The sequence below is a fragment of the Pelodiscus sinensis genome, chromosome 1, assembly GCF_049634645.1.
Source record: "Pelodiscus sinensis isolate JC-2024 chromosome 1, ASM4963464v1, whole genome shotgun sequence".
Taxonomy (NCBI): domain Eukaryota; kingdom Metazoa; phylum Chordata; order Testudines; family Trionychidae; genus Pelodiscus; species Pelodiscus sinensis.
The window spans coordinates 195,502,277-195,646,455 of NC_134711.1; the positions used below are offsets into that span (position 1 = coordinate 195,502,277).

Genomic DNA, 144,179 nt, shown 5'->3' on the forward strand with positions numbered 1-144,179 from the left:
GGAGCACAAAGAGTATCGCCAAGTCCTCGTGCTTCACAACAACGCGCGTCCAAAGCAGGATTCCACACAAGCTGCATGTTTTGGCCTTCAGGGGGAAAAATGAACCCCACCCAGCCACCCACAGACGTCCCAGCCCCCTCGCCTGCAGTTCCACTCTGAGTAAATAGTTCCCACACATGGTCCACATTTTGCACAGCAGCAGCGTGTTTCCTCTCGGGCTCTCGTTGCTGTTTTCTGAGCAAGAAAGAGATTTAGAGGAAGTTAAAATCAGGCGAGCTGAGAAAGGAGTCTCTGTGTTACACACATCCTGCGTGAAAGCGAAAGCATTTTGGTCTTATACGCATCAAGCTTTCACCCCCTTAACAATGTCACTAAGGTCCACGTTGGACATATCAAACTAATTACTTACACCCGGCTGGCTGGCCTCGCTGCTAGCTAACAATGGTCTTGCCAGCGCTGAAGAGAAGCCAGGGAGATGGCAGGAACAGTGACAGCGCGTTGCTTTTCATTTAAAAAAAAAAGTGCACTTCTGTGGCTCCAGCAAGCACGGGGGAACAAAGTAAATACGTCTTCAATTGAGCTTTAAGTCCTAGCCATTCTAATGGGGAATTTCCATTCAACCGTGTCGCCACTTCAGTCCCCTCACACGGCTAGCCGGACTGCGGGAGGATTCCTGCCCCTTGGATACAATAGGGTGCCAAGCAGCGAAGCCCTTGGATTTGTTTGCAAAAAATGGCGATTTCCTCTAAGTCGTTAATTTTCTTTCCCAGTGCACCAAGTGTCTGGAGAGCGAACCTGGAGCAGCGATTTGTTTTAATTGTGGGAACTGACAGCTCTTAGCTGTGTGTGTCCGGTGGGGAGAAGGCTCTGTGTAAGGGACTGGGGGGGGGGAGGTGCATGCGTGTATTTGCACTGTGTCCGGACACGTGTGTGCAGATGGCGGTGCATTGTACACAGTACGTGTGTGGGTTGTATGTATGGACTTGTGTGTTGGGCGGAGGAGGTGCAGGCGTGTGTTTGCCTCTGTAAATCGCTGTGCAATGCAGTACCATTGTCTACTGTCTTCATTTCCCTCTGGCCACTCTAGCCTGCCCGTTGTGTCCACGCCTGCCCTTTAGCTGCGGGCAGGAAGCTTATAGTCTGAACGCTGGCTGGGTAGGCGCCACTTTGTGGGTAGCTCAAGGACGCTCGTCTCTTTCTCTTCTTTGCTGTGCCTACGTCTGTCCCCGCCGCCCCAGCAAGCCTCCCGCCAGCCTTCTCCCCAGAGCCGCGTGCCACACAGTAGCCTCCCCTTTGGGATCGCTAAAAGAAGGGCTGGATTCTCCAAAACAGACGCTCCAGCGTTTCCCGGTGGCCGCCCACAAAGCCTGCTTTCAGCGGACAGGCGTGCTCTGTACCCCTGGCGGGGCCGGCTGGCAGGGGCATTCTGAGCGGAGTGCTTGGGAGCGGGGGGTTGTCAGGGGAGCTTAGCTACAAAAACAGGGCTTCCCCAGAGTCCGGCACTAGCTGGAACAGCAGCGAGGGAGCCCTACCCCGGGCGGGATGTGCTTGTGTCCGGGTGAGTTTCCCAGCCAGCGCGCAGAGAGGCTGTGTGCTGGGAGTGCCATTAAGAGGCATTGCTGGAAACTCACCAACCGCAGAGTTATTTCAAGCTATCTTATTATTGTATTTGCTCTAAAAGCGGCTTGGTTCGCTCGCCTGGTAGCTCTCCCCACGTGAGAAGGAGCGGAGGCCGCTGTAGGTATTAGCCGAGGAGAGCCCGGCTTACAGAGGTCACAGCTGACACTAGACCCTTGGCCAGAGCTGGAAGAGCTCTGGCTCTAGCGCGAAACGACAAGGGTCAGGTAGCTGAGAGTACAGCAGGTCAAAGGCCATGGCCCTGGGCGCTTTCTCTCGAGACAAACGTCTGATTTAATGCGTGTAGCGCTATATGGCAGCGTGTTCGCTCGAGTGCGGGCGAGGGTGCATCTTACTGGATAGCCCCCCTACTTTCTTCCCCGGATATTTGGCTGCCTTGGGAGATAGGGGCGCTGGGAGAGTTTGTAGCATGGTTAAACTGGAGCCTCGCCAACGAAAGACTCTTAGATTCAGCTAAGTTGTGCTTTCAAGCTGCAGCAAAGCCTCTGCCAAGCTGGGCAAGCGGTAGCTGCAACCAGCACTGGCAGCGCTTGGGTTCACACACAAAGCACCAGGCAGAGACGAGATTCGACTGCGAGGTCCCAAAGCGTCTGCCTTCTTCGCTGGTTGTCCCCCCCCCCCCTTGCGGGCACTCCTCCCACTCCTCCTCCCTTGCCTGCAGTATGGCATTGACCCTCTGGCTTAGGGCTTCTCTTGTTTCTTGGTTGGCTCTGCTAATTGGATCAGCTGCTTGTTTAATTTTCCAGATCGCAATCATTTAGTCATGTATATGCCTCCTTCCCTCCCTCCCCCCATAATGAGCAACTTGTTAGCTGCTTCTAACGTCATGCCTTCCCAGGGAAGGAACAGCCACCAAATTTCTCTTGTCTGTCTCACACACACAATTCCCTGCTGCAGCCCCCAGAGCCAGAAGGACCAAACCAAGAAAGCAACAAAATAACGTCAGGAAATAATTGGACTGGTCGGGAAAATCACCTCGTAAAGCCACGTTGTAAATCTATAGCCATAACAAGAGAGATTTGTAATGAAACAATAGGGAAGAAGGGTTCATGCACATGACATTACTCGCGTCTATAACGTTTATAATAACAGCGTTGCGATCGCTCCTGTTTCACCAACGCACCTACGAACATTATGTTCAGTGATAAATGTGAAAAGCAATGTAAATACGTGCTTATACGTTAATAAAATGTGCTTTGTAGTAGAAGACACAAGCTCCGCGTGCTTTGCAACCTTCTGTTATGCCCCTCGGGAGAGGGGGAAAAGGGAGAAGAGAAGGCGACAAGTTGCGAGTTAAGATCAGAATACAAGTTGTGTTTATATCAAACCAGTTAGCTCCACAACCCCAGGAACAGCAAAGTGAGCTGGTGTGACAGCCCGCGGTGCCCGCCTAGCCTGCTGCAATCTACTAGATTTAAGGCCCTACACATGCAGGGGCGTGAACGCAGCTCCCTGCGCTGTGTGTGTGTGTGGAGGGATGACGGTGCAGTGCCAGAAAGGCAGAATTCAAAGTCTGTAGCTGAATGCAAGATGCTGACGATAAGGAGCGGGCTTAGAATTCCCTGCTGATGCCTTGGCAATGCTGCGCCTGCGCACGGCGGCGGCCACGGCACGCCTCAGCTGCAATCGCTCCCTCGGCCCTGCTGCCCGAGCAGCCCATCCCGCGCCGGCATCGCGCTCCGTCGGGGCACAGCGTGAAACTGATCGCTAGCCCGCAGGCATCGGTCGCCCTGGGCCAGATGGGAACGCAAGAGCGAGTGTGTCCTTAGCGGGGAAGAAGGAGTCCCTTGTTCTGAGACCGATGCGCGGTTCAAACTTCCCGGAGACAGTCCTTTCGGAAACCAGTCACATGCCACCCGAGCCCCGCAGCACTCCCACCGCCGTGCTCTCCCCGGGCAAGGAACTGGTTCCACCAGCCCAGGGAGTTCGAGGAGGCAGGCGCTGTCATAGAGTGCCAGCCCTCGTGTTCCACTTTTTTGGGACCACACCAGAGCCATAACGTTATAACCAGGCCATTTACCAGTTTCTAGTTTGCATTGGGAAAACACTAGAGAACTATTCTTAGATCACAAAGAACTGCGCCCGTGTTGGATAAATATTTTAGAAATGTAGCAATCATTGTGCTAACAGATCCTTGTCAATCTCTAAAGTGGCTGAGGAAACGTTTGAAAACTTTGTTGGGAGGGCAGACTGCTGCATTGGCTGAAGAAACCCCTTACTTCCATGTTGTTGTTTTTGAAAAGTTATTTCTTACCTCGATCAGTATTGTCTTTAAGTTTATTATCAGAAATGCTGTGCCTTGGCAGGCTTGGTAATATATTATATTAGAGTTTAACAGCAGCATAGTGTGTTAGGGTGAAAAATGCTGCATGTTTATTTACATATATTCAAGTATAGTTGGGATTGGTCCTGCTTTGTCCAGGGGGCTGGACTTGATGACCTCCTGAGGTCTCTTCCAGTTCTATGATTCTATGATCCTAAGTTGTTTAGTAAGTAACTAAACAACATTTAGTAATGTTAAGGTAACTGTTTTGTGCTACACACTTTGAGATATACAGTGGTCTGTAGTTATGCTGTCGACATTATGCGTTAAATGTCAATATTCAGTTTAGGGTTTTAATGTTCAGATCAAGAAAGCACTAACTTGTGCGCCTGTGGGTTTGAGAAGGATTATTACAAAGTGGGCTTCGGAGCCTGTGAGATTAGTATCCCCCCTAGTTATTAATTATTATCTAAATGGGAATAGCAGCTAGGAGTTCCAGCCAGCCAACAAACCCCCAATGTGCAAAGAGCTGTACAAGTACAGAACCAAAAGAGAGTTCCAGCCCCTTAAAAAGATCTTACAAACCAAGAAGATAGAAGACCACAGCTGGATAAAACATTCCAGAGCACAAGAAAGCAATGAGACAATATTGGTCAGTGTGACGGGCAGGTGTCACTGCTCACCAATAGTCTCCACTGTGTCAACTATTTTTGCTGGAATCACTCACAAAGGACAGGGTTGAGGAAGGTTTTGAAAGAGGATGATGAGATAATTTAGCAGAGGTTTAGGAAAAGCTCTTTGCAAGAAAGGGGCATGGCATGGGAGTAAGCACAAAGATGCATCTTTGAACATCTTGTGAATGGGAGATGAAGGCTGCCATTATGGGGATAGTGGAGAAGATCTCCAAAGGGTATGAGAGGTGATAGGTAGGTGGGAATAGGCCAGGGCTACTCAACATGTGGCCTGTGGGCCATAAGCGGCCTGCGGCCTGTTTGCAGCTTGCCGTGCAGTTTGGATTTATACGGAGCTCAACACACAGCCTGCGGGTGGGAGCCAAAGCAAAAAAGGCGTCCATATAATTGTCTTCTGTTGATATACGTTTTAGCAGTTAAATTCCTGGACTGTCATTGCTCATTAAAAGTGCTGACATATGGGGGAAAATCGGGTAAATACTGCATTTTATTAATATCAGCAGAACTGACTTACATGGGGCCTGTGTGTTGTGTAGTTTTGCCTTAATCTTTGTATTCATACCTGTCCCTGTGAAGGACACTATTTGCATATATATTTGCATGTATATTCAATCACACTTAAGTTGCAGCCCTCGGCATGAGCTGGGAGCATCACTGTGGTGCCCGGATTTCAAAAGTTGAGTAGCCCTGGGCTAAGCCATGGAAGGCTTTGAAAGTGAAAATAGCTTATTGTTGTTGGGATAGAGAAAGATAAGACAGTGGAGAGGTGCAAAGACTGGGCCACCATGGTTTATACTAGAGAAATTATCATCTGCAGCATTTTGAATGGATTTGAGCAAGAGGTATTATTGAGCCTATCAAGGCCAGAGAACTGGATGTTGCAGCAGTGAAATGGCAGATGATGAGGTCCTGGATGAGAGGGTATGAAGATCATACTCAGAGCTTCTAGGTGATTATCTTTTGTAAAATCTGGATTCCCCTTCTGGTGTCCCTGTATACCAATGTAATAAGATTCTACACTGTTTTTTCTTGTAAAATCATGTAAATACTGCTTAATCCTTCTATTGCCATTTAGAACAGCATTCTGATTTTAATGTGTTTCCATTCCTGTTCTGATGTCAAGTTATTCACTCAGAGTCATTGTCCTGTGCAAGGATAAGTTAAGATATTCTGCTTCCTGTTCAGACATAAGGACAAATTAATATATGCTGATGTGGTATATAATTTGATCCTTCATTTTAAGAGAAATTTCAAAACAAAACAAAACACTATTCAGCTACTAAATTAGACACTCTTCCTGCAGAACTTCTGAGGGCTGCATACTATTTCATTAGCGATCCCCTTGGTGTATTGATTTTTAATATTTCTATGAAATGTGGTGTACACTTGAACTCAGGGGTTAGAAGATGTTGTGCAAACCGCAAGTCTGGACTCTCACTTGATTGTGATGTTTGTGTCCCGGAACAACAGTTGGAAACAGGCCAGGAAGTGATAAACTCTCCCTAGGGGGGGGAGGAATGGAAGGCTGTATTTAGGGAACAGCGGGGGGGACAAATAACCACTCTACCCTGAGAGCAGAGAGCCTGGCTGAATGAGCCCCCCCCCCCCCCCATCACTTTAAATCTGTCACCGCCACCACCATGCAGCCAGAGTCACCATCCTGCCAGGAGCAGGAGGCACGTAGGTTTCTTCTCAAACTTTCCTGAAGCTGAGGCGCTCGCAGGCAGTTTGTGCTCCTCTGTGGCTCAGCTCTCCCGGTCCCTCCATGTTGCCTGGCTCCCCGTTCCGTTCCTGTGCTCGCTCGCTCCATGTCGCCTCCCTCCCCCGCCTGCTCCATATGGTCTCTTCCCTCCGCCCCCCCCCTCCATGTTGTCTCGGTGACTCTCCCCGCTCCATGTTATGTCTCTCACCCTCTAGGTAGTGTTTCCCCGCCGCGCTGCCTGGCTCGCTCGCGCGCCGGGCGCTGCTCGCAGCCGAGTGAAAGTGACTAGCGTTGTGATCCGGGAGGCTGGCGCCTGCCGCAGAGCCTCGCCGAGCTCTAGGTTTGAGTCAGTTTCGCTCTGTGGCCACCAGCACATGCACAGCGGAGCGGCAGGGCAGCACAAAGCGGCGAGCGAGCGAGAGGAGGGGGCAGAGAGGAAGGAAACTGGAGAAGGAGGGGGGTAGCTGGCCCAAGTATGTGCCGGGGGGAGGGGACAGAGGTTCCAGCAGGAGAGTTGTGTCGCAGACTGGCCTGAGGAAGTTACCCCCCTCCCGCGTCAGTTTCCCCCCTGAACATGAGAAATTTGGAAATCAGCATCATTTACCTGGCTCAAAACCTTGCGAGCCGAAAATTAATGGCTGCCCTGAGAATAGTGCTTGGTCTTCCATGCATCATCTGTGTCAACTAAATGCTTGACTGGGGCCCTCAGCGGAGGAATTAGCTTTCCTTGTGCTGGAAATGCATAATAGAAAAAGTGCTGAGGCACCCTTGTTTCGTAGTTGTAACTGATCCCCCGTCCCTGGATTCAGTTCTTCATTAGTCTCTTTCTTATCTTCGACTCCTCTTCCTCCACCCCCCTTTCCACTCCAGATCAAGGAAGGGCGGGGAAAGGCAGCTCAGTCAGGGGAGTGTCTGACAGCTAAGTGAAATACAACTCAATCTGTGGCGGCAGAGGATTCAGTTTAATTAAACAAAGAGCATTTGATCACCATCCTCTCATCAGAGGGGCCCATTAGCCCTGCGCTCCTTTAACCAGCCGCCAGGCCCACTGAACCATAGAGCCCAGCAAGCCACGGGCAGGACCTTTGAAAGTGTTAGGCTGGGCTCAGAGAGGGACCCTACCCCACTCCAAGGTGCGATGGTGAGTAAAATGAACATGCTATCTGAATATGAAAGGCGAGGGCCTGATTTAACTCCATCCAAGCCAGGAGCCATTGGGGAAAGTGGTTAGGATTTCACCTTCGGGCCTCGGAGCCTAGGGATGGCTCTATCTGCCATTGCCTGCCTCCTCTCCAAAGCTTGGCTCTTTCCCCAGCAACTTGCTGGTCCAATGCAATATTTAATCTCAGCCATCTTGCCATGTGCCTTTGGCCTACAAGGGGAATGCGGTGGCCTGGCAGCTATGTACTTTGCCCTATTATTTATTTATTTATTAAAAGGTTTGAGTCAGAACCCCTTTCCCAGAGGAAAGTAATGTCCCCATGATCTTAACTGCACCGATTTGTTAATTTTATAGAAAGAAGAAAATATTGGCTGTAGTTGGACAGCCTAGTAATCGTATTTTAGAGGCAGGGGCCGTCGCTGTAGACCACAGTGGCTTCGTGTGTCTTGCGGAAGCTTTCCGTTGTGGATTATCGAAGAGAGAGGGGGGAGGGCTTCTCAGACCCGTGCTGCCGGGTGGGCGATGCACACCCCCAGCCACAGTCAGCCTCACTTTTCACTTTTAAGTGCGTACAAGCAAGAAATACGCGGCTCAAAGGAATAATGACGGGGGGGGGGAGTGGCCCAAGTGCTCGGTGCAGCAGATGTTTTCCCAGCCTCAATATCTGTCCAATTAAAAAACGCCCCCATCCTCGCTGTACTCCAGTGACCTGCACCTTCCGCTTCTTTTCAAACTGGAAAATGGCCAAAGCTCGCTTAGGGGCCCGGGCTGGGAGGCGGAGGGGGTGGGGGTGCAAAGCGCTCAGGGCTGCGGTCGCTGTGCCAAGTTTCAGCCACGCCGACATTTCTGGCAGATTTCCAAAGGCAAAGAAACAGGAAAGTCGGGGGGGGAGGGGGGGGTTGTACACGCACACGGGGCAGCCCCCTTGGCAGAGAGGCAGCAGCGAGCGGGCGCTGCACCAGAGGGATGAATCAGTCAAGCCATCTGAGCGGAGCACAGGCATCTTCCGCAATCCATTCATTCATTGAAGCGCGTGAAAAGCTGCTGATCGCTGCCATTGTTACTCACAGGCGATGTGGGAACCGGAGCCTCCACTCTGGCGAGAGATAAATAGCCTGTGACAGCGCCTCCTCGCAAAGAGATCGCATCGCATTTCACACGGCGGACGGGCACAGGTCTGTGTGGCGCTTTCATCCTGCGAGTCCCTTTCCAACAGCCGGCTCTCCTGGCCCCGCTCCCTCTGCTGGGCCGCCCCCCCCCCGTTCCCTTTAGGGCTTTGCAGCCGGGGGACGCTGCAGCGTGTTCGCTTTCGGAGTGTGTGGTGGTCCGGAGTCAGGCTCGCCCTGGAAAACGCGGTGTGAAAAGGCTAAGCGGGCACAGAGCCCTTCCCGCCCCTCCTCCCGCCGAAGTCTCTTTTGTTGAACTAGTTTCAGCAACCTCTGCCTTTGCAGCAAGAGCGCTACCGCTGCGCTTTGGTCTCAAGGCCGTAAGGTAGGGCTGCCTGGCCCCCGGCGGATTGCTGGGACGAGCGTCCTTGAGCTAAGCAGCAGGCTGCACAACGTTATCGTGCAACTCTGGTGTAAATATTGAAAAAGTAGGACGTGAGCCTGTCATAACGGCTTTTGCTGGGGAGGGGGCGGGGGTCATTTCGGACGGCAGCGCTAGGGCCCTAGGGTTAGGCTTGTTTACACCTCCCCGGCAAGCAGAGGGGCTCCAGATTAGGAGTAACAATCACGCTTTGGTGCAGACCCTGGAGCTCCTGCTGGCTGATCTCGCAGGCACAGATTTGATTGCAAACGGAAATCAATGGTCCACGTTACAACCCTAATGGGGCCGGGCGCTTGCCCTGAGCATTTGCCCTCAGCGTCGGGGGGAGAAGACGGGGTTCCGTGTAAACGGAGCGAGGCTGACACTGGCCTAGCGCACGCCTCTCCCCAGGCGGAATTCGAGCTCAGGTAAACGCCAGCGTGACAGCTCTTCCAGGCTGGCCGCTCTCCACTTTCCGCTCCCTTCGAGGGCTGATTTGCGTGCTGGGAAAACACGGAGCCTTCCCCATCCCCGTCTGCGTTACGTCTGGAGAGCAGGGCTCTCAACATAAGGCCCCTATATAAAAGATGCGCCGCAATGGGGGGGAGAGGGCAGGGAGGAGAGTGAGTCTCGGCTAATGGAAGACAGTGCACTTGGGTGAAAATCGGATCCCTCTGTGGCACATTGCGCCAGTTCGGAGTCCCCCAGACACATTTGCTGGCAGCCTTTGCGCTGTGGCCAGGCAGCCAAACGTGAGGGTGGCTCCCGGAGGAAATCGCTACATCTCTGCCTCCAGGCTTTTCCAACTTTGAGATGACGCGCTGCGATCCCTGCGAGCAGGCTCCAGATGAGGTCTGAGAGAGAAATGCGCTGTTCTGTCTGTGCCTGTGTCCTCTCGGGTTCCTTAACGAGTGGAGCTAATAGATTCGGCAGTTGCTGTACAGGAGTCTCTGGGCATCAGGAAGCGCCTCAGATGCAAATCACAGAGGGGACGATGCAGCCCAGCCATGTCATGAAATATTGAGAAAAATCTGCTCTTTCGCAGAGAAAAAAAAAATAGGCCGAGCTGATGTGAATGTGTAATGCGAGGTTAGCGCTCATTGCCAGTGAGTCATTACTTCCAGCCTGCTGCTTGGATCACAGCACATTTCAGGTACAACCATCCTAGGGAGACAGTGCCTGGGCACACAAAGCAGGAGACTGGAATCTTCTAAAATTATGGAGCCTGCTTAAGCGGAGGCAACTGTCTGGCTCAGTCAGATTTTCTTGGCTTGCAGTTTTCTTAGGACAAGCGCCGTCCAAGGGACGCGGGAAAATGTTTCTTGGCAGGATGTCAGAATTTACAGGATTTGCTCCGTGCCTTGTAGCCCCATGAGAATGCAGGCGGGGTTTTCCAAACGCGTCTTTCCAGTTACCTTTAATATAGTTTTAGGTGATTGTTTTTCCTTTTTCACTTGTTTGTGTCATGCTAGCCTAGTAAATTGCCTAATGATTTATTGCCTGAACTATGTGCTTAATTTGTGAATATGAAACAGATTAAAAGGAGATCGGCACATTTGAGCAGACAAGCCAAAGCAAGACTAGCAGCTGTTTCAAATCTGTAAATGTTCTCAAGCTCGTGTAGAATTTAAGTTGGCCAAACTGCAGGAGTCTGTTCCAGTTCCTGTAGGACTGAAGGCCTGATTCTGTTCACACCAGTTTCTAAACTGGAGTGACTCCATTGATTTGAACGGCGCCACTTCGGATTTAGATCTCAGTGTGAGGAAAATCAGACCCCATCCTACTGCAGGATATTGGACTGGTTGTAGAAATCATTGTGTGAAGTCAGTTAGCTTGTAGAGAGGCCAGACGGAATGGTCACTGAGACTTTAATATGTGTGAATTTATCTCCATGATCAAAAGGGTCTCGTGACTGAAAAAAGACGAGCACCCAGACGGTTAATATATATACATTGTCCTCTCCCACTAAGAATTAACTCGAGTTAAAATAAATTCAGCGAGATGAGGGTGGATACTGAAACGTGGTACAAAAGTAATACATAAGCCGGCTGTGGGAAACAAAGACAGAAATAGTTTATTCTGCAAGTAAACTTTAGATGGAAGTGACAGACAAAAGATAATAAAATAAATACCTTTGAGGTAGCCCACGCTTGCTACTTTCTGTATACTTCCTACTCTGAGTTATCCAAACAAGGAACTAGTACAATCAAAACTCTTCCTTTCAAAAGACTCCATGCTCAGACAGCAGTTTGGCTTTTCTCACAGACAATGTCACACATCAAAGGATAACAGCATGTTCCCTTAGCTGCTTATTGCTATGCAACTCAGGCAAGCAGATATAATGTCCACGAACTGTGGACTTCTCTGGATGTTGATTGACTATCTCGGTAGGGCATCACTGAGCATCTAGTGTTTGTTAAAGATTATGATGGGAAAACATTGGATCACTAGGTCACTGGATCTTTTCGGGAAGGCGCTACAGAGCCGTAGTGGGCCTTTTAATTTAAAATGGAAACTTGCTGAGATTTAAAGAACCCGTGGCCAGAGCAAAAATATCGGAGGGAAATAGATTAAGAGCCAAATTCTATTGGCTCCGGTATTGTAAAAAGTCACATTGGCTGCAGTAATTGTCAGAGAATTGCCACTGGCCTTTTTGTCTGCCACCCAAATGCTCCTGCTAATGTGCCTCGCCGCTCCCATTTTACGTTGGATTAAAGTTTTATTCCTGCTCTTCTGTCTTTTCCCCAGACTAATATGTGGAGGCTCACGGAAAAGCGCAGAAGGTGTGAATTATCTGCTCCTTGCAAAGTGACTTCTCGATTCTGCCTAGCGCATTGAGTGATGTCGCTGGTTAGCGTCACACTTGTTACAAATATCCTGTTTAAAATTCCGAGCTTTACTCCACCAAATGCAGGCATTAAAGCCTCTCCTGGCTCCGGGGAGGGGGGCGAGAGAACGGCCTGGCACAAAACGGGGACCGTTGATCTGGTCCGTACGGCAGCGCGGTGCAAGTTCTGCAGCCTTCCCGGATTTGCCAGAGTTAAGTGCCAGAGGCGATTGTTAGCTGTGAATGGCCAACATTCGCTGCCTGCTGGCAATCCAGCAGTGACCGTGCTGCAAGGACTTCCTGGGTTTCAGAGAGGCCTTGCTAGGAAGGGGAGAAATCCCCTGCCTCTTCATATCAGGCTACCTAGATAAGAGTGGTAAAAAGTCTGAGTCTAACTTTAAAAACAAACAGTAGTCTTGTGGCAACAAAATATATAACAAAAATATATAGGATCATGAGCTTTCCTGGATAAAAGCCATTTCATCAAATGAAGTTGTTTATGTAACAGAGAGTCTGGTTTAAAGAAGAGAGGGTATTTATGGGTTGGGGGCAAGGAAGACATCAGCCATTGACAAACCCTTGCAAAGGAGCACACAGAAGGGCCTTCTGAGTGCAGCTACAAAACGCAAGACAGAGAGAGGCAAAATCTATAACCTGCCCTATATCTCTAGATATTGCTTAAGAACACTTAGCAAGAGTAGGTCATCCTCAGCAGAGCAGAACAGACAGCCCTAGCGAAGAGACAAATGACTCAAGTGCCCTTGTTGTACCCAAAGTTAGCGCTTGTGCCATAGATGTGTCTTGTGCCAGAGCTGTAGAAATAGCTGTAATGGGAGAGGAAACTGACTTTGTCCAAAGCACAATGACCAGGTGTGCAAAAACAAAAGACAGAAGTATGTCGCACTTTAAAGACTAACAAGATGGTTTATTAGGTGATGAGCTTTCGTGGGCCAGACCCACTTCCTCAGATCAATATGTGGAAGAAAATCAGCACAACCATATATACCAAAGTGAGTGCTACATAGTTCTGTCTTTTGTTTCAGCTACACCAGACTAACACGGCTGCATCTCTATCACTATTCAAGTGTGCAAAGTAACTGAACAGATTGCAAACCCACTTGATCCCTAGTCTTACCTTGTTGCCATTTAGGGTGCATCAGTTTAGGATAGAGCCATAAACACACACACGGGCTATGTCTACACTCGCGGCTTCTTGCACAAGAACATCTTGTGCAAAAAAACATCCACACTGCCATGTGCGAGCTGTGTTTTTGCACAAGAGCGCCCTTGGCAGTGTGGATGCTTTCTTGCGCAAGAAAGCTCTGATGGCCATTTTAGCCATAGGGCTTTCTTATGCAAGAAATCCCTGCTGAGCGTCCACACTGCCCGCTTGCGCAAGAGCTCCTGCGCAAGAGGGCTTGCACCTGTCAAAAAAGAGCGTAGCTCTTGCGCAAGGAGCCCCCTCTTACCACGCCGTACTGTAAATTTACTTGCGCAAGAGCAGGTAGACAGTGTGGACGCTCTGCAGATTCTTGCGCAAGAAGCCGCGAGTGTAGACATAGTCAAGGTGTTAAAACAACTTTATCTGGGATACAATGTAATGTAACCTCTGACATGGAAAGAGATGTGTGTGAGAACGCAAGAACACACCCCCATGAGCCAAAGAGCACATGAGGAATCTAGAGGCAGAGTAAAAGAGCAACAAAGCATGTGCCAGGCCATGAACCTTCTTCAAGTTGGTTCAAAAGAGCAACCTTCTTTCCTGTTCTTGCAGTGTCCACCAAGTCCTAATGTCCAGTTATTGTCTTATCAGTGAACAAGTGAGTAATGAAAAAGGTTATGGCAGAAATTCATTTCTAGGGTCTAGGCACCTTATTCTGGCTCCTCCACAGAGCTGTTGTTTTGCCATGGATATTCAACATCTTAAAGGAGCCTATTCATAAATAACTAGGTTTGCTGTAGGGATGTAATAGTGTTGTCAATTAACCGATTATCCAATAAGTAAACACTTATGGGTTTATGCTATAGACTACACACATTTCTCCCCGCACCTGCCAGTAACTTTTTTAACAGGCTGGCCAGCAGCCCAGATCAGTTCTGGCTCATGCCGGATCCGGGACCTACCCCCACTGTAGCTCTGCATTTAAAGTGTGTTAGGAGCAAGGCGGGCAGACAGTCCGGTTCAGTTCTGGCTCGCACCGGGTCTGGGAGTTTAGCCGCTCCCCTGGACAAGGGTTACTGCCACCCTGTGCTGCTGCCTCTGTATCAGAGGCAGCAGTGCGGGGAGACAGGCAGCTAGTCTGCGAGGGGAACTGTTTTTTAAACTGGCTCCCTGTGCAGACCAGCTCCAGTCTAGCACCCCGCGTTGCTGCCTCTGATACAGAAGCAGCAGTATGGAGTGGCAGGGGGCTCCTCGGGAGTGGGGTTGGTGCACACTGGCTTCCAGCCCCAACCCCAAAGACTATAGAATAGTCGACTAACCAATAAGATTCATGAGGTTAATCGACCATTCAGTTAACTGATATTAAACATCCCTGGTTTGCACCAGTACAATAAAATGCCTAATTTATTTTAAAATAAGTATGATTATCATACAGAAGCACTTAGAAAGAAAATGACTAAGAGACAGAACATTTCCAATGCTTTTGCCCTGGCTTTAATAATCCAAGCTAACTACCCTCACCTATACCAGGAGTCTAGACCTTGATTACACTTGAGAAATTTACCTTGACAAGAACCATGTGGTCCTGTTGGCACATTTGTAAAATGCATCATGTCCACCTGGATTATATGCATGCCAGAAACCATTTGGATTAGACATGCTTTCAGCAGGGTGCCAGTTCCATCAGATCCAATTCAGCCTACACTGGTCAAGTGCCAGTGCAGGTTTTACTATCAGAACAGAGTGGTTCAGACAGTTCTCCCTCCATTACTGTCCCATGATGCACTGGTAGCATTTTCAAATCCCTGGAGGTTCTTCTGAGATCTGTGCAGGGAACTGTGGGCTACTACCCTCATTGCCATGCCAGATCCAGTCACGAGTTTTAGATGAAGACAGAAACTCTGCAGCCATCCCCACGCTGAGGAACAGTGCTTATTTCCTTCCCCTTTCCCTGATTCTTCTGTCCACCAGTCCCAAAGTGACCCAACTTTTCCTCCACTTGAAAGTCTGAGCTCAGCATGAGACCTTCCACCTACTTTTATACTAAAGTGACCTGTTCTCATAGTACTGGGGGAAAACAGAAAGGAAGAAGCTTGGAGATCAGATGTACACCATTTAGAGCAGTGGTCACCAACCAGTAGACTGGGATCTACTGGTAGATCTTGAAGACTTTGACAGGTGATCCTGACAGATTTGGCCGGGAGGCTATCAAGTGCTAGCAGTTCATCTGCCTCTCTCAGCACTAGTGTGCTATTCCTGCCATTTGCCTTGGAGCTGCCTCCCACCCCCTAGGAGACTCCTGCTTGCTGTGCAAAGCATGGGGAAAAGAGGAGAGGGTGCTGATATCTGGGTGCCCTTCTCCCCCCCCCCCATGTCCCATCTCCATAGAGCAGAGGGGGGGACAGGGATGAAGGGAGTTTGCTGGCTGCTTTTGGGTGTGGTGCAGGGCCAGGGTGGCGTGAGCCTGCCTTAGCACCACTGTACCACCATCCAGAAGCCACCTGTGGTAAGCGGTGCCCAACTGGAGCCCACATTCTGAACCCCTGCCCTGGTCCTGCACCCCTCACTCCTGCCCTAGTCCTGAGTCCTCCCTGCACCCAAACTTCCTCCCAGAGCCTGCACCCTAAACCCCTTCCTGCATCTCAACTCCCTGCCCCAACATCAGCTCAGAGTCCCTCCCACACTCCAAATCCTTTAGCCCAAGATCAGAGCTGGCATCCCCCTCCCCTGTACCCTAGTCCACTGCTAGCTACCTAATAAAAGTGAATGAGGATGGGGAGGGGGAGGATGGCATGAGCAGGTGCGGAGTCTTGGAGAAGGGGTGGAAGAAAACAGGGTAAGGGTGTTTGAGTCTGAGGTAGATCCTGGATTGCACTTAAATTCAAAAAGTGATCTTGTGCTTAAAAAGGTTGGAGACCCCTGATTTAGAGGAATAGACTATCTTCTTCTTAAGTCTGTGGACACTGCCTGGCACAAATTAAAGAAAAACAACTTAAAGTAAAACCAGTCTAACCTCAAGATGATTCTTACCAACCACCACAGGACATACCACACTAATACCAACCCTGGTACCTTCCCTTGCAACAAACCCCGTTGCCAGCTTTGTCCACATATTCATTCTGCTGATACCATTCTTGGACCTAACCAAGTGAGTTATAAGATCAAGAACACATATTCCTGCGCATCCAGAAATATAATCTATGCTATCATGTGCTGAAAGTGTCCGTCTGCTATGTACATTGGACAAACGTCTCAGACACTTCGCCAAAGGATTAATGCCCACAAAATAGATATCAGACAAGATCACAAAGAAAAAACAGTTTCTTGCCATTTTAACCAGAAAGGACACTGTCTCAATGACTTAATCACCTGCATTCTGCTACAAAGACCTTTTACATCTGCACTTGAAAGGGAATCCTCTGAACTGTCATTCATGTTAAAATTCGACACTTTCCAAAAAGGACTCAACAAACACTTGAACTATCTCACCCATTACCAAGATAGTTTCCCCAATTATCACCTCTAATACCATTAACTCACAAACATCCCACTCTCCCTACCTCTAATATCATCAATTCACAGACACTTACCTTCCTTCCTTCCCCCCCACCCTGCATCCCCCTCCTGTTCTGCAATGTGATTTGTCCTTTTCATATTTGTTCATCTTTTTTAATTGTATCCTTTGGTATATATGGTTGTGACTACTTTCTTCCACTATTTGATCTGAGGAAGTGGGTCTGGCCCACGAAAGCTCATCATCTAATAAACCATCTTGTTAGTCTTTAAAGTGCTACATTGTCCTGCATTTTGCTTCAGGTTTTTACAGTCTAATTCTTCCCCATTTATTTCAAAGGAGAATTAGTTTATTCTTGGCCCAATTTTTTTTATGAGTTGCCTGGATTAATCTCAGACACTTCTACAGACACAGAAAAACTTTGAACTTGTTGTTGTGTAGCTTAATTAATTTTTAAGCTAAATTGGAGTGCTATTTATGTATATAATATTTAAAATAGGTAAACAGTGAACATTTACAAAAAACTCACTTATGTTCAGAGAGCAAGTACATGGCCTATGCATCTCTTAAATCCGATTTACATCCTCAAAACAGGACTGAAGTGAGGTATAAGCCTAGCGCTAGCCTTTTGCACAGGGGTGAGCTTCATCCACAGAGAAGAATAAAGTTGCACAAAGCTATATTGGCTAAGTGGCACCTACATCAGCCAGCCAGCAGCTTGGAGAGAACAGAACAGAACAGATCTGGGTTTGGTGAGTGAGGCATCATGGAGACTGTTGATTTCCTTTTTAAAAGCACTGGCCCAATAGGCTGTAGTAGAACAGTTCTCCTAGTCCAGGTTCCTGCAGCCCCCTATGATATATGATATTTAAACAAGGATATGTCATTATTGGCTTTAGCCACATTTATCCCAGTCCTGTTCTCCATGAAACAGTCATAGAAAGGACAGTCATATTCCTGAGCATACAGTGACCCAATGCTGCTGCCCATCTTCTAGTTTGAGCTCTTTAGCTTTAGAAAAAAATTACAAAATGCATTTTCGCTCATTGAAATTAACGTGGAGCCCATGTGAGTTGCCTACAGCCTAATGGTGCTTTAAGATGACTACTCCATGTTTACTTTCTATAGAGAGGGCAAATCGAGAATGGGAGGTCTGCATAAGAGTCTTTTAGAGAGCAGTGATAACTGTGTGAAAGGATGTCTGCCATCAAGGTGGACAAATACAGCTCTAGACACAAGCTTTCTCTTAGTTAGGAGAGTTTGGGCTGTATGTATAAAGATCAAGCCTGTATGTTTCATCATAAATGGTGGTATCTGAAGCTACAAATGAATGAATGACTGCTGCTGTTTGGAGCTGAATGCTGTACCATGTGTCATTGCAAAAGTAATTTCCCCTACATAGGCAAATATCAGGGGCCAGGACATGGGGGCAGTTATCAGGTGTGTGCACAAAAAGGTGGCTTAAACCTCACATTTGCACTGCATTGTGTTGCTCTGTGCTGGCCGATTACCGTGTGCTGTGTTACAGCAGCCTGAGGCTCCTCTAATTTACACCAGGTTTTAAAGGCTCCATAGGGGCAAAGATGCATTTGGGGATTTGCACCATGCAGGTGTATCAAAGCCACGTTATCTTTCCTGTAGCCCCATCCCATTTACACTGATACACTGGCAGCAGGGAAGATGATTGGCAGACGAGACCCTAGTTCTGGATGATCACCCTTATGTAGGGTAATTTTGTTTTTGTTTTTGCCGGCTTAACTAGCTTTATCACCAGACCATGTGAGTGGTGCGGCCATACTGCACATGCTGATCTGGCCAAAGTCTCTAATTTTACAATGACCTCTGACATAGTCTGCATGCCTTCTTGGTCCTTTGTGACTATATGAATGATTGGGCTAGATTGCAATTCCTAAACCAATAAGATTAATGTTGACTGTAATCATCTACTCAAGCGGGTGTATGATCATGATAGAAGTTTGTATGCTCATTCCCTGAATGGAACTTTTTCTAAAAGATCAAAGGAACCAATCGAGAACACAACTTAGTCTCCATCATATTTGGTAGAATGAGTAATATAAACATTAATGCATGTCCAAGTGATGTGTGTTACACAGAAGCAACATTTAGGAGGGAAGCAGAAGGGAAGCCTGTTTATGAGACTTGGGACATGTAATTTATAAGAAGATATCTGTCTAGTATGTTGATATAATTGTTTTCTGTTATTGAGGAGGTTGATATGAGAACTCTGCAGGGCAGAGAATCTCCCACTGTATGTTTGCATATGGCCTAGCACAATGGAGCCTGGAGCTTTGAGTGTGTATCTAGGAAATACTGTTATACAACCAATAAGTTCTGTAAGGTAGAACTCAATCATCATTTGTTATACATATATGAATCTAATCTTTTGGCATGCACTGAGGTGACCCATACAGCTGTCTCTGAGTTAAAGTGCTGGGGTAGCTTGAGAATAAAGAGGGGAAAAGGGAAGGCACAGGTGCTGCGTAGCTAGTTAAGACATCTATCATCCAAGAACCTTTGACTGATATTCTCACATACTTGGACAGGCAAGTTGAGCCATTAGACCTGGTCATTCTTAGCTCCAGAAGATGATCTGGAATATAACAGGGATGAACATAACAAGGGTTTTCTGAGTAATGTCAACTATCACCTCTCTTCTCATGTTTATAATTTACAATTACTGCTGGATTCAGGAGGAAAGGCAGAAAATGCAGGACTTCTGCAGTGGCTTCTTTGTACTTCATTGATTAACAGAGCTTATGGGCTAGCACTAATCTGGAAGCCCTAGAGTAGGTACTTTTAAGGAAAAAGCACTTCACTTTGTCTGTAAGATAAAGCACTGCCTACCTCGCACAAAACAAATGTTCCTTAGTTAGATGAACTGATGCCCAGAATGCTGAAAACAATATCCTGCATGAAGATGGGTGACTGCTAAACAAGTCAGTGTTTTTAATAGTCTATATTGCAGAGAATCACTATGAAAGGTGATCTGTGAAGGATATTATACAAATGGATTTTGATTTATTTGCTTCTTTATCATGGGGAAAGAAGGTCTGAATGAGATCTTTTCTTTATTTTTCAAAACAAAGCTCTCCCCATCCCATTTCTTTATTTTCTGGGGGGGAGGGGGGGGGTTAACCTTGATAACATCAGAAAGGAAATATCATTGGCAAAGTTGGCAGATGATACAAAAATTGGTGGAATGTAATTATTATAAGGATGGGTCTGTTCTACACAGGGATCTGGATTACTTGGTAAACTGGACTCACTTTGAACCACGTGCATTTTAATACAGCCCAATGCAATGTTATACATTATGGGACAAAGAATGTAGGTTACAATTCCAGCATGGGGGAACTGTATTTTGGAAAGCAGTGAGTCTGAAAGAGGACTGCAGAGGTCATGCTGGAAAAAAAATGAACATTAGTTGCTGGTCTGATACTGTAGCTAAGGGTACGTCTAGACTGTGTGTCCTGAAATAGCAATGCTGCATCTTTAAAAGTGCTCGCTATTTCCTGAAATAGCAGGCGTGCTATTGCAGTGTCCCTGTAAAGTTAAGGGATTTGTTGGAATAGTGCATTATTTTGAAATTTGGTGCAAATTCCAAAATAAGCTCTTTCAATTTAGACTTGGAATAAACTACGCAATTTGCATAGCGCAAATTGTGTAGCTTATTCCGATGGAAGGGTGCTGTCTAGATGCATCCTGGAAGAAAACACACTATTTTTGGGTGTGTAAGCAGGGGACTATAGAATAGATAGAGGAGGTGCCTTTAATGCTGTAAGTTTAAATCAAGATTGGATGCCTTCCTAAAAGTTCAGGCAAAATGTATGGGCCTGATGAGTGGGTGAAATTCACTGGCTTGTGTATGCAGAAGGTCAGACTAGATGATCATAATGGTTCTTCTGACTTTAAAATATGTGAATCAGGTATTTCAAATCTCCTAATCCCTGATATCCCCAAAGGTCTCAGAGGTGTATAGTGAACACTCAGATCACAATTGTAAATAGGCCAAGGTGTTGCATCTTTTTAAAATAGACTCCTCATTCAAGTATTCGTTGGGCAGTGGAGTTTTAAGTAGTGATTAACAAACAAGACAAAGTTTAAAAACAGTCTGATAAACCCACCTCCCAGTTGTGCAGCTTTGTCTTATGATGCCATAATTTCACTATCAGAGGGGTAGCCGTGTTAGTCTGAATCTGCAAAAGCGGAGAGGAGTCCCGTGGCACCTTATAGACTAACTGAAGTGTTGGAGCATAAGCTTTCGTGGGCAAAGACCCACTTCGTCAGATGCATGTCTGACGAAGTGGGTCTTTGCCCACGAAAGCTTATGCTCCTACACTTCAGTTAGTCTATAAGGTGCCATGGGACTCCTCTCCGCTTTTGCATAATTTCACTAGTTCTCCAACTGCTGTAATGTTACAGATTATGTAAGACCTGAAATGCTAATGTCAATAAATAAATAAGCAGCCAACACCCTTGAGTGTCCCTTTTCCCCATAACATCTCCTTTCAGCCCTTCTTTATACCTACCATTTGTTTTCCTTTGCAGGTCACTTTTAAAGATAGAAATCCATTCTTTATCTATCAGGACTGGCACTTAGCTTAAGGAGCCCTGCAGCTTGCCTGAAGGGATGGCAGGAGAAAGGGTGGGGGGGGGGGGGGGGGGAGTTAGAGAGACACCTAGATTTTTCTTGGGATTAATTTAAGATATTACTTTTATGAGGTTTTGTAAAAATGCCTCCAGCCAATACATTAATCTGTAATTGAAAAAAATTAAAAAACAAATGGTCCTGCAGCACCTTAGGGACTAACAACAAATGTAGATGGTATCATGAATTTCTGAAGAAGTGGGTTGTGCCCATGAAAGCTCATGATGCCATCTACATGTTTTGTTAGCCTCTAAAGTGCTGCAGGACTATTTGTTGTTTTTTTTTTAATTCTCCAGCCAATTGTCTTTTCTACCACAAATTTTTTTCCTGAAGGGAGAGAAGGGAGGTAAGTTTCCAAGGCACAAACTGCATCTAGTCCCTTATATGAAGAAAATCTGCTATGAGTCTCAGGGGTCTTGTAAATCATACCTGTTGCTCTGTACTGAAGGTACAGTCAATGCCTTGTTAATCTTCCTCATCAGAAATGGAACAAGAGAAGGTAATTGGTGCAACAAAACAGAGTTAAAAGCATCTCAGAGACTGAGCTCTGTTATTTGATGTTTTAAACACACACAGGAGTGTTTCATGTGCAAACAGTAAATTGGGGAACGATGTCAGGGAAACCTTGCAAATTCATCAGGAAGGCAGACTGCGCAAACTTTGACCAACCATTTTGCTGACACAGTCACACTTTGGATAAATTTCATATGATTGGCCACCATCTTCTGGCCAACTTCATGTTCTCTAGGGACTTGTTCATGAGCTCCTCTTGGCAGATAAGAGGGTATCAGTTTACACACATTGTACACGGGCAAGATAGGATGGTCAATGATGATGGAAAACAGCACAAGAAAATGTGAATTCCTAGCTGGACAGGGGTGGAAACCCATTAGTTGTACATAATTTGAGAACACAGATTAACTTGTCATAACATACTACTCTAAATCTGTGCTGCTCTCAGAACAACAATGCAAGAATCCACGTCCTATGGGAACCCAGGAGTAAGCAGGAAGTAAAATTTTCATGCAAGTAGATGACGTAGGTTAGGACATGTTCTGAACTATAGACAGGATCCTGTAGTTCTTCCCCAAACAAAACATCCAGTGGCTGCAGAGTGCTCCCTACCATAGCCACAGCACAAAAGTCTGGTGGGAGCTTATTTCATTCAATTTCAAATAATTTAAGATTGCAGGGCTTTGAGAGAGCATTGTTAGGAGCACAACACAAGAGGATGAAAGGATCTGTGTAGTTCATTTTACATGTCCAAAAGGCATTTTCATGCTCCATAATGAGAAGGGATAATTTTGAGGAAGTTCAGATCAAAGGGGAAAACATCATGAACATTTGCATAATTGCCGGATTTGGGAAAATAATAAGACAAGCCTGCTGCTTAAGAACCTTGGCATGACATAGGCCTTCAGCTGAACTTAACATCTGAGGTTAGTGGCCTATGTTTACCTACTTGGTCTAAAGACCTCCTTGGGGACCAGAGAGGGAGATCTGGAGAGGAGGCTAAAAATAACTTTGACTTCACAGGACAAAAAGAATTAAAAATAGGCTAGCTTAGCTAGCTGTTCCAAGCCCCAAGCAGTCCAGGCCTGACTGGAAGAACTGCAAGCGGTATGCAGGGAATAGCGTCAGAGCTCTAGAATATGCGGGAAGACTAGATCATTGAGGGTCATTGCCTTCTTGAAGAACCAGCTCCTTTTGTTGCTAATGACTCGGAATGCCAAACCACTGTCAGGGTGTTCACCAAAGGCTCTAGGTGAAATGCACATAGTTTGAATTAGCTGCTGATGGCAGGGGGCGGGGTTTGCAGGAACATCTACTGTTTAACGCGGCAACAAATACAGTTTAAACAAGGCAGATAATTCCCCCAAGTGTCACCCTGTGGGGCACAATAGACTAGTCAAACGTTTCTCTCAGAAATGAATGGTGCAAGAAGTAGGCGAGAGTCTCTAGTAAGTTTCAGTGTCAAAGAAAGGCGGGGGCGAAGAGTCGGTTCGTTAAGACCCCGGGGTTTATAGAAAAATGCGACAGAGACATCCGAGTTATCCCTTTTCAGCTAAGAGGGAGGGAAACGCCAGGGAGAGCTTCCTGCCACAGAGTTAGCGCTAGCTAGATACCATCCCGCTGGAAGACACATTTCTGCCAAGCGAGCAAAGATTGTAGGTTCTGAAAGGACACACTAGAGCACCCCCCCTCCAAACCCTTGGCTGTCACTAGCCATTTGGTACTTCTGTGGATTACTCTGTGCTCTTACTTATGTGACATATGCCTCACATAGCAAACACATGTCTTACATAGCCTCCTCCTAGTCTGTGCTCAGAGCCTCCTCACCAACCACTTTGCTGACACAATCACACGAGGAAGACTTGTATAAATGGATTAAATTGCACCTTCCCATTAATACAGAGAAGCACTTCACCCAAGAGCGCTTCTGCATCAGCGCTATACAGTACTTTCTATAGTCTCTTCTGTAATGATCTGCTAAATGGAACTGTCCCATAGCTGGTTGGTGAGCATAGCTTTCTGAAGAAGGCTAGTGCATGCCTTTCTTTCAGCACCCCAGAATAGATATTTGATGCAAGTGTGATTTCCCTGCTACAGTTAATGTGTCATTGTGCCCATCATAAGCTGCCTGTTCAGGAGGCTAACTGGAAAGAAAGTTTGAGTTGAAAATTTTCCTTCAAAAGGTTTAACTAAGATGTTTCCTATCAGGTGTGTTTGTATGGACCTCTGGCACCCAAGATGCGGTGGTTGGAATCCAATCAGCCATGTTACAGATGTGAGAAGGACAATAAAACAACCCTTGAAATAAAGATGAACAGCCAGTAATAAATAGCTTCTTAGTCATTATTTAAAAGTGTGGGTTTGGCCTATATCCTTGTTCCAGAGATATTTCAACCGTGCATACTTTCCCGAGAAGAAATGTATGTGAAAAAGGAGAGGAGCCCTTATAGTCTGGTAGCTAAAGACCAACCTTGATGAGGACTTGTGATTCTGCCCTGCTCCTTGCTGAATTAGTGCAGGAGTCTGATTAGTCCTTTCAAGTCAGTGAGCGTTCTGGGAAATAACATTATTTGTCACAAGCTGCAGTCAGTCCTTAAATAATTGCTCCTTCCTGTCAACCTTATTCAGACAGAAATCGCTATCACTTTAATTTCTCATTATTTTTAGGAGCAGATTTTTAAAAAGAGAGACAACTGTGCATGGGCTAAGAAGTGCAAGACCTAAATGTTAGTTCCTTGGCTTTTGCCACCGCGGTGTTCTCTAAAGGACGTTCTGGTATGCAGATTGGTTTTCGCACAAGCCCCGAAGTGACTGTGATACCAGAAAGGTCATTACACACTTGTATAGATTTTTTTTTTTTTTGAGAAACAGGCCTAAAACGCAAATATAAACCGGCACCGAATAGCCAGGCCACGTGACTTAAGTGTTTATTCTTGCTTGGGAAATCCAGTCTGTGTGCACAGCCTCGTCCTGCTTTCATGACACGGGCAAAACTGCCACGACTATAAATGGGGCTGGGCCCTCAGAGAGCACAGCCCGTCAGCTCTTAGAATAATTTCCCCTGTCATTTATAACAACCCCTCCCTCGCCCCGCACCCTTCGGGGAAGGCATAAGTGAAATGCAGGAGGAAGGGCAGAACGGGGAACCAAAGGCAGCTGCGCGCAGAACAAAGGTGCTGGAGGGTGGCTTTTGGTGCTGGAGCAGCAGAGCCTTGTAAAGGAGAGATTTCTGTCCACGCAGATTTCTGCGTGCACCCTTTCTGTCCTGCCCTTGAACTGGCGTGAATATCTGCCTCACAGCCCGAGAGTAAATCACATCGAGCCTGGCTCCAGCGAGAGCGGCCAACGCTTCCCTCGGTTGCTAAGTGCTCAGACGTGGAAGATTTTTGCTTTCCAACGCGGTCTGTTTTTCTATACAACATTTACTTTGGGAGCCCGCAGAAATGCGTCCGCCCTTTCTTGTGAAGAGCGTGACAGCGGCTCCCATTTTCGTGATTACAGATCAGTTTAGGAGCCCCCGTGATGACGAATATCAAAGTGAGACCAGCTTGGAAATCCTCCCAAATCCTGGTTTTACTGCAGCTCGCTGGAGATTTTTGACCAGGGTGCATCAGAGTTAAGTGAAGGGCTGGCGGCTTTTCCCCCTTTCAATTTACAGGCCAAACCTGCTCCCCCTCCCCCGTGCTTGTTTAGCAGTGTAAACTTCTGCCTATTGACTGTCAGCGTTTCCTTAGGCGCAGGGATTTTGATCAAACCTTTGTGATCCGCAGAGAAGCAAATGCAAATGTCATTTTGAACATTTAACTGAGTCAACAGACAAGGCACCGTACGTCTATCGGTTCAGTAATATGGCTCTGAGGGTCAGCCCACATGATTTTAATCGTAAAAAACAATAATAAACGCTCCCCTCCGCCCATAACGAGCCCTGCTGTAATCGTATTAGCCCAACTGCATTTAAGGGGGAAAGCGTTTGGTGTCTGCCTAGCCAAGAGCAGACAAAGGTCTGAGAGGCAAGGCCTCGGAGTGTGCCCCAGGGGGTCGAGGTTTGTTAATGTTCAATCCGGAACAAAAGACCAGGTTAGTGAAACATCTCGATATTGTTCTCGAACCGCGCGGTATAGACGAGGTAGACTTTCCCTTCGTTTAACAACTGAGTTCGCCAGTCAAGTCTGTTGACAACATTTAAAATGGAGGAGGAAGTGAAAACCCAACCCATAGGACAGAGTAGATCAGCATACTGCTTGTCCTTCTGCCACTTTGGCATAAAGTCTCTTTGAAATTATGCTAAAATAACATTGTGCACAAGTTAATGATTTATTTATTTGGCTAATAACGTTCACATTCCCGCTTATATTTATCTAGGCTAAAGACCATCTGTAAAATGCCCTGCAGCTGTAGTCAGGGCTACTGCAGACTGCCTTAGCACCAGAAATCAATGTCCCTGAAATGAACAAGTGGACAACTTATTAGCTTCAGTCACTCCACACACCATTTCTTGAACACGAAATAGATGAAGTACACTGAAGGAAACATTTGAAAAGGCCACATGCAAACCCTTTCGCTGCTGCCGATTTAGAGTGGCTAATTTTACAAGTCACAACTGACCATGCACAGTAAACAAAAAACAAAAAGCTTAGAACGGGGGTGTGAAAGAGATCACATGCTATCCAGATATAAATGACGATGGAAACCACAGATTTAGCTCTGATAAAGGCGCTAGAAGTCATTGATAAAGGTGTCTCATTTCTCTTTTTACAGAAGGCAAAACAGACACCTTCGGTGAGATCACACTGTCGTACAAAGCCTTTGCCTAGAAATACCAGCACTCATTTTGCATTTTACACTTAAGGGGGAAAATATGTGCTTTAATGCAAATCATCATTTCACAAATAGATTTGCAGACATACAAAGCCTCTGCCGACCTGACCTCTTCCTACACAGTCCGTACCTATAAGCTTGGGCAAAGTGGCTAACTGAAAACACCACATCCGTAGAGCAGCCATTATCCGTAAAAACGCCTTGAAAAAAATCAGTCACAACTCAGGCCTGTTTTTAAAAGTCCGATTAGGAAGGGCTGGAAGGAGCCTGCGACTAATCTCTGAGGCCTTCATGCATCCCTGGCGAGCAAGCGCTCCAATGCCATGTGTAATTAACATAACAGGCGCTAAGTTAGGAGAGAGCAACGCTGAATTTAATTTGCAGACTTTAAAAAAAGAAAGTTAGCACTTGGGCAACTCTGACTGCGTCGTACCCGGAGAGAGAGATTGCAGAGCTGTTAGATAAGCGAGTCTGTCTGCCCGGGAGTGTAACACCGTCATGCCGCGAGTCCCCACAGAAGAGCAGGTTTAACAGGGACAAATGCAAAACGCCAAGGCCGCCTTTTGCAGGCAGCGCCATAAAACAACTCCAGGCAGGTAAAACTCCGCGGAGTGCCTCTTGCACTCGCAGGCCACCAACGCACCTCCTTCCCACTCCCCCCAGGCGCGCACACGCCCAGTAGCTCTTTCCCCGGCAATAAAGGTGTTGGAGACCATGGAGACGGGGAAGAGGAGGGGGCGCCCACTCACATACAAAAGCCCAGGGCAACAACAGCCGGCTCCGAGCCAGCTGGAGCCCAGCGAGGTCACGTTGTGTCTCCAACCCAGCCAGATCCCCCGCCAAAGGTTCCGGCCCCCCGCTCGCCTCCCTGCCCTGTGCCCGTGGGGGAGAGGAAGGAAATCGGAGGGGTGCGGAGAAGCTGCTGGCGAAGCCCCCCCACCCCGCCTCCCCGGCCAGGGAGCAGCGCGCCACACAAAGGCGAGCCTGGCCGGGAAAGGCGGGGACGCTGGGAGGCTGACGGGGTCCGGCCGAGTAAGGGGGCTCGGAACCGTGCCCGGCTCTGCTGGCCTGGCGGGGAGGAAGAGGAAAGCGAGCGAGCGAGCTGGGCTGAGGGGGGAGGGGAGGCAGCGCCATCTTTTCCTGGCACAGCCGCTCACACAGCGCTGCGCTCGGCCACGGTGTCTCTCGGTTTCTTTTCAGCAGCGGAAAACGTGCGATTAGCAGGCAGCCATGCGAGGCCGCCCTCCCAGCCCCGCGCCCACACAGCCCGCAGCGCCCCCCTCCCCCCAGCAGCTCGTGTGATCCCAGCGCTCAGCCCTGGCTCGCTTCAAAGCAACGCCTGCCCCGGCCTGAGAGCGCCCAGCCAGGCCCGGGGGCTCCCTGCAGCTAACAGCCCCCGCGGGGAGCCCCGCCTTGCCCAGCCGGCGAGCCCGAGCCCTGCCGCACCCAGGGGTGGGCTGCGCGGTCACCGCCTCCCACAACGGGGCGGAGAGCCCGGGCCCCTGATTCCTCTCGCTTTTCACACCCTGCACCTTATCGCGGGGAAGCAGCTGGGCGATCCCCACCCGCCGGGCAGCAGAGACAGGCGGGGCCGGCGTTGCAACCCTAGAGCTTCACGCTCCTTCCTCGGGGGGGGAGGGGAGAAGCCGAGGCCCCGCGCTGGCTACTGCCAGCTCTTTGCAGCCTCCTTCCCCGCGGGGCGCGCTGCGACCTCCCCGGCTCTGGGGCCCGACCCTGGGACTGGTGGCCGGGGAGGTCCCTCTAGGCCAGAGCCACCGCCCTGGGTCGGCAGCGCGGCCGCCCACAGCCCCCTGAACAGCGCTTCATTCCCAAGCGCTCAAACCCCGCATTGTGCTTGGCCGCATCACCTGCCTCCACTGGAGCCAGGCGCGGAAGCCCGGGCGAGAGGCAGCGCGCGCCAGCCCGGCCTCGCCTTGGCAGCCCGCCCGCCCTGGGGCGGGGAGCTCGCGGGCACCCTCAGCGCTGCCTGGCCCGGGGAAGCCTCGCGCAGCCGGCTCCGCGCGGCAGCTTCGGCTCACACAAGCCAAGTGCGCGGCCGCCTCACAGACCTGCCGCTGCCTGGGGGTGGTGGGTGGGGAATTTAAAGAGCGGGAGGGGGGGAGCTTGGAGAGGGGGATTTGCTGGGTGGTTGGCTGAGCCGGGGGAAGGAGGGGGTTGGGTTGGCTGCGCTTAGTGATGGGGGATTTGAGAGCGAGAGAGAAGGGGGAGGGAGGTGTTGGCTGCGCTTGGTGAAGGGGGGTGGCTGCCGCTCCTGCTGGGGAATTTTTTAAGGAGGGGGGGGCTGCGCCGTGTGGAGGGGGGGTGCGTGGGGGTGCTGGCTGCGCCTGCCGAGGGGTATTTGATAGGCGGTGGGAGAGACAGCTCCTTGTTTCTAATAAAGGAAACGACTTTTATTGAAGGATAAATGCAGGGAACGAAAGCCGTGTGGGTTGCGTCTGGTGAGGGGGGATTAGATGGGGGCAGCCACTGCTCCCGACGAGGGGGGATTTGGTGGGGGCAGGGATGGCTAGCCCTGGGGGGGAGATTTGCGGGGGGAGAGTTGGCTGGCCCTGGCAGGGATATTTGCTTGGGGGAGGGAGAAGGGGTTGGGGGCAAAGGGGTTGGCTGGCCCTGGCAAGAGGGGATTTGATGGGGGAGGGGTTGACTGGCCCTGGGAAGGCGGGACTTGGGGGGGGGGGGTCGAATAGGCCCTGGCAAGAGGGGATTTGGTGGGGGAGGAGTTGGCTGGCCCTTGCAAGAGGGGTTTTGGGGGGAGGGTTGACTGGTCCTGGCAAGAGGGGATTTTGTGTGTGGGGGGGTTGGCTGGCCCTAGTTAGGGACTTGATGAGGAGTGTGGGCTGCCTCTGGCCACGGGCTCTGTGTGTGTGAGAGGGAGGGGGGAGGTGTCGGCTGCGCCTTGCCAGTTGGGATTTGATAGGGGCGGGTAGGAGACAAGTCTCCTGTTTCTAATAAAGGAATCGGCTTTTATTGAAGGATAAATGCAGGGAGCCAGAGTCGTGTGGGCTGCAGCCGCCGAGCTTGGTTAGCTGCTGATGTGACTGTGAAGATAAAACGCTTCGCAATCATCTGAGTGAGAAACGCCGAGGACGGAGCCTAGCCCAACACGCCCTGTCCCCCCTTCTCCTCGGTCGCAGTAGTCCCGGGACCCAAGATCAGTAGCCGAAGGTGCTTGGGGTAAAGGGGGATGCAGACCCTGCCAACGGCTAGGTTTGGGGGGTTGCCAAATGGCAGTGACTTAGGGGAACTCTGGGGATGACTAATCGCGTAGGGCTTATTGAGGTGGGTTTTTTTATTTCTGTATTTTATTTTTATTTTTTGTCATCAGCTGCTGACCCACTTGCTACGAGAAAATAACTGCGGCGGGTTTCTGAGAAGGGCAGGAGGAGGAGACTGGGGCCGCGCCTGGCCTCGGGGAATTCCCCTCTCCCTGCACGGAGATCAGCTCGGAGCCCTCAGCAACTGCCTTAGCGGGCTACTCAGCGGTCGGGCCTGCTGTGCTTCCGTGTGTGCGCTGGCAGCCAGGAAGGGATGTGGGGGAGGGAGGGGGAACGAGCTATTGCTGCGCTGTCTGCCTGGGCTCAGCCAGCTTTAAGGAGCTGCCCCCTGGGGGGCAAGGCGGGAGGGAGAGAAGTGAAGAAGCTGCTAAAGGCTGAGAAGTATCAGCGGGGTAGGAGTGTTAGTCTGAATCTGCATAAAACAACTAGAAGTCCTGTAGCACCTCATAGACTAACAGATTTATTGGGGCATAAGCTTTTGTGGGTCTTTGCCCACGAAAGCTTATGTGCCAATAAATCTGTTCGTCTATATAAAGTGCCATAGGATTTCTCCTTGTTTATAAAGGCTGAGAGTCACTGCAGGCCCAGGCCCTGTAGCCTTGGCTGGGAGATGTCTTCATGCTGGGGCAAAGCCCTGCTTTTCCTATGTGTGGGAAGGGGAGGAGGCACCTGGGTCTGGCTAAGGGGTGTTCCTGTGTGTGTGTCTTCCTGGATTTAAAGTCTGGTCCGAGGGGATGGTCGAAGGATTAAAAATGTCCCCAGTCTGTCACTGTGAAAGGAGTTGCTGTATGCTGTGACCACCACATATGCCAGCCTGGTCCTCCTATGGCTATGTGTCTGGTGGTGTGGACTGTATGTCCAGCTACAGTCTACAGCAGGGGTGGGGAACTTCAGGTCCAGGAACCAGATGTGGCCCTCAGCTTTCCTGAATCCAGCCCAATGCTCAGGACCCCTCCAGCTTTGGGGATCTGAGCTGGTGCTCCAGCCCCCATATTGCCACCCCTGGGGGCTCGAGCATACCAAATCTACTAGGCTGGGCCCCCCAGGCTCTGGTGTGTGAGGGGAATGTGGGGAGTGTGTTCCCCCTTCTCAGTCAGGGGCCACAGTGAGGGCTCCCCCCACACTTGTGTGTGGCCCCAACTGCTTTTTCTTTGGGTGAGTGGCCTTAGACCCAAAAAAGGTTCCTCACCTCTGGTCTATGGAACTGGGATGTGCTGCAAGTCTCCAAAAGTTACAATGGAGAATTGTGTGTCTGGGCCTGTCCTGCTGAAGAAAGGGGCTGCATATCCTTCTACATTCCAGACCCTGGTGTTTGGGGATATACGTACAGTGGGGAATGTGGAGGTAACAAGCTGCCTGTATTAGTTCCAATGAGAAGCAGATAGCATACACATGGGGTGGAATTGTAGAACTGTAGATGTATAAATCTAAGAAAGCTCTCTCATTTGTGAACGACTTTTTTAAAATTCACTCCTGCACTAGTTCAGTCTCCAGGCAGTCCTATGGCTTCCCCCCCCTTTTAACCTCAAAAAGGTCTGTAAAAAGTCAGTCAAGGCTCTTATTTTGTATTAACAATCACCATATGTTGACACTGTTATATGACCCTCCCAAAATGCAGCTACCTGTTTAGTTTCAACACAGTGAGTGGTTAGTAAAACAAAGACAAGTTCCTTAACTACTAAAATAGAAGTGTGGCTTGTTCTCAGCCACTACACTGAGATACTAGAGCTCCAATGCACAGTAAATCTCAATTATTAATAGTTTAATCTACTTAATTACCTGAATAATTCTGGCTTCCAACAGACACATTTAAAAGAAAATCTTTACTGACTGAGCTACTGTTTTGTTTTAGCTATAGTAACCAACGGGTGGAAGGAAATGTAGTTGTGAATGACACTTTTAACACATAATACTTTTATTTACTTTGGCGTTTTGAAGCTTCTTTCAAAATGAACATTTTTGAGATAAGAGGTGACATTTCAAAATTGCTAGGGGGTTGTAAACAAATGTTTTGTCCCATCTTACTGTTATTCTTCACACTTGTAGGATGAAAAAAGTGCCTTAATTTTTCCCCATCCCCCTCTTGCTTTAATTGCTAAACACTGCAAAGTGTTAAGTACAGGACTAAGGAATCTTTCTGTATCTTCCATGAAAATAGGTCTGTTTAAAAACTTGGAGCTATTCGCTGTATAAACACAGAAATCCTCTTATGCTTTCCCCCTGCTTTAAGGCTGCACGTTTCCATCTCATACGTGTGCATCCAAGTTAGGAAAACTGCTGCTGCTGGGCTTTCAGCTGAACTGAAAATCCAGTCACTTAATACCAGTCAGTCCACAAGGACGATTCAATGGTGCATTCGACTGACTGTGGAGGCCTCAATACGTTCAGCCGCTTTCGTGTTCAATTCTAACGTGTGAACTTACAGTCACCTCTAAAATAGATAGAATAAACTGACTGTTTATGAAACTAATAGCAGAATTATACTGGCTGTTCAGAACCAGGTTTATATCTCCTTGCTTTTCTCCTCCTCTGAAAAAAAGATAACTGGAGGTGATTCACCGACTGTATCAAATTATTAACATACAAGCTAGTGTCTACAAAAACATGCTTTAAAATAATGGCGCTTCCCCCTTCCATTGTATGATATTTAAACTCTGGAGCTTGGTGGATATTTGGTCGTTTGTCTGTGTCACAGGCAGGCCGCTAATGGCTGGGATTCCAAGCGCTGTGTATTGTGCATTACAGAGATGCCTGGTACATACTGAAGGGCCTGTCAGTGTTTCCAGTAAGAAAACCCATCATGGTGGGTTTATAAACCAACTGCAAAAATTAACTGCAGACTTATACTTGAGGCACAAACGGCTTTAATTTAAACACACATTTTAGCAAGCGATTAGAGTGGATTGCTCAGATTCTCTCCGTAGGAGTTTGTGTCTGCATGCACACTCAGCGTACACTACCAATATTTAGATCATTGCTTTGTGAACTAGAGTATAAAAGGGGCTGTAAAACTAAAATAGTGTCTTCTATTTTTTTATTCCTTTTAAGAATTCTCCTCCCCCCCCCCCCCCCGCCCGTCTGCCCCCTCTTCTGCAGGGCCCTGCTTTGCAGCTGCATCTCCCTGCTAGGAAAACTGGACAGGATTTCAGACAGTAGTCCTTTCAGAACCTGTCAACATTGCCCCTTGATTAGTTGTCAGAGCACGGGGAGGTGAACCCTCCCCCTCGGGGCGGGCATGCTGCTGCTTCCCCTGCACCCCAGAAGCGACAGGCAGGACTGTGCTCTCCGGTGTGCCTGCTGAAAAAAAGCTACTTGCTCATCTGTGCCTTTCTTCCCTAACTAGTTCTAGTGTTTTGAACCAAGCAAACAAAAAGAATGGCTGAGATATTAAACTTCAAGAGGTGGCTACTGTTCACTTGCTATATTGGTTTGGTTTTGGAGATATTACTCCTGCTTTTTCAGTATGATTCCAAAAAGAAGAACTTGAAGGGACAGTCTTCTTTGTCCAAGAAGCACATATATTTATGTAATGTATCCATTCAAGCAGCTGATCAGGTACATAATACATAAAACTGTCTATGTAGAGACAATGGATGGGTAGAAATACTGGTCTAGTGACTGGGGAGTATTTCAGAAAGGTGAGAATTATTAAATTAATTTGTTACACAGGTTTTTTGTGTGTGGGTGGCTGGTTTGTGCCATGTACTGAGAAAAGCAAACTCTTTTGCTGGGCTTGATTCCTTAATATTGTAAAGTAGGGATAGAAAAACAGCCTCAACTTTATATTTTCTCTCTGTGCTGGATGAATGTCACAACATTGACAAAACCTAAGCATGTATGATTCTGATCTATATAGGCTACAGATGTTTCCATTATAATAGCTGTTATTGGGGCATTTAACTGTGAGGCTCCAAACAATCAGACACAAACCTGAAACACAAATTATAAAACTGAATCTCTCCTTGTTAGTTAAGATGAGTAGTTAGGAGATGTCAAAAACATCAATACTATTTTATTGGGTGGAGGAGAGGTGCAGAGCACTATTTTTGTCACTTCCCTTATAATTTCAGATGCTAGCCATAAGGAACTTAAAATTGATATAATCTGAAAATAATTGGCCTGTACTACCAAATACCATTATAGTAATTGTAATATGCAACATCTCTTTGATTTCAGTGAGAGCTGGTAGGATTTGTAACAATATGCTGGCACTGTATCAGGCCTGAAGGAACTGCAGACCCTACATAAGGCTGATTGAAGGTTGTTGTGCTTTGTTATTTAGATTTCTTCGCTACCATTAATAACAGAATTGGTGAGGAAAAAGGTCTGATTTCACCCTGGCATGGCAATTCAAATCTCGGAATAGTAATGTTACTTGTAGGCTTTTTCATGACTAATTATTATAGTATCTGGGCATAATACATACATTATTTAATGCCTTATCACAATATCCCTGTAAGGTGGGGAAGTATTTGTTATTACCATTTTGCAGATGGAGAACTGAGGCACATGGAGATTGAAGTCCCAGGCCTCTGCACTAGCCATATTTTTTCTTTGAGTTGTGGTATTTTATTTAACCAGTAACCCTCCAGTCTAGAAGTGAGTGATAGCAGAGGTACATACAAATTTCAGAATAAGGTATTACTTGTACTATTGTGATTCATGGAATAGCAGGTAAATTAAAGAGGGAGTGAAATGTCTGCCTTTTTAAGGCCTCATGTTAGAAGTCCCATTTTACCGTTAGCAATGGATTTGTCTTTACGAGGTTGTTAAGTGCTTAACGTTATTGGAACAGTTGTGTTTGTGAACGCATTCTCACCGTACTTTATAAAAACAGCAGCGCAAAGACCCCAGTGCCTGTGTACGGCCGCTCTCTCTAAGGCTAAGCTTTCATTGAAATGCTCCCTTCACTGAGTGCATTGTACAGCAGCCTGACCTCTAGGTCAGCTCCCTTAAGGGCTTGTGGGAGGGGGAAGGCGGCCTGATAGTCTGCAGGCAACACTATGCTCCGAATTTACCAAGGGGTTGCCTTCATCTGCTGAAGGAAATGTAGCCCTGTGTGTTCAGAAGAACCGAGCCAACCCGGTGAAGGCATTGAACTGTAGCTCCAATGGCTTCACAGGGAAGTGTGGATCACATCTCCCACTCTCCAATTGAAAAGCTTTGGGACGGGGGAGGGGGGACACAACAAAGCCACACCAAAAAAAAAAAACCAAACAAACAATAAAGCGGACATAAGAACAAACTTGTTTCTGTTCCTCCGAATAATGAACAAAGTTAAAGAAAGTACTTTTAAAAATAAAGAGGATCAGTTTGGTCTTTTTTTCAAGGTAATTTGAACAGAATAGTTGTGTGACACAGGGCATTTTTAAAACCAAAGGTCTGGGTAACTGTTTCAATACAATACTTACATTTGATATATACTGTGAATCAGGGAATCTAAAGAAAAATAATTTTCTCAACAGAGAATTACCTGGATCCAACATCAGACTTTACTCAGTTTACTTTTTCCCGCTAGGAGAGGGGAATTTACAGTCCTACTTTTCCAGTTAAAAAAAAAATAAAGCAATTTAATTAGGCTTTTCCCAGGGGGAACAAAAATACCAGAGGCCTTTCCTCAAACTCTGTGTATGTAACTCACGTGTGTGCAGTCTAATAACTTTTAATGTCTAGCCCTAAAACATCTTTATAAAAAATAGCTTTACAAGGTAATAGGCCAGGTGTCCTTCTTCTTGTTATCGGAGATTAAAAAAACACGGAGGATAATTTTCAGATGTAAACCCCATAAACCCAGAATAAAACATATACACTTTTTTCACTGTTTGATTGCAAACTCTTCTTATCACAGGGGAAACCATTTCAGATGTAAATGTATGAGACACTTGCAACTGTTTTCTTACTTAAGCTCGTCTCTACCTACTGCTTAAAATTCAAGGGGGGAGGGTCATTTGCATCAGCTGTTTTTAGAAGTTCCAAGGCAAAGCAATTCAGTTGTTGTCTAGAGTTTCGGGTTTCAAACAGTTGATATTTCACTTCTGCTTTGAAAGGGACGATATTTTAAAATAGTTACATACGGAAAGCTAAAGCAGCATGAATAAAATCTCACAGAATGCTAGCTCTTCTGTCAGAACTTTATTTTTTTATCTACTGGTAAAACAGAGTTAATAACGCAAATCCACAACTTCAACTGTTTTTTAGTCCAGTCTTCTTTAGGGAACTTCGGTTTTTCCATCTTTAAAAGAGAAGTCCCTCCTGACATTGCAAAATAAACGTTAGGAACCATTACATTTTATGCCCTTATAACATAGGCGCCTTTAAGCCAGAGAAAGAGTAGGCAGAAGCAGGAAGTTAAACACTTTATTATATTTTTTTACACTGAATCCTCAACATAGAGATGAAAAATACAGCAGGTTACATTTCCTAGATTAGCCCTGCTCTTTCTGGAAAAAACTAACAAAGAACAATAGTAAGAAGGGCCTGATTTTTTTCCCATTAGACGCAATGACAACATTCCAGGTCACTTCTTTGAGACTGGTATCTGGCTCCAAGGATTGTGCGTGTGTGTAAAAAGAGTAGGATTTACCCCCTAAACATCCTTAAATGCGGGTGGGGCTATGCTATAGTCTCTTCTGATGTTAATTTCAGCTAGACCTTTATATAACTATACTAAGGCCGAGCAACCAAATGTATGAGTATCTGTCAAGTCGGGCGTTACGAACATGAAATTTACCAGCTGAGCTGCCTGAGCCAAACGCTGCGCTGCCAAAGTAAATAGATGCAGTAGATAACCACCAACCCAGCGATTAAATGGCTCCAAACCCATGCAGAAATCTTAAAACAGCGGTAGACGATCCAGAAAAAGAGAACTGGGCACTTCAAGCGCCACCTCACCGCCCCACTATTTCCAAACAATTCACACGCTGTGAATGAAAACGCGTGAAGGGGTTCCAGGCTTGGATCAGGCAAAGATTTATAATCAGAGTGGCATTTCCACGCCGAAAGGAAGCCGTTGAGAAACGATGCTTTAAAAAAAGGGAAGGCGAAGGGACATGTGTGGCTAAGTAGAGCAGTCCAGCGGAGTGGAGTGTGCTGAGAAAGAAAGACAAGCTAGCTGAGGGTTGCAATGGGGTAAGGCATTTCGGGGGGCAAGGGCTGAAGGGCGAGGGGCACAGTTTGGGACGGGGGAGCGAAGTGGGAAGTGAGTGTTTCGCAGAGCCGGGCTCAGCACAGCCTGCCACTGGAACAGGATTGCGAATGAGAATTAAAAATGCGGTTGTATTGTGCTGTGCGGAAGGCGGACGCTTGTGATGGAAACACAGGGGATGGATGGGGGAGGGGGGGGGGGTTAGCGTGTGGCTGAGAATGAAGCCCATGCTGGGGATGGGACAGCCGTGGGCTCTCCAAAGCAAACTCTCCCCTACGTGAGCGAGGCGAGGGCGCGGAGGGGAACAAAGAGGGCGCCACTTGGGGCAGGGGCGCTGGGAGCCGGCTGAAGGAAGAGCTCGTTTCCCGGGGGAGGGGGGTGTCCCCTCACCTGAGAAAGCAGCGAGGGTCCAGAGGGAGGCTGACAAGTGGAGCAGGGAATAAAGAGCGTCCCTTCCCCCCGCCCAGCCTACCCCCTCTCGGAGAACGGGGGCTGCCCCGCTCCCCCGAGGTTCCGCGCCGGGAGCAGGACTTGGAGCAGCCGGGGACAGAGGGGCTAAGAGCTGCGCGGCGGGGGGCCTATGCCGCTCGCTGGAGCGGGGCCGAGGCGGGGAAGCGCCCGGCGCGGGCCGGGTGCAGGCAGCGCTGGGGCCGTCCGGCGCTGTCTGCCTAAGCGAGTGGCTGCCGGGCTTTGACAGCTCGGCAAAGCGGAGTGAGCGGCGCTTTATGGTAATTGCGGTTCTCCACTGGCCTTCTGGGTAGCGAGCGAGGGGAGCAGCGGGCGGGGGCCGCGGCGGATGGGGGTGGGGGGGGAGACACTTTTCCTCTCAGCCGCTGCTGGCTGAGGAGAGCGCGGAGTCTCCCCGGGACGCCCTCAGCTCTGCGTGGGGGAGGGGCCGCGCGCCAGCCCGGAGGGGCGGGAACCGGGAACCAGCCCCGGGGAGCGGCCCGGGGGGGCAGGGAGCGAAGCGAATCCATTAGGGGCGACAAGAGCCTGGGCGGGGGCAACTCGCGCCGGGAGAGCGCGGTGGCGGCGTTGCTGCTGCTGCTGGCGGCGGCTCCCTGAGCGCAGCGCCCGCCCGGGGGGAGGGGAGGCGGCGGCTGGAGCAGGAGCAGGAGGAGGAGGAAGGGGGAGGTGAGGGGAGCGCAGCGTGCAGCAGACGGAGCCCGGGCTCCCAGCGGCAAGGGGAGGAAGAGCGGCTTTCCCGGCGCAGGGGGATTAAATCCCCAGCCACACACACAAAGCCGCGGCCAGGCCACTGGAGACGCCGGCCCCGCGGCGAGAGCGCGATGTAGGAGGGCGGCCGGCGCCGGCAGGGGACCCAGCCCGGAGCAAGCTAGCAACATGGCGCTGCCAGCCCAGCGCCCGCAGCCCGAGTGAGCCTGGCGGGCGGCGGAGCACAGGCAGCTCTCGGCGCGGCCACCTGCCCAGTCAGCCTCGCCGGCCCCCCGCGCGGCACGCAGCGCCGCGGCACTGCCACACGCCCCGAGAGAGGGGGAGGGGAGCAGCAAACTTTTTGCATCCACCCAGACTGCGCTTCCCTTCCGGGGAGAGGAGGGGACTGAAGCCCCGGGACCCAGGCGGCTCACACTCGACGCGGCTGCTCTCCCGGCCGGAGCACAAGGTCAGTGCTGCTCAAAACCTCGCTGCTGCGCGGAGTCTGTTGCGTCCCTGCCTCCGGCCCGCTGAGGCTGGGCTCTGGGGTGCGCCCCAGCCCGGCCCTGCTCCCTGCCGGCCCGCCTCGGCTCCCCCCTTGGGGTCGTGGGGGCGAGGGCTGCCCGGCCGGGCTTTGTGGCAGGGCCAAAAGCTACGCACTGGGCAGCGAGCCGAGCGGGGCCGGTGCTTGGCAGGCTGCAGGCGCTGGCTGCCTGGGGCGCGCCTGGCGGGCGCGGGGGCCGCGGAGTGGAAGTTTGGAGGCAGTTGGCTTGTAAAGATGCCCCCGGAGAGGCCGGGAGGGGTAAGCGAAGGGGAAGCTGCCGGTCGCGCTCTGTCTGCGCCTCAGCAGGAAGGAGGAGGTGGGGGGTTCCCGTCGTGTCTCTTTCCGCGCTGGAAAGGACTGTGAAAGCCCCACCTCTGGCAGACGCCGCGGCTTGGCTCCCCAGAGAAGGGGGGGGGGGCACGTGTCCTGTGGCCTCTGGTTCTGCTTCCCCTCCGAGCCAGGGCAGCTGGCGGAGAAGCCCAAGGGAATAGCCACATAAACAGGGGAAAGGCTGGGGCTTTCGGGCGCTGTTTGTGCCACATCCAGGTAAAGGGTGGACTCTGAACACGATTTTTATAGGGGCTGCTGCGCGAGGTTTTCGTGTTGATTTGAGAACGCAAAAGGGTTTTGTTCTTTGAAGCTGGGGACGGCGCGGGGGAGTGGGGGAGGCAGTCACCGTGGTTACCCGTTCAAAGCTCTTTGCTGATGTGGGGTCCAATCTGATGTAGAAGTTTATTCATTTTAAACCTAGTTTTTAGTGGAAAGAAAACTAGAGGGAGGATGGGAACTTGCTATCAAAGGCTGATCAGGGAAGGACAGACAGGTCTATTTTTTTTCAAGCCCTCGCCAACTCCGCGGCTGGTCTGCGCAGCATATGAGACGTGTATTTGATGTTCGTGAAGCGAGTCCGGGGGCGATATTTGCGGAGGTTTCACGTTCCTCTTTTTCTCTCTCTTCCTTTCTTCTTTCCGCGACGCGATGTGTGTAGGATCGGGGGAGAGGGGGAGGGAGAGCGGCACACCAGTGGCTGATATAACACCGACGAACTATGGTATTGCGTTTAAGCTCGCCTCAGAGCTTGTTGCAGCATTAATTTCTTCTAACGAATCTTTTGCAGAGAGTCCGCTCGTTGCTTTCATCTGCTCCTTGGAGCTTGCAGCTTTGCATTCGTGTTTTCGTATTAAACACGAAAAGAGCCTAGCCCGCCTACAGTCTGGTAGCAAAGTCTGGTTGTTTCAAGGCTTTATTAACTTTTTTCGTGATGAAGTGATCATCGCTCCCCATGAAGTGGGCACTGGTAAAGGGCTGCGTAGCCGACCCTACTAGTACGATCTGGGAACAAAGATAAAAAGGAGGAAACCTCCCCATACGGTTGTATTAAGTGCAGTCTTGAGTGTTTCTTGCCGTGGCGTTGGAAACGAGACACTAGCCACCGAAATCAATTGTTACTAGGTGTTTAATTCAGCTCTGCCAACAGAATTGCACCCCCCCCCCCACCATCGCAGAAGGTTTGCATGCTGTTCACCTTGGAGAATCGTGTCTGGCTGTTTCTGTCACGCGAGTCCATTAATGTAGCTTCTTCCCCGAGACGTTCGTGCTTACATGTTTGGCCAGCTTTCGATGCAGTTGCCTTGGTGTACGCGGGTCCCTTTTCTTTTTAGTTTAAGTGGAAGGCGCCGTTTCTTTTTTCTGATAAGACAGGGAAATGGGCAGCTTAACTGCTTTTAGGGCTGTTGGGAAGGAGAGATGTGTGTGTTTTCAGGCTGAGGTTACAGCTTGTTCCTAGTTCAGCTCTTTGAATTGCTATCACAAATAGGTGACTGAGAGTTAATTAGGAAGTATGGCCTGGATCAATGAGTTGCGCTGCTCATTAGCTGTTCCCTAGCTTTTTGCAGGACTGGACCTCCATCTACTACCATACCTCTTAAATAGGCCACTCCTAGGGAGAGCTAGAGACAGAACAGCACTTCGGTTGACTATAGATGGGTGTGAAAAGGGCGTCATGAAGAAACATTCACGTTTTCAGGTTAATAGGTTCTTTCATTGGGGAGCTGGTGGTTCTCGGAGGGCGGGGAAGGCCCGTACACTTGGAGCTAAGTGTTGTGATCGTGGAATATAAAAAAGTGTTTCGTCGTAGCAAACGCTAAAAGAGCAGACAAAATCCTATTTGTCAGGCATGAAGGTGGGCTGTTTTGAAGGCTACAAATGTATAGTGAAGGATTATGTTGCGGACACTGTTTCTTTATTTCCTTCGCCATTTATAAGGTGAGTGGCGAAGGCTGAGGGATCGGGAAAGGGCTTCTCCTGGTATTGTTTGTCCGTCTGTGATAGATCGGTCTAGACAGCCGTTCAGGCTCCCTGCGAGCTCAAGAACCGGAGCCTGAAAGGAAGAGTGGGGGAGACCGAAAGGAAAAGGTCACCGCGATATTTTTGTTAACCCTTAGAGATGAGGAAAAACTAGATGGCTGGTGTGGTGAAAAGAACTGGATAAGCGATTCAAATGAGGCCGGAGGGAAAGGGGACAACGCTGAGGATCGTGGTCCTGCTCCATGTGTCTAACCGCGTTTTAAGAGCTGTTTCCCACAACAGGAAAAGAGTTTGAGAAGACTGCCAGATTATTTCGTTCCCAGAAGTTTCCTCTGTTTAGAAACTCCGAGGGGCGCGTTAACCCCGTGTCAGATTGTGTGTGTGTGTGTCTGGCCCCGCACCAAAGGCGCACAGCCTGAGTCTGGCGTGGAAGGGGCCCCGCGAGAGAGAGAGAGAGAGAGAGAGCGAGCAGGCGAGCGAAGCACGCAGTTAGCGTTTCCCCATCTCTTCTCTCCGCCCCCTCCCCCGGGTCACGCTGGAAAACCCACAGCGGAGAGTCACAGCCTCTCCGGCCGAATACCGAAAGGAAAGCGAGTTTCCGCGAGAGCTTTTCAGATCAGATCAACTTCTCCCCTCCCGGCCCGAGGCCCTAACGACCTGAAGGTGGGGGCTGGAAAGAGGGGAGGGGGGAGAGGGAGGCGACTTTGTTTTATAGCTCCGGGCTGCCCTCGGTTTGTTTAATGTGTACACAGAAAGGCACGCAAACCTACCTTAGCTTGTTTTGAAGCACAGCGGACTTCACAGGGCGGGTCATACCTCGTGGCCCGAAAAGGCAAACAGGGAATAAGGCTTCCGTTCCTGTTTGGGTTCCTTTGAGTGGCGTCTGGGTTTCCCTTTTGTAATAAGGCATTGTCAGAGGAATACAGGCGATCGTGCCGCGCAAGTCTATGCGGTGCAGATTAAAAGGAGTTAAGGCTCCAGAGCCGTAGATAAAAGCTGGTTTGTGTTGGATTTGCCTGCAGCGCAGACCATCCTCATTCCTCTTTGTCTGAGCCCTGGCTCCGGGCGCTCCAGCCTTATTGGAAATATTCCCGAGGAGTCAGGGCAGCAGGCAGCTTCGCGTTTATTTACACTTCACATCTAAATACATCTCTAATTAGATAGAAGCAACACCGGAAATGGTAGATTGGTTGCATATCTAATAGAGACGAGTACCAGTAGACCCTGCTCAATTTCCCTACCATGAAAACCAAGCCAAGAACCTGGAGACGTAACTGAAATAACCTCCTCCATTTAAGTCTATAATAAACCCCACAGACGATTTTTGAGGTTATTCTAATGCTAAAGGGATACTTAAAATGTGTGAGAGGAGGGCCCAAATTCGAGTGTCTTGAATGATTATTAAAATACTTCTCCTATCTGGAGTGTATACTTCACTGGTGAGCACAGGCCATGTGCATTGAGTCCTTACCCTTCTCTACCAGGATGGCCCCTACTCTACAGCCGCCTTGCGATTTGGCTAATTCCTAACAAACATGTCCCCAAAAGTCCACTTTCTTCATAAACAGGAGCTTTAAAAATTGGGAAGGCCCATAGGCCATTCTAAGCTAATATTTTGAGCATTCAGTAGAATCACTGGTTAGTCCTGGGGTTACAAAACCCACACACAAGCTTTAAAATCCCAGTGGTCCACAACTTGTGGGCATAACAAAGGTAAGGTCGCCATTTAAAAAAATTAAACAATATTCACATGAAAATCTGTAATTTAGACTTTATTTCCTATTATTTTTTTCCGCAAAGACCTTTTACAATTTCAAAAATTGAGTGATTAAAGAACTAATTTAGTCTAAAGGCTGGGATAGTTAGTAGGGGGTGTAAATGCTGTAATTTCTTCGACAAGGAAGCTAATTCCTATTTTACTCAGGCCCTTTAATTTCAGTTGATGTTCACAAAAAGCCACTCAACTATTTGTTTATAAGACTTGGAAAGCTCCATACACTTCATTACATGAATGGCGTATGATACTGTCTCTTCCGTCTACTTCTGTAGTACGTTTCAGTGTGGGCACATTTTCTCAAACTGACCGTGATTAAAAAAAGTAGTAGCTAGGATGAATGTTATGCTGCTTGCTTTTTGCAGTAATCTAATCACTCAGAGATCAAGTAGATTCTTTCTAGCGAGCCAGACTATATCGGAAAGCTCTCGCTGTGTGTGTATGTGTAATGAGGAAGAGGAGGCCTCATCTGCAGATAGGGGGAGTTCCCTTGTCCGTGAGCAGCGCTAGCTACATTTAATCCTTGTGTCCTTTCACCGAAGAGGCTTATCGGGAGTGTTACTCTGAATCAACCTTTCTATCAGACCTCTTCAGTTGCCAGGACTTGAACCTTTAGCCAGAAGCTAGAACAATCTTTCAAGCAAAAGTTAATTAATGTTTCACAAAGATTTTTCTGTCGTGTGTAGCACCTTTTAATGTGAATAGTTAGGGAGTGAGAACAAGAAGGCCACCAGCTCACAGAAAATATTTCCTTTAGAAAAGTTTATTGAATTTGCAGAAGGCTCTTCTATTTTTTTTTTCTGGACAACAAAACAGTCTTCAGCTAATATTAAGATTTTCCTGTACTCTATCTCTTTCACGCTGGTGGGACAACTTAAGATTCTTGCAGTGCTATGTGCCTCTACATATATTTAGAAATAGCAAATGTATACTACGATGTTGGGATTATGGTGATGCTGTTTTTCAGTGTGAAATTTACCTTCTGTATTAATAGATTTGGTGCCCTGTGATTAGGCATGCAAGGAAGTCTGCTTGGAGAAGACCCTGACAGCATAAAATATAATTTGTGATCTGAAAGACAGTTTCCAGTATAATCTCATTATGCACCACAGACTCCCGGTGTTATTTTGTAGAAGGCGGACAATGATCAATTTACATTGACCCGGGGCTGGGCGAGCTTTTAGATGGTAATTGCCATATTGATTTGCATGCAGAGAAGAGACCTGCTAAAATTAAAGACCGGAAGCTAAATTAAACTAAATTTATTGTCTAGGTGCAAACTAAAAGACCTGTTAAAGTGTAGGGCAGAGTTTAAAGAATTGTGAAACTTGGAGAGGAAAGATGTTTACATTGCTAGTCACTTAAAAAAATTACATATTCTTAGAAAGTGGAATGTAAATACCTTAAACAGTGATCATTTTTTAAAAATGTATATTATTTTTACCTTCCACTTCTCCACACTAATGAAACCCAACAAAGGGTTTACAAGTTAAACCTCTTTAAATTTGGATAGGACAATTAAAGTAAATAGTACAGAATCCATCAAATACACTGGAAATTCTTCGTATAGTTGAGTATGACCCTTAGGAAAGAGAGTGGACTAGGAGTTCTGCTCTGTACCAGCACTCGCTGCAGTAAATAGTTCATGCATGATTTATCACCTTGATTTAGTATTAGCAAGATCATTTTTAATAATACCTAGTTCTTGTTTAGCATTTGGATAAGTAGAGCTCAAAGTGCTTTACAAAAAGGTCAATATCCTTATCCCCATTTTACAGTTGGGGAAACTCTGGCAAGAGCGTTCAAGTGGCTTGCCCAAGGTCACTCAGTGGAAGACAGAGAATTAGAGGCTACGTCTACTGGGTCCCAGTCCAATGCTCTATCAAGTAGGCCACAAATTCAACTTTCCCCTTAAAATATGCCTGGTGAACATGTAGAATGATCTTGTTACTGAAAACAGCAATAACATCAAAGCCATTTGCTGTCATTCCTTTTGGAGATGTCTCAATGTGTTTTAGTGGATACATGTGTCAATACTGCTACTTGTAAGTTACTTGTAAGTTTTGTTACAACTTTTTAAATAGATTAACTTTAAAAATAGATTAATCTCTTATTCTAAGTGTTCATTTAAAATACTTTGGAACGTAATCACTCATTGACACTAGCCTTTAAATAGTTTTACACTCCAAAATGCTTGGGTTTGTGTTAGCTTTAAAAATCTGGACAATTGAGGAAATCAGTTCTCTGAAATAATTAGGAATGTTTTCATTTTGTGTGTGTGTGTGTGTGTGTGTGTGTGTGTGTGTGTGTGTGTGTGCAAGTGCAAGGCCAACCACTGAGTAATTCTACAGTACAGGTACTACAGGCAGTCCCCGAGTTATGTACAAGATAGGGACTGTAGGTTTGTTCTTAAGTTGAATTTGTATGTAAGTCGGAACTGGTACATATTGTAGGGGAAACTCTAGCCAAACATTTCTCCAGAGCTCAGTTTTATTCTCCCACACCTCACTTCCCTCAGTCCTTTATTCTCAAGCTGCGGTGTCTGCTGAGAAAAGCCGCTCCACGTCTCCCTGGTCTGCTGGGGTGGGGGGGCGCTAGCTTCGCATCTCCCTGGTCTGCTGGGGGGAAGCAGCTAGTGCGGGGTTGCCTCACCCTGTTTGTAAGTAGGGATCCGATGTAAGTCGGATCCATGTAACCCAAGGACTGCCTGTAATCCTTATAGATATTTTGCCTATATAGTTATGAGAAAATATTAAAATTACAGCTAGGTTCATGCCTTGTGTTAAAACTAATATCCAAACAAAACCATTACTTATGTGGAGTTTCTTTTGTGAACGCAAAAGGAAGGAGGGAAGAATTAAATTCATCCAGTTTCATTTGTTTAGTTGAACCTCAACTGTGTGTGTGTGTGTGTGTGTGTGTGTGTGTGTGTGTGTGTGTTAAATACTGTAGCATATAGGCACAGGGACATGCATTATAGACTGACAGGTAGACTCTCAGTATTGCTTTTAATTCATAATTTTTTTTCTAATGGCATTATAAGACAGCAACAAACCCATTTTCACTAGAAGATCTGCTGCTGCTGTGGCACAAACATCTTCCATATGATAGCTTATAATTCTGGATAGGTACCACCAGGGATCTTCAATCCACCCACGATTGCTGTAGAGTCTGAATCCATAGAAATAGGGATCTTTTAATGCACATTTTATTACTAAGACACTGTAACATGCTTTTAGTCATGTTATTGAAATTTAGGTGGGTATGTAAAATCACTTATAATCCGGGTATCAGTGTGCCTATGAAAATGTTCTGAACAGAAGTATGTGCTTGTATACAAACTGCATTCTGAATCTCTGCACCTCACTCATCTCTATATCCAAATGTATTAGTCCTCATTGTGGAACTATTTGTAACATGTCACTCCCTGCCATTATAAATTGTTAGGGCCAAATTTAATTGGCCCCTCAGGAAGCAGTATATTTTAAATACATCTCCAAATATGTCAATCAGAACACTTTACATATTCATATAGGGGCTTCATTAGCACAACTAACCATAGAAATATTAATTTAGTACTCCAAAAGAGCCCCATATAGTTTTTGCTTTCCAAAGTCTGCCTGGCTGTAAAATCAGAGGACATAACATTTCCCAGTTCCAAGCACAGTATTGGGTAGATCAAACCATATTATGCAGCAAGAACTGGTCTTCCCCTTACGTTCTTAATTTCTCCTGGTCCAGACAATGATCTAATGTATATGTGGCCAACATTTGCTTCATCCATTTTAGCATAGGCAAGGCCTACATCTCTGTGGAACCCGGCAAGATCTGAGCTCCCACAGCCTGGCCCCAGAGCCTGAGTGGATGGCTAGCATAGGCATGGATGAAGCAGACTTCAGCTATACCCTTTTCTGTCATTAGTATGACCCAAAGTACACCTGCCTTTTAAACAAACAAACAAAAAAAGCAGCTGTATTGTGTTTAATGGTAAACATGTTAATGGCTGTGTGACTTGACATTCAAAGGATCCGTTAAAAAGTAGCAGTTGCTAAAGTATCTGTTGTTAGCTGAAGTCAGAAAAGTAGATGTAGTCGGGAAAGAAAATATCTGAGATGTGAGTTTTAAACTATCACTTTTAGTGAGGTGTGGAGAAAAGGAGAGTGCTCTCCTGAGCAGACATTTCAAGGTTGTCTTATTTTAGCTACAGAAAGAACTGTAGACCCACTACTATGAGATCGCATTTTCAATAAACTGTATTGGCTCTCTCTATACAAATTGCTGGTAGGAAAGAAAAGCAAGCCTATATGCATGGAGGCAGGCATAAGCTAGTGAGATCAGGTTTCCTACTGAGCTCCCGGAGGAGAAGTGAGCATTTGATTGAAGCTACACTTGGTTCTTGGTTCCCAGGGGACAGCAGCCCTGAAACACGAGAGCTCTCTCTCCCCTCCCTCGCTCTCTCTCTCTCTTCTTCCTCTAAAAGCCTTTGTGCTAAAAGAGCTTCAGTAGGCACGAATCGCTGGTCTCTCACAAGAATGTATTGCAGCCTTTGCTGACATTGTTTTGTTAGCAATGGGTTTTACCAAGCAAGCAGATTTTTAGATCCGAACAGGCAATGAATAGTCGACGCCACCAACCTGCAAATACCTAGGGCAAGCTGGGAAGTTCAGTGCAAACCGATCACGTCAGTAGTACCTCTACTTACCTGCCTTGAGAAACGATAATCTTAAGCAATAATAGGGGCAAAATGAAAATGCTCTTTAAAACAAAGCAGAAAAATCGTATCTCTTCTTGCAGCAGGTCACAAAGCTATACATTGTTCATCCGGGAGGTATATATTGTGCATCTGGGTACCGGTTCTCATGACCTCTCTCAAATATAATTATTTTTTAAACTCTTGGATAAATACACGTTTCTGTAAAGATCTGCACTCCAGTTAATCGTATTTAATGTTGCTAAAAATAAACTGAAGGGAGGAAATATACTTTGTCAGTTCTAGCGAAATCTCCACTTTTAGAACACAAGAACGGCAATACTGGGTCAAACCAAAGATTCCTTCTAACCCAGAATGCTGTCTTCCTTTCCCTTAGCATTAGAGAATTGACACAGAATAGGAGAGATACTAGCATAAGTGTAATCTCTGAGAGCAGGCAGTTTATAGCTAATGTGTTGTGAAATACTCTGTACAACAATTAAACAAGTAAAATCTGATTTGCATCAGGATAATAGATTTTAAAGTAGGAAAAGAGAAACCGCCCGTGCATGATTTAAGATTTAGTTTAGAAACATTCTTAAGACTTGAGTGGGTTCAGTGGAGGTGTCAGTTTATTTTAACGGGATATATTGAGATAGAAAGTAAACTAATTTTCCCGTTCAAGTGTTTGGGACAATAAGGGATGTCCATCGTGGGATAATCAATGTATGTGTGGAGGTCAAAGGAGTAGGGAGGTGGAGGGATGCAAGAAACCTAAGAATCTCGTGTAAATATGAGATAGCGGCCGTTTCATTTTCTACTTTAAACTAAAAGCAAACAGATTAGATTTTAAGTTGAGTCAAATCTGAGTTGCTTTACTGCTGAAGCCACTTCGGATACCAACCTGAGCAAAGCCATCTGGAATGGTCCATTATGTAGATTCGGTAATATAATGCAGAGAAAGAGGGTTATTTGCTATAGGCCTTCATGATACGGAAACTTTAACCAAACTATCTCGAGTCACAAAGCGAGATTTACACTTTAATTAAAGGCGAGTTCGGATACCGACGATTATGGAATGTCAGTTTAATAGAAAATACAGGAAACTTGTCGTCACCTCCCACCCCCATGGGGGCAGTTAGCAGTATCCATTCAGTCAAGAAACTTCTGCAAGAGAAGAGGGGGACTTAAGCTTTCAAACGCTACAATGACCGAGACGTAGCGAGTGGCACGGCGTACTTAACACGAGAAAGTCAAAGCTGCAGCTGTACTTCAGGGGCTTCTTTTAACCGGAAATAAGAAACAATTGAAGTTGTGACCAAACGTGATTGTCGAGAAGACGTGTGTGTGCTCGGTCTGTCTCTTGGAGTGGAGAAAAACCGAAATGTCGTCTGGTGGGGAAAATTTAATAAAAGGAGCCCCACTGTATCGGACAGCCGCAAGATGTTTGAAAAATCGGCTGCCAACAAGCACGGTTCTCTCCACCGTAGGAGTAGGGTAGAGGGGGTACCTTGTTTGGACTGAACCAGCTGCAGTAGTTGCTGGTACGGCACTGAAGGCAGACACAATGCTGCTGTTGTTGGTTTGATCTCGAACTGTGGATTGTTAGTCTGGATTTAACTATGCGGGGGGGGGGGGGGGGGAGCGCTGGGGGAGAATGTGAAGGCTGTTTACAGCTAGTGCAAATAATGTGACAGCTGTTGCGGAGCGCGAGTAGCCCGCGCCTCTTCGGCACCTACAACAAAGCTCTCACTATGCAGGCAGCAGTAGCACTTCAGAGCGCTCGCACAGACAGCGGCCGCGCGGATTAAGAACTAATGAGCGTGGGGTTTTGTGTTGCTTTTTAATGTAATAATTCGCGAGAGTTGTGATTTCCCCCCCCTCCCCTCAACATAACTTGTGTGCACATCCTTGGGCTAAATTTCAGATAGACGCCTTGATCTCGCAGTTGAATAATACACCTGTAAGAGAAAAGCTTTTCCTGGAGTAGAGGGTCTCGCTAAAACAAGACTATACAGATATTTCCCTTTTCTAAAGCTTGAGAGAGAGTCTAGAGGTCAAATTCTGTCCTGACAGTCAGCAAAGGTAGATGCACCGCCAACAACCTAAACCAGCTCCATGTTTTTGTTTTTGCGGGAAGGAGTGTTTGCGACTAAGCAGTGCTCCCTTTCCTGGAAGTAGGAGGGTGTTGAAATCTACATAAACAGGGCCAGATCGTATTGAAGGCAATAGCAAAGCTTCTCTTGATTTCTGTAAAAAGAAAAGCAGGCCCTATGTGCAAGGGATTGTACATGCGGGGTGATGACCTGAATTTCCCTAAGACTCAAATGATAATGTGAGATGACTGCAACTTGGGCAACATTTTTCAAAACAATATGGTAAATGGAATTGTTTTCAATGCAGGTACTGCTGTAAAACAAAGTTGTTATCCTGACATCAGTTGTAGGCATTCTATGAACTGTGTTTTGTCAGGAATCTCTCCCTGTGCTAACGTTAGACTCTGGTGGGCCAAAAACAGCCCCAGAAGGTTGTATCTCTTAAAACAGGGATGTTTTAAACTTCAATAGAGAATCGCTACCCGATTCTATCTGTTCTTAAGGTTTCCTTATGTGTCCAAGCCCAGCACGTGGTTTCATGAGTCTCTCAAAGGTCAGAGGGAATTTTTTGTATGATTAAGAACTGTAGGATCTAGCCTATATTTTCAAATTAGATAGTTTTAACTGCAACAGAATTAGGTTTTACACACGAACTAAGCTATAACTCTGTTCCCAATTTGCCTCGAACTCTTCAGGAAGATTTAATTTCACATAGCGGATATAACTTGTTTCAGGGTCGCTGCCTTTGTCTCTTAATTCTCTCTGCCTCCCCCTCCCCCCCATATACTTTTGGGTGTGTATGAATAATGTGCTGTTGATGGTGGAAGTCACCAATAGTAATTCAATAATCGTAGCGTCAATGCTATCAATTAATCTCTTTATATGATGCATGGTATGCCATTTCTGTAGTTGCTTGCGAAACTAGTTTCGCCTTGAAGCAAAGGCGGAAAGACAAACAAGTCTACGTCGCCAAAACACTGGCAACCTCTTCCAAATATTTTTAAAGTCACGGAGCAGTATTTTCAGGATTATGCTGCTGCCTCTGTGGAGGGACTGTCAATGGCTTTAAAAAAAGCTAATGCAAATTGGAGAAAAATAATTTTCTTTCAGAGATATGCAATGTATTAGTCACTTGTTATCGTGCTTAGAGGCAGACCTCATTTGCGCGTCTGCCAACTCGCTCACATCTGCTCAGAGCTGTTCAGGGCATTTTAACCTTGGCGGTGTAGTGTCGTAGTCCCACGGATCAAGAGCGAGTAATTAAAGCTCTAAGCAGCAGCAAAAATTCATAGCCGCCCATCTGCATGGCAGTTGCTTCAGAGCTTTGTTTCGGTGCTGAGCTCTAAGATGAAAATGCATAGATTGTAATGGTCCTTAGTGTTTCCCTGTGAGATCGCTGGCTGACAGTCTTCCTACAACAGTGGTGTACGAACCCAGGGGAACATCGCAAACTTTGTAGAGAAAGCTTGACTTCGCTTTTACAGTAACTTTCGGATTCACGTAAGAAACGTACGTGTCTGCTGTTCGAACAAGAGACGTAAAATCAGACGACTGATATTTGCACATACCTGCAAGCTGTACGATAACTGTCTTTAAACTTCCCGGTGAAGATGATGTGAGGTTTGGGACCAGTGGTTTATATGGATGTGAGAGTGGCTCCTTGTTTATAACTGTTTTCGAAAATGTTCAGTGCTTTTCAGAAGTAGTCGAAAGTATTTTCCATGCGGGGGAAAAATTAGCATTGTAAACAGTATATACATTTTGAGGCGCGTACGTATTTGCTAACCATACGCCGACTGGTTTGTTTATACCCCGCTCTAACTTCCCAAGCGCGTTTCCTAAACTGATCGCTGAATATAACTGTATATTTGTGCCTACGACAGTGCAGCTGAGCCCCTCCCCCGCAGCCCCCACCTTGTTGCATAGACAGAGTCCTGGGGGAGCAGAAGGATCTCAGGCTAGTTAAGCTAGATAAAACGTTAGACAGAGGACCAAGTTTAATATCTCGCTGTCGGCGCGCCAGCCATTTGCTGTATAATGAGGAGCTGCTTTACTCTCCGGAGAGAATCGCCTTCAAACTGCCTCCTCTCCGTGATGGGTTGTGTCTGTCGGGGGGGAGGGGGCTGCTCCTAATCAATCAGCCTCTCAAAGCTGTTGCTCTGTAAATGAGGGAACCACAGGCACTGTCAGCCACAATTATGCAAAATCAACTCGTCCGTGATCAATATCTGCTAACGTCCCCTGTGGATACGGGGGGGGGGGGGGGAAGAAGAGAAGCCGGAGCTTCTCCCACAGTACTGTACAGCGTGAGCCGGTGACGGCGCGAGAAAGCAATGTGGACCGGGGCGACCAGAAGAAACCAAGGGCGTATGCCCCATTAATCATTCTAACGGGGGGTGCTGTGGAGGGAAGGGGGAGGCGAAGGGGCCCGGAACGGTGGTATTTATAGCCCGATAATGCTGCGGAAATGAGTGCACCATTTCGCTCGGTTCTCACAGAAATAAGGCGGATTTATCTATTCGGGGGGAGGGAAGAGGGGAGTATTTTCCAACCTGAAGTTTCCTGTCGGCAAAATAAGTGAGGAAGGGTGGGATGGAAAATGCTTTTGAAAAGGGAGCTAAGATATGCACAGCGAGCCTCGCTAAAGCCAGACGTGTGTGGAAGGAAAGGTGGCTAAAAGGTGCCTTTTGTTTCTTAAAAGCAATAGCCATACTAAATCAACCCAATGTGGAGAGCTCTGAGCAGGACTCTGAAGGGTTAATGAGGGGTGTGTGTGTGGGGGGGGGGCGGCCCTGCGCGCTCTCTTCTCCCCGAGACTCCGCTGGGTGGATGCAATGTTCGCTTAATTACCTGAAATGCACATTTCTGCCAGGCCGGCTGTATCTATCACTTCTCCTCCTCCTGCGCAGCTCAGGCTAGGCTGCTGCTTGTTGTCTCTGGCAGCTGCAGCGGAAACCCTCGCTCCTGTGTCTCTCTAAAATGGCGCGGACGACTAGGAAGTGAGAGATGCAGAAAAGGGGGTCGGTGACAAGAGAGCCTAAACTATCGCTTGGGGGGAAGGGAGGGGGGAGCAAGAAGGTGGCGAAGAGCTGTCGATAAAAAGCGTTTAGATCTAGTGCCTCTGTGCTGTGTGGTGCGGAAACTACCGTCTCTGCAAGCATATCCGCCTAGCAGCTTCTCTCCCCAGTCATCTCCTGCCCGGGGGAGTGGTGGGGGCGTTATTAATGTCGCTGCTGGAGAAGCGGCAGGATGAAATGCGAAGCTGCCCTTCGCGATTTATACTGTAGAACCCCCTCCCCCGCGTGGAGCCGAAGCCTTTTCCGCTTCAGCTCCGCCATTCACACAAGGGAAATGGTGTGGCGGGGGCGAGCCGCAGAAGCGCAATGGAACTGGTGTCGCCACTTATCGCTTGCCAAGTACACGTTTCAGCGGTGACCCTTCTAGCACTCTCACAAGGTGGCCGCGGGGTGTGTGTGTGGGGGGGTGGCGGCGGCCAGTTCTCGTCTCAACCCAAGCTTAGGTGCCAGCCGTGTTTCTGCTTCAGCCAAAAAACCACCCTCCTTTCTTCCCAGCTCCCTGCAGCATTTCGGGGGCTCCAGTATATGCCCCAGGCTCCAGCTCGCTGGCTAATAAAGCTGCAGACGTTCGTACCTCTGTCAACTCACCAGCGAGCCGGGCGCTTCTCTTCCCCTCCCCTTTTGCCGCGGAGTTTCCCCCTCGCATAAGTGCGGTAGGTCTCCAGCGGCTCAGCGCCAGCAAGCAAAAAGCTGGGACTCCGTCACGTACGTGGGCGAGACGGCCAGGGTTATTTGAAGGATCGCCAGCCATTTTAACTTTCCCTCGTTGGCCTCCGCCCCCCCCCCCCTTCCGCCGATCCCAGGTTTATCATTAATTTAAAACTTTTGTTTGCAAATGGCGGTGAGAGCGCGGCACGGCTTCGCCTGGCAGCGCAGAGGGTCGGGGGTGGGGTGGGACGAGCAGGCGCTGCGGCCGGAGTTACTTTCTGTGGCAGGCTCAGACGCGCGAGAGAGACCGAGCGCAGCAGACGCACGTGAACCGAGCGCAGCTGCTGCTCTTCTGCCGTCTCCCGGGCGTGTCTGGCGGGGAGAGTCCCCGGCGGTCACCCTACCCGCGCCCTCGTTACGCATAGACGTAGAGGAAGGGGTACGTGCTGGGAGGGCTCCCCCACTGGCCCCGGCAGAGGGGCAGTGTCTGGCGGTGAATGTGGAGGGACTCAAGTACTCAATGCCTGCCTCCCTCCTTTCCGCATGTTCCTCGCCCCCGGGAGCTCCTCATATCCTTCGCGCCAGTGGAAAACACCCTTCCCCCCTTCGTCTCTAATCCCTCTTGCTCCCCTCGATCCTCTGTGTCTGCCCCTAGGGTGGGGGCTTGCCCTTTGCTGCCCTCCCCCGCGAATCCAATCGCTGGTAGCGGGAGAGCCGCAGACAGAGCCCACAGTCATCTCTGCCTCCCCACTTCCCCCTCCCGCGGCTGCAGCGTCTGTCTGTCTGTCTGTGGGTGGAGTCCCTCTCGGCGCACCCCCGCCCTGTACTGTCATCAGTGTGGCTGATGGCGAGTAGCAGCTCTGGCTGCCCTCAGATGGCTCCGCCGCGTTTTGTTTACACGGTAGAAAATCCTGATAGCCTCGCTACACGTGACTGTGTGGGAGCTTCGGCAGGAAAGAGGAGTCAACACGCAGAGGAAAGAGGTTGTTTTAAAATCTTAAAATAGACACCGGCCCTCGTGTGTATGTGTTTCTTAAACCGAAATGCACTTGTGTTGCGCATGACTCAATATGTATTTTAAATCGGTTTAGAGACCTAGCTGGCACATTGTACTTAGCTTTATGGTTAAATGAAATGCCACACGTCCCGGGTAAAGGTCAAACTTCTTTTTCTAATCCGCAGATCCATGCGGCGGCTACTTAGCCTGCTGCTTCCTAACCTGGCTTGCCAAATGTGTGTCAAATCTGATGCTGTGTACATCTTGCAAAAAATACTGAGTATTGTTTTTACCCCCCCCCCCTTAATCGCCTGTCTAGTAGTGGACCTCTGTTGCCAAAGCTGTCGACTAGGTATCCTAAACCGTGTGTTATGTCGTCTTTGAAGTAATGTCTAAACCTGACTTCTGTGTAAATTGTACATATATTAGCCAAAAGTGTAAGAGAAACGAGGTAGCAAAACACGTTTATGAGCAGCTGTCTGTTTGTAGGAGTGCTGCTTTATAAATGAAAGTCCGGCTGAACAATTTTGGGGTCTAATCGAAGTCCATTGCTAGAGATCCCAAATTACTTTTCACTTCCCTCAGGGATTATCACAGATCTAGCAACGATCATTCCTATGGCCTGAAACCAAACTGGAGACTATCAGGACGGAGTTACTTATTGCACTGTTTTCATTTCCGAAGGCCAGATTGTTTGTTTAACTCTCTCTTATTCAGTCGGTGCCACTTGCTTACTACATGACTCGTAGACTTTAACCCGTGAAGCTTTCTGACCATCTGCAATCGCACTGACGGTGGGGCTGTGGCTTTTGCAGTGGAAACTGGCGAGCTGCCAGAAGGAGCTGGAGGTGGAAAGAGTAAAGGCGCCAAAAGGGAACTCATGCGCCGCTGCATTCTCTCCTCTTCCTGGCTCGCTGCAGCTGCCTGCCCCTCGCCGGGCTTCCTCTCCTTTCCTTATCCGGCTTTCACCTTTTCCACTTGTTCCTAATCAAGACGTCCTCACAATAGCGGCTCAGAGGAAGGCGGTGGGAGGGGCAAGGCACTACCACTTTGCGCTGGCTGCCCTGCGCCCCCCCCCCTCCTTCCCCAAGGAGGCGAGAATGAGCGGCATCTTCGCCTGGCCCCCGGCATCGGGTTTTGCTAGTTTCCAAGCCAGGAGCGTGTTAACAAAACTTTGCTGCTGCTGCTGGCGTCAATGGCTGCCAAAAGTCTGTTGACGTTGCGAGGGAGACCCGAACGTTTCCCTTTTTTAATCAAATGCCCAAACAGCGCTGTGTGTGTCTGTGCCTGTCTCTGCAGCGCGGAGCTCTGGCTGCGTGCGGAGAGCGCCGGGAACTGGCTGTTCCGGGCACCAGGGGCTGCCTCCTCGGGCTGCCCTGTAAGCCGAGCACGCCTGGGAGGGGGCGGGAGAGAGAGGGGGAGACAAGAGAGCAAAGGTTCAGCTCCGCGGCACACTTGGAGCCAGGTTAGTGGGTTTTAAAAGCGCTTTTTCGCGGCTGGTTTCACGTGCCGGCATTGCTCTGAAGCGGTGTGTCTCACGCTCTATATATAGCCCCAAAGGGCGCTCGCAGCCAGACACCCCCAGGAGGAAATTCCATGCCCGCTCCTCCTAGGCTGAGTTCTGCTGGGCACCCCGGCAGCGGCGAGTTTCCGAGGAGTTGGTGGAGCAGCGATCGGTAATTCCTGCCCCCGAGGGGGAACGGGCTTTCCAGTCTCTGCTGGTAGGGACACGAGAGCTGCACGCCAGCAGCCAGCAATTGCAGCGCTGACTCGCGTGCGGAGGCGGCGGGGTTTCGCACCGACTGACTCCGGACAGAATCAACCAGCTTGAAAATAGCCGGTCGCGGCGTGGATGTTTCGGGAAATGGGATCCGAGTTGGGCGGGGCAGGGTTTAAACGCGTCCTTTATTTCCCTTTTGATTCGAATCGCGGCCGCCAGCGCTTCAGGTTAGAGAGCGGGGCGATCCGCCGAGGAAAATACCAAAGGGGCCTCATTCATGCCTGCCCAGGGCGCGGGGAGGGTGGATCCGCTGTCAGCCGAGGGCAGGAGGTGTCCTTCCCACTTCGAATTAAGTACTTGGAGATTGGTGGAAGCGACGGAGGTTTTCAGAGGGATTTACCTGCTGCTAAGGGGGTTCTGTCTGGGATTTGTGTGGCTTTTTTTGACGCTGAAGGGAGCCACCCCGAAGGCGGTGGGGTCACCCGCCTACATCTTGCGACCTCTTGTCCGCCGAGGGAAAGGAGGCGGAAGAGTTAAAGTCTGTTGCTTGTTGCAATGAAATTATGGCTGGCAGTGGCGCCGCTGTTTGTTCAACAGACCTCCACTTTTAAACAGTTCACAAAAAGTTCATCGGGGCGGCGATTATAAATACACACGTAGGTATCCACCGCGCAGCGCGACCCCGAAAGCGATCGCAACGCCACCGCCTGCCCCCTCCGCTCCGAAAGGATAACTGGGATCAGTGTAGTTCTGTTAGAGGGCATTAATATTGCACGCCCTCTAGAAGCTGCTCAGCTGCACACGCGAAACGAGTGTGTGTGTGTGTGGGGCGCGGAGGGGCTAGCAGAGGGAGAGCAGACGTTTCTTCGCTCGCTCAGGGGATTGCAGTGCTGCTTCGGAGAGGGGATGGCAACATATTTCTTTGCAAGCGATCGGTAGCAGGTCTGTGCTGCTTTCCAGCCGCACGCAGCCTCCCGGCACAGACACCTCGGCCTGAGGCAATCTTCGTGCAGCTGGGAGGAGGAGAGATTCTTGGCTGGCAGGCGAAAAGTAGGGTGGTTTTTCTTCTCGGGCGTTGGCTGCCTTATTACTGGGCGCTTTGAGTTGGTTCTCTCGCATTGCCGGATCCGGCGAGTGAACCTTGAAGCCGAGAACATAATTTTTAGAATTTCATTATTTGCAAATGGCAGGGGATTGACAGGCTTTAATTCAGGCACCGCAGCTGATGTTAATGATACATTTCCAGCGAGGAAACGAGGAGCATTAGCAATCCGGCTAATGAGTAATATTAGTCTGCTTTTCATGCCCTGAGTTTATAAAAGGGAGAACAGTGGGCCCCCTTTACACACAGCCCCTATCTATTTGGACTTTGTGTCCATTCCTTACAGATGAGGCAGCGTACGGGGCGGCTACTAACCGTCTGTAAAACCCTAAATCACTCTCTCCGTGCTGCTGCTGCTTCTCTATTGAAAACATTACGAGCCGTGCATCTGGAAACCAGTAAATCTGTCCAGAAACCGTCTTTCCAGTGAAATAACTCCTATTGAATGATAGGGCGCTATCTCATCTCTTCGGTTTTTTGTGTCCTCACCACAGTTTTTGTGGACTTCATTATTGAAAGATCACTATTCTGGAGGGAGGAGGGGGAACATGCTATTTCATTAATATCCATTTGTTCCAGGCGTGAGGCTTTACATAAAAGACTAATCTAAGAGGGGAAGGGGGGAAATGTTTGAGAACACAGAGCTTTCCTGCCGTTTTCTTTTCCAAAGCTCCCTGATCGAACGGCTGAAAAGTGTTATGTTCAACCCACTCTGGGATTCTTCCCCTATTAAATAGCCAAGTAATCATTTGCATATCGTGGACTCTGACAAAGGAAATGAGTTTACGCGAGAAACATGTACGCTTTGGGAAACGTTATGGATTAAATTCCCCGTGGTCAACCATCCATTGCTGGCTTGTGTGCATGTGTAAAAAGAGTATCGTGTCTCCCGTTGGAGGGACTCTATTTTTGTAAGAGAGGAAGAGCTGAGGGATATCCTGTGCATTAAAGTCTCCCCCTACTTATTAACCCAGCATTTAACAGCAGGATGCAGGCTGAAGCTCAGTCAAAAGAAACGACTCAACCTCTAAAGAGCAATTAAAATCCTGCACTGGAATAAATCATGCGCCGCGATAATCCTGTTAATAAAACGCAGCTTGTCCTGACACTTCACTCATGCAGCAAACTAGAATTTAATGCGGGTGGCGATGGCGTTAGGCAGGGAAGGAAGGAAGAAAAGGCATTCCCCCTTCTGTCTCTGGACGCGGCAATCCGGCTACCTTTCACCTGCCTTTGCTGCTGCACCACGCAGCGCCTACTCTCTCGGACTGCTAATACTCTGTCAGCGAGCCTGCTAATGATTTCTTTCCCTGGAGTAAGCAGGCGTCATTTGAATTACTGAAAGTACTCGCAGCAGCTCCAATGCAAAAGCCATCAGGGGTTGGTGCTTAATCAAATCAAGGGGTGGGGAGCTCAGCAGCCCACTTGCTATTTTTAACCCATGTACAAAGGTTAGAAGAGAGTTTTCCTTTAGATCCCTTTTGGGAAAGCACTGCTCGTTTAACTCGTCAGCGCTTTCTCAGCATTTAGCAGGGTGGCTGAGGTAGACCTTATACACTTATTATTACAATGCACTATATATTCCTAATGCAGATTATTTTTTTCCAGTTTAAAATGCATTGTCTGGGTGCTGGGTGTCTCCTTATTTGGGTGTACATAAAGTGCTTCGGGGCATGTTTGGGGATGGGTGTAGACTTTGCCAGGCCAATCGTTTCTTAGTTCAAATTACACGCATTGGTAAAACTTTTTAAAAAAATTGTCAATATCCTGGAATGGTTCTTAATTTTGTGGCTGTGCACTAGGGAAAAGATCCATCTCCTCTGACCTATAAATGCCCTCAATTTGCTCCTTTATTGCAGGGTATCTCCCTTAACATTTAGCGTAGGCAACTCCCTCCTCACACCAATCCTGCATTCATTATTAATTACCGGGAGGGAGGCTTGGCTGGCTGCTCCACGGTGCTGTTTGTGCCTCCTAGACCAATCTTCTCAACTTTTGTTTTAATAGAATATAAAACCGTGAAGAAAAAGCAGCGCTTTTAAGACGACGTCATGCTTTCTGCAACTCCCTTGTATAGCAACGTTCATAGCTGGATGAGCAATGAAAGAGTCCGCATGTGTGGAATTAATGAAGACAGGTAAATATTTAAGCTTCTGGCAAGTTAAGCCACGCCAAGATTCTGTGATGTGAGATTTCAGAATTCATTCGCTTTCCTAATGCCTGAGTAGATAGCTGCCGCCTTGTATCGAGATCAGGCCAGTATTGGGGGGAGGGGAAAGACATGTGCGTGACAGCAGACCAGCCAGTGATTTACTGTTTAACAGGCAACCTGGTTCAGTGAAGCAGTAGCGCCCTTTAAAACCCTAAGCAGCCTTTAAATGCACTTTTACACTTAATTTATTTCATTCTTATGAAGGAGTATTAATCCAAATACATATTCATTTAACATGCCAGTCCATGTAACTAGCCTCTCAGTGCCTTTAAAACAAATGGCTTGCCCAGTGATTTAACACTGGCTGCCTAATCTAGGTACTGGATTCTTTATTGTCACCCCATATGTTGTTTTTTTCACCTTATATTATTTATTCAAGAATCCTAGTTAATTCCATATGGCCTCTCTGGCTAAAGGGACACCACCAACTTTAAATCTAGTTTAAAAGCAGAAAATCTCAATACTTTCAGGGTATGTCTACACTGCAGGGCAAAGGACGAATTAATCTATGCCACTTCAGCTATATGAATTGCATCGCTGAAGTCGAAATAGCTTAATTCAGCTTTTGACTCTGTGTACACAGCAGGAAGTTGAAGGAAGAACACTCTTCCTTTGACTTCCCTTACTCCTGGGCTGCGTCTAGACTGGCATGATTTTCCGCAAATGCTTTTAATGGAAAAGTTTTTCCATTAAAAGCATTTGCGGAAAAGAGTATCTAGATTGGCACGGATGCTTTTCCGCAAAAGCACTTTTTGAGGAAAAGCGTCCGTGCCAATCTAGATGCGGTTTTGCGCAAGAAAGCCCCGATCGCCATTTTTTCGCAATCGGGGCTTTTTTGCACAAAACAATACCGCGTTGTCTACACTGGCCCTCTTGCGCAAAAGCATTTGCACAAGAGGGCTTTTGCCCGAACGGGAGCAGCATAGCATTTCCGCAAGAACACTGACAATCTTACATGAGATCGTCAGTGTTCTTGCGGAAATTCAAGCGGCCAATGCAGACAGCTGGCAAGTTTTTCTGCGAAAGCAGCTGCTTTTGCGGAAAAACTTGGCAGTTTAGATGCAGCCCTGGTAAAATGAGGGTTACAGGAGTCAGAGTAAGAAGTCCTCCAGCTTGCCATTATTTCGAAATAATGGCATGCTGTATAGACGTGAAAGCCAGGATGGGTAGGAATGGTATCCCTAGCCTCTGTTTCTCTGGAGGTAGGTGACAGGGGAGGGATCACGTGAGGATTCAATATAATTTGGTATTGGCCACTGTTGGCAGACAGGATTCTGGGCTAGCTTGACCTTTGATCTGACCCAGTATGGCTGTTCTTAAGTTTATTTCGGAATAATGTCAGTTATTCTGAAATAATTCTGCCGTGTCGACATGCCTTCAGACATTGGATTTAACTTTGTATAACCCTCACAACTTTTGTGTGTGCTTTTCACAATAATATTTTCCTGTTGTTTCTCCCCACTCCTTTGTTTTTTAAACAACTTTCTCCATTATTGCTGACTGACAGCCCGATGGAAGAGGGGTGTGCTGTTGTGATCTGTTCAGGGGAAAACACTGAAAGTGACTTTTTGACAACTCTGTGCAAACACAAAATAAACTGAGGGAGAAGTTTTGCTATATTTTCTAATTGCGTTCATCCAGATACAGTAATATTAGGTGGTGTTCGTATCAGTAACAAATACAATTGTGCTTCTGATTTTTTTCAATGTGTTTTTGCAAGTTGATGTTACCTCTTTTATCAGATTATTGAAATTCTTTTCTGAGTAATGATGAAACTTTATTTCTGCTTCATGTCAGTTGTTTTATTCATGGGGTTTGAAAGTTGGCACTAAGGTATATTCTTTCAGTGATAACACGTCCCAGTTCTGTAACAGTGATATGGCACAGGTGTGGAGGTTCCTCTTTCGCATGGAATAGGTTCCTCTTTAGCATGGAATTGGTGTGTATTTAATATTCTTTTCTCTTTAATATATAGAGATGGTATCTGTATATGGTACATTTAAATATGGCATTACCACTAGATATGAAGTTTAAAAAAATTGTCTTTGGGATAAGTTCTTTTGAAGTGGACTAAAATACCTTCACATTCAAAACTTTTTTTATCTTGAATCTGTTCTCAGGCAGGATTTACTTTTTTTTTTTTTTTTTCATTAATGTAGAGGATAGAGAGAATTTTATATGGGATTGTTATAAGGAAATTAAAGTATGTAGCCTTATAATCTTTTATTAATATTATATGCAAGGAATATTTTCAATAGTAAGCTTACATTTTTAATAGGAAAATTCCAGTAAATGATGGCGATGCTCTGAAAAGCAGACTGGAATTGAGGGAAGAAAATCACCTGACTCACAGTGTGGTAAGAGATTGATAGCTTCAGACTGAAGTAACATCTTACTATTTTTTAATTTCATTTTTGTATGCTATTTAATAACCTTAAGTGCAGCCAGGACTACAATAAAGATACAAGTTGCTTCAGGTAAGAGACCTTCTTCAAGCTGTGGTAAAAGGTTATTTTATTTTTCAAAGATGTGAAGAAGGCCTTGTGGTAGAATCAATTTCTTTCATTCTGTTCTGTTACCTTGTTAATTCTTTTGTATGCAGAGTGGTACACCACCAGCACTGTTACTTCTAAGCCATTAGGAATAATGTGTTGTGGCACATGTGTGATTCTGGCAGGATTAGTGTATGAAGTCATTAAATAAATCAGAACACCTGCTATTTGGCTCTCTGTTTAAAAAGTGGGAAGTGGGATTAAAAAAATGTCACTACTGTTCCATTGATGCATTTCTCATAGATGCCTAGTATTGGGAGACAACTCCTGGGTTATGGAATACAGTTCCTTGCTATCACTAGCAACCCTGTCATGGAATCCTGTTAATAAATTTATTAAGATCCATCTCTAAACAAGTTAGGTTGTTTTCCTGAACTACTGCTGTTATAGAAAACGGTTGTTGAGTTTGGGTGTGTAGCCATATTTCTTGGATTTTTCCTTGAAGATAGGCACCACTTTTGTCAGTCTGTGGTATTTCAGAAGGCTTTTGTCTCTGAAAGGATTGCATTTTGGGATGACACAAGTGCCGTCATTCTTTTCAGTAAGAGTTTAAGGGATGTAAAATCTTGTTTAATTGGCTAACCATTTAAACATGATGTTTAACTGATTAGAGGAGGTAGGTGGACTGGAGTGGCTCTTGCTGCAGGTAGGGGCTGTGCCAGGCTGGAATGTCCTGTCTGGTGAACCCCACGAGGCTAGAGTAGCCCCATGCCCATGGAGGGCAAGGAGCTGCACCAGCCCTCGCTGGTTAATCAGAACTGGTAAGGGTTACCTGTTAAAAGTGATGCTTGCTGGTTCACCTTTCACATTACTAATTTCTGCTGAGTGGAAGAAATTTAAGGGGATGATTATTTAAAGGCAGAATTAACCTAGTTAGGTTCCAAGTGTAAAAGGGTCAAAACATCTGTCCTGTTATTTAGTTAAACAACTAGTTTTAGTAAATGGTGCCCATTTACAGGAGTCAGATTCTGAAGCAGCCAACTTCTTACTTAGATTTCCAGCACCCGGGTCCACCAGTTCAACCTACATACATTTTAACAATGAAAAATGTATTTGCATTAGTATTAGTATTAATATTGTTTCTCTTTAAAATTAAAGATATATCCATAGTCTTGAGTAATGTTATTTTAACAACATGAAAAAATAACACCTTTTTTATTCTACAAAGGTGGATGCAACTACAGCACATCGCATTGACAGTCTTGCAGCACTGAGCATGGACAGGTCTGGACTTATGCGGGAAGGACTTAGAGTCCCTAGTAATATTGTCTATTCCAGCTTATGTGGACTTGGCTCAGAGAAAGCACGGGATGCTACAAGTTCTATAGTTGGTCTTGGATTTACACCTGAAAGAAATCCAGAGATACAGTTCAAATCAAATCCCTCTGAAGCAATAGAAAATGCAGCTGTCTCTGGAAAACCCCCAAATGGCTTTAGTTCTATATACAAAACACCACCTGGAATACAAAAAAATTCTGTTCCAACAGGGGAAACGCTAGGCTTGGACAGAACTTCAAGTGACAAACAAAGTCCTCTTAATGTCAATGGTGCTAGTTACCTAAGGCTTCCTTGGGTAAATCCTTATATGGAGGGTGCGACTCCTGCTATATATCCTTTTCTTGACTCACCAAATAAGTATTCATTGAATATGTATAAGGCATTGCTACCTCAGCAGTCCACATACAGCTTACCACAACATCTGACGTATTCACCTGTATGTACAAATGGTGAACGGTTTTTATACCTTCCACCTTCTCACTACGTAACTCCCCACATTCCGTCATCTTTAGCTTCACCAATGAGGCTTTCAGCTGCTTCAGCATCTCCAGCAATTCCCCCACTTGTGCACTGTCCAGATAAAAGCTTATCTTGGAAGATGGGAGTCAGTCCTGGAAATCCTGTTGATTCACATACCTACCCACATATTCAGAGCAGCAAACAGCCCCGAGTCCCATCTGCAAAGTCAGCTGCTGGTAATATGTCAACAGACCCTACTCTCTTATTATCTCATTCACCAAGACCCAGAGTTCATCTGCCCGCACAAGTTGGGGATACCTACTCAGAGTATCACAAGCAGTTTTCCAGAATTTCAACGTCTCCTTCTTCAGTTACGCTTCCAAAGCCATACGTGGGTGTAAGTAATGAGTTTCCTCCTTCACGGCCGTCTAATGGGAAAGTTCCCAAAACACATGACACTGGTGAAATTTCACAGCAAGCTACAACACATGCAAGAAAAACAGGTCATGACAGAAAGGACAGCAGGTCACCTTTGCTACTAGAAAAACAAACTACCAAAGATGTTATAGACAAACCACTAGACTTGTCATCAAAAGTTGTTGATGCAGAGACAACCAAATCAGATCTTATTAAAAAAATGGCACCAACTGTTCTAGTACATAGCCGCACTGGAAGTGGGTTAGTTTTACCTGGAAGTGATGTTCAGAAAGAAACAATTTCTCCTTCGGGAAATGGCTGTCCTATCTACAGACCTGAAATAATTAGCACTGCACCCTCTTCCTGGGTTGTTCCTGGTCCAAGTCCCAATGAAGATAATTGTGGGAAAAACATGCAGTTGAAAAACAAAGCATTAGACTGGGTGATACCGCAGCAGAGAAGTTCTTCTTGCCCTAGGATGGGTGGAACAGAAGCAGTAATCAGTAATATTTCAGGGTCTGTGTCAAGTGGCGGTCGACCAGCATCTGCCTCACCAGCTCCAAACGCTAACGTAGATTGCACCAAGACAAACAGAAGTGCTATAGAAAGTACTGCATCTGTCATACAGCATATAGGACAACCTTCAGCAACGTCTGCAAAACATAACAGTAAAGTGACTAAATCCAACAATCAAGAATCTAGTTTCAAAGCAAATGAGAATGCCCTTGCATCAAGTTCCATGTTTTTACCTCCAAATGAGGCATTCCGATCTCCACCATTGCCGTATCCAAGAAGCTATCTCCCATTTCCTGTTCCAGAGGGAATAGCTATTAGCCCTTTATCTTTACATGGAAAAGGACCTGTGTATCCTCATCCACTTTTGTTACCCAATGGCAGTCTTTTCCCTGGACATCTGGCACCAAAACCTGGCATTCCATACACCCTGCCAGGTGCTAGAGGAGAGTTTATGACCTATCAAGATGCCCTGGGGATGGGGATGGTACATCCGATGTTGTTACAACATTCAGCTTTGGAAATAAATAAAGATGAAAAATCAGAGAGACGATCTAGGTCACATGAAGGGCTTCGCTATGAGGATCCTGCTACAAGAAACAGATTGCCAGAGATGCTGGAAACCAGTACAAAGACACATTATGAAATACCTATTGAAAAGAACACAAAATCACACCAAAGTTCAAGTCATAGTAAGAACATGGCCAAAAGTGACAAACACCTCTTTTCAGATCTTCTGCGAGATGACCAAGATGTGAAAAGTGAAACAAATGTAGTAAAAACTGGCTTTACTACTGAAAGCAGTAATCAAAGTAACGACCACACAAAGCGCAAGGTAGAACAAGTGTTTCAGCACAGAGATTTTATTGTAATGAGAGAAGAATTTGGAAGGACTAATGATTTCCATGAAACCTATAATTTTAAACAGGCCCAGAATTCACCACTATTCAATTTAAGAAAAGAGGATGTATCAGGAAGCCAAAATAAAGAAAGATTACCAATTCAGCCTTCCTCTGCTTTCTTAGAGAATACTCATGGGAGTGATGGTCCAACTATGTCTTTTGGCAAAGTACAAGATGGTGCAAAACAACTTTGTATGGGAAATACACAGTCAAATATTGAATCTAATCAGACATATACCAAAGATGGAACTGATGATCTAGAATCTACTGATGGCAAAATTTTGAAACCCAAGCCATCTAAATTGGCAAAAAGAATTGCAAATTCTGCCGGCTATGTAGGTGATCGATTCAAGTGTGTTACAACTGAACTGTATGCAGATTCTAGTCAACTCAGCAGAGAGCAGCGAGCGCTGCAGGTGAGTCCGTAATTAATTGCCAAAACATATTTTCTTGTTTATAAAGTCACAGTCAAGTATTAACTTTGATATATTCTACACAGGTGGGAATATGTTATTTCATGTAGATGTTGCCAGAAATGGTAACAATTGTTTGTTTATAAAACTTTGAAGCCAGGTTATGAGAATAGCAGTAGATGTTAACTGTATGTATTCACTAGTCAGTTTAAAAAATGTTTTAAATTAGAACTGATAAAGTGCTGATAACTGCAGAATATTTAATACTTAAGTTATGGGAACTGAAGAATATATGAGATGCTAAGCTAGTGTTTGTTGTAGCTTCTTAGTAGGACTGTACTATAAAATAGCAAAGGGTATCCAGAAGCTCTGATTAGCATTTCATATGTGACATTTGATGGACAGGAGTAGCAGCCATGTGTTGGTGGGTTTTATGCAACTTTTATGCAGCCTTTTCACCAATCAAGGATGTAGCAAAGGAATAGAAATAGTATTGAACTTGAGCGATGACAGATATTGTATAGGAATTTCCTTAAGGTACTTTACTTTTAATGAAAAGATAAGTTAAACCAAATTGTTTTGCATTGTTAAGAAAAGAATTGGTTTATGCTTATAAAAATGGATGAAATTATTTAAATGATCCATTGAGTGCCCATTTTAATTACATAGATGGAAGGATTACAAGAGGACAGTATTTTATGTCTACCTGCTGCTTACTGTGAGGTCAGTTCTTCAAATTTTTATTACTAGAATCTTACATAAACCTTTGAGTTAAATTTCATTTCCAAATACACAAAGGGAAGTTTGTGGGCCATGGTCGTTTTTATTCATTGTGCAGTTTCTGTTTTTATGTTTTTGTTTTGTTTCTTATACCTCCAAAACAGAATGTTTTTGTTTGTATACAATATATCTTTATATATAAAAGAATTGTGTGGTTTTTTTACATATGGATACTAGAATTTTCGTATATTTTTATACAACTCAGCTATTTTAAACTTTATATATTAGATATTTATCTCAAACCTTGGTTTTGAGCAGATTTTTCTTTGGAAATACTTTCATATAAGGTAAGGTAAATGAAGTAGCTTTTAGTGTGAGATTTTTTTTCATATCAATTCTCTTTCTAGCGTGCAATGATGCGCTTCTCAGAGTTGGAGATGAAAGAGAGAGAAGGCCACACAGCAACCAAAGACTCGGAGGTCTGCAGATTCAACCAGGCAGACTGGGAAAACTTGAAAGGAAATAATGAAAAGAAGCCAAAGTCTGTCACTCTGGAAGATGCCATTGCTGACCAAAATGACAGTGATAGATGTAAGCACATTTAGATGGCTTTTTTAAGTTTGTGCAAGTGTTTATGCACGTATGTACCATAGCAGTTTGTCCTAAAACTACATAATACATGGAGCTAGTAAAATTTTTTATATTCACTACAGAATGTTGTAAATAAGAGTAACTAATAGTGATAGCAGTAAGTAATACAAATTTATAGAACAGCATCTGGTCACATTTCCATAGAGTTCTGACCTCCATAGCTTTATGTGCATACTTTTTTGATCTATGAATGTTGAAAAGTTGCACCTTTTAGCAGTATAGCTTCTGTGAAAAAAACAGGTTAATGTAATTGCAGTTACCACCCTACACAGATCTGTTTTGTTGTAGATGAACTAGAACCTTAACACAGCTGATACTAAACACCGAGCGTCTTATTGCACCATCTGTTTTGAAGTAGAACTTTCCTATGTTTCTTTTGGGGAGTTCTGTTTAAAAACATGTGGCACTGTTAAGTTCCAATAATATAGCTTTCCTTCACTATATGGGGGCAGGCAAAATGAATGGGTGGCAGGGGAAGTCAAATATGTAATCTGCCACATCTACTTATTTATAAAAGTTATAGCTGTGAAATTGAAAATGCACATGTAGCTAATCTCATCCTCACCACTTATTACTGTGGCAGGGTATGTATGTGTTACACCATCAGATGTTCACAGGGGTAGTCAACATGCTGTGAAACTGCCTCTTGCCAATGTAATTGTTGTTCCGGCCAAGGGAAAGAGACTTTGCAGTAACGTGGGACAGTGTGTGGAAGTACTGTCATTGAGCTCTGTTGCAAAAAGCACAAAACGCTTTTTTCCTCCTACTATTTATTTTTGAATGAGTACTTGTAAAGTAAGTTCCAAATCATGCAAGTAATCTGGGTTCCATCGGTCTCCAAATAATTTTTCTTGTAGGAGTTTGTAACAAAGGAAATAAGGAGCTGATCACTTATTTTATTCCTTATTCATTGAAAATTCAAAGTTGCAATGCTAGAACATTGGATGCCCTGTAGCATATGCATAATTTATTAGATTGTTGTGCCTGTCTATAGTCTGAGACTTTTGAGTAGGACTGGTAGAAAATGTCATCTAAGCAATTAATAATTGTGAGTTATTGTCCTGGTCTTTGTTTAATAATTTTGATGGACAGGATGATGATCTGGACATGCTCAGTTCCTCACTTAAGTCATGTTACTCTGCAGTGTTTCCACTAGAATAAAATTTGTGAACCAAAAATAGCTTGGCAGAGGAATAGTGAGGATTTTGTTTTTAATCTACAGCTAGCTAGCAAGCAACCAAGCTTAATTCTAGACATCCAGACTTCCATTCCCTAAGGCAGCTGTGGGCAACCTGATTGTGGGCATGAGACATTTTGCTGACTGTCTGCAGGCACCTCCCCTTACAGCTCCCAGTGGCCATGGTTCATAATTCCTTGCCAATGAGAGCTGAAGAAGTAGCTAGTGTCAGCAAAATGTCTACGCCCTCAATCAGATCACCTTAATGGTCCACAAATGGCCTGCAGGCTGCAAGGTGTATAAGCAAAGTAGGGATCCTTGTTTTAAAGCAGCCGTTTCCAACCTTTTCCAGATGGGGACCCATTTTGACAATTCAGGAAGATTTGGTGACCCAAGGCAATTCAAAAACGGGGGGAAGAGGAGGGGGCCAAGCCACCTGGGAAGACACTTGGTGATTCTATGAAATGTAATGGCGACCCAGATTTGGGTCCCGACCCATAGACTGGGGAAATCTTGTTCTAAAGTTTCCCGTTGCTTGGTTGTAAGCATGATAGACTTTCTACCAGGTGGTGCTTGATAGAGCTTTCTTCTGTTCCCAGCACTACTTGAATCTCTAAGGGAAATGCACACTTGTAATGCCCTCTATTAAATCCTGCACACATTTTGAAACATCTAAGTGTTATAAGAGCAGCAGCATCTGGGGCCTGACACAGCGATGCCACTATTGGAGGGAGGGCATGTCACATAAGTACCTACTTGAGTAAGGTGAGGAGGAGGAACTGACTATTACCAAGTAGATTGAGCTGCAGTTGATTGATAAGAGAGAAAGCAAGGAATAGTTCAGAGCATGAGGCAAGGAGAAGAAAAAAAGATTTTTCAGGTGCACATCTCATTTGTTTGAGGAGTATCCCTTGCTATCAGGAGATTACGTTTCTTAAAATGACCCTTCTGCTGATGTAGAAAATAGCAACAAACAAAACCAAACCCCAAACCATGCAATTTGCATTTTTCTTGACTCCATCACTTAGCAGCGTTCTGGCTTATGAGACTCCTCTGGAACTAATAAAGAATTGTCGGGAGTGGAGAGAGTATTATAACTTTGAGTACATTCCTGTGTACAATTAATTAGCTCTGAATTAACAGGAAGTTTTACAGGCTTACTAAAATTGCTAAATCTATAAACTTACAAAAATGCAGCTTTAGTTCGGTAAGGGAGCTTCTCTTGCGCATAATGGGCTTTGTAGAAATAACACTTGTAGATACTGAGTCTGTTCTCAAGGCAGGTCTACACTTACTCCTGGTCAACAGTAGGGATGTGAATGGTTAACCAGTGTGCACTGCTCCACCATGATGGGGCCCACTGTGAGCAGGGAGCAGCCCCATCACCCTTATTTAACTGGTTAAACTTTGTTTTTTACATCCCTAGTCAACACTGCAGAGTTGGGCATATATAAGGGCTACGTCTACACTGGCCCCTTTTCCAAAAGGGGCATGCTAATTTTAAACTTCAGAATAGGGAAATCTGCGGGGGATTTAAATATCCCCCGCTGGATTTAAATAAAGATTCCTTCAAAGTAGGAATAAGAGATCCTCCGGAATAGGGCTTTATTCCGGAGGATCGGGCCAGTCTAGACGCTTTTTTCCGGCTTATCTACAAGCCGGAAAAAAGCAGCGGACATCTTTATTTAAATCCAGCGGGGGATATTTAAATCCCCCGCGGATTTCCCTATTCTGAAGTTTAAAATTAGCATGCCCCTTTCGGAAAAGGGGCCAGTGTAGACGTAGCCAAGCTGTTGTGCATTGATCTAACTGTAAGCATCTACACTAAAATGTTGATCCTGCCAATGTAACTTATCTGCTATGTGAACTTAATAACTCCACCTCTGAGAGATATAGCACTTAGGTTGACATAGATCATTGCAGTGTCGTAGATGCTTTGTTGCTCACAGGAAGCATGTGAATATTCAAAAGTGATTTAAGTACTGTGGTGGCTGTATGTTGATGGAACTTATGTTGACATTTTGTAGTGTAGACGTACCTTAAGATGTTGCAGCAGTGCAGCTGTACCTTTTGTAGTGCTTCAGTGAAGATGTTACCAGACCAATGTGAGAGTTTCTACTTATTGGAGTAGTTAATTTACCTCTGTGAGAAGCAGCACCTATACTGATGGGAAAAACCATCCTGTCAACATAGCACTGTCTACAGTGGGGATTAGGTCAGTATAACTTCATCACTCCATGGGTATGGATTTTTTTAACCCCTGGGTGACTTATGTATACTGATGTATGTTTATAATATAGACCTGACCTTTAGTAAAACTTTTTACTGCCCTGTTTCACTTTCTGCTTCTTGGTATAGCAGTTGATTAAATCAGAAATATACATTTTGCACTTGTTGAATGCCTCAGGCGTAGTATTTTTTGGTGCTCTGGTGCAGCTTAATTTGTAGGAGAGTTGATACATCTAAGACTTTGTCTACACTAGCAATTGAGCAAGGAAACTGTGGTTCACAGGTGATTAAACCCATCCCACTGCCCATAATAACCAACTTTTTTTGCTGTGCCCAGTGGCTGTTTAAATGGCTCATTGTTGACATAAGTGCTCTCCCTGGAGTGACACTTAATGGTGGATGAGGGGTCATGTGTGGCTCCCTTTTCCCCTGCCCCTCTCTGAACACTGTGGGTGGGAGGAGTGGCCCATTTGGGAGACTATCGGGGGAGGCTTGGTACCCCCACACTTCCCAGAGGGAGTGGAGCAACGCAGCGACCAGGGGAAGCAAAACAGCGGGGCCACCTTGCTATGCTTCCCCCGTCACTGCCAGCGAGTGGGCTTGTGTATGTGTGTGAGGAGGGAAGTGGGGGTAGTGGATCCCTGCTGGTGGCCCTGCTATTCACTTGAACCACCTTGTTTGGGGAAATGGATGGGGGTGGAGAGCAAGGGGGAGGGGGAGGGGGAAAGGCAGAGCCAGGAGTGTGGGGGGATTGTCTCAGCCTTACCCTGGGCTGAGGGAGGGCATGTGACTAGTTTCCCCTCCACCAGTTGCTCCATGCTCTCCTGTTGACCATGTGAACTCCTCTCATAGGGGGTTGAAGTGTTTTGTTGGCAAAAGTGCTGCAAAACAGCATTTACACTGCCTGACTTTTAGGAACATGGCCTTGTAGACAAAACCTGAAAAATGACAACTGACAAAAGATGTGGTAAACTTTGCCTAGCGTGTTCTTCTCAGGGTATCAGTTAAGGCTTTCAACAGTGAGAATCACCGGAGAAAATGTAAAGGCATTCATTGTTTCCCCATTCCCCCACCAATTCCTGATCTCTGCTGAAAGTTTGAAAACTGAATAGAACTTTTAACAGCTGTATTTCAGAACTTCTCCTGTCTTATGCTCTGCCTTCTATGCTGGATCTTGATGCCCCAAAGATGTTACATTTTGTTTATATATTGTTCACACATTTATATCTAATTACAGTAATAGACCTCTCCAGATGCTAACAGGAAATTCATGGGCAAAATTGATTAATCAGTAATTTCTAGTGAAATGTTAAAGTTTATAGCAGAGTTCAAATTTAGCTCATGTGCATTTGAAAGAAAAACAAATACAATTTAAAGTCTGATTTTGCAACATGTGGTATTCAGCTTGACTCCTGTGACCTTGCAGAGGTCCAGTCATATTAGTGGGGCACTGTGCAGGTGCAGCAATCTTTTGTGCATAGAACATGTTACAGAATTGTTGTCTTAAGATCAGGTGCTATTTCACACACTACTTCTATACACTCTGCTTCCTATCGCAATAATAATAGTATAAGTATTTTTGCCGCTCTGTCTTCCTTTAAAGACAATTAGTACAACCATCTGACAGCCCCAATTTTTTTTCTGATCTTTCTTGGGGAGTTAGTCAAGTGGCGCATGGGTAAAGCCTTGACCATCTAACTCCCCCCCCCCCCTTTTTTTTTTTTTGGAAAAAGCAAGGAATTCTGTGGCACCTTAAATACTAACAGATTTATTTGGACATAAGCTTTCATGGGCAAGACCCACTTCGTCTGATGCATTGACGAAGTGGGTCTTTGCCCATAAACGCTTATGTCCAAATAAATCTGTTAGTATGGATCTGCAAAAATCAATGAGTCCCGTGGCAGCTTCAGGACTTAACACGGCTACCTCTCTGCTACTAAAAAACCCTAAGATAACTTAATAAACTGATCAACATTTTCTAATGACTTCTAAAACATTTTTTTCAGTGTTTAGCAAGTGTCTGCATTCTAGGAACGGGCACTCTGCAGAAGAGTATAAAGATTTAAACTTGGTTAAGTGGGGGGGATAAACTGTAAGTGTCTTAATATTCTTCCATCTTGTTTAGGACTCAGTGGGAAATATGAGAACAGCAGTGAAGCTGCTTTGTTGCTAAGGTGACTAGTAAATGTTGCTGTGGTGATGCTTCTATGGAGTATTTCCATAGCACAGACACGATAAATTATGGGATGGATGTGTCGTGAATCATAGAATTGTTCAGATTTAAGCATACAAATACATTTACTTCAGAGAAAGTCATGTGACACAAGCAAGAGGGTAAATAACAAAAATTTTGGAGCTGTATTAAAATTGTACAAAAGTATGTAAGAGTAAATAGATTTTGCAAGCTGTGAATGTCTTGATAGATAAACTGATAGTTATGCTCCTAAAATTACAGTTCAGAAATACTGATGATTTCTTAATAGAGAAAAATAAAAACTCTTATGTTAAAGACCAGAGATTTTGGGGAATGTGGGTGTGAGGAACGCTGTTCTGGGCATGGAAGTATGCCTTCATTTGCAAAGAGGTTGGAATTCAGATGGAACTGATCTGCAGCCTCTTTGCTAAGTGTGTATGTTCCTCAGGACACAGTGTAGTAATCTTTCAGTTTCTTGCTTGTGTGACTTCTGAGTCATGAAAGATCAAAACGGCAAATGTTCTGTTGTCCTTTGGCTTGGTCAGCATTAACTTGCTATGACAGGCAGTGGTGCAGAAAGCCTCATGATTCTTAATATAGTGGGTTTAGGCAAATAAACAAGGATTGGAAAATATCCAGGAAAAGAGGTCCAGAAAGGAAAAAATTAAAACTGGATTCCCCCCCCCCCCATGGAATAGTCAGAGTGCTGTTTGCTTTATCCTGACAATTAGCTTGGCTGAATTGTTCTGTTCTGTTGTTGCGATCTTGGTGATGAATGCTAGTTCATGTTTAAAAATAAGAGTCCTGTGAAGAGTTGGGAAGGACTAAAAGGCATCTTACTTAAATGCCTGCAGTGAGAAGTCGCTGACGGAGAGAGGAAAAGCTGCTTCTAGTTGCTGCTTTACATCTAAAGAAAGAATTGCAATTTAAAAAATAAGCTGCATGTTTCCCACTGATCTAGTATGGGAAAGTGTTATTTAATAATATTTGTGCTGGCAGGAAAAAGAAGATGGAAAAAATGAACAGTTTTTAATCATTTAGCTAGGACTTTAACAGGGTTCAAAAAAAGAGCTAGCTAGATAGAGGCTAGGTCCATCAATGGCTATTAGCCAGGATGGGTAGGAATGGTTGTCTGATTGTCTGGAAATGGGTGACAGAGAGGGATTGTGTGAGGATTACCTGTTGTGATCCCTCCCTTTGGAGCATCTGGTATTGGCCATTGTTGGCAGACAGGATACTGGGCTAGATGGACCGTTGGTTTGATCCAATATGGCCGTTCTGATCTTCTTTATTTTTCACAGAGTGTCCAGTATATTGCTTCAAATAGAAAACAATAGATGTGGAGTCAGTTATCTTTCTTTAATTTCCAGTTTTACAGAATCATAAGAGGTGGCTTTTTTGCTAGGTTAGTATAACTGGACTGAGGTTAGCAAACTGTCAGGAATGTGTTGCCCATCACTGTAGCAGCATTTGCAGTTTTAGAGTCAACCTTTTGATGTGATGCTATGAAAACTAGCATTTACTAGTGTCACTGTGTCTATCTGCTGCATTATTTGAATAGTGATTATTATTAAAGACTCCAAAGTGTGTTTGCTATTTTCATTCTTGGCAGACTAAAAGGTCTAGGGAAAGCACGAATGCTTGAGGAAGAATAAAGTTTCTGCATATGGGCCCAAAGAGAGGAGACTGTTCTTGTGTGAGTGTACTTTAGTTTGAGAGATTCATACCTGGATTTTGGGAGTCGTGTGTCTTTGAGCCAGATGACTTTCCAAATCCGATTCAGGACAGAGTGGGATATGGTGGTAAAATATGAATAGAGATTGCAGGAGCTGTGTTTGATGAAACTATTGTAGTTTTGAGTAAAACAAAACACTATTGGGCATGTGACTTAGACCTCATAACAATGATGCTTTGATACAGGATACGTGCCTGAGAAGATAGTACCAAAGTACAGGCTGACAGCCCAGACTTTTTTGCTGAACAAAAAGGAGTCTAGTTTTAAAGGGCAATAATAGTAAAATTGTGGAAAAAGTATATCTGGTAGTCTGCAAATACAGTAATAGTCAAAATGCTTCCCAAAATATTTTAATAACTTTACCATTCTGCCTGAATGTGTCTTCTCTTACTTTTTGCTGTCATTGCAACATTGTCATAGGGGGATTATGTCACAGGTTTTATATACATTGAGCATCTAATAATGTTCCTCATCTTTTTTTAAAACGGGTCAGTAAAGGACTTGTCTGCTAGCTTGCATTGGTACTTGCCTTGTTTCTAGAGAGATGAGCAAGACACCAGAAAAGCTGTATGAATGATGGGCTAATAATAATGAGACTAAAATGAACATCACTTCACTGTTCTTGAAGCTATCCTTTGCAGGGCATAGTTGGGCATTCCTTGTTTCTCGGGAGATCCTGCTGGGGGAAAAAAATGGAATTGGGGAGTTAAATGTAATTTGATGTCTCTTGGTTTCATTTAGTAGCCAAAGGGTGCTACATAGCTTTTTCCCTGCAGATCTTATCTGCAGTCTTTCTGGATGGTCACAGTAAAGACTGCTGCTTCTGCAGGTCTTTATAAGGGCCTCTAGGAGGCAATCGGATAGAGATGTTAAAATGCATTTAATCACATAAATGTGCATGGTTACACATGGGAAAGCTGGTGTGCGCAGGGAGCTAGCTTTTAAGCCGGCTCCTCGTGCACCTACTCTCACCTGTTCTCCCCCCTCTCTTTTTGCGCTGATATAGTGGTAGCAGAGTTCAGGGGCAGGCAGCTCCCTGGGAGCTGGTGTGTGTAACCGGGAGCTTTTAAGACAGCTCCCTGAGCATACCTTGTGGGAGCTTGCGTGTAAACGTGAAGGTTAACCAATGACCTTGTTATGCTTTATAAGAAGCACATGGGATCTTTTTAAGGGAAAAGGCAATGCACCACCTTTATTAATGCAATAGTAAAGCAGCTGGCATATGCTTACTTAATTTGTTACTACAAGCCGCCTAGGCGCTTTGGTTAACCGTGTACTTTCACATCTTTATAATTGGAGTGTTCCAGCCTTTTTTTTTTTTTTAACTCCAGAGTGGATCATCCACAGGGTAAAGATGTAAAAATGCGATTATCTGACTAATCGTATAGTTGATACAATTTGTATCAACTATATGATTAGTCAATAAGCGTTGCTGTGCAGAGCCACAGCAGGGGTAGCTCCAGGAGGTGACTCCAGCTGGGAATGAGCAATCCTGGCTTGTGCTGGCTCTGGAGCCATCTGTGCTGTGGCTCTGCATGTAAATGTAATAAGAGCTGCTGAGTCCTGCTTGGTTCCGGTCCCGGCTCACTCTGAGTCCAGCGGCCCCTGTTCATGGTGGCCAGGGTTGGCCATGGGCAGGGACTGCTCAAGCAGGAGCCCCCTGTCCTTGGCCAGCCCTGGGTGCCACAAATAGGGGCTGTTTGGTGGAAACACCCCTGTCCGTGAGGGAGCCCAGCTCCCCGCTGGGACCCACATGGACAGGGGCTACTTTGCAGCAGTGTCTCTTATCCCCACTCCCTGCTGCCTCTTATAGCGGCAGCAAGAGGGGGCCCCACAAAGCATGGGGCGAGTGAGGACTGCTTGAGTCCCCATTTGCACCGTGCTCCCTGCGTCACTTCTGCTTCTGAAGCAGTCCCCGCTTGTGCCATTTGCCACTGTGCCTGTGCATCCCCTGGAGAGAAGGTGATGGGGGCGGGGGAGAGTTATCAGCTCCTGCTCCTCCCCTCAACCCCCCCCCCCCCCCGCTGCCTCTCTCTGACAGGGGGGGAAGTGACTAGTTGAGTCGCTATTCGACTGCCTGTTAAGCATTCGCTTATCGGATAGTCGACTAGTCGTTAACATCCCTTCCACAGGGATATTATGTTTTTAAAGGCATTTTTGAACTGATACTTAATGTTGCTGGTCCAGCTTCTTTTAAATTTGTTCAGAATAAATCTGATTTGATATTGATGTGATGAAGATATGCAAGGCTGAATGCTCTTGGCACATGTTACCATATGTGCTGGCATCTAATATTTACAAATGCATTTCGATTTTGGACTGTAGTTTTTTGGAGAAAGTTCATTGTACTCTAGGGAAGCTTCCCCATGCTTCCAATTTTTTAAATACAGATATGTTCGTATTCTGTAGAAGGAGAACAGTCTAAAAAATGGGTTCGCGCTATAGGAGACGGGCCTATGTGTGACTAGGGAATGAGCACTCCAATTGCATAGGCCAAATATAGTGCTTTTTTGAGAGAGTGCCTTTGGCTTTTATCTCTTGTTCTTTTATTGGTTGTGTTTGTAACTTTCTAAATGGAGACTGAACTTGTCTGGTGGTGGTGGTTTTTTTCCCCTGGAGTCTACAGAAAGCAGTGCTTTAATTGCTGCTTACAGCTTTTCCAAGTTTCAGTAAGTGAAAACTGACCAGAGGATGCTTTGCTATTACTGCTGCTGTGTTGGCCTTTGGGTGCCTCGGTTCCTCACAGGAAGGCAATGGTGAAGAGAGTAGTGAGTGAACAGATAGGGTTGAAGAGAAGAGATTGATGGGATAAATTAGAAACCAAGTGGCGTGCGTGTGTGTGTGTGTGTGTGTGTGTGTGCGCGCGCACGTGCGCGCAGTTTTGAGGGGAGAAGTGGGAGGGAGATTGAAATTCGAGGGGCTGAGGAAGAGAACAATATGTAAGGAAGCAAAGGAGGTATGAAATATTGGGAAATGGGGACGAAGGCTTAGAGGAAAAGGATTGTAAAAAGGAGAACAAGAGGGTGAGCCAGGAAGGGTAAGGCATATGAGAGACCTAAACTCTAGTAGTATGTGTGTGTAATATATGGATTCAAAGTTTATTGATAGGTTGCTTTATGTGTAGTGCACAATAAATGGTACATACCTGTTTTGTTCATTTAGGTCCTGTTTCAAGAGAGAATCTCTCTTCAAAGAATATTTGTACACTATTTATGTCCCATTGAAATTAAACATGCACTTAAGCTAATCCTGAATCGGGGTTAAGTTTGGAGGGGGCTTGGTAGCATGTATGTTTTTTCTCCTTGGCTAGTAATCTTAAGTGGTATCAGATCACTTTTTCAGGCTTAAATGGTCACTGTAGCTGGAAAGCTTTATAGGAGAAGCGAGTGCTGGATTTTTCTTTTTCTTTTAAGGAATAGATGGAAGGAGCTTGCTGTTCAGTGACTGGAAGATTATCATACATGCGTGGGGCTTGGTGCTTGGACAATTTCAAGGGAAGGGTGCTGAGTCTCACACACCCTTACACCTGTTCATGCCCCTCTGACAGTTGCCAACTCTCCCACACTGGACAGATTGGATGCCATTTGGCAATGGTTTCCAGTCAAGGAGAGTCAGCAACCTTACTCCCTCACCACCCCAGGCTGGGGCTACATCTGAGCTTCAAGCCAGGAGCAGAGCCTAGGACTGGTGGTAGAACCCAGGTGGCAGTAGATCCTCCAGGGCTGGTGGCCAGTGGGGCTGACAAGACTCCAGAGGCATGGTAGGGACCTGGAGCTGGCAAAACTAGCGGGTAGTGGACAACAGAGCTGGTTCAGGGGAGTGGGAAAGCTGGATGCAAAGCCTGTGGATGCTGCAGCATCCTGCGCACCTCTGCTTCTCTTGCCTATGACAAGGCTGCAAAAATCTTAAAATAAATTCAGGTAGCGTCTTATCATTTCTCAGCAATTCTTGAAGTGTTTTCCTATCCGAGTGAGTGCTAGAATGTGCATTCGCTTGTGTTTCCCATTTGTACATCCAAGGACACACCGTAGCGGGGTTGAATTCTTGTAATCAGACTCTGCAGTTGGGCATGATTAGTCTTGCATTGACTTAAAGTATCAGAGCAGCTGAATTTAATTCTATAAAAGCCATTGCAGAAATGAAGCTTGCATTACTATCTGATTTTTAAGGTTATTCTTTCAAAAGAGTATGTGCTTTAGATATCTAAAGAATAATCTTTAAAGTCATTGAAAAACCCTGAATGAAAGAAAGGTAAGTACACTGATATTTCTCTGGCTACTTGCATGGTGAAGTGCCTGACTGGATGCTGGCTAAAAATTGAAGGCCAGAAATTTGAATACTTGCTTGGTTTTCAACTTGACTACTGGAAAAGTTGCTGTTTCACACTTGACTGCAGCAAAATTCAATTTAAAGTAAGCAGTGTTTTGATTGAGAAATCAGAAGGTTATATTGCTAGGCTAGCATTTCTTCTCTCTTTAATGTCAGTTATTTCATAATAGACTTTTGTGTTTTTGATCTTTTAAAAATTATTTTTAGGTGATTTTAATAGTGCGCAAAACAACCGAGATCATTTTCCTGAAACCTCAGAAGAAAGAGACACTCCAACTGAGAAATATTATCTGGAGAGACATGCTCTATATGAAAAGATAAGGGACCAGCCAACAGATGATATCGGTCAGCATCCATACCCACGTCTGGATAGAAAGCGTAAACACTCTGGCGAGAGAGAACAAAATGAGGGCATCCCAAATGAAAACTTTGTGGATGAACTACAGGATGAAGCTGTATCGAAGACAAAAAAGAGGAGGAGCTCCAAAGGTAATTCCATTGCTTTGGTCTCCCCTTAGGGACTTTCTTGTGAAAGGAGTATCCCTATGAATTAATGTCATTTCTAAACTTGATAGTTACTAATCTGAGCACTCTCATTTCACTTAAAATAATATCATGGTGTCTAAGGGTAAAACAATAGTCATTGGACACTGTAGCTGTAGCAATGCAAATGACCCTAGTGCATGTGACCCTTAATGACCCTTTAAAAATGCATAGTGTGGTGGTAAAGCTGAGACTATATGCCCCGCAAGTGAAATGTAGCTTTTGTTTTAAGTTGAGGGGGCCTTTTGATTAATTTTTAGTTATTTTTCCATTAGATGACTGGCCTGAGAGGGAAATGACAAACAATTCCTCTAACCACTTAGAAGAGCCCAATTGTAATGAGGTGACCAACCTGAAGGTGTGCATTGAATTAACAGGGCTCCATCCCAAAAAGCAGCGTCACCTGCAGCATCTTAGGGAACTATGGGAGCAGCAGGTGTCACCAGAGAGATCCCCGTCCGGCAAGTTGGGCCGGCAAAGCAGGAAAGATTTAGCTGAGGCTGTTCAGCCAGAGGCCACTGCAAAGGTCAAAGACTGCACAGAAGAAAGGCACACCAGGAAAAGGTCAGAGGTCAAAAGCAATAGAAGTTGGTCTGAAGAGTCCCTCAAAACAAGTGACAATGAACAAGGTATGCAGAAACTAGGAGAAACATCAGCTGGCATAGCATTTGTAGTGATGCATGCTGCCACCACTGTTAAGGAATTGTGTGCAGTTTTTATAGAAGTCCACGTGTACAAAGACTTAGAGCTCCACTATATAAAAAAAAAATCACGGTAGTTAAAATTTGTCAGGTGGGGGTGTATGATTTTTTTTTTTTTTTGGTTATTTTAAAATTGTGGTTTAAATGACTTTAAAAATGAACCTTCATATCTTCAGCTGTTTTGACATTCTTATAATTCAGGAATAGGGAATAATTCAGGGAGGGAAACCCTCAAGTTGTTAGTCCATCTAAGAATACTTACTGCATGTACAGCTACATGGATTAGTGCCTTTTGGGTATAATTAAACGGGAATCTCCTCTATCATGGGAATCTGCTTTTCCATCAGGTAAAGAACTGCTGTTTTTCTGCTTTCTCTAAGACTTAGAGGCAGTCAAGAGGTTACTCCTGTTTTTCCCTTAGTGCAGTTTGCCTGTCTTGCTTTCTCTACGGACACCCCTAGTGAACAGACCCAATGTTGCTCCCCAGCGTCCTTCCATGGGCATGCTCAGAGTTTTCCTTAGTGACTCACTTCAGGATATTTCGCCAGCTTCTTTCTGTCCTCTGCTCCTCTAATTCACTCTTCATCTCAGGCCAGGTCTATGTTGTAAACTTAAATTGGTATAACTATGTCACTCGGGGTAGAAAATCCACACCCCTGAGTGATGCAGTTATACTGACCTAAACCCTTCCTACCCATGTAGACAAGCACTATATCGATGGGAGGGCTTTTCACGGCAACATACCTACCACCTTTTGGGGAGGTGGGTCAAGCACGTTGACAGGAGAGGCTCTGCTGAAGCACTACAGCTGCGTCACTGAAGCATTTTAAGTGTAGACCTGCCCTCAGAAGGTTCTCGGGAAGTAGTGCCTGTGTGCGAGATGTAGTTATACATATCTAAGGATTTCTTTTGACTAGCAGTATGATTCCTTCCCACAACCACTACTGCTCCAGCAGCTAAGTAAGGCCCATCCAGCAACATCAAAGGCTCCCGTACCTGTATTCAGCTCCAAGTGTTGGCAGTCATCTTCCCTGCTTCTCCATAGCTTGAGATTCTATTACTTCATTACTTCCTTGGTTGCCCCTCTATCTAGGTTGGCTGCTTCCTGGAGTTGTGTGGAGCCAGGGCAGGGTGACTGGACTTTTAATTGCCCAGGCAACTGTGCTGATTGGTGCTACCAGAGTCTCTTTTCAACTGGGCATTTCAGTCGAAAACTAGAAGCCTAGCAACCGTACTTCTCTCTCCCTACCCCAGTTCTCAGATGGTTTAGTTCCCTCCTCAAGAGACTGAGGTATCACTCTCACAAAACCAAGCAACTTAAAATCTCAGCTGTAGTCAGACATTCTCAGTGTGCTTTGTGCTGTCCTTGACTGGTGCCCTGCAAACTTAAACTGTGTGGCTGTTTCTGCTCACAGATTCTCCACATCTTCTCAGATAGCTCTTCCTTCTCCCTCCATCCCACTCTCAGTACAGAGGATGAGACTTTCCTTCTCCCTTTCAGGACTTGCCAATGAAAGGCTTTAAGGATTTTTCTTTATCCCCCCACTCCACCCCTATCACTCCCTTCCCCAAAAGCAAATTAGCCTGTTATTCTTGAGGGCTGACCTAGATGTAACTAAGACCTGGTCTACATGAGGAAATTAGGTTGGTACAACTGTGTTACTTAGGGATGTGGATTTTTCACATCTTTGGAGTGATGAAGTTATACAGCCACCCCTCTGAGGCAGTTTAAGTTCGTAACTTTAAAAACTAGTCATCCTATGCCACCTTAGGGCATATCTACACTGGGGAGTTTTCGAAATAATGACTCCTGAAATAACTATTTTGAAATAAGCTTGTTCCTCTTCATAAGAGGAGTTATTTTGAAATAACAAAAGCCCATTATTTTGAAATAGGACAACTCGTAGTTAAACTGCTCCCTGTCCTCCCATCCTCTCCAGTGTAAACAGTACTATGGGTGAATTCCATCATCAGCCTAGCTACTCCCTGTCTCTTGGGAGGTGGATTACCTATGCCAGTGAGAGAACCCCTCCCATTGCTATAGGTAGGTCTTCAGTGAATTGCTATAGCAACATAGCTGCCCGTCTGCTCTGAGCACTCTGAATCAGATGTCCCGGGTTGTTTGTTTGCTAACAGATTTGGTTGATTTGATACCTTTCACCCTCAAGATAGCCAAACCTACAATTCAACCAACCCTCAGCCAGGACCCTATCAAAATGAGACACAGGGAAAGCCAATCAATCCATTTTCCCCATACCAGAAACTCTTGAGAATTGCTGAGGTCAGGTGGTTCAACCCAGACAAAAAGAAGTTGGTTTATAAGATCTCTCAAATGGTTTCCAGTTCAATTGCATAAAGTTAGCAATTGTCCCAAAGATTACCTTGTCCATCCTTCATTTCAGTAAGGATTGTTTGCAAGGGAGAAAAATATATTGATGTTAATGGATAAAGCAGGTTTTAGTGTACCTGAAGATCATCAGCTGTCTTAGGAGATTCAAAGCCTCTTTTCTATTACTATAAGATACCATTGTGTTAGAGGCACTGGCTGAGATACCTGTCCATCTTCTGCTCTTCCTTGTGCTCTTAGAAGAAAAGGTCTAGTAGAACTCAGAAAGGGGAGGCCAGAAATTTTGATTGTTATGTTGATGCTAGCTTTACTTTGCAAAGCCTGCTGTTATATTGCCAGATCTTCTCTTTTTGTTGACATGTTGGCTCAAAGAAATGTGATTTTATTTTTTTTAAGATTCTGATGCTATTTCCAGAGGCATCCTGGTTCAGGCATGCTTTGACAATGTGAGACGCTTTCTATTCCTAGAATAAGCCCTTAATAGCACCTTAGACCTGATTTAAATTTATGCCCAGCCTACCCATTCCCAAGAGACACTTAAAGGCTTTCAAGTCATTTTGCTGCAACTGCTGCTTCCATCCGCACAGGACTGTAAATTCTTTGATCTGTTTTTCTCCATTTACCAGGGTTAGGAAATTCTTTCCCATCATTGCTTACATAGGCTTCTCCATGCACGGAGCTTGCATGAGGAAGTTGGGTTTTGCTCTTCTGATCCAGTTGTTCCTTGACTTTTTTTTCATGATTTATAGACTCAGGCAAGGCTTCCAAGTGGTGCAGTTGTGGGGCAACTGCAGTTGGAAACAGTGATGATCAACTCCAGGCAGTGCCCTTGGATATGGGAGGAAAGGAGAGAGTTGTACTGTTGATGCCACGTGGAGGGTTGGACTGAGACAACAAAATAACTAGATCTGCTACTACACACACAACCTCAATCCTATGTGGTGGCAATTTGCCAAGCTTTGCCAAATTGGTCCTGGAACATTTTAGATTCATAGAGACTGACCAGAAGAGCTCTTATCTAATCTCAAGATGCATACATTTGGAAGCCCTGTCTATGGGGCCGAAGCTGATTTTGGTTTTGTCAGAGGACAAATTTGACTAAATTTTGGCACACACCAAGCAATTCCCCAGCATCTTTCAGTCAACAGCACACAATACTTTAAGCTAGCTTGTACCAGGTGGCCTATGGGCAATACTCCCTTCCTGCTAAAGCACTGTCACTACCAGACTTAGGGTCTGGATTGTCTATGGACAGCGCCTCCAGGCACAAGTCCCTTTTAATAGTGGTGTCCACTCCATTCTCTCTTCATGGCTGACCTGTGCCAAATTTGTTAGCAGTCTGTATGGTAACTAATGCTGGTTTCTCAGGATAGGAAATGCAGATGAGTCCTCATGTGGTTGAGAGCAAGTAGTCTTCCCAGGAATTCCAACTCAGCATTAGCCACCTGGAGTTACAGGCAGTGAGGAATGAAATAGACTTTGTCCTAAGAGGTTCTCTGAGAATCTTAGCCACTCATATGGAGATTAACCACAGAACCACTGTGGTTTTTCACTGCCACTCAGACAAGACAAAAACAAAAGCCTGAATAGAGAGGCTGGAAAGATTTTTCTGTACCTTGAATACCAGCATCTGCCCCTCAGTTATGTGCATCCATCGCAAGTCCAACAATCTGCTCAGCAGTGCCAAGATGGATGCTAAACTAGTGAATGTTCAGATAGATTTCACAGAGCTGGTTCCTTTTGCAAGCAGGCCCATTTACAGCTCAGGCCACCAGCAAGAGAACCAAATTCTGCTCCCAGCATTGGTGCCAACATAGGGTTGATGTTTTGTTTGGGTTTCTGAGGATATTCCTGTCCACTCTTTTTCTTAAATTCATAGTGGTCAGAAAGATCAGACTGAAGGGAGACTAGATTCACCCTTTGATGGCCCTGTGTTTCCCAGACTGATGCGAATGTCTGCTGTGGATACTGCCAATCTTTTGGAAGGCCCTTTAACCCATACAACTTGTAATAGTTTGTGTGCTGATGTATAGATTTAGGATCTTAGTGATTTATTAGTGGGAGATTTGTGCAAAGATAGAGTGGAACCTAGCCTTCATATAATAACTAAACTTTGTGACCTGCACCGTATTGCTGTATTCAGCATCACTCAGTGGGAAGATCTGTTCTTTGGGATCGGTGGTGGTTTTTTCAGTCCCCTGTCTCTTGTTTCGTTCCCACCTTTCCTTTCTATGTTTCTCTTCCTCTTCCCCATCTCTGAAAGTCTTCTCTCTCCTTCTATTTCTGTTGCAGGTAAATAACTAATTCCACCATCTTTCCACTTCATCTCCATTTAATTTTATTTCCATCCCTTCCCACTAAAACAACTGGTAATTAAATAGTTGTTGGTGACACTGAAGGATGACCTGGTTTACAGATGTTACACCAATGAGACTGTTTAGGGAAAGGAGGTTTTGCACCTCAGTTACTGTTTCAGACTGTGAACTGAGGAGGACAAGTCCACATTGGTTATGTGCTGTTCATGTTTGGAAGAACAGAATGGGAGGGTTACTACAAGATTTGTTTCAAAATCTCTTTTTCTGATGAAGTAACAAGTTTGATCGATAAAGGTATTAGTGCTGATGCAAAAGACTTAGCCTTCAGTAAGGTGTTCAACTTGGTACCGCATGACATTGTTTAGAAAAATATCCTGGAACAATGTAAAATTAACATGGCAGACATGGATTAAAAACTGGCTAGCTGACAAGTCTCAAAATGTAACTGTAAATGGAAATCATCCAGCTGGACTGTTTCCATTGGGGAACTTCAGGGATTGGTTCTAGGCCCTGTGCTATTTAATTTTTTGTTATCAGTGGAAGATAATCCCAAAATTTGGGAAGTGGTAAATAGGGAGGGGGACAGGTTGCTGATTCAGAAGGATCTGGATTGCTTGGTGCAAGCAAACAACATGTTCTTAATATGCTTAAATGTTTCTAGGAACAAAGAACATAGCCCATGCTGATAGGATGGGGGACTCTATCCCGGGAAGCAGTAACTCTGAAGATGATCTGGGGGGGGGGTCATGAATGATGCAGCTGAATATGAGCTCCACCCGTGATACATGGCCAAAAGAGCTAATGGGGTTCTGGAATAAACAGGAATTTTGAGTAGGAGCAGAGAAGTTATTTACCTCTGTATTTGGAACTGGTGTGACTGCTGCTGAAATACTGTGTCCACAGTTCAAGAAAGATATTGCAAAATTGGAGAGGGTTCAGAGAAGAGCCATGAGAATGATTAAAGGATTAGAAAACATTCCTTGTAGTGACAATCAGAGCTCAGTCTATTTTGTTTACCAAAGAGAAGGTTTAGGGCTGACTTATTACAGTCTGAAGTACCGGCATGGGGAACAAACATTTAATAATGGACTCTTTAGTCTAACAGAGAAAGGTAGAACATGATCCTATGGCTGGAAATTGAAGCTAAGCGAATTCTGACAGGAAATAAGGTGTAAATTTTTAACCATGAGATCAGTTAACCATTGGAATAACTTACATGACAATTTGTAAATTCCAAGTTATTTGCTTTTCTAAAAGAGATGTTCTAGGGATTATTTTGGGAAAGTTCTGTGCCTGGTGCTAAACAGTTGGTCAGACTAGCTGATAATGATGGTCCCTTCTGGTCTTGGAACCTGTGACTCCAGGAAGAACTACAAGCTCTCTCTCTTCCCCCAATGACTCAGAGGATGGCTTAATATAATCTGAAGTTTCCCTTCTTTGTTGCCATCAAGATGGAACTTTTTTTGTCCCTTTCATCAGACAGCATTACTTTTAATTTTTTCCAAAGAAGGTGATTCATACGTTATAGCCCCAGTTCTATTCCTAAGAAAAATTCAAAGTTCCATTAAAAATTATCATGTTCTCTGCTCTCACTTTATCCCAGACCCCTTTTGGACCCTAGAAAAAGTACAAAATTTACTTGTGGTCAGAGCTGTAAAATTCTACTTTTGTAGAAATAAACCATGGAGGAAGCCCAATGCCCTGAGAAATGTAGAAGGGGTGTTAAGCATCAAAATATTTTGCATGTAGATAATTTATTTAATCCTTCTTCTAGTTTTTCAAGGCCTCTAATCAAAGTAGTCTTGGGAAAAAATACTAGTTTCTCATTCCACTAGGAATCCATCTACTTTGTAGGTGGAAAGACATAATAAGCCTATTTCAGAATTTATTTGGAAAGAACTAAAAAGCTGAGGTGCTGCTTTCTCCATCCATTGTTGTCTTTGAGCATAGAGATTCCTTTGAGTCTTTCCCGAATGCTCTCCTCCAAAGCCACTCTGATTGCCAGATGCTTGGACTAGATGGACGGGATGGATCGCTTGATAATTGTTCTGTTCATTCCCTTTGAAGCATTTGGTATTGGCCATTGTCAGAAGACCGAATACTGGGCTAGATCTGACTGATTATGGCCATTCTTATGTTCATTTGCTACAAACCGAAATATCTTCCCCACCTTACCCCATATATCTCTTGACTGTCACTTAAACTTGCAAAAGGCAGAAAAACTAAGCAGTTCCCAACCTGATGAAGAAAGTGGGCTCCCATTCTGATAAGACATTTACAGGTAAGGAAATTGATTTTGTCATTCACATCCACCAAAGCCAGTTGAAAGACTTTCTGCTCCCTGCTTTGAGGCTAGATGTTGCAGTGTGTAGGTTACATATCATTGCTGTGATTGGCCTCTGCAGTACCTAAGACACAATAGTAATAGAAACTTTCCTGTAGTGGTTTTATCAGACAATTACAGCTACTTTAAACTTAGCATCTTGTGTGTGCATATATTTACATTTTGAATGTGGAATACGTAAAATATTAATGACTTGAAAATGTAATTGGTGAATCTCTTAAACAATGAAAGAGTTAGTGTTAAGTATTAACAATGGGTTTTCCTCTCAACACACACTGCAACCTGTAATGCCTTTCCTCCCATTTAGGATTGCCTCTTTTCATGGTCTCTCCACCCCCGAAGAGCCTTTCATCCACCAATGCAAACAGCAAAAGGCAGACTCAGCCAAACTGTACTCCAGCCTCAAGGTTGGCTGCCAAACAGCAGAAAATTAAAGAAATCCGGAATACAGATGTGCCGTGCACAGATGAAGAAGAGGATTTCCAAGCTTCATCCCTGCTACAGAGATATGAGTGTGAGAAGCCATCAGGGAAACGTCAGTGTAAAACAAAACACTTGGCACTACAGGAGAGGAGAAGGAGGTCATCCCTGACAGCAGATGACACCACAGATATTGAAAACACTGAAGATAAGGTATCTTTATTTAGACTTAATCATCCACTAACCTCACAAAATGTACAGCAGAGCCAGCCTACTCAAGCTAACACATTACTGTGCTGTGTAGCTATACAGGACACCCTGCCTGTAACAAACCCATTGGGTTCATTAGAGCTAGGGGTTCGTTATAGTGAAAGAGACCCGCCTGTGGGGGAGGGGGTGCCTGACAGCTCCTCCAGCCCCAGGGCTGCAGTGGGGGCTGACTGCTCCTCTAGCTATGCTGTCAGACCTCACCATAGCAATGGGGGTTGAGGTGGGATTTAGGGACCGGGTTCATTATTGCCAAAGGTTCATTATTATGAAGGGTGCACTAGCAAGAATGGACTGTAATTGTATTCAGACTCCTCCCTTTAGCTATTTTGCATGCTTTGGATTTGTTCTGTCTGAGATAAAGCCTAATTCATACATAAAGAACTGAGGCGTTGTAAAGCTGAGGAGTTGTAACATGAGTAAATTTTTGTAATGAGAACAGAAATGTAATTCTTAACTGGGAAAATATATTCCCATCAGCGTGTTCGTTAAAAAGGGGGGAAAAAAAATCCAATAATGATTTTGACAGGTCACGGTAACAAGAAGATTCAGAAAGCGACCAGAGCCTACTTCAGACTGTGACTCCTCACCAGCCAAATCATATGAGCAGAAGCTGTATGATCGCCTGCAGCAGACTTCCTCATTATTACCTGTCTCTCAGCCCTCGCAGTTGCAGATTGCAAGCACCCCTCAGGAGACCACCCCAAGTCGTCCCATGCCGCCTGAAGCACGAAGACTTATTGTCAATAAGAATGCTGGTGAAACTCTTCTGCAAAGGGCAGCGCGTTTGGGATATGAGGCAAGAATCACTTTAAATACTCTAAATTGGGATGTGGGAGCAGTTTTGCATTGATATATATATTTTTTAAATCTTTTATTTGTATACAGGGCTAAAGACACTTTGTAATTCCAGGTTATGGGATCCTGGTGCACTGACAAGGTAGCTACAGATTTTAGTTCACAACATTTCTATTCTTGGGCGAGGGGTATTTTTTTTACTGAAGCGTTGTTAAATCTGAGTATTTGGAGTTGTAGTAAGGAGTGAAAACTTGTTAACTTGCTTGGTTATAGAATACAGCACAGGCCTAAACCTGTGGTGCTCTGCTCCCTCAGCTCCTGTTACAGTTTTTGGGAGTGGAGGGCATGCAGTGGCTTGAGAACTGGACTCGTATATGAAGTTTTGTTAAGGGGTTGAAAACCCCACCACTATATTGTCTAACAGTGTATAAAATGACAAATTAATGTTCTATATGGTGTATGGAGAGTTTTAATGAGCTGTGGTTTTGCTTTCCTGATGTAAATTATGTGCCCTTTATCCAAAATATTTTTTTTTAAGGAAAATGGACAGTGTTGATATTTGAGCCTGAACGTAATGCTTGGTGTGTCTGCATGTTGGGATATGTTGCAGAAAGTGTTCTAAATGTTTTTAGAGTTTGACGTTTCTTAGCATTGGTGCTTCTCTAAACAAACAGATCTAGCTCCTACAAAAATCAGTAGTTGCTGAATCCACCAGCAAGTACTCAAACATGGTTTTATTTATTGGTTGAGGGGGAAAATATACCGGTGTAGAAGGATGTTAATATCATTAGGGTCCCAATCGCACAAAGAATTACTGTGACAAAGTGGTCCATCATGAGTGTGATTACTGATTTGATGGTATTAGTTAGTGTAGGGATACGGAGCTATAAAGCTTGCCCTAACTTTGAAAGAGACAGTTTGGACTGAGAGCTTGGGTTGGACCAAGTCTATACGCAGAAGGGGTGTGAAGGTTGCAAAAGCACCCCCCGCCATGGACCCCAAGTGAGCATGCTGTGGCCAACCAGGGGAAGGCTGGTTTCCAGATGGTTTAACCAAAAAAAACCTACCGGGGAAAAAATTATGTTGAGAGGAAAAAAAGGTGGAGACCAAAGTTGTTGGGGGAGGGGGAAAGTACCCCAAGAGTTAAGCAAAATATATAAATAAAAATTAAATAGCCATTTTGGGGGGCTTTTTGGCCCTAACGGGCTGCTGGTGGCTGCCCACTATCTTGCTTCCCTGCGCCGGGCCCAACAGCTCCCCTGCGGAAACTGGTAAGCACCCGAGATTTTCGCCTCCTGCCTGGGGGGGGGGGAAAAAAATCAGAAAATACCAGACATTTTAGGTGTCTGGTATTTTCTGAATTATTTTTACCGGACAGGAGGCAAAAATATCAGACTGTCTGGTTCAATACTGGACACCTGGCAACCCTAAAGGCAGGAGCAGCACACTGCCTGAGCCTCCCTCCCCATGACCTGACCAGCCGGGGAAAGGGAAGAGGGCTGATTTCCCTGCTTACTTGGAGGACCATGGGGGGGGGGGGGGGGGGTGAATTCATATGCTTGCAGTCCACATTTACAAAAAAGCACCCCCAGCTCCAGCAGAAATTCCTGCGTATAGGCCTATACGCGAGGCCTGTTGCTGTTTTGAAGATTGTCAGCCTGGAAGTCTGGTTTAGGCAGAGGCCTGTACACCTTGAAGGATTTGCTCTAGCCCATGAAAATTTTTTTCCTTGGGAACTTAGTTTAGGCAGAAGCCTGTTGCAACTTCAGAAGGCTTAATTTAAAGTTTGGAAAGATTTTAATTTAGCCAGACAAACAGTCTAATTCGGGGTTTTCATACTTGAGCTATGATTATGAAATTGCTATAGGAATATTTACAACTTGCATTATTTCTATTCACATGGGACCTGAATTTAAACAGATTTTTTTTTTAAAGTTCCGTAATCTCTCTTGCTTCTCCAGAGTAGCTGAGGCTGACCCACAGTTTCCATGTCAAGACTGCTATGTGATACTTACGAGTACTTTGAGTAGTCTCAAGTTCAAGTGAATGTCTCATTTTAAGTATTTTTAAATATTCAGTTGGGGTTTTTTTTAAAAAAATGAAAATGATTTGACTCTTAGGTCAATATTAACATTTTTTAACAATTCTCCCTTAAAAGGGTTGAGTTTTTTCGGTTGTTGGATTTTTGTGTGTGTGTTTCCATTGAGCAGGAGGGAGAGAGAAGAGAGCAAAGCAGTGATGGGAAAAGTCCAATGTGGATACTGCAGTGTTATGGCCGTGATAAATCTGGAGACTCCCTTCTAGGGCTAGAACAATGAGTAATCAAAGCTCCATTGTAATTAAGTTTGGTGACACCCTGTTTAGGTTTGGTCAGTGATTGAAATTGCCATTTCATAACCAAAATCGTTGGGGAAAAGAAGATTCTGTGTTTCTCTGGAAAGGTGCTGAGTAGCAGGGTTGAAAATGTTATTTACGAAGCGAGACACTTCCTTTGTGAAACAGTCTCCATCTCTTCCCTCCCCAATGGAAAAACCCTTCTCCTGCCACTGACAGGTACTAGCCCCTAGACCAGTGGTTCTCAGACTGTGGTCCACGGACCACTAGCAGTCCACGGCAACCTTTCCAGGTGGTCCATGGCTTGAGCTCAGCTCCCCCCCCACAGCGAGGAGCCTGCACTGGTGCTCCAGCCTTGGCTTCCCTCTCCCGCAAGGTTGGAGCGTCAACGCCTGCTTGCCTCTTGGGGGCGGGGTGTGTGTGAAAGACCTGAGCCTTGCTGTGTGATCCTTATTTAAAATGAAGTTTGATAAACTAAAATGAAAATGTTAAAGCACTCATCTGTTTAATAATTTAATTTAATATTTCCTTTCTTTTCTTACTGGTTAAATTAAACCATTCTCCCTAGCCGCAGCACTAGCAAAATGGCTTGGGTGTAATTATGTAATTAATGGTGAGTTTCTATTAGCAACTGGTGGCCCATGGAAATATTTGAATTGAGGCAGGTGGGCCATGGGCCAAAAAGTTTGAGAACCACTGCCCTAGGCTTTTCCTCCTGTTTAGCAATTCTGTCTTGTTGGCTAAATGTCTGAGACCATGGATTTCTGCAATCTCATTGGAGTTAACTACAGCAACACGTGTAACTGTTTGTTTGCAGTTCCACAGCTGCAAAATTGCAGTTTGATACAAGATTGTTGCAAGTTTTTTGCTGGCCAGCTAGAGAGCATATATAAGTATACTGAAAGAGCTGCATTCAGCATTCTGTAAGCCACCAGCACATAACTCCAAATATATATTTAAAAGGCACTTCATCTGTCTCTCTAGGCAGGACTAGCTCTGTGACTTGTAAAACTCTGCACAGCAAGACAGTGAGGCACTTTTCAGCTTCCTCTCTGCCTAGGGGCCAGGTCCTTTTGCAGTCTGCTCTGGGACTGCATCTGCTGAAATGTTATGGGCTTGTGCATGCAGCATAAGTCTAAGAATCCCATTCTTTTTATGTTGCATCTTAACTATAACTTGCTCTTTTTGTACCTTGTGAAACAGTGGGGGAGAATTATTGGAAAATGAGACGTTTGTTTCATCCAGAGAAATGTACTGGAACTCATTTCCTTTGTCTTTGACAATGGAGACTCTCAATTGTTGTTACTCATTCCCTTGCCAATTCTCCACACCTTCCCCTCCCCTCGGTGACACTGACCATGGAGAGGAATCCTTGGATTTATAGTGGTAGGTCTATACTGCGATGATAAACCTGTGACACTGGATCTCCAAGCCTGGGTCAGCTGACTCAGGCTTGGATTGTGGGGCTAAAAATAGCAGTGCAGATGTTTATACACAGGCTGGAGCCTGGTATTGAGACCCTCTTGCCCTTAGAGGATCTCTGATCCCAAGCTTCAACCCAAATGTCTAATTTTATAGTTCCACAGACTGAACTTGGCAAAACCCAGTCGGTGGACCCACGCCAGCCTGAGTCATGTGGTAGGTTTTTTACCACAGCGTAGACACATCCAAATAATACGGAGGAGGGAACAAAACTAATGTAATGTTTAAAATGAAGGTGATGTATTTGACACTGCTTACAAGCCTTTGATGATACTCTTCTCTCCCTCTACGCTTTTAGTGGGTGATATGCTTTTGTCTCCCCTCTCCATTGCTGTTCTGAATGATGATTTATAATCCTGCCATCAGACCCTCTTGTAGGTAGCTAGTGTAAAGAACTTGCCTGGAATTAAAATCTATGGCTATGTCTAGACTGCAAGCCTCTTTCAAAAGAGGCTTTTTCGAAAGAGTGTCTAGACTACAACCAGTACTTTCAAAAAAGCAAGCCACTTTTTTGAAAAAGAGCACCCAGGCTGTCTGGATGCTCTTTCGAAAAAGCACAGTTTGCATTACATAGTGCCTTTTTTCGAAAGAGCTCTTTTGGAAAAAAAAGGCATTCTTCCTTGTAAAGCGAGGCTTTCCGCAGTCAAAAAAACTGCGGCGTTCTTTCAGTATGCCAGCAGTCTAGACGCAGGGGAAGTTTTTTTGAGAAAAGGTCACTTTTTTCTGAAAAAAAACCCCCTGTAGTCTAGACATACTGTATGTGGTTTGTTTGGTGGCAAGGGGGAGGGTCCTATTTCTTCGGGAGGGCAGAGTAGCGCTGGAAGCTATAGAATCTCTGCAAGCCCCTTGCCCAGACTGTCCCATTTACTTGTCTTTAGATGAAACCTTATTTCACCTCCTTGACTGACCATATTTGAACATTTTCTGTTCTTCTTCTTGCCTAGTACAGTAAAGATGACTGATAGCACAACTTATCCTAGATTGCAGCATTTGTTTCTGAGTATGAGAGTGCGCATAAGAGCTGAGACAGGATACTTTGGCTTACATCTATGCTGTGTAGCCTGGCTGCAGCCAATAGCATTACTTAGGCAAGTAAGGTGGAGTAGGCTTAGGCTCTTATGTCTTTGGAGCCTGATCAAAGCACATTGATAGGAATCTTTCCAGTGACTTCCAGGTGGTTTGGATCAGGCCTGTGGTTAACTGGGATGTCAGTATCATAAGTACATTCTGTACCGGAACCATTAAATAAATATTATTTAAATGATTTAAGTACAGTTTTAAGCATACTAATTTTTTTTTGCCTATAGGGAGCATAAAACCACACCCAAAGAAGATAAAGAGGCTGTGTGTTAAATATGATTTGAGTTGTAAAGCTACTTTTCATTCTGTTTGGTGCTTTTAGTCAGTGTTTGCATCCGAAAGTACTCTCTTCCCCCTCCCCTCAGGTCAATTCAGGATTCAGCTGTGCCAGGAAAGGCAACAGTGTTAGGGAGACATTGGTATTTGATGAGGAGGGCAATCAACATTGGAGACTGAGAGAAGAGGACTGAAATTCCCCTCAGGGACTCTCCCCAGTGTTCCAGTGGAGAGGGTGGACTTTGCCTTTTCGTGGATTGTGCAGGCGGGTTGGCCTGTAGAATCTATGGATCCCTATGATGTCCTGGAGTCTGGTGCTTTTGTGCAATCTCCTAGCTCCATGTTACTCTTGCATTTCAACAAGGCTGTATTAGAGCTATGCTGGCCATTTTCCCCTTAAGATCAGGAGAAGATTACTTCCATGGTGCAGAGTGACTCAGCAGAATAACACATACTGTTTTATCCATGGGTTTCACCCCTGGACTGGGTGGAGAATAATCCATATAACCATCTGTGGGTCAAGGGTCAGAGAGCAAGGTGCACAGATCTAGTCTGCATTTCCATGTGGAAAGGAAAAGACTCCCATTAGGATTGGAGGCGGGAAGAAAGGCAGGGGAAATGGATTAGGAGATCTGCGCTCATGTTTAAAATGTTAAAGTTTTAGGTATCTTACACTACGAAATTTTAGGAGGGAATTAAAATGTAAAGCTTTTAAAATATGTGGTGTTTTCCTTAACATTACTGTTTGCTATTTAGCTAAAGAAACCGCAGGCAGTAAAAACAGCTATGGTGTAGCTTTTGCTGGTGGCAAACTAGCTGATTCTTTGGATTTACTAAGACTGTGATATTGAAATCACTGCTTTAAATGGACCATCTGAATATATCCAACTTGGCCTGTGCAAGCTTCAGAAATTTTCTCTAAGGTTAAAAGAGAGAGGCGTTTATGAATCCAAAAGGGTTGTGCTACCACATGTTCATGCATTCAGCAGTGATGGTTAAATTTTCTATGAATTGAATCAATTGTGTTAAAAATGTTAATGAGGCATATAATTAATTAACAATGTAGAGTTTTATGGTCTTCATGCTTACATTTTGTGGTTAATAACCTTGTTGCCTCTTAACATGGACTTAACCCAAAAAATTAGCCTTTGGTCTGGTCAATATTCTGTCCTAGAAAGTCTCTTTCCTTCTAACAAAAATAAAAATTAATAAACTAAATTTGGAAGCTTTACATTGTTTTAAAAAGTAACTGACTGCATTTTAAAACTACACCTCATTATTACCGTAACTACAGTTAGCTAAAAGTCAGCTAGTTTGCAGCCAATAAAGCCTTCGTACTTGGTCAAGTAAGTGGGCTACATGCAACCCATCTTTTAAAGACAATTGTGCCACATTCTACCTTCAAATAAGCACGTATCTAAGGGCATAATTTGGCCTGTTGTGTTTTAACTATGTACTGTTGAGCAATATTATATTTGAAATCAAATTTATTAAATCTTTTCCTCTCACAGTGAGCAATTACTATAAAAGAAAATGGTTTGTGGTAGCATTCATCAATCCCTTTTTTGATATCCCTTAAAATAGGACTTTGCATGCATGCTCACAAAGTTCTAAAATAAAAATCCTTTAGTCTGAAAATTCTCAGTCAACATTTTTTACGTTTAAAGGAAATTCAGGTTCCAGAATTAATTAACAGACTTTTCAGACAGACATGGGGGAGGGAGTTCAGACAAAGACCATAGTCCTTTGATTTTGGTCTTCAGAATTATTAATGGGAACAATAAAGCTTTTGGTTGGTGAAACACCAGACTGCTGGGATCTAGGTAAATTGATCTGTGCACAAGGAGTAAGTGGCTGATGTACTTGATCCCAGTGTCATGTGACTAGGTTTCTTTCCTTGGCTGGGACAGACAGCTCATTAGCTTGCTGTTATCCACTTTAGTGTGGTTAGTGAGGGCCTGCTAAAAGAACAGCTTCATGCTGTATCCTAGATACCAATTCTCAGGTCAGGTATACCAAGAGCACAGATTATTGTAGGCTTTCCGGTAGATTTTTAAACTGAAAGAATATATGCATTACACCCAGCTTTTTATTCTTTCTGCATTGAAAAAGGAAACAATCCACATTGCTTCCAAATAAACATGCAGACAGTTCACTGCTTGCCCTTTAAAGGCAGAGAATGCCGAATTAATGGATTGCAGCTAATCTTAGGGCACATGAACTATTTATGAATTGCATCATATATTTGTGCCTCTCACATAAATAAATGAAACTTGCACCAATCCCAAATTTTTGGTTGAGTGATGGAGCAGTCATTGTTTCAAGGTTGCATGAGAGCACAGAGTTGAGGATGGCCTAGGCCTTCAACCATGGTATATTTGACTGCAAGATGAATTGTGTTAAATCCACATGACTTCCCGCAGTGATAGGTTATTTATTGGAAACGAGCATCTGGCTGTAGTTCCGAATGAAGAAAATCACTATGGGTGAAATTCTGGCTCCATTGATTTCACTGGGGCTTGGATTTTCTTATGATTAGTTTTCTAATGGAAACCATTGTCCTTCATGTCTTTAAAAACTTTATCAAGCTAACATTGAATACATTACTGCTGTGCTTGGAACATTTTTTCATTTTAATGTTTTTATACATGGGGGTTTACACTGAGCAAATTCGGAGGAAAGAGAGGCCATAATTTAATGTGCAATGTGTACATCGATTCTCTGTCTTCTACTATCATCCCACTGTTGCGCATAGAGAGCATAGCGCTGTGCAATACACTGCTGCCTTGCTTATGAAAAAACAGCAGTCTGACTTTAAAAATGATACTTCTATGGAGGTGAGAGCCACATGATTTTTTTTCCTCTCTCATGAGCGTGCGCATACACACACTCTTCTTTCCAAACTGAGCAAGCCTAGTCAAAGAGAGACATGTTGAAGATATGCACATTGCCACAGCAACAAATAATGTGACTTATCTATCCCTCCTCCCCTTCTTTATTTCCAGGAAGTGGTTCTGTATTGTTTGGAAAACAAGGTCTGTGATGTAAATCATCGTGACAATGCGGGTTATTGTGCCCTCCATGAGGCCTGCGCCAGAGGCTGGCTGAGCATTGTGCGACATCTCCTAGAGTATGGGGCTGATGTTAACTGCAGCGCTCAGGATGGAACCAGGTTAGCAATGTTTTAGTTACTAAGAAATTTACTAGTGCTTTGTGGTACATTAATGAAGTAACACATGGTGGGATTATTGTGTCATACGTTACATTTGCTGTTCTGGAAGAATAACTAAAAATGTATTTCTCTAATGAATGTGTCCTTTACAGATTTGTCACTCTTTGGTCTTTGTAAGTTTTGGAATTGGCTAAAGTTTATACACAGGAAAATTTGTTACACCATGTTTCTTTAGGACACCTAGCCTCTAATTTCCAGTTCACGTTTTTTCTTTGTCCAAAACTGATGTAAGAGAATCTTCATTCTCACGTCACCTTCTTTTTCACTGTAGGAGGCATATTTTTCTTTTGTGACTAGTGTATGTTTAACTTTGTTTTACCTGTGAATTTTAATGTTTGATATACTGATATTTTTTAGGAAAGTCTTTACTTCTTTTTAGCTTTATGAAACTTCTTATTGAACTGCTATGGAATTGATAACCGAAGACTTTGATCCTATAGATATGCTCTATGCACTGTTTGAGAGGTCCTCTTGCATTAGCTTTATCTCTGTGTTGATATCTAATATGATATATTTTTAATTTAAAACCAATTCATTTTAATTCACCATATAAGACACTCTCCTTTTTGTAAAGTTGATGGTTCCTCTGCTGGCATGTTTTGCTTTCCTCGGAATCCCCATACACATTAGTTCCTGTTTTGAGTAGATGTTGAGACTCTTTGAGGGGCTGAGGAAGTTGCCGTGCATGGTTGCTCAAGCTTTGAATGTGTATCTCTTTGTACTAAGAAAGTTCTTATCTAATTTAATCATAAATGGTTCACCCTCTTCCGTTTCTGAGGAGCTGATCTGGTGACAACTTCTCTTAAATATATTAAGCAGCATGATTTTTTTTTTTTTAGGGGCAGGTTACTTTATATTCTGCTACTTTTAAAAATCTAGGGGGTAATGTGTTTCCTTAGGCCTTCTCTACACTAGCAAGTTTTGTCACCAAAAACCCCTTTTTGGCAACAAAACCTAAAGAGTGTTTGCATTGCAGTGTGACAAAAATCGCGATAAGTGCCCAGTTTTGGTTCCACAAAACTTCCAGCTCTGAGAGACTTTTGTCTCCCCCTCCTTTTACTCTTGACAATCTTTGAGGTTATTAAACTTCAGCATGTTTCCCAGAATGCCTGTTTAGCCACTCTGGCCAGTGCTTTGAACTTGGTTGCTCTGCAGTCACATAAATGGGTAAACACCTGCAAGACCCGGGAACTTTAAAATCCATTTCCTGCTGTCTGGCTCATTGTGTGGAGGTCCTCATTCCCCGTCCCTCCTCCCCCTTTTCCCTGAGAAGATACCATTACTCAAGACACTGTCCTGGTTGGAGCATCGCAGTGCTTTTGGATCTTATCAGTGTCGTCACAGCTGTGAGTGACCCATAGGAACTGATACACGCACAGTCACGTTTCTCAAGCCCTTTGTGCAAAGGAGTACAATGGACACACCCTGCATTGCAGAGCCAAGATAAAAGAACTTGGGCAGGCCTGCCAGAAGGTGGAGGCAAACAGCTGGTCTGGTGCTGCACTCAAAACATGCCATTTTTATAAAGAACTGAATATTATCCTGGGTGGGGAACCCTACGTCCGCACTCGAGGAGAGTCTGGATACTTCCCATAGCACCGAGTCAGAAACAGGAGTTATCCTGGAGACAGAAGTTATTGATGAAGAGATGGAAGTGGATGAGGATTTGGGGCTCAATCCGGTGACAACCTGTGCTCCAGGCAGCGAGGAATTGTTCTCCAGTCCTGATGTTTGTGAGGACTGGAGATGGAGCATGAAGCAAGGAAGGAGACACAGGGTAAGTTGCTATGTAGTCGGGTGGCAGAGGGATGGTGAGGGTGGCAGCCACCCAAAGCGGTAAGTTGCTCTGGTGCAGCTGGGGGAGGCAGGGCGGTGGCACAGGCATAGATTGCTGTGTATTGTAATGGGGCAGGCGGCACAGAAAGTTTAACTTGAAGTCGTGGGGGGCGGGCAGCAGCATGGGGCGACCCTGGGCTATATTTTTGTGATCTGGCTAAGCTCTGCCTGGGTCTACATTATGTCCAAACAGAGCATCAATGTATACAGAGGGATCAATAGAATCTTGCAGAAAGATGGTGTTGAAGCTTTTCTTGAGGTACTTACTAATTCTCTCATGGAGATTCCATGGCAGGGCTGCCATTTCCCCACCACTTTGGTATCACACTCTCCCAGACCATGCCTTATACTGTGTAGTCGGTGCCAAGGCGGCTCAGAGTTTGGCTGCATAAGGGAGTGGGTCGCCCCATCTCCCACTCTACTTGCATCCAGAAGCTGAGCCTGGGTTTGCCTGTTCACCTTCAGTGGTGATATGTCAGCCAGAGTAATGGCAGCCTGTGGACAAATGGAGGATTATTACAAATGGTTTCCATGGACACCTGCTGCACAAGTGCAGACTGTATTTTCTTGTGCCCCCCCCCCTTCCCCAATGCCCAACTCTCCTTTTTCCCCCCACTCTTCTCCCTCATCTTTAAAACTCACCACGATCAGAGTGTCTGGAGAGAGCTGTGTTTAAAGTAACAAAAAAGTGGCCAGTTTTGTTCAGAGATATGTGGTAGTGAAACAATACAATCTTTATCAGGAACAGTACAGTCACTCTGTTAATGGTCACTTTTCCAGGCCAGCCCTTGAGAAGGCAGGCCTATTCCCCTGCAGACAGTTTGTCAACTAAGGAAAAAACTTCAGAGGTCATGAGAGGATCTGGTCAAGGATGTGTTGCAGCATTCAATGCTTCAAACAGAGAAAAGGGAGCAAAGAAGAGCAAGGGAGAAGCAAGTCAGAATAGAAACCACTGAGCACTTGCTAAAGCTCATGAAAGACCAAAATGAGAGGCAGAAGCGTCTTATCAGGATGTGGAGTGAACAGAACTAAAGACTCCCTGTCAGCATGTGCAGAATTCTTTTCACAGCACCTGTCCTTCCATGCCCACACAGAAGTCTCTATGGCTGCACATGCAAAATCCTGTATCCAGCAACCCTCCCTCTGTGCCCACACACTCATTTTCACAGTCAGGTAATGGATTTTCCCCAGCACACTCCATTCCCTGTCAAAGCAGTTGTGACTTTGACAGCTGGATGTGAACATTGTGAGGTTTTCCAATGTCCCTTACCATCCCTTACCACCGAGCATCCTGATTGAAAGACATCAATATAGACAAATGTGATGCAGGTTTCCATAAGTTTCAAAGTGTTTCCTACAGAGCTTCCCTGATACTGATGGCCACCCATGGGTTCCTCTGACAGCCCAAGTGTCTGGCTGTTCAAACTGTGCACCTGTACACTGTGCCTAAGTCCTCCATCCACGGGCAAACACTTCACCCTTACTCGTCTGCTGTAGAGACCTCTCCCTCTTCTTTTCAGTCTGCCAAAGGCACATTCAGCAACCATGCGGCATCAGCCTAGCCTGTTAAACCGCTCCATATTGCTGTCCGGGCGCCCCATGTGCCAGAGCTGCAAGGGGTGAGCCAGGTTGCCTAGGATCACTATGGGCAATTCCTCATTCCTTGCTATAATTTTCTGGTCTGGAAAGAAAGTCCCTGCCTGCAGCTTTCTGTACAGGCCACAGTTCCTGAAGATGCTGGATCATGCACTTTTCCAGAGCACCCTGCATTTATTTGTCTGTGAAATACCCCCAGTGATCCACAAGCGCCTGAAGCATCATGGAGAACCGTAGCCATTCTGAGTGACATGCTGTGTGGCAAGGTGGGGTAGCGCTGTAATGGGGATGTGTGCGCCATCGATTGCCCCGCCACAGTTTGGAAGCCCATGTCAGCAAAGCCAGCCACTATGTCATCCACATTTCCCAGAGTCACAGTCCTACGCAGCAACATGTGAGTTATTGCCGTGCGCACTGCATAAGTGCTGCCCCAAAGGCGGACTTCCTCACTCCAAACTGATCTGCAACTGAAGGGAAGCAATTGGGAGTTTCCAGCTTCCCCAAAGCAATGGCCACATGCTTCTCTAGCAAGACAGCAGCTCTCGTTCAGGTGTCCTTGCGCCGCAGTTCAGGGGCCAACTCAGCACATAGCTCCAGAAAAGTTGCTTTACGCATCCGAAAGTTTTGTAGCCACTGGTCTTTATCCCACATCCACTCAGTGTGATCCCACCATTCAGTGCTAGTTTCACTAGCCCAAAAGTAGTGATGTACTGTGCACCCTGCAGCTCTGTGACAACTGAATGCAATGCCACTTCGCTGCTGTACCTGTCACTCACATTGTCGTCTGCATCTGAGTCTTCCTCTGCTATTAAGTGCAGAAATAATTCTGCTGCAATGTGCGATGTCCTAAGCACACAGAATGCAACATGGGAGAGAGAGGGCTGAGATCCATGATTTCTCACTGCAGGAGTTCACAGCAAGGACTGTCATTCAAGTGGCATGAAAATAAGCCTGAAGGTGGCTGACAGGATGTTTTTCATGTTCCCAAAATGCCTAGAACTACGTTGCGAGTTCTTACAGAGCTTAGCAACTGAAGGTGACGCTAGGCACTGTTGGATGCATAGCCACATTGCTTTGCTCTTTCTGTGGACAGGGAAGCTAACAATATGGCCATGAAATGTTGGCAGTGTAAACATGATTTGTCTACCTTCTCTTTGGCAACTTTTGCATGACAAACATTATTTTCTTAGCCGAATCTTTCCAGTGTAGACATAGCCTTATTTAACTTGGATGTTTTATCAGATCTCACTTTCTATGTAACCCAGGACATAAAATTAGCATAACTATGAATCTTATCTCAGCATTGATTGTTTAAGTTGTTTTTCAGTTAGACTAACAGGGCTACCCCTCTGAGACTCTTTTAAAAACAGTCTTTGCATATCAACTTGAAATAGTTAGATTCAGAACAACAAAGCTCCAAGAGTTCTGCTAACGATGGTCAATTAGAAGTCCATGATGTCTATCATTACTAGCCCATCAGTTTGGAAAGAGTTTTTGGAGAGACATTGAATCTAGGGCAAAATTCCTTTCCCATCACCCATCTTTTAAATACAAAGGGTAAAGAAAGGGGGAGATCTTAAACAATCAAAAAAACTCTCCACCAAACTGTTTACTGATATCACTGGGACTCTAAATCAGTCATGCATAGAAAAATGACTTCGTTTCCAAACAGTAGATAGTAAGTTCGCATTCACAAATGAAGATTATTCCAGTTATGCCAGGGAAAAATATTAGTTCATATACACTCAGGAGCTAGTTATATCTCTTTTTGACGTGTTTGGAGAAAAAAGTATATTTTAAAATACAATTTATTACTTTTCTTTACAAGTTCACTCATAGGTGCTGCCCTTAGAAAGCATTGTGTGGTTCCCTTTGGTGGCAGATTCACTTAGCTTTTTCCTACTCACCGTGAGTAGGACAGCATATTCCAATCAGATCTGCTAAGGCTGTTTCTTAGAGCTTAGCAGGCTATAGAGTATAAGTTTCTGTGAAAGATTTCTTGAGGAGGATAATTTTTTCCCTCTTTTGGTTTGTATAGCCAAGCTTGTATCCAAGTATAAGATAGTGATAGTCTTAGGATAAGTATTATTTCTCCCTTAGAACCTTAATTGTATTTGTCCCTATATGCTCCCTCTCCCCCCTCCCCAAAAGTGTGGGGGGGTCTCAGTCACCTTGTGTTCCTCAGCTCCACTGCTGCTTAGTGTATTACTACTTACCGATCAGGAACAGGCACATACAAAATATTGACTACCTTAATTTTCTGAACTAAATATGCATCATTGTCCTCTAATGTTGCCAGTCAGAGATTCTCGGAGTTCCATCATGATGTTGAAGAGAATTCTTTACTCCTATCCACAGTGATATAGCTACATGCACTACCTGTTTCACTGGTCTGTCTGTCTTGGTTTTCAAACTGACCCCAGCTGACCAAATGTGGGATCTGAATTAGTTATTGCCTTCTACCTTTGGTTGGCTCTGTCAATGAAAAGATGTGACCACTGAGGTTATTGCTAGAGTCTGAACCATACAACACTTTCTTTGTAGCTTCCTGAAACCTGAGGGTTTTATGAAATCACTGTAAAGTCTTTGGACAGTTGTCATGAACATAATTTTCTCTCATGTTGAGTGCTTGAGTACTATAGTGATGTGTGCTTTAAAAGCAACTTATATATAAGAAGTCACTGGATCGTCTTTTTTTCTCTGGCATTTTTAGATAGATATATTTAAAAGAGAAAATAAGGCAAAGTATATGAATGGAAGAAAATTTCCAAAGTACTTGCCTTTTTTTTGGAAGAGTCCAATGCCAATGAAATACTGCTGAACTTTTTTTTTAAATGGGCTAATAGAAGAAATTAGATGGTGCAACTGCATTTTGGTGTCATGAGGTAGGGCACAATCATGCTACCCCTGCTCCCACTGAGTAGTAATTTAAATCAATGATGTTTTAATCTACAAGCCAGTTCCATACCGTGTGAACAAAGGTGACAGAATCTAGCCTATATTGAATACAATTATCTTGGATGTTTAAATGTGGTTTTAGAAGATCCAATGCTATGTGAATGTTCACTAGAATACTTAATCTTTGCTGAAGTAGATCAGCCTTTGAGAATACATGTCTATTTTGTTGCTAAATTATTGGCTAATCAAAGATATTATTGTAGGAAAGGTTGAGATCTGTATCTAAGCTCTTAGTTGCATTCCCTTTTACATAATAACGGTAGTAGACTGTGTGTAAGGAGGTTCAGGTAAACATTTTCTTTCCCAGATAGAAATGTATTTGCTTAACAAGTGGTGTGAGACAGCCATCTGATATTTGTGTGTACTACTATTGGCATATTGGGCCTTCTCTCTTCTTTATTTGTAACAACCGATTGTGTACTTTCTCATTTTTCATGAGAACAGCATTCTTCAGCTGAGATACAGGCTGTTTTAAACATGAAGTTTTAGGCTGAGGATGATGAAGTCTGATGCGTTTCTGTTACCAGGCTCATACGCTCATGCTCTCTCCTCTGTGGTCAGTTGTCTAGGACATTAGACTCACTTTTCACAGCAAGGTTTTTTTTTGTATTATTATTATTCTTTTAGCAGCTGAATTAAGTCAGTACTCTTCCAAAGAAGATCATACCAAAACTGGAATCCTCCTATGCTTTTAAATAAACATATACATTAAACAAAAATCTGGCATAGAGATACTACAGTGCCTAATAAAATAACAACCAACCAAATTATAGGACTGTCTGCAGCAAAGGAGTTCTGATTGGCATCATAAAGACTGAGCACAAAACTTGAATGGCTTGTGTATGGCCAGCATCCTGAGATACAATTACACTTCAACCGCTTTAATTCAGTAACCCGAGGAAACAGGGACTACCGGATTAAACATTTGGCCGGGCCAGGGAGGGTGTGTAGGCCTGGGTGTGAAGGGGTTCGGGATGGGATGTTAACCTGATGCCCCGCTCCCAGGGGCATATGTTGCTCTGTGCCCTGTGCTGCTCCTGGGTACTGCTCCCCATCACTGTGTGGGAGCGGCAAGGGAAAGCCACAGTGAAAGCATGTCACTGGGCTGCCATTCCCCCGGTTGGGGAAAGGGGGAGCAGCAGCACACAGAGCTGCTTCCTCCTCTATCCCACGGGTGTTCCCAGGCTGGTGGATAAACTGCTGCTTGTAAAATTACCTATTTCAGGAAGAATGAGACTAGAGAATACATGGTAGAGAATATAAATTTGTGCTGTGTGTAGGATGCTGTTGCTTTGGCAGAACCTCCCCATTCCCTCCACACCTGGAGGGGCGTCCTGCCTTCGTAAGAGCTTATCTACACACACGGTGTATCGCTTTAATTGTACCCATAGGTAGGAATTCCACTTGAAATTCCCATAAAATAAACTTGGGGGGGGGGGGGAGGGAGTCAAAGCTGTGTATGGGATAGGGATGTCGATGAGTAGTCCACTATGTGATTAACCAATAAGCTGGCTTTAAGCAGGCTCCCCATGAGCACCGGGGCTGTCACACCCCCCCCCCCCCCAACAGAGGCAGCAGTATGGGGGGGGGGGGGCAGGCTGGAGCTGATACATGTGAGGCAGCAGCTTTCAAGCCAGTTCCCTGTGCCCCTCTGCCCCTCTGTCTCCTACAGAGGCTGGTTCCCACCCAGCACCAGTTCTGCAGTGTTGCCGGTCCCTTTTCCCGCCCAGGTGCTGCTGCCTCTATCAGGGAGTTTGGACCACTCACGGTCTGGTGCTGCAGCCACGGACCAGCCTCTGTGTGTGGCCAGCCTGGGCCGATGCTGCCAGAGGCTGCTTCAGGGCAGCCGCCCCTACCCCCCACCCCTTGCAGCAGCTGCCTCTGCTCATGGGGAGCTGGTTTTCAAGTGGGCTCCCCTCATGGACTGGCTCCTGCCTGCCACCCCATGCTGCTGTCTCTGGTACAGAAACAGCAGTGCAGGGTGGCAGGGGGCTCCTCAGAAGTGGGGCCAGGAGCGCACTGGCTGCCCGTCCTGCATCCCCAGGGACTATTGAATAGTCATGTAATCGATAAGATTTCATGCAGTTACATGGCTATTCAGTTACACTATAACTTACATCCCTAGTATGGGGTTCCAAAGGAATAGTTTTTTGAAGTAACTATCATCCTATCAGAGGTATCTTTATGGACCAGAGATGAAAGTTGTCATCCTTGGCAGAACTATGTTAGCAGCTTAGAGTGGTAAAACTTCACTAGAAACTCCCCGTATCTCTCCTTCATCAGCATAAATATTAGCACCTGCTTGTGCCTTTAAGCTCTCTTGATAGGGGCTTCATTTTCTAACCATGTACACTCAATGCTAGATCTGTTTTATTCCCCCCTCTTTCTTCCTTTAATTCTCCTTTTTTCTACTCTATCCCTGGATCTGTTTTCCTCTTTTTGTCAGTGTTCTTCTTTCCTTTTCTAATCTCTCTCTCTCTCTCTCTCTCTCTCTCTCTCTCTCTCTCACACACACACACACACACACACACACACACACACACACACACACACACACACACACACACACACACACACACACACACACACACACGCCTTCCCCTTCTTCGTGGTTTTTTACTTAGCTCCCATTTGTTTCTCAAGTCACTTTTAACTTGTCACTTCTGCTACTTTTTCTCAAAAGCAGCCATCTCTCTTCACTCGGGCACTTTCTACATCACACTGCAGACCGCTCCTCAGAGAGACAAAAAGAGGAGCTTCTCCATGGCAGGGAGGGAGGGTCAGGAAACTCAAACAGTTCTGCTTGATACTGCTGGGGGCTGCATGTGTGCAAAAAAGATAGGGCTCTGCAGCAGTAAGAGCAGCTGCTTCCTGTGCAGGCTTCCTGCAGCACGAAAAGTAGGGGAAACGGCTCCTTCAGGTCACTCGCTGGGGAGTGGGGATGGGCTACAAAAGCAGATGGGGGCACTGCTGTGCTAAGTTTGACAGCTGCTCTGCACAGCAAGCTGCAATTATCACAGGCCTGTAACCGTGGAGGAGATACAGGAGTAGAGCTGTCCCCTCGACATCTCTAGTGCCTCAGTCACGCCTGCGTGAGGAGTGACAATGAATGCAGCAGGTGTTTTCATCTCTCTTCTGCTCAGTCAGGCCTGCTGTGTTAGGTCTCTTCACAAGCTGGGTGACCTATGGAGTAGGAATGGCATGCTCCCATAGAAGAGGACAGCAGATCTGATACTGCCTCACCTACCTAGGCTGCCTCAGGGCTACTACATTGATTTAATAACACTAGTACAACTTTTGGACAACTTTCTTGTGTAGACAGGCCTTGAGGAACATTTCAGACAAACTACTACTTTAAAACATAGTTAAGACAGTAAATAAATATCACTTCAATAATTGGTAGAAAATCATAATTCTAAAAGATGCAAAGAATTACAAGTTTAAGGCTCCAATACATTTTTCTAATGTTATAGAAATAGAAAACTTGTATTTAATGTATGCAGAGTAGGGATGTGAATGTGTAACTGTGTAAATGGTTAACTGATAAGCCTGGGTTCATTGGTTAACTTTCATGGTTATACGCCGGCTGCCTGTAACCACTGAAAATTTTAAGCAGTTACATGGTTACTCCAACACATTTTAACATCCCTAAAGACAGCCTAATTCTGACCTGCTATCCGTGTTCTTCCCTTCTAGCCAACAAGTATCTGCTTTGCTGTGTGCATTTTCAACATAGATCATAGATAGGAGAAAGGGCAGTTATCAATACAGATCTACACAATAGCTCATCAATCAGTGGCCAGTTATTTGGTCTTTTTTTTTTCCTTCTTGTGCAGGTTCTTATACCATGCTCATCACCATAGTATCAGAATGCCTTCTAATAGTACAGTAAGCCACTTGGCTACACATCTGTCACATGTTTGTTCTCTCATCCTCCTCAGCAAGAAGAGTGTGCGTAATAGTGCCTTGTTTTGGTAGGTTTTCATATTTGGCTGTCTCTCTTTCAGTGCAGCTTGGATGGGAAAATGGTGAGATTTGTGATGGTCCTTACTTTCTGAGGGAATTCACTGCACTGTCTGGGAATAGCCCTTGCGAAAGCTATCTCCAGCACAGACAAGATTTGCGCTTACTGTAGAGAATTATGTCATGCCAGAGTAGTGTAGAAGAAATAAACTCCAAAATTTCTTCTTCTCCTATATACCAACATCACGTGCACCTCCTTAGCTGCATGAACTAGAGATGTGTTAGTGTGCATGTTTAAATGGGTAACTAATGAGCTTGGGCTCATGGATTAACCTTCATGATTACATGCAATTTCTCTCCGTCCCCCGTTCCTTCCCCCACTGCTGCAGTGAGGGAGGTGGGACCTGCCTGCCCCTCTCCCTCTGCATGTAAACATGCAACCACTAAAAAGTTCAGCGGTTACATGTTTACCAAAAAAACCTGCATTTTAACCTACCTCGCATGGACCCAACACCAGCAAATCAAATTGGTTCTGTGCTCACTATGCTACCAGCTTCAAGCAGGAATTGCTGGGTGATGTGTTATGGACTGTGTTATGCAAGAGATCAGAGTTGATCATCACAGTGGTCCTTTCTGGCTTTAAAAAAAATCTGTGATCCGACACAGAATCCCATGTCAATTTAAAGGTCTTAATCCTAATTTTCAAGGCACTCATTGGTTTAGGGCCAGGATATCTAAAAGATCTTATAAAGCAAGTGTTCTCAAACTGGCGACCCAGACTCCTCAGAGGGTCAATGAGGTTACTACATAGGGGTCAAGAGCTTGTCATCTTCTATCCCAAACCCTGCTTTGCCTCCAACATTTTTAATGGTTTTAAATATATAAAAAAGTATTTTAATTTGGGGGGGGAGGGGATTGCACGCAGAGGCTTGCTTTCTCAAAGGGGTCACCAGTACAAAAGCTTGAGAACCACTGTCATAGGAGGACCAGGGTACCCAATTCTTTTGGCAAAATCTAGCTGTCAATTGAAAAGAGATATAAATGAACATAGGAGAGACTGAATTTTCGCAGTGGCCTATCTAAAACTGCTGGGATAAGCTTCCACAGCAACCAAGAACCACCTCAAACTTCACCTACTTGTATTCCAGCTACAAGGTGCACATCTTCAACTTGCTTGTCTAGAATAAGCACACAGCATAGTGTCTGTAAAATTTATAAAAACAAGATACTACATTAACACAGTTTTTTGTCTGGAGAGACTGAATCACACGAGCTACATTAGTCTCATAGTGTCATGTGCTTCTGAAAGGTACTTGAATGCTATGGTGATGAAGGCAGTGTAAGAACTGCATAGCATGTAGAATAAAAAGCGCACATTGGGATATTGAAACTGTCAAAACAATCAACCTCATTCATCAGACATACTATGCAGTTGCTGGAAGACACCACTGTATTTTCCTTTTCTAGCTCTTCTAATGTTACACCATTATGATATATCAGTGTCCTCTCCTGAAGTTACCTAGAAACTGCACCATGAAATGACTTATATTAATTAAGGAAGGATTTTACCCTTGTGTAGAAAGCTAGCACCAGAGTCTGTTAGGTCCTGTTTTGAGGCTTAAATGGCCCTCAACACTTTTGTCAGCTCTCTGAATGGAGGGAATTTCACCATCAATTACAAGTGAGGAATGCACAGCAGGTTGGGATGCAGGGTCAGAGTTAAGGGTGTCTTCTGGTTTTCCTGGTTTCCCCTTTTTAATAACCATAATCTTCTGAAAGTTTTTCAGGGAAGTAATACAGGAGGTCCCCAACTAGCGAAGCAATTGGTGTCCGGGGTGTTGTAACTTGAACCCTCATTTACGATTGGTGCCATGCGCCGTCGTAAATGTAGGCTGAGGACGTAAGTCGGGGGTTTTCGGCCCTTTCCGCACTGACAAAAATGCTTGTAAGTGCGGGAGGTTGAAACTTGGGTGGTCGCAAGTTGGGAGCCTCCTGTAGTTGTATGTAATCCTAACTGTAAACAGTACTTTCCTTTCCTTGTGTCTGGAAATACCGAATGTCAAATTAAGTTCCCTTATGTGTTATATTTAATGGTAGCAATGCTCCTGGAATTTAAAAGTGGAAGTTTAGTGTAAAGGGACTCTTTTTGGAGAAAGTGAATTTACTCTGCTTTATAGTCTGCTGAATGTAAACACCTCTTCTGGATCCACCTATCTTCCTATCTCACTTCCTTCTAAAAGACAGGATTTTAATACATATTTCTCATTAGATGCTATAGTGTAATTTGTTGACTTTCAAATAACTCCACTTACATGTGCTCAGTATTCTTTAAAGACAGAAATTAATTACATTTTGGAGGGGGTTAATTTAAAATTATATGCATGCATAGTATAATTACTGCTTCTGTAGGCTCAAAGGATATTTCTTATTTTTCTCATTCTTAGTGTCGCTGTAAAATGTCTAACTTGAACTTTACTGTTTTTGTATGAATAGTGTCTGCAAGTTGATTTTATGAATCATGTTGTAAATATATAGACCACCACTTAAATACCTATATTGTGCCATATTTATGGCAAGTTTTCACAAATGGCTCCCATGTACATAATTTAGACCCTTTGGGTAACTTTCACTTTTGGTTATTCTCTGGGTAGATATGTCCCCTACAACCTATATAATTAAGTTAAATTGGCTAAAATTTGGAATGCTTTTGTGCTTTGCCTATAGGGAGGTATATTGAAGTGATGAACAAATTTGTTCGAATTTTGTACTCCATAATATCAGCGCATTTATTACAATAGCATCTCAGAGGTGCTAGCCAATATACAGGCATATAGTAAAAGTGCCTGTCCCAAATTGCTTTTTCTCTGAACAGACAGACAAAATTTGGGAAAAAGATGAAACAATGATGGACAAACAAACTGTAAGGTAGTCACTGGTAGATCTCTTGATAGTTCCATGTTTGTTTTTTAATTTGTCTTGTGTATATATATTAAGCATTTTTGTACCATATATAATCCCAAATGGAGATCGCTTCTTATTTACAATGGAGTAATGAGATAAATTTAGTCCACTGTTTCTAAAAAAAAAAAAAAAAAAAAAAAAAAAAAGTTAACACTAACACATTGTTTTTCTAGGCCTATCCATGATGCAGTAGAAAATGATCACTTAGAAATTGTACGCCTGTTACTTTCTTATGGCGCTGATCCAACACTTGCTACGTACTCAGGTAGAACTATTGTGAAAATGACACACAGTGAACTGATGGAAACATTTCTAACAGGTGAGAAACTCTATACTCTGCTGTTGTCAATGTAATGTGACATTTCCTGCCTCTGCATCTCAGGATCTAAACAACCAATGTTTTATTGTTCAATGTAAATATCAGTTACGAGAACACACTTAAGTGACTTTATATTTTGCTTGCCAAGAAAACAGTGGTAGAAACGTGTGTCTGGATACTGTCGTCTTATATACTGTGTGGAATTTCTGGCATGATATAGGATATTCTGCCATCTCATTTTATTACTGGAGACTAGCTGATTGGACATTGCTCAGTGTAGTTTCTATTGGTACATAAAATTTTGCTTGAAACTAATATGACTAACATTTGGTAATTTTTTTAATAATTAGTTACAGCTATTCAGTTAATTTCCTCCCTTAGTTTTCTCTTTTTAAAAAGATCAACCTACCACTTTATTTTAAAAAAAATCTGTGATACAAAGGAGTTGACTATGTAAATAAGGGGGAATGTGGAACTATTAAGTTCACTTTCCCTGTTTATTTTCAGGTAAGCACAACTGAAAATCATTTTGTCATTTCTTTGGCTTACAACTTAAAAATATCCTATCCTTTTATTATTTATAATTAACCAGTATAAATGCTTGTGTATACGTACAAAATTATACTGTTTGCAGAATCATTAGCTGCTTTAGGACCTTATTGGAGTCTTAAATTAATGTTTATTCACTGGAAATTCTGCCCCTCTCCCCACCCTAAATTAAGGCTATACATAATAAATTAAATACAGCCTCTGGGCAGTGAAATCGTAATGTGAAAGCCTTTGCCATCTTCCTATGTCTGCTACTTACCTCCTAAATTCCTTATCTCTGAGAATTGTTGAGGAAGAAAAGTTTAATGTACTTTTTCAAGTCTTAAGATTACCTTTCTCAGAAAACTAAGACACTGCAGCTCAAAACTCAGGAATCTATTAATCAAAATCTGTCACTGCAAAGGATTGGTTTTTGTTGATGGTTTTTGGAGTTGGTAGAAGGAAACCTCAAGGGTTTGGGGGAGACGAGGAAAGTATATTCCAGGAATATTCACAAGAATGGTATTCTTCATAGTATGTGCCTCAATAATACATTATGGATTTTATATGGGTGGTGTGAAGTATTTATTTTGGGACTCTGGTTAGCTTAGAAGGCAGTGTATCTCATAGCTTTCCATTCTGATTAGTATGTTTTTGTTGTTGTTCCCCTCTCTAGAGTATCTAACTGACCTGCAAGGTCGAAGTGTTGACGACCCTGGTTTGTACTGGGATTTCTGTGGCAGCTCTGTGTGTGGTGAGCAAATGTTATCTTTTATTTTTTGTATGTGAAGGAGTTTCAAAACATTATTTAGCATGGGTGGGGGTTATTGTTTTATGGCAGAGTAAGTTTTGAAGGGAAGTGTCTAGTTTTTATTTACTTCAGTTACAGGAAGGTAAAGTAAATATCCTCCTTATGCTGATTTGGAACTTTTTTTTTAACTAGATCCAAAAGATGAATCTGGATTTGACATCCTGGCAAATCCCCCTGGCCCAAGTGATGAGGATGAAGATGGCTTTAGTGATGTCTTTGAATTTGAATTTTCAGATGGGCCTCTCTTGCCATGTTACAACATCCAAGTGTCTCTCTCTCAGGGGTAAGAACTGATATAACAATGTAATAATCTATTTGGGGTAGAAGGAGTCAGTGGCTGAATGCTTTTAGAATAGCACAGTTCAAACTCTGCTTTGAATTGCCGCACAATTATTCATACCCAGTGTGCTACTGTGCAACATGGTGAGGAAGAAAGCTGATATATCACCTCTCTAGGGTGGAGTCCCAAAAGTGTGAGAGTACCAAAGAAATCTAATTCCCAACATTCTGCTGACGGTAACTTGTATTTGATGCAGTATAAAGTGCTTTTGCAAATGCTACTAACATAGAAAGCTGGTTTACATCCCAGAAAAGAGTGAATTATTGTTTAAACCCAAGATATCAAATGCCCTCCCACCACCCAAAAAAGTATCTTGACAATCCCAAAATAGATCAAACACATCAAGAAAAACCTTCTGGTTTGTTGGTTGTGTACAAATACTGGAACACTGTTAGTCACAACCAGAGACCTGGACTGTTTTAGTTTGCGTAGAAGTATCTCTTAAGTATGAATTAACTCGGTAAACAACTGTTCATAGTTTGCCACAGTTGCATAACTTAAAACTACAAAGTGTTTCTCCACAGAGTGTATAAGCCAAGTAAGACTAGGGTGTTTGGGTTTTTTTTTTTCCCTACAGTGATTAAGTAATGCCTGTTTGATAAAAATTGAATAAAAAGTGTTTAAATTAAATCTGAAAAATCTGTTGTTTCCCATGAACTGCTTCTTTAGAAGTCATAGCTGCCCAAGGTCCTAATTACTTAAATGTAAGCTAACTCTTGATTACTGAACAAAAACCAAGGCTTCATCATGTAAACATTTACACGTGTCAGTAGGGGTCAGAGTATTGGTCAATACTATTTACCTGTGTAAAAACGATGTACCTCCAATTCATAGGATCAGGACTTAAGTCGATATATCATAAGACCAGGCTGTCACCCAAAAAGCCATGGGTTACTTTTTTGCGTATAGGTATATCTGCATGCATCTGGACACTGCCAAATTCTAATCCCACAGCTAGTCTCCTTGATGCCAGTGATACTTTTTGCAGGAGTATGGTGAGCAGGATTTGACACACAATGTAATGCCTCTGCTTGCATAATTGGGATGATTTATAATTTTGTCAATTATTTAAGCTCTTTGTGTTTTGTTCTGCAGACCACGAAACTGGCTATTGCTGTCGGACGTAGTAAAGAGGCTGAAAATGTCATCCCGCATATTTCATTGCAACTTCCCTAGCGTGGAAGTTGTCACTATCACCGAGGCAGAGTTTTACAAACAGACGTCTTTGAGTCCATTGTTTTCTTGTGCTAAGGACCTTGAAGCTTTTAATCCAGAAAGCAAGGAACTCTTGGAATTGGTAGAGTTTACAAGTGAACTTCAGACTTTACTTGGATCCTCACTTGAATGGTTGCATCCGGATGATGATGATCTTTCTGATATCCATTGGTGAACTACCAGGCCATTTAATGTACAGTACAATATAAAGTTAATTCTTTATGTATATGTGTTAAAAATGCAATTGTTTCTGTAAAGAAAGGACACTATTAAATATTAAAGTATCTTTCCTTTATATAAGAGATTTGAATTCCAGTTTGATGGACTTTGGAACATTTTTTTTAAGAACTTTAATCAGTTTTTACAAAATTGTTATATAATATTTCTTTAAATGCACACAGGCTTTGGGATACATTTGTTTTTACTTGGAACACATTTAAAAAAATAACACACCCACACATTGACTTTGTTTCATACAAAGCACTGATTTCCAGAACATACTTTTATAGGTGATGTGATCAAAGTCATGTGGCTTGTTTGGGAGATAGAATTTGGTAAGGCACTTCATGATATTATATTAATTTTTGTTTTTTGTTTACATAATTACCTGCTTTGGCCAGGTAAGTGTTGTTGAATATAATTCAATAGCTTGTAATATAAATTAAAACCATATCCATACACACCAACTAATTATATGAACTTTTATATCCTAATTTAAAAGCTGTGAAATTTAGTTTTCACACATCAAACCGGATTGTTTATATATGTTTAAACATTTTATGCTCTTTATTTAAAGAAGACTTTGAACTATTTTTTCTGTACCTTGTAAAATATTGAAAAACTAACATATGTTGAAGTTGCTTGAAACTGTACATAAACTAAAATTTTCTGAATTGTGTGTTTGTTTGAGATCTGTGTTTTAACTTTGTAAGTAAATTCCCCTGCCTTTGTATTTATATTTTACAAAAATTTTCTTAAAGGCAATAAAACTGTTGAGAAAATAAAGATGTTGAAATGAGTTCTCTTAATTCTGTGCATGATTATAAAACAAACTGACTTGTTAAAGTTTGTAAAAGGAGGATCTGGTGTCATTTACTGGAGCCAAGCAGGAATGGCTCAGGTGCTGGGAAGCAATTTATATAATATGATGTGAATCTATATTAGCCTTCCACCATCAAGGTCAAAAGGAAAATATCTCATGAGCCTTTTACAGGGACAGATGTTTAAAAACCAGTAAACATATGACTTTCTGGAGAAGGTTTTAATTAAAGAGTGATGAATTCATTTAATGGGTTTTTTTTTCCACTTGTCATTTTTAAAGTTGATTTTTTTTTTCTCAGTAGTTCCTAATGGGTGGGGAAAAAAGTGAAAGGAGAGACATACTTTCAAAGAAAATGTCTATATAGGGGCATCAAGTATGTGGGCACACTGGGCATTTCATTTGTGCTCTCATGTTAGAGACAGCCTTGAACCAAAGTTCTGGTTCTAAACTTCATACCTTTTAAAAGCCTCTTCTCAAAACATCTTGAAACCCAGACCCTTCAAAACACCATGGGGTTTCAAAATCTTCCCAGTTGTCTGTCCAAGTTTGGTCCATAAGAGCAGCGTTTTTCAAGCCTTGGCTGAAAATGATGAACGGCAGCCAATGTGAGCTGTGTGGCTGTGGGGACACAAGTGAACAAAGTGTCATGGGACTGCCAACGGTTTACTCTGATGGCCCTGCGACCCACATTTTAAAAATGCTGCATTAGAGGAACAGATTCCCACTGTGAAGTTTTGAGTTCTGAGTGTTTTGTTTCAGATCCATTTCTAATATTAAAGTGCTCTGTGTGAAAACTAAACACCTAAACAGTCTTACACTTTTTTCCAACTTATTGGATGTTCTCTGTCCAATGTTGCCATAATGTGCTTAAATAGGTTTAGAAGCAATGCATTTAGTCAAACTCAGATGCCTACACGACTGACATCTAAAGGAACTATTGCTATTGAGGGTTTTCATGAAAGCATCTGACTTTCTGTAGACACAGTAAGATTTATTTCATGGATTTTCTTTCTCGAGCTATTGCACTGTGACCCTTCTGCCATTGTATTTGTATTTGGGGAAATAGAGCAAAGATTCATGCAGTGCCATCTTGCAAGTTGCAGCTGAGTGTTTTTCTGGCAACAGTTTGAATATCTAAATTTTTTGAAAGTATTAGGGCTGTAAGAGTGTCTACATTGCACTGTAGGTAGAAATAAGATATTTAAGTTAAGCTACGAAAATTGGGTATCTTATTTTGATGTTGTTTTGAAATTTGGCGCTGTCTACACAGCACTTACTTTGTAATAAATCGCTATTCCGAAAAATCCCTTACTCGTGGAATGAGGTTTACAGGGACGTCGGAATAGCGAGCCCGTTATATTTTGAAATAATGGGTGTGCTCAAGAGACACGGAATAGCTATTTTGGGATACCTCTGGTGTCCTGAAATAGCGCTGCAGTGTAGACGGTAGCCCAAAGATCAGAAATGGATCTTTGAGAATATTTTCTGTACTCTCCCCAACTGCCACAGAGTTGGCTGAAAGGCTCAGTATTAGCCCCATATACACAAGGGCTGTGTCTAGACTGGCCAGTTTTTCCGGAAAATCAGCCGCTTCTCTAGAAAAACTTTCCAGCTGTCTACACTGGCCGCTTGAATTTCCGCAAAAGCACTGACTTCCTACTGTAAGAAATCAGTGCTTTTTGCAGAAATACTATGCTGCTCCCGTTCGGGCAAAAGTCCCTTTTGCGCAAAACTCTTGCACAAAAGGGCCAGTGTAGACAGCTGAGATTCGTTTTGCGCAAAAAAGCCCCAATCGCGAAAATGGCGATCGGGGCTTTTTTGCGCAAAAGCGCGTCTAGATTGGCCACCGACGCTTTTCTGCAAAAAGTGCTTTTGCGGAAAAGTGTCCCTGCCAATCTAGACACTCTTTTCCGCCAATGCTTTTAACGGAAAACTTTTCCGTTAAAAGCATTGCCGGAAAATCATGCCAGTCTAGACGTAGCCAAGGAAGAAGAACTAATGGCATACAAGGGTTGTCTGCTTCTCATGGCCCCTAGGGGTTCATGAGAAGCAGTGAAATTGGCGCATCTCTCAGGTTGCAATAATGGATGCTAGTGATTGACTGACTCCTGAAAACAGGGCCAGCCTGAGCCATTCATGGGGCCCGGGAATCCGGCGTCGCCCCCAGGAGTGTGATGCATGCATGGCCCCGCCCCTGTGTGCCCGGCGCATGCGTGGCACCACCCCAGGCGTGCAGCGCATGTGTGGTGCCGTCCCCTCCTGGCCTGGCAGCCCTGCGCGGCACCCCCTACAATGGGGCGCTCTGGGCAGTAGCCCGGTCAGCCTGTAGCTTGGACCAGCTCTGCCTGAAAGGGCCCAGTATACATGAAGCATCTTGTGCCATCAACTACTCCCCCTATCTAGGAGTGTGATGCATAATAAGCAGGTTCTAATCTAGGAACCAATGTAAATCTAGACTACCTCCCATCAGAAGTTATGACCATGTGAAATGAGAAATAGGCCCAACACCCAAATACTCTGGGTGGTGGAAACCAAGATGCTGTTTGGTCAGAGGATATCTAGCATGAACACATTCACGGAATACAATGTCTCAGGGGCGTATCTGTGTTTGTAATTTAAAAAATGAGTAGTCCTTTAGCACCTTAGAGCAGGGGTGGGCAATAATTTTGTATTGGGGGCCACTTCAGAAATTTTTGAAGTGCCCCTGGGGCTGCACCCGAAGGGGCGGGGCCTCAAGTGGAAGGGGGCAAGGGCAGGCTACTTCCCTGCTTCCCCACCCACAGACCATGATTGGTTTGGGGGTGGGGGAGTGTGTGAAGTCTTTGCATGCTCCTCCCCCCCCCCCCAGATTTCTCCTAGCGGGCACCCATGCCCCTAGTGGTGGGAGGAGACTTTGCGCACTCCCCCTTCTGCCCCCAGACCAATCAGAGCTTGGGGGTGGAGGAAAGTCTCCTCCTGCCCTGCCAGGAGTGTGTGGTGCTTCTAAGCACCATGCGCTCCTTGCAGGCAGAGGAAACTTTATGCTCTTCTCCCTGCTGCCAGGCCCAAATTGGCCTGGGGGCAGGGGAGCGGCAGGGCCTCTGTGGGCCGGGTCTGGCTCATGGAGGCCCTTTTGCCCACCCCTGCCTTAGAGACTTAACAAAAATATATGTATTATCAGGAGCTTTCATGGGTAAGCCCTACTTTATCAGATGAGTTGGAGTGGAAGTAACAGAATCCAAGATATATGTAATGTCTTGAACTCTATTATTTACATTCACTGAAGCATTTTCACAATATTTGAACAAAAGCAGATTAAATTAAAAATGCAATTCTACTGTATTTTTTAAAAGTACATGACTTAGAGCTCTTTTAAATGCATAATCTTTGGTTGGATTTTGGAAACAAACATTTTGCTTTGCTCAGCCGTCAGAAGCTTAAAGTTGCAAGTTCTTGCTCTTCGTTCTGGATTATGTTTACACGTCTTGCCATGGAAATGAGTTTTGATCATAAAAATTAAGTTTTGTATGTATTAAAAACTGTTTCTTGGACTGGTTTTGTCCAGTCATTTGCTTGCTGGTTGGCTGGTGATTTTTGGGTATGTATCAGCTGTGTACCACTTTCTTTGGTGTACGGCAGAGACCACATCTCTGGAGCACAGAAGAGGAAAATCTGTGTTTTTCATGGTCAGTGGATAAACAGGAAATGGAAGTACACATTTCCTTTTCTGAGTCACCTCTTTTGGAAAGGTCTGAAATGTGCTCTGCCTAATCAGAATCTTTATCAGCCAGTGGAGTCCTTTCACAATGTTTGGTACACACCTACCTCTTGTTCACATCAGGACTTCATTTATAAATAGTTAGAAACCTGCACTGTTGGAACAAAATTTGTGTCCTCACTAAGGCTACATCTGCACTATGAGTTTTCTCGGCCAAAACTATGCTAACGAGGGACTCATTTGCATGAGTTGTGAACTCATTTGCATATTTTCTGCTGATGCTTGTTTTTGCACAAAAACCCCTAGTGCAAAAACAGTGTGGATGTTTTCTTTTTGCGCAAAAACCCCTTTTCCTGCAAGACCGGTATACCTCCTTTTTTGGGACATATGGGTCTTCTGGAAAAAGGGGCTTTTGCGCAAAAAGATGTCCACACTGTTTATTTTTGCGCAAAAATCCCTAGTGCAAAAACGGATCAGCAGAAAATATGCAAATGAGATGGACTCATGAAAATGAGTCCCTCGTTAGCATATCTTTGGCTAAGAAAACTCATAGTGTAGACATAGTTTAAGGGTATATCTACACTACAGAGTTTTGTCAGAAAAAAAGGCCGTTTTGCCTACAAAACTTGAGGAACGTCCACATTGCAAGGCTTTGTCTACACTGTCGGCTTTTGCCGGCAGAGCGTATGAAAATAAAGTGCTGATTAGCATTTTGTCGCACTTCCTTTGCATAATTTATGAGCCCCTTTTTTTGTGTAAAAAGGGGTTTTTACGCAAAAAGGAAACGTCCACACTGCTTGTTTTTGTGCACAAAAATGGCTAGAATAGATTATGCAAATGAAGCGTGATAAAATGCTAATCAGTGCTTCATTTGCATACTCTGCCGGCAAAAGCCGGCAGTGTAGACATAGCCCAATTGCATCCTTGGTCAGGAAAATCGAAAGAATATAGAGGTTTTTTTCTGGCATTGGTAATCCTCATTCTATGAGGAAGAAGCCTTTTTGCGAAAGAGCTCTTTCGCAAAAAGGCGTGTGTGGATGGGGAAGAGGGAGTTCTTTTGGAAGAGGAGGAAAGAGGAAAAAGCACAGGTGCCCTGGTAGCCATTCCATTCATAGCAATCATAGCTTACATGTGAGAGAGTGTCCATTCAGTCTGGACGCTCTCTTTAGAAAAAGCAGATCACTTTTTTGATGCACTTTTGCAGTGTGAACACTCTATTTCGGAAGAAGTTTTTTGGAAAGATCTATTCCAAAAAAAGCTTCTAAAAGAAGCCTGTAGTCTAGAAGTAGCCTAAAGAGCCTCTGTCTGCTATATAAATACAGCAACAGTAAGGGAGTTCCTTATAACACTGTTGTGTCCTTAATGCTGTTTTTAAAAAGTTATTTTTTTTATGATGCAGCAGGTAGATTCCACGACTACTTCCTTTCCCAACATCTGCCAGAACATGTTCTGCTGACCCTGTTGGCCCCTTGTCTTAAAGAAGCAGCGGGGCTGCTCTCTAGTTCAGAGTCTGGCCACCTGCCTGTTTAGAATCAAGATTCTCAGATTATTCTGGCATTGCCTGCAAGAGTTTTCCTCTATTCCGATCACTTATGGGTCCAAATTCAGTTGCTTACAAACCAGGTGGGAACTGTGCATGTGGCGAATTTGCTCTTGCAGATTTCTCAATTCACTGTTTATTTTTGTTGCTGTTTACTTGGTGATGGGGCTGGTGCAGTCTGAAAAACACTCTGCTCCAGGCTAGGTAGAAGCAAGCATGCTCCTGGAAATGGGTCCGTGATGCACAAAGCTCAAGTCTGTGTGATGCTTAAACCTACCTTTTGCCCCTTCCAGCTCCAAACAGGGATGCATGTTTTGTTTTGTTTAGCTTCCTGGCTACATATGCAGTCTTCCATTTGGGGTATTTCTCCCCTAAAAAGCTTCCTCTTTTTTAAAAATTTTTTTATGGCTTGTGGGGGTTTTGTTTCATCCATAGACACTCCAGAATTGTACAGTTTGGCCGAAGCCCTGGGTCAAAGAACTTTGAAAGTAACACTTCTATAGCTATAGACCTAGTAACTGGCACACACGAATCGGAGATCAAAAGGTGTCTGGTGACTTAAAGGTGGTGAAAATGGCCCATGGGGAGTGCACTCCACAACACAGTTATAGAAGCAGTCCTATATGAGCACTCCGCAACCCAGCTGCAGCACAGCTATTGAAGCTGTTCTATACTAGCTCCCAGTGTAGGAGACATGACCATAGAATGCAAAAGGCAAGTTAGAGAAGCCCTGAGTCTGCACTTGCTGCTCAGCCGATCCCACTATAGAAAAAGTATAAAGGTGGCTACCCTGTCACTTCTGTGCCAAGCCTAGGAGGTACTTGAGAAGTGATCTGTGAATTAAGCATTAATCTGAACTGATTGGTAAGTGAGAGTAAAGTAAATGTAGACAGCAGTTGTTTGGTCTATTACAGGTTCTGTTATACGTGATGCAACGCTTTTAAAATGCTAAGATTATTTCAGTTTACAAAAAAAAACCTGAAGACATTACTATTTTTAATTTGTACACTGTAAGATGGTTTTAAAAACAGTGTCTACATTTAAAATTATGTCTGAGCACTGTCTTTTTTTATTCATGTGGCTTCACAGGCAGAAAAGGTATTTTTGGTAACAGATTTGAAAACATTTTGGTAAAATATTTTGCCACAGATACTATTGTATAATTTTTTATCTTTCATGGGGTCAGATTTGTATTTACACTATTTTATTTCTACATATTCTAGAGATCCACCTACTTTGGGGAGGAAAAGGCTTAACTCAAACAGGTCACACCCCATAAGTTTGGTTGGCTCATTAGGTGTTGAAAAACGCTCCAGAAGATCTAAACGAATTGTTTGTGCATATAATGCTTCTCAATATATTTATGTGCATATATACATACAATGCTCACTCTTAAGTTAATCATGCAAGTTTTGTATTTCAGACTTTTGTTTGCTTTGTACTGGTTCACCTTTATGTGCAGAATGGAGAGATTGTATCTTCCTGCAAATGAGAACCACGATGAACTGGTACAAGAAGCGCACTACCTTTCAACTTTGATTTCACAAAGAGCTCTTTTAGGAGTGTTTTGCTATTTCTGATGTTTTATACAGCTGCAATTCTTACCTACATGGTACACCTTGTTCTCCCAGCAATGCTAGTGCCTAAGTGTTTTTTCCTGATCTGTAAAATGGGAATGATAATGCTTTGTAAAGGGCTTTTTCTGAAAATGGTGAAAAGTGCTATACAAGTGTTAACTCGCAGCTGGGTTGCTAGTCCAGATGTTAACTTTCACACCCATGCTCCATGGGATTGAAGTGATGGGAACTGCCTGCTCTCTTACACCAGGTATGAACTACAGTTCTGCCACTAAATAGATTTTCCTTTTGTTGTCACATTAATTTGCAACTCATTAATAGGGACAGAAGAGAAGTATTGCACTGATATAGATTTGCATATTCATGAACAAATTATTATCAAATAAGAATTTCATAGCTTAGGAAGTACCCAAAGTAATGTTACACAGTACATTACACCAACCTGAATGTTTTATTTTCTCTTTAATGTATTAATAGTTGCAGTTGTGCGTGTGTAAGTAAATAAGCATCTATAAAATAATGTAATTTAAAAAAATCAGAACCATCCAAATACAATCATCCATTCACAATTCTCAATAATTGAGAAATAATAAAAGAGTCAATTTATACATTTTAACATTGGCTAATGAATGTTATACTGGCAACATCAGCGAGAGTATAGCAATTTCTTTAACAGTGGGCTCAGCACTAGGCAGATTAGTTGACAGTACTGTTTGGTTCAGGCAGGCAAGCCGGAATTACACTCAAAAGTTTGGGACTGCTTTTGTCTAGGGTAGTTAAAATGTACAGCAGGGCCAGACAGGCTGGGGAAGAGAAGCGTGACATGTCCATCTCTCTTGTCAAACCATTTTCAGGGTTCTCACAGATGTTCCATGTTCCATGTGGCATCTATATTTAAAATGGGGAAAAAGGCAGCGACACACATCCAGGAGCTTGACTGCAGCACGCAGAGCTGTTGATGAGAAGCTAGTCGCCACTGAACTGACTGGCTCAGCATGTACTGTTTGTTTCCACAGTTTCATCTTACTCTCACTTCACCATAGCCTGTCCTTTGCTGTCATGGGGAAATGTTTCAATCACAGCTAAGCAGGGACCTGCACGTTTCACCCTTATCTCTGAAGTCAGGCACTCCTCACAAGGAATCTGTTGACATTTACTATTGTTCTGTTAAGCCAATCCCACAGAGGGAAAGCAGTACATATGACCAGACCACCATTATGGCTGTGGTAATTTATTCAGGGTAAAATAAAGCTAAGCTTTTTAGAGAGGCAGGCCATTCGGAAATCTACGGCTCAGCCAAAGCTGGGATTTTAGGCCTATACTATATGCCACAGGACTTGGGACATGGTGCTAGCTGCAGTGTCCCTCTAACTCACAGGAAATGGGGTAACTGTGTTTCATCCATGACCACCGATAACATGCCATGCAGGGAGGGTGAGCAAATAAGGGGAAATGTCCGTGTGCAGAGAGGATGCTATTAAAGCACCATTATTATTTTATGCTCTGCAGAAAATCAATTTAAAAACTCAGAAATTCAATAGCCACTTGAACTCTACTGGCACATGCAGGGGGAGAGGAGATGGGACTTGTATGAACGGCTGTGTACTGAATAGTTGTATTATGGTTCATCAGCTAGTAATCTGTTAGACACTTTCATCATACTTACACTTTCTTTTTCTGTGGGCCTATTTAAGAACAGAGAACCACATGGCTCTCTCTCCTTCTGAGCATGACCGGCATTTTAGAAACAACACAGAACAAAATTGACTCAGCTAAGGTTGAGAAATTAGGGTGATATGTGAGGATGGTTCTTTCACTATCTTGGTGCCTGTTGAAACCCCTCTTAAATGCCTCATTAAACCTGTATTTGAGTTCCTTTCAGGCTTTGTGAGTTGGATAAGGTAGTGAGTATTGTTAGGCACATGGGAACACATTGGTTACTGCAAAGTTCTGCTCAACATTCACAAGTTATTTTATTCTTTCTAGAATTTCCAGACAATGTACAGAGCTATCCAGCTGTTAGCCTGTAAAGGGGTCCCCACAATTCTTCCTTTTTCTGGTGCCATCTGACGTAGCAGCCCCCACCACTTCCTTACCAGTCATAGGTCAAAGGCTGAAACACTTCCATCCCTTTCAAGAGTAAGCTTTTCTACTGCAGGCTAATATGAAGATACCCAAAGACTTTATGGCCTCGGTCAGATGTAGCTTCATCCTCTATGAAGAACATATACAAGAACTATAATCTCAGGCCTAACATGCCCCTAAAAAGTTTAGTGTTACCATATTTGAACTTTCAAAAAAGAGGACACCCCTGAGAGGGAATGTATCTGTATCAGTATCTACCAACTCACATTGTAGTAATGTGATATATAAAAAAAATTGGATCTACCTAGCTATAATCACTTGAGGCTGTCAAAAATTTTGCATACTGATCACTGTATTTGGGTTAATCTAACCTGCAGTGCAGATGAGGCCAGAGCAATAGAAGAATCCTTTAGTGATCTATCACCACTATGCTGATGGGTGGGGGGGGGGGAAAGGACCCCTTCCATCTACGTAGGAAGTGCCTGGTGTACTGCTGTAGTGCAGACATTCCCTCAGTGGTTGTGTCTCCAGGGGCATGACACAAGCTGGGGCAGTTTTAAAGAACATTTTCAACCCTTATATCTCTATTCTCTTTCTCTCATCGAGAATTAGTTTGTTTTCAAGTGCAGATGAGTTTTATCTTAATCTAATCTGTTAATTTTTTCTCTGGTAGAGGCAGGAAGTGCAGTCTGTTTATTAGAAAGACAAGGTGGTTGAGGTAATTTCTTTTATTGGGCCAACTTCAGTTGGGGAGAGAGAGAAGCTTTTGATTTTAGAGAGAGTTCTTCAGGCCTGTTCAGAGTCAGTGCATCGACGGGCCAATTCCTGGGCTCCTTGGTTAGAGTCATTTTACAGTACTGAGGATGTTGATGTAGAGCTAGTCAACAAAGGCAGCAGCCACTCATGTCAGTGTGTGGTAAAACCATGAATTGTTTATGTACTATGTATTTGAAGGCTTGTCCTGACAGACTTCTGAAATGAAAAGGGCAGATTATTTAACAACCTTTGGTAAATAAAGGATGCAAATTTAACTCCAGCTAGAGTGCTAAAAAGATACAGCTTAGTCTTGAATAGCTCTTAAATAGTGTGAGAAAAGGGCAGCTGTGTTTTAATTGATAGGGCATGGGGTTGGGCGTCAGGAGGCCTGGGTACTAATTTTACCTTTGCCACAGATTTGTTGTGTGATCTTGGTCAAATCAGGTAACCCCCTCTATTCCTCTGATATTCCTTCTGTCCGATGGGGACAACAATGGTTTGGTTTGAGAACTGTGGCTGGAGCTTGGTACAGCACTGCAAGGGCTTTCAACTGTTTGAGATATGACAAGACCCCTTGAGATTATCTGTTCTAAATACTTTTGTGCTTAGCGCCAAAAATCCTGCCTGTCCACACTGGCTCACCAATGGTTAGGTGCAGGCTCACAGCTACATATGTCATTTCACTCCTCCCATATTGCTCCGTCCATGTTACTGTAGGACATTGTACAGGAAAGTACGAAAATTGAACCTAAGGTGTAGTTGAGTTATTCATATTTCATTTATTCTTCTCAGTAGGGATGTCATAGTGTAGTTCAGTGTTTCCCAATTGGTGCTCTGCGGAACCCTGGGGTTCTGCGAAGTGCAAGTAGGGGTTCCACGAGGAGCCGGCACTCCCCCGCCCCCTCTGAAAGAGAGAGCGCCAGCTAACCAGCTTCTTAAAGAAGCAGCGCACTTGTTTCCACTTTCTCCCTGGCGATGCAGAGGCGTAGCGAGGTGGTGGCAGAGGGGAACAGTTGCTCCCAGCCACCATACTGGGGGGTGCCGGACAGGGGTGACCCCACGTGACCCACAGTGGGGAGGTAAACACTTCCCCTCCCCAAAGGAGCTGGCGCATGCTGCCTGAACAGCTGGGGCTGTGGTAACTTAGTTTCCTGGCCTTTCTGCATGGTGGGGGGAGGGGGGGAGGAGGGAGGTTAGGAGACCTGGGTCTGTGCAGCTCTGACTGTGCAGGCAGTGCTTTCTGCCCTGGGACTCCCTGCACCCTCCCTCCCCCCGCAGGATGGCATCATGGAAGTAAGTTGCTGGAATGCAACAGTCCCTGCTGTTCAGGCAGCTTGCATGCCAGCTGTTTGGGGAAAGGAAGTGCAGTCGCACACTTCCTGGAACCCAGAAGTCCTGCAGGATTGCCAGGTTCTGGTCCCAACTGCCCCTGTCCCCTGCCCAGACGTATCCTGTTCCCTGCCCCCACCAGCACTGTCCCCAGCACCCAGCAGCATCCTGTCCCCGGCCCCAGCAGTGCCCTGTCCTCAGCCCCAGAACCCTGTCCCTGGCCCCAACACCCTGCCATTAACCCCAGCACCCAGCAGCACCCTGCCCCCAGCCCCCTGCCATCCACCCTGGCACCCAGCAGCACCCTGGCTCCGGCCCCAGCAGCCTGCCACTCATCCTAGCCCCCAGAAGCACCCTGTTCCTTGTCACAGCACCCTGCCACCCACCCCAGTGCCCAGCAGGACCATGTCCCTGACCCCAGCATCCTGCCCCAGCACCCTGACACCTGTGCCAGCATCCTGCCACCCAGCAGCACTCTCTTCCTGGCCCTAGCACCCACTAGCACCCTGTTCCCTGCCCCCACCAGCACAGTTGGGACCACATTAATGATGCTTGGGGATTTTGGAGGGGTTTTTTGCATCTCACTTGTGTGGCCCTGACTGACTTTTCTGTGGGTCAGTGACCCTTGACTCAAAACAGGTTCCCTGCTCCTCCCATAAATAAAGACAATGCTAAAACCTTTTGAATTTGACATATTTTATTTAAAAATGAAGCCTGGCCAACAAATCCCCAATTGAGGCCAAATCCCCATCTCGCTGCAGCATCATAACAGTCCTGCACCACCTGACCCCAAATCTGAGCCTTTCATACACTGGAACCCCCTATCCTGAGCCTCTTACATCCCCAAACTCCTGCATCCCCACATCCTCAGTCTTCTGCCACAACACTCCTGCACCATCCACACATCACAAATCTGTGTCCTGAACTCATCATATTCACAGCCTCCTTGGCCTGAGCCCCTCACATATCCAGCCCAAACTCCTGCCCCCTCACATCCACAAGCCCATGGCTTGCTCAGCACCCCAACCTTCCACCTGAGCCCAACACTCCTGAGCCTGGAGCCCCCTCCTCTCCCCGAGCCAACATCCCCTTCTCCTGCATCCAAATTCCCTCCCAGAGCTTGCACTTCTCACCCCTTCCCACCCCCAAAGTCCTCATTCCCATCCCAGAGCCTGCACCTCCTGTCTCAACCCAGTGAGAGTATATAAGGGCTGGGGATAGCAAGTGATAGAGAGGAGGGGAACAGAGAGGATGGGGCCTCAAAGGGGTGGGGTTTTGGGAAAGGAATGTGATTTTAATGCATTGATGGGTTCCCCTCCTTTTTTGGGTGTGGGGGGTTGACAAACCTAGGGGTTCCTTGACATTCTGAAAAGCGGAAAAGGGTGCCTCGGCCAAATAAAATTGGGAAACACTGGTGTAGTTGATTAAATGATTAGCTGACAAGCGGGTGCTTATTGGTTAACACAGTTGACTACACCCCCCCTCCCTCTCCCCCCACAGCTCTGAAAGTCAATTTTTTTGAGTGCTGGTCAATAGGCTGGCTCAGTCCTGGTTTGTGCCAGATCCCACCATCAACCCCCACTGCAGCTCTGCATTGGATGCAATTTAAGAGCCAGTGCACAGGCAGGTTGGCTCAGTCCCCTAATAATGCAGAGCTACAGTGGCGGTTGATGCTGGGGCCCAGCAGGAGCTGGGTCAGAGTGGTTGCAGAGCTAATACGTATCAATTAATTGTATAATCAACAACATTTTTCAACTACATGATTAACAAATTACATACTTCTTAACATCCCTACTTCTCAACCACATTGACAGTGATGCCTTTGTAGACACAGCCGCAAAGTTGCAGTAGACTCACACTGCCATTTGTGATTACAGTATGCAGTGTAGGTGGAGCTGTGTGTGTCCCAGGGTAGCAGAGAGACAAGATGGGTGAGGTAATATGGTTGACTGGATCACCTTCTGATAGCAAGAGACACAACATTTTGAGTCACACAGAGCTCTTCTGCAAGTCCCAGTATCACAGCTAAATGCAAGGTGGTTGTTAGTCTTTAAGGTGTTGCTAGAACCTTAAGTTTAGCATAAGTAGTTAGCACACACCCTAAAGGCCCATTCAAGGTAGAGTGGCCTGTTAACACCCTGCAATCCTAGGACAAAAAGCAGGGCATAAGTGGTTACAGATTGTTGTAATAAGCAGTCCATGAGTTTTAATGTCTAGCAAAGTTATGAATTTAAGCTCCCAGGCTTATCTGTCAAAAATGTTGTGCAGGTTTCCTTTACAGAGTAGTAACAATGGACCAGATATAGAGTGATCACTTAGCGACAAATGTTCAACACAAAGTTTTTAACCTTCCATCATTTTACTGTGTGAATTTATTCAAGAGTGTAGTGGTTGTCTGATTTTACCTATGTAGCTGTTCTTGTGGCATTTGGTGCACTGGAGACAATACACCGCATGGTGTGATAGATATGTGTAGCACTTGTGAATCCTGAAAGGTGTGTCGTGGGGGGGTGTCGATCACTGTAGTGGTGGAGATGTTTCTGTTGTTCTAGCACAATCTGGTGCAGCTATGAGTTGGTGTGTGCTGGACTATGGGGGTTTGCTTCTGAGGATGAAGTTGGGGAGATTGAAAGTCAGAAGAGGGGCTTCAAGAACAATTTTTTCAGGATAGGGCCCCCAACAGGTATGTAGCTGTTTGATGATACCCTGTGGCTTCCAGCATGGGATGATAGCTTACAAGTAGGGGTGTGCAGTTGGAAAGGGTTTTGGTTTTCTTTCTGTTTTGAAACAGGTTCTCTTAGGTGTATTGGGTTGGCCCATTCCATGGTGCAATCTACTTCTCTGTTGGAGAGTCCTTGTTTAGTGAAGGCGGTTTAAATGTGTTAAGATATATAAACATGACTTTCTCCTCAAAGCATATTCTGTGGGTGTCTGGGCATCTGGCTGTAGATTACTGATTTCTTGGTGAATCAAGGTAGATGTGGAGACCTATAGGCTTCTTTTATGTAGCTGTCTATAGAGTTCCATTCATAGAATCATAGAATCATAGAATAATAGGACTGGAAGGGACCTCGAGAGGTCATCGAGTCCAGCCCCCCGCCCTCAAGGCAGGACCAAGCTCCATCTACACCATCCCTGACAGATGTCTATCTAACCTGTTCTTAAATATCTCCAGAGAGGGAGATTCCACCACCTCCCTTGGCAATTTATTCCAATATTTGACCACCCTGACAGTTAGGAATTTTTTCCTAATGTCCAATCTAAACCTCCCCTGCTGCACTTTAAGCCCATTACTCCTTGTCCTGTCCTCAGAAACCAAGAGGAACAAATTTTCTCCTTCCTCCTTGTTGAAGCTCATTGTGGTGGACGATGAGGGAGTTTAAGCCATCCATCCAGAGGATGAAAATACCATTGTTTTTCAGATATACCACTACTTTCATCATGCATTTATTCAGGGATCTTCATCAAGTTGGCCCATGAATACACTGGCATAGTGGGAAACTATTGTAGTACTCACAGCAGTTCCCATGGTTTGGATAAAGTGTTGTTGAATGTAAACATTTATGGGTGAGAATGAAATGGATGAGTTGGAGTACATGTCTGAGGATTGTCCTATCTGAGAAAGGCAACTATGCAGTCACTGTGAGGGATGTTGGTATAGTATAGGAAAGTGACATCCATGGTAGCAAGGATGGTGTTCTGAGGGAGGTTGTTAAGACTGAGGAATTTGTGAAGAAAGTCAGTTGTGTACTGGAGGAAGCTGGCCTTTTGTGTGGAGAGGAGTCTGAGGGTGGTTTCTGTAAGTCCTGATATTCCTTCAGTAAGTGTGTCATGGCCAAAGATGATGGGTCAGCCTGGGTTTCCTTGTTTGTGTAGAAAGTCCCCGTGGGTTCATGGTTTGTAGAGTTTCTCTTCCAGTTATTTGGGGAAGAGTCAGATAATGTTCCTGGGTAAATTGTGACATGCAGTCTTATTTGTGTTCTTTATACTAGGTGGTGTCAGAGAGTTGTCAGTTGATCTTATTAATCTACTCACCATGGTGGAGAACTTCAATTACAGTTTAGCCTTACTCCCTGGCACTGAGATACTTGATCTTGTTAGAACCATTTCAAAAATCACATATTTAGCCCCAGGGTTAGACTTAGGCACAGCCACTTCACCAGTCGCATCAGACAATAGCTATGGTCAAGTGGTTTTGTCTTTTTTCACCATTAAAGACAGTTTACCAGGGATTGGCCATTGTCATCACCAAGAGATCAAAACAGAAGCATGTGTCACAAGCAACTCTAGATACTGAGCGCTGCAAGGAACTGAGACTCAGGGTAAATTGTCATAACTTCAGTGGTGCCAGGTGGGCAGTCCCTGAAATGGCAGTTATAGCCAGAGAACAAAGGGCCTTTGATTACCATTGCTTTCCAAGCCTCACAGGTAGATCTGATTAGCAAAGTCAATACATAGATGTCAATACCATGCATTAACAAGGCACATATTTTCAAGTAAATGCGCTTCCTTAAGGTAAGCAGTGATTGTTGGTGCTGCAAAGCACAGAACAAGAAAGGGTGTGTTGGAAGACACTGATGATTCAGACCAGGGCTTATCTTGTTGTAAACAAAACAGTTTATCTGTTACAAGATTATTTCATAGCACACAATTGCAGTTTGAAGTATATAAAATCCACACCCATTTGGGCATCAGGCTATTGTTATTATTATTGTAGTTGTGAAATGTTCATAATTTGGTTATTTACTAAATATATAAGGAGGTTCAGTGGAGCTGACACAAATTTAAGCATGGGATTACTTCTAAAATGAGTGTTCATGGCTAAAATATACTAATTTCTCTCTCTCTCTCTAAGTAAAATCCAGTGGGGCTTTGAAAGGGCAGGCTGCTTTTTAACAAAGTTATGTTGTTTTGCAGGACAACAACATTTGTAATATTAGTATTGATACTTCAGAAACACCCACCAGATATTAGGCACTGCTGCCATAATGTCTGAGAGTTATTATTTAAAAAGGGCTTGTATTAATTTGTCACCTTCTTTGCCACTATTCACTCAAACCCCAAGAGTGATTCAGCCTCTTGGTCAGTTTCTGTGAGTGAACATGTCAGATATACGTGAAGACCTCTCCAGTGCCAGGCCTCTCTGTTAAAGAAATAAACCTGTCAAATAAATTTACTTATCAGGTATTTGTTTAACCTCATGACATCAGGAGAGTTGATTTCCTGGTACTAACCTTAAAACATAGACTCTCGGTGTTACTAACCATCGCATTCACAGTCCAGAAACCCTCACCCCAGTGCTACAGGTTTAATGATGTATCCCAGGCAACTTGAAGGGAACAGCTAGAGGTTCCAGGTATTCAATCATTTTAACAGAGCATTTTACACATTTCTTGTGAAAATAAAAGTTCACCATAATGCTGTTGTAAACAGGTCCAAATTAGCTGTTCATTGATATACATTTCAGACTGTTTTTTGAAGTCAAAATTGGGAACTGGGGTTGGGTTTTTTTGGTACTATGGGGTTACAAAAAAAATGGTCACATGTGGTGCTGAGAGATGCAAGCTTTGGGAACACATACAATGGAGAAAGTGTCTTATTTACCAGCCCATCAGTTTTTCAACACTACTGAGCAATCAGATACAAATACCTAAATCAAAAATCAATGTTAATTAAAATCAGATTTATTTACAAACTAGGGATGGGCATTCAGTAGACTGGAATATGATTCTATAGTACAGTATGAAAAACTCATGAATAGTGCACCGTAATCCATTAAAGAAGGAAGGTGGGTTCCTTATTTATTAAATATGCTAATTTATTTTAAAGGTATCTGGTACCTTGAAAAGTAATAATTCAGTAATATTTTATACTATATTCTTCATCCAAACATGCATTATACTACATAAGCTTGGAAGGATTAGATTTTCACTGGTAAATGTTAGTAAATGTCAATTTCACCGCAGACATGCAAACTAATGAAAAAAATATTTGAATTGCTTATAACCAAAATTAAGAGATGAGCATTTTTCTTATTTTTGCCTCTTATTAGAGTTTGAAGTAAGTACTGTACATTGCCTTTGTGTCTTTTGACATGTGATGTTGACAATCTGTTTGAACAGTTATAAAGCTTTAATTTTTCATCTTAAAAGCTACTGTCATTTAATAATAATTGTTTGACCTCCTTCATAATTTCTCACAATTATGAAAATGCCAATCAATAAAAATTGAAAAAAATCTATAATTATGTAAAACTGTGAAAGCTTAAATAGATAAAAATTTTAAAAAATGCTTACAAATAAACAGCAATAGTATCTGTCAAAATGATGAAAACATAAAATTGATTTTTGCTAAGCCTATTTATAAACTATAGACCTGCTAACGTAAAAGTTTTCTGAAACTTTTTGCAGAATGAGAAAATATTTTTTTTAAATTCACAAAGCTTTGGGAAGCCAATCTACTGTCCCTTTCTGGAGAGAGAGAGTTGAAGATGAATGGAAAAATGGGGGTGTGGCGGTCTAACGCACCCTCATTTCCAAAGGGAAATCCTCACATTCTGAATATTTGAATATGAAGCCTGTATATTTACATTGCTGCCAGAGGCCTCTTTGCCCCTGCAGTGCAGCTCACTATTAGGACTGGACCTTGCCATTGTTCTCCTTGGGCTGGGTCTCACTATAGAAACACACCATTTCCTACCTACACTGGGGTGAACTGGCGCATGTTGCACTGGTTCACTGCTTATTTCTGTTCTTCATGAGGAGCTGTGAATGTGTCATGAGGAGCAGGAATTATATTCTCTGCAGATGCCTTGGTGGAAGGTCACTGGTTTCCATGCTGGACTGGCTCTAACCATGGAGGTTTGGGGCCTGCTATGATGAAGCGTACCAGTTTTGGGTGGCAGGCACGGCAGAGGTAAAGGTCTTGATTTCATTATTTTAATTCACATCACTTCAGTAATTCTTTGAATTGTAACAGGGTGGTTTTCAGTTTTTGGGTTGGTTTACAGCAGAACCAAAAGCTCTTCCAGTAGGGTTACCAGATGGTTTAAAAAAAATAGTGGACACACTGATCGGGAGGGGAGGGCTGGCTGAAGGAGATGGGGGGGGGGGGGGGGGGGAACCAGCCAGCGGGAAGCAGGGCTGGCTGGAAAGGGGTTGGGGGAGTGGGGCTGGCCTGGGGGGAACTGGCCAGAGGAGAGTGGGGTGTACCTAGGCGCATGCAGATCCCAGGGTGCTGCCTATCCTGCGCACGGTCCTGGCGGGGCGCATGGGTGAGTCTGGCCCCAGGGATTCCATCCTGCCCCAGCCCCACCCTCTCTACTGTGTAGTTGCATACTGATACTCATGATAATAATAAAACAAACTTAATTAGGAAATACTGGACATTTATTTGTCTGGTATTTTCTCAATTTGTTTCCTGGACAGAAAGCTCAAATACCGGACTGTCTGGTTCAAAACCGGACACCTGGCAGCCCTATCTTCCAGTGATTCCTTCTAAGCATCAAGCAGAGAAGTGAGCCAGAACTCTCTGTGAAACCCAGCCTGGCCCCCCTTTCTTTCATCCCACATGTTATGCCGGGGGGACTGGGGATGGCAAATGGGTGGTAGTTCACCTGGAGAGTTAAGTGGCCTTATCTGGGCCAACAGGAAGGAAGGTTGGGTGGGGGAAGGGGAGGAAGCTTTTAGATTAAACAGTAACTCAAATGCAATGATAGCCATTACTGAGTAAAAGAGCAAAATGAATGAACCCAGCCCTTTCCCCCCTAAACCCAGGCTTCCCCAAAAGGGTGGTGCGCCTCAGTATGTATCCCAGGCCTGCACTGGCTCAGGGGCCAGGTAAATTTAAGTGTGAGGTAGATGTGCGTAGTCTCTGTCCCTCACAGCACATGCATGGCTTTTGGTACAGGACAGAACCATTCAAAGCATTCATTGGAACAAACCACAAATGTGAACAGGTGCAAATATGGTCTACTGAACCAGACACTATGCACCTGCTCAAGGGCACTTTGCCAAGAATTATGAGACAGATGCAATGATTCGCAAGCCCACCGTGTCGTTGGGGTGAGCTGCGAGTGGCCATACTGCATTGTGTTTTTTGTGAAGCTGGGTGGCTAGTGCAGACTCGCTACACTGTCACATTGGCACCAGTTTAATCAGACTTCCATGTGATATGCTGGTGCAATTCTTTAGCACATAGAGCTTGTGTGACAACTGGTGGCTATTGCTAGTGGTTTGCTTAGTCAGGCTTTTACAGAGAACCTCTAAGAGGTTCCTCTTTCTGGACTATATTAAGGAACACACAACGGTTGAAGGGTGGAGGTTAGACGACAGCAAGAAATTGTGAAAGAGTAGCAAACTGGAGCCATTGAGTAAGTAAGACTATTTGGCAGCATTTCAGAAAATGGGGTGGTCCAGCAAGGGAGTACAGGAAATTGTCTGAGCTAGATTAAACATTTTCTGAAACCTTCTGGGTGCTTGAGATTTGACTTGAAAGTTGGCAAAGTTAAATAAAACAAAAGTTAACATATTCCCCTCAATTTATTTAGTTATGTAATGGGTATAAAATCAAGTCTATTTTCAATTATTTTGAATGTGTCCTTTAATACGAAGATATGCACAGTAAAATCCAGGGCTAGTTCACATATCAGCTGCAGGCCACATGTGGCCCACAAAAGATTTTGTACGTATTTCAAAATGTATAACTGTGGGCATAAAAAGTGGATTTGTTTCTAATGGAGTTTAGAAGAATCTCAGTAGGTCTGTGGCTCTCTGCTATATTACTCCTGCGCAAAATCCATGTGAAATCTACAAATGGTAAGTAGCCTGCACAAATTTGATGGCTGTTTTCCAGTAGCTGTACTCTGTACTGGAATCACACTACTAGGGTCCTTATTGCTAATGCCAGTCCCAAGACCAGACATTACTGGGAAAAGTAGGCATAAAACTTCAGTGGTTTCACCTGCTTCATCTGCTTTGACAGTTTCATCTGCTACTCACAGCAGAAATAAGTTCCAGAATTAATCTATTCTGTGACATGTAGTGGATTTGGACTAGATGATGATGGTTTTTCCATAAACAAGAGATGGGGGAAACACTTGCTATAAAGAGTATACAACCATGTCTTCATCGACAACAGTATCTGAGAATAGGATAGTGGAATGTTGGATCATTAAGAGCTGTTGAAAGCTGACTGAACGTTGAGCATAAAGAGCACATCTCCGACTCATAGTGGTCAGACCTTTTGACTGTTGCATGTGATGTATCCGATGGACACATTACATTTGCTCCGGTTTTGTCCCCTTGGGCACAATTTGCACAACTGCTTGGGCACTGTAGTTTATTCTCCATGCCATTCCCAGGTTGAAAATAGAAGATGAGGTAGTTATTAGCACATATGTGCCACATAATACAAGGCTTGATGCTGAAAACAGAGAATTTTTGTGCCATGTGAGGTGGCATAATGAGGATGTCATCCCAGCTTCCTACTGTCATATAAGCCTTAAGGGGATGTGAGTGTAAGAACTGACCATAACAGCACTAGATATGAACTGGTACAGGGATCACACAGCTGACCAGAAGAGAGTCTGGGGCATGAATCACTCGCAGGTTCCAGTTAGAATAAATGGTGGATTGTCTGTAACTTGAAGTCTTTAGATCATGATATGAGCCAAAGATTAGGGAGGAGAGTGAATCTCTAGCATGTGCTTTGGCACATGGAGTGTTTTTAGCAGCTGCCCAGTTCCAGCACAACAGTTGTCATAAGAAAACATACTGATATCCATTGGACGACAAAGCACAACCTTGCATCACATTCTAGTTTGCAAGCCCTTGATTAAAATAATCTGGGATGTACCTGCATTTAGTAGTGGTGAGGAAAGATTCAAATGTGGTCCAGTTGATTAGCAGAGCACCCACAATTTTGTATCTACTGGTGGTGCACAATCACAGAACTCTCAGTGCACATACACATTTTATTCTGCACATGGATGGAAAAAATCCACACATGGATAGAAAAGATTAGAGGGAACATTGATTAGTGGGTAAGGAATAGTTCCCATATAAGAAGAGATTAACAAGACTGGGACTTTTCAGCTTTGAAAAGAAATGACTAAATGGTGGGGGAATAAGTTAGAGGTCTAGAAAATGATGAACGGTGTGGAAAAATAAAATAAGGACATGTTATTTACTCCTTCGCATAATACAAGCAGGTCACCCAATGAAATATATAGGCAGCAGATTTAAAACAAAAGAAATTATTTCTTCACGGTCAACCTGCTGACCTCTTAGGCAGCATAGGTGACATAGGTGAGTTGGGGTAGAACCTATAATTGTTAACTGGGTTATTGCCTCATGTCCCCTTTCTGTTCCTCTACATGGCCCTCTCTGCAACTCCCCCCGTCCCAGCATCAGTCACTATGTTGCCAGGGGATGGAGGAAAGGCCCAAATAATAACAGCGTTTCAATAAGAATGAAATAAGTGCAAGAAGTACAGGTCCATCAATGGCTACTAGCTAGGATGGGCAGGGATGGTGTCCCTAGCTTCTCTTTGTCAGAAGCTCAGAGCGGGCAACAGAGAATGGATCACTTGATAATTGCCTCTTCTGTTCATTCCTTCTGAATCACCTGGCACTGACCCAGGGCCAGCTCGAGCCATTCCTGCGCCCTGGGCAGCTGGCGTGCGATGCATGCCCCCCGCTCCCTGGCACACTGTGCACCTTACAGCTGCCATCAGGTGCCACACGCCTGGGGCCGGGGGCCGCACGCCCGTTAAAGCTGCCATCAGGCACCCCCCATAGGTTGGCGCCCCAGGCAGCTGCCTGGCAACCCCCCCCCTTAATCCGGCCCTTCACTGACCATCACTGTAAGGTGGGTTACTGTGCTAGATGTACCATTGGTCCAACCCAGTATGATTGTTCTGACGTTCTTGTATACAGCCCAGATGTATCTGCCCCCTAGAGCCCATTCCCTACCTCTCTGAGCTGAGAGAGAACCCAGAAGGTATGTTTAGACTACATGCCTCTGTTACCACCAGCATGTAAATTAGACTACCCGACATTGGCAGTGAAGCTGCGATTTAAATATCCCCGGCTTCATTAAAATAAAAATGGCCACCGCGCTGTGCTGGCTCAGCTGATCGTTGGCACAGTGTGGCAGTCAAGACGCGGATTGGCCGACAAAGAATGCTTTTGTCAACCGCTCCTTTATGACTCGTGAAACGAGGTTTACAGGAGCGGTCGACAAAGGTGTTCCTTGTCGACCGATCTGTGTCTTGACTGCCACGCTGTGCCAACGATCAGCTGAACCGGCACAGCATGGTGGCCATTTTTATATTAATGAATCCGAGGATATTTAAATCCCAGCTTCATTGACTATGTCGGGTAGTCTAATTTACATGCCTCTGGCAACAGAGGCATGTAGTCTAGACATACCCAGAGAGTCTCCCTCTCTTTGCAGAGTTAGTAACAATGTAAGGCTACGTCTAGACTACAAGCCTCTTTTGAAAGAAGCTTTTTCAAAAGAATATTTTGAAAAAGTCTCTTTCGAAAGAGAGCATCTAGAATACAAGCAGATTTTTTGAAAAAGCGAGCTGCTTTTTCGAAAGAGAGTCTAGACTCTCTCTTTCAAAAAAGTACAGTTTTCATTCTAGAGAGCCTTTTTTGAATGAGTACTTTCGAAAAAAGGCGTTATTCCTCGTAAAATGAGGTTTACGTGATCGAAAAAACTGCCACGTTCTTTCGCTTTACTTTCAAAAGAACATGGCTACAGTCTAGACGCAGGTGAAGTTTTTTTGAAAAAAGGCTACTTTTTTCGAAAAAAACCCTGTAGTCTAGAAACACGCTGAGACTATACATTAGCATTTTAAGCCTAAGCAGTGTCCATTAAATGAAAATGCCACAAGATGTCAGAATATGTTAGTATTAGAGCTGAGTGGGTCTAATATGTATTTAATTTTCTTTCTTTTATATAGGAATTAGACACAGTGCTCCTGTCAGCTACCTCACACACGTCCCCTCCCCCCAGGCTCTGATTGACCTGGGAGGAGAGGTGGAGAACCCGAAGACTCCTCATGCCTTCAGGAGCTTGGGGGCCTAGAGGGAATCGCCAGCTGTTCAGAACAGCTGTCTGTTCTCTCTGGGGAGGAGGCAGGACAAATACTTCATGTGCTCCTCCCACCCCATACCAATCAGAGTCTGTAGGCAGTGAAGCACTGAAGTGTCCTGCCCCTACCTCTTCTGCTTGAGGCCAGGTCCCTTTGGGGGCAGCCCAGGGCCACTTAAAAAATTTCTGCCCACCCCTGCTCTGAAGGATGTTATCGAAAAATGACTGGAACAACAAAAAGAAGTTAACATCATTTTTATACACTTTGCCACTAATTTTAATATAGCACATTGCTCAAGACTTTGGAACCTGCTGTGCCAACCAGAGGACTTAAGGTGGGTGGTGGAGGAACTGTCTCACACTCTCTTAGCTGTGTGAGGGTCAAGGGATGTATTACAGAAAGGTTCTTCTTAGAATCAGGAGTATGCCTGAGCTGTGCTCTTTCACTTACATTGTTTAAAGTTCTAATAAATGGTCATGAAATTCATCACGTAAGTATATGTACAATCTTGTTTTACATGAAAATACCAACTATAGCTAATGCTGGAAGAGCTGTGAAAACTGCAGAATCTATGGGACTTGCAGTCAATGGTGATCAAACCAAAACTATGCACGTGGCTTGCCCCCGACAAAATGGAAACGCATGACCTGCCGACACTGCATGTGGATGGCAATGACACTCGGTGGATGAATGGTTTTAGATATCCGGGTAGTCAGTTGACAGTAGGAGGTTCTAAATCTGATCAGATTGGTCTCATGTCAACAATATTTCAGAGTCTTCAAAGGCCTCTGGGTGGCGGGATATCTATGTGACAACTAAGATATGAGCATTCGTGTAGTGCTCATATGATACAAGAGTTCAGTGCTGTAGTGATGACAACTCTGTTATATGCAGCAGACCAGGAACATGGCCTTTAAAAACAGCTGAGGAGAGTACACTAAACAGTGTTCAGTATCAACAATTATGCTGTATTCTTACCATCTACTGGCTTGATTTTGTCAGAAATGAGGATATATGTAGATGATCTTAAACAAAATGACGGCAGTGAAGGGGGCGGGGCAGGTCCAATGTGCAGCAGAAGTATGCTTTTAAAGGTTTGTAGATGTAGAGCTGAGGTTGAAGGAAGTAAAGCACAAGGCCAAGCATGACCATGGTTGGAAGATGCAATTTTGACAGAATTACGAAATCTCAATCCTCCCGTACTGACCCTAGCCAAAGGAAGAAGATTTGCAAAAAAAACAATCAAGATGAAAGTCTATTCTATGTACCACTGTGATGACACCACAGCCATTCACTCTGCTGTTGTGCTGTGTTTAGGAGCAAAAAGTGCTGCCACTGTTCAGATTGAGGAAGTGAGAGAGTACAAACCTGTTGGCCCATTACTTTTCCCTCAACTCTGAAACAGAACTAATCACAGTACAAGCACAGAGCTTAGGGATCAGCTATAGCACGTTAATAATAAACTCCATTCTAGGATTTTCCTATCAATGTAACACGTGAAAAATGTTTGTGAATGGAGTCAGAATGTGCGTGTCAGACAGGACATGCACTTCCTTCGTTTGTCAGTTCCCTGGAAATAATGAATTAAGGAAGTCACGTAAACAAATATATTCACAAGTAAATATTGGACTAGCATTTTTTTGCCTGTGCTAAATGCCAGTCAGTTCTTTACAGAAAAGGTAGACAAAACCCCGCTTCATGTAGCCAGCAGAATATTATTAGTTGTAACTTTATTACAGCTGAGTTCTTTTGGATTGCTTTGGGTGAAGAAAGAAAGGCAGTGCGACCTTAGAAGAAATAAAATAAATGCAGGTATAAATCAGAAAAATGCAGAGAGCAGTAACAGCCTAGGGTACATTAGAGAGAAAAAACAAAACCTCTTATCACAGTAAGAGCAAAGGAAGCCATCCCACTGAAGGGAAGAGACAAGGAGGCCAGCTGACATCCTGCAGAGAATCTAAGGCCTGGAGGAGGGAAAGTACAGCCTCAGAGAGGAGGCAGCTGGGAGAGACTGCAGCTCTTAAAGGGGCAGTTGCACCAGCTGTTCTGCTTCAGAAGCAGGGGTGCTGTCTGAGCTGACAGGCAGCCTGAGCAAAATAAGCAAAAGAGCAGTTATGGGACAGTTACCAAGGCTGAAGGCAGGTGCGAGCATGTATGTTTTTAAATAATGTGGTTTATAGATTCTTTGCCATCCATTAAGTCCCAGGGGAAACTGAGAGTCTAACTGGAGCCAACTGGAATTTGTTCAGATAATGGTGAATTATTAAATGGACAGATTTGGTGCTCTTTTGTTAGCACAATGGGGAAAGCAACTGTGAATTCTCTATATCACAGTGGTGGAAGGAGCAAGTTCCATCTTAGAACCAGGGAGAAGCCAGTCACCTGTCTCTGGACAAGCAGCAGTTAATAACTTGTCAGTTCTAGTTTGGTGCCCATTTTGGTAGACTGGTAGCTTCAGAGGGACAGGGTAGTTGGAGCAAGAGAAAAATCTAAGGAAACATGGAAGCAATAAGGTTGTCACCAATTATGAGAAGTTAGGGTATTTGCCAGGCCTGCTGACAGAGGGGGCAAAGGGGGCAGTTGCCCTGGAGTCCACAATTTAAAGGGGTCTAGGGCTCCCAACTACTGCTGCTGCTTCTCTCGCAGTCGTGGTGGCTGGAATCCTGGGCCCTTTAAATTACCACCAGAACCATATGTACTTTGGATGGGGCTTAGGGGTGTGTGGTCTGTCTCAGCCCCACCCCTTCCTCCTGAGGCTCTGCCCCTTCTGGGAACGCAGAGCCAGCCTCCCTGCCCCCATGGCCAGGGGCCCAGAGAGTCTGTTAGCTCACCTGGTACTTTGCATATTAGGAGCTGTACTGATCAGTATTTGGAGACCCTTGAGTCCACTGGTAGCCCATTGGCTTGCCACAGTACTCCCCACCTGCTTACAGAGAGTGATTACACTCTGACTTCCATCATAAAAGGTCCAGGGTGCTGGTGGGACACTTGTCTGGAGAAAGGAGAAACTCTGTCAGAGGGGCAAGGACAAACAGAGAAAAAAAACACAGGTAAAAGTAGGGGAGAACGGACAAATCAGAAAAGAGTCTTGAAACCAAGGCCAACATTTTAAACCGGATGAAAAATTCTTGAAGAGTTTGTAGGAACACACTGAAAAACCTGAAGTTATCAGGATGGAGATAAAAGTGATGAATGGAAAAAGAACAGGAAAAGGAAACCTACAGAGGAGAGGCTGCAAGTTACTTTATTTTATAGAGTGCTTGTTTTATGCAATATTGTCATGCTATTGTAACCCCTCCTGTTGGCTAGCCCAGTGTGAGGTTATTCAGCATAGGGGAAGCTTGTGACTTCTTACACCACTGTGGGGGGGAGAGCTAGGCCTGAGGCTGCTTGGTGTGCTCTGCGTTGTGTATGTGTGAGTGCACCTCAGACCAGACCCACTCCGACAAATCACCAGGAACAGGCTTTATTCTGTAAAAAACATAGAACAGGAAAACAGTTCAGCAGCCCCTTCTCTCAGCATGCAGCCTGTGTGCTGCTTCTAGCACAGTCCTTGCTGAGACCCTGCTGGGGGCAGAGGGCACATCCAGGAACCAGGAAGTTCTCCCAACATGCCGCAGTTTGTAGTCCACAAGTTGTAGTTCCCAGGGCTGCTGCTGAAACACACTGGACCTTGGGCTACACTATGATTTAATTGGGGTTTGGTTGCTACCTTTACTTTTGTGCTGCTGCTGGCTACAGTGCTGCCTGCAGAGCTGGGCATGTGACCAATAGCTGCTGCTCTTTGGCCATTCAGTTCTGAAGATAACACAGAAGTAAGGGTGGCAATATCACCGCCCCCTAAAATGACCTTGTGACCCCCCCCCCACCACCTCGCAACTCCTTTTTGGGCAAGATCCCCAATTTGAGAAACTCTGGTCTCCTCCGAGAAATTTGTATAGTATAGGGAAAAAACACACAAAAGACCAGATTTCGTTGTACATGATGTGTTTTTCATGGCCATGAATTTGATATGGCCTATGTATGGGGATCACTAAGACAGTGAACAACGGCCAGTGCCGGCTAAAGTATAGAACTATAATCTTGTATCATATTACCTACAAGAAATATACATCCACAGCTACTCTGAAGTATTCATTATACTTTCAATATAAGACTGCCAGCCTGTTTGCAGCCCCATCTACAAAAGAGAAATATTTTCTATAAACCATTTATATTATTCGCTTCCAAGAATATATGATGTTACAGACACTCCAGGAAATATCTTCTGGTATGCTGTAGAGATGGTAAGAAGTCAAAATTAATACTTGTTATGTATACCTCTGAAATACCAAGAGAGAGCAATTAACCCCCAAATTTGGATTCCACTGTTCAGTAAGTAAACCTACTTGAAGTCAGTGAAAGTGCTTGTCTTGAGGGAGCTCTCATGTTTCTTCCTTTTCTTAGAAAAGGGTGCTAAGCGCTTTCTCTCATGGCAAGTGTCTCGTGTCAGGCTAACATTCCATTGATAATGTTCCCTTGGGTGAAATCCTGGCCCTACTGAACTCAATAGCAACATTCCCACTGACTTTAATGGGGCTAGGATTTCATCTCATGTTTATTGTCTTAAGTTCACCTGCTTTAACAGTGTTTAAAAGGAAACCCCCTCTGAACATGCACAAATCCCTATTAGAATGAGTGAGTGGTAAAGTCGCATCATCCTCACACCTCCTACAGTCATATTTTTGGCTTCTCACATGCTGTACATTTATGACAATATGGCATGGGCTAGGCCCATAACCAAGCTATGTGCTCACAGCAATTATTTCAGGGAGGTCTATGATCTATGTTAGGCCGGAGTTCAGACTAGGGATGTAATAGTGTAGTCGATTAACCGATTAACCGATAAGCAAAAGCTTGTAGGTTAATGCTATAGACTACACGCATTCCACTCCCCCCCCCCCCCAATAAATTTTTTAGTGGTTTGGCCAGCAGACTGCCTCAGTCTTGGCTCATGCTGGGTCCGGGACCTACCCCCATTGTGGCTCTGCATTTAAAATGTATTAGGAGCCAGGCAGGCAGGAAGGCAGCCTGGCTCAGTTCTGGCTCATGCCAGGTCCAGGAGCTCCTCCCTCCACCCCCCGAGACAGGGGCTGCTGCCACTCCACGCTGCTTCCTCTGTATCAGTGGCAGCTGTGCTGGATGACAGGCAGCTGGTCTATGAGAGGAGCTGGTTTTTAAACTGTCTCCTTTGCGAACCAGCTCCCGCCTGACACCCCACACTGCTGCCTCCTTGGGAGTGGGGCCAGAGTGGGGGCTATAGAATAGTCGACTAAGAATTCATAAGGCTAACTGACTATTCAATTAACTGATATTTAACATCCCTAGTTCAGACCAGATGATTACAGTGGATGTTTCTGGTCTTCAAATCTATGCACTGGGGGTTTCTCATGAGCTTTTATTTTTAATTCTTTCTGACAGCTTCTGGGTGCCCTTATTTCATTAGTATCTAAAACAGTTACATTGCCCAGAACGTGCTAAATGTAAATGAAACAATTTGCACAGGTTGATTTATTTTGAGAGTTAGCCTCTTTTCTTGATCAAAGTGTGAATTCCTCCGCTTTCTTATTTAAAAATATAACGTGCAAAACAAAATTACTGCCATTCTGTGTCATACCAGTGTCAGTCTGGAACCATGGCAAAAGCTGCAAAGGAGTTTCTCTCTGATCGCACCAGTTATGTTTTCCAAACCAGACTGCAATCTTTGGGTCGTTGGGCATGCGTACAGATGGCCTTCAAAACATATGAAAGTCCATTTCTGCAGCAGGCCTACCTTGCTGATATTTACTGTATATTCAGAAATAAAAAATATTTTTTAAAAAGAATTACACTGAAAGAGTGTTTTGATGGAATCCAAATAGCATCTACAACCACAATCAATAAGCTTCATTTTTTTAAAACCATACTGCACCTTTAAAAAATCCTATTGTGTGGAAATGAAGAGCCGAGGCAGGGGTGAGGAACCTTTTCTGGGTCGGAGGCCACTGACTGACCGACAGAAAAATCAGTCAGGGGCTGCACACAAGTGAGAAGTGGGAAAAAAAACCCTTCAATGTGGCACCCAACCGAGAAGGGGGAAGACACTCCCCACATTCCCCTCGCACACCAGAGCTGAGGGGGAGAGGGGAGTAGCTTAGTAGATTTGGTGTGCTCCAGCCCTCAGGAGGATACCAGGGGGTCTGGAGCACCAGCACAGCTCCCCAATACTGGAGGGGCCCTGAGCCTTGGTGGCCAGATCCAGGCAAGCTGAGAGCTGCATCTGGCCCCCAGGCCTGAAGTTCTCCACCCCTAAGCTAAGGAACAGCCTGTTTCCCATTGCCCATCTTTTATCATGCTCAGTCTACCTTGTAGCACCACAAAAATGTAATTTTGGGTATGTCTACATTTGAGCTGGGGTATGTGATTCCCAGATCTCATATTGGTTCCCACACCAGCTCTGCTCAAGATAGGCAGGGGTTCAGGCAAGCTGTCCAAGTACTTATCTGCTGCCTGTGCTTTGCCAGCTACACTGCCATTTTTAGCTCGCTA

At 44.6% G+C, this 144,179-nt stretch overlaps 1 protein-coding gene and 1 long non-coding RNA gene across 15 annotated transcripts; one reads left to right on the forward strand and one right to left on the reverse strand.

The window, feature by feature from the left end:
* Nucleotides 1-7,412: 7,412 nt before the first annotated feature.
* Nucleotides 7,413-114,503, forward strand: BCOR (BCL6 corepressor). 12 transcript variants are annotated; one of them, XM_006133942.4, is made up of 16 exons: nt 7,413-7,436; nt 8,528-8,632; nt 59,045-59,174; nt 61,528-61,606; nt 62,970-65,786; nt 66,453-66,506; nt 66,911-67,094; nt 79,026-79,307; nt 79,637-79,990; nt 87,376-87,701; nt 88,285-88,554; nt 96,731-96,897; nt 110,445-110,590; nt 111,795-111,872; nt 112,062-112,212; nt 113,365-114,503. In XM_006133942.4, exons 3-16 carry the CDS (start codon nt 59,089-59,091, stop codon nt 113,657-113,659), a joined length of 5,289 nt encoding a protein of 1,762 aa, XP_006134004.1. In that variant the 5' UTR covers nt 7,413-7,436; nt 8,528-8,632; nt 59,045-59,088; the 3' UTR covers nt 113,660-114,503. The 12 variants fall into 12 exon arrangements, with proteins under 12 accessions (XP_006134004.1, XP_014434447.1, XP_075769352.1 ...); XM_014578961.3 differs by lacking the exon at nt 7,413-7,436 and having other exon boundaries at nt 7,484-8,632; XM_075913237.1 differs by lacking the exons at nt 7,413-7,436; nt 8,528-8,632 and adding an exon at nt 37,832-38,551 and having other exon boundaries at nt 88,417-88,554.
* On the reverse strand, nt 45,702-53,665 carry LOC102457994 (uncharacterized). 3 transcript variants are annotated; one of them, XR_332770.4, is made up of 4 exons: nt 53,159-53,665; nt 52,344-52,485; nt 51,062-51,652; nt 45,702-45,878 (listed from the first exon to the last, which is right to left on the reverse strand). It is a non-coding gene; the product is annotated as an uncharacterized LOC102457994 (long non-coding RNA). The 3 variants fall into 3 exon arrangements; XR_001369001.3 differs by lacking the exon at nt 45,702-45,878 and having other exon boundaries at nt 48,413-51,652; nt 53,145-53,665; XR_012898367.1 differs by lacking the exon at nt 45,702-45,878 and having other exon boundaries at nt 48,413-51,652; nt 53,159-53,660.
* Nucleotides 114,504-144,179: the final 29,676 nt, after the last annotated feature.

Coding starts and splice junctions, on each gene's coding strand:
- BCOR (XM_006133942.4), top strand. CDS start 59,089: ATGCTTTCTGCAACTCCCTTGTATAGCAACGTTCATAGCTGGATGAGC. Junction 79,308..79,636: donor AAAGAGGAGGAGCTCCAAAG/GTAATTCCATTG, acceptor TTTTTCCATTAG/ATGACTGGCCTGAGAGGGAA. Junction 111,873..112,061: donor CTGTGGCAGCTCTGTGTGTG/GTGAGCAAATGT, acceptor TTTTTTAACTAG/ATCCAAAAGATGAATCTGGA.